This window comes from Atractosteus spatula, chromosome 3 (genome assembly GCF_055471065.1).
Source record: "Atractosteus spatula isolate fAtrSpa1 chromosome 3, fAtrSpa1.hap1, whole genome shotgun sequence".
Classification (NCBI taxonomy): Eukaryota; Metazoa; Chordata; class Actinopteri; order Semionotiformes; family Lepisosteidae; genus Atractosteus; species Atractosteus spatula.
Genome location: NC_142708.1, coordinates 51,633,523 through 51,777,701, shown reverse-complemented (window position 1 = coordinate 51,777,701; position 144,179 = coordinate 51,633,523).

The following is a 144,179-nucleotide window of genomic DNA, read 5'->3' as shown; positions in this document are numbered from 1 at the left end:
CAAAATATTAGTCTAAAAAGGCAATACAACACTGCCAAAACCAAAAGAGTGTGTCAGGAATGGTCAAATTTACTTTTGAAAGGTACTCTTTCATTGGACATTTTGTGTGAAACGGAGTGCTAAATGAATGTACGTTAAGGCTTAAGTGGCCTAAAAAACCGAAACAACTGATACATTTTGGCTTTATTTGTTAATATGTCTATTATTTCAAAGCCCATGACAAGATTTGAAAGTTAAATCAGCTTCTTTCCAAAACTTGTTTGTTGGGCAATTCAGACACCATTCCTTTTTAGGGCAAAGCACTGTATACAGCCATATAGGTCAGAAAAAAATGTTTAGAAAACATTGAAAGAACTAAATTCCTAAGTATCCTTTCAGCCCTAAAACACAGCCATGCCATCAAAAACTGTCTACATTGTACGGCAATAAAACCCTAACCCTAGCTTCGGGTTTTGCTAGTTAGGGTTAGGGTTCGAATATTTCCTCAAAGACCATTCATTCAATGTTCTACTCATTTGACTGGCAATTTTGCGTCTCTGAATCAAAATATTAGTCTAAAAAGACAATACAACACTGCCAAAACCAAAAGAGTGTGTCAGGAATGGTCAAATTAAGTTTTGAAAAGTTCTCTTTCATTGGACATTTTGTGTGAAACGGAGTGCTAAATGAATGTACGTTAAGGCTTAAGTGGCCTAAAAAACCGAAACAACTGATACATTTTGGCTTTATTTGTTAATATGCCTATTATTTCAAAGCCCATGACAAGATTTGAAAGTTAAATCAGCTTCTTTCCAAAACTTGCTTGTCGGCTAATTCAGACACCATTCCTTTTTGGGGCAAAGCACTGTATACAGCCATATAGGTCAGAAAAAAATGTTTAGAAAACATTGAAAGAACTAAATTCCTAAGTATCCTTTCAGCCCTAAAACACAGCTCTGCCATCAAAAACTGTCTACATTGTGCGGGAATAAAACCCTAACCCTAGCTTCGGGTTTTGCTAGTTAGGGTTAGGGTTCAAATATTTCCTCATAGAGTATTTATTCAATGTTCTACTCATTAGACTGGAAATTTTGCGTCTCTGAATCAAAATATTAGTCTAAAAAGGCAATACAACACTGCCAAAACCAAAAGAGTGTGTCAGGAATGGTCAAATTTACTTTTGAAAGGTACTCTTTCATTGGACATTTTGTGTGAAACGGAGTGCTAAATGAATGTACGTTAAGGCTTAAGTGGCCTAAAAAACCGAAACAACTGATACATTTTGGCTTTATTTGTTAATATGCCTATTATTTCAAAGCCCATGACAAGATTTGAAAGTAAAATCAGCTTCTTTCCAAAACTTGCTTGTCGGGTAATTCAGACACCATTCCTTTTTGGGGTAAAGCACTGTATACAGCCATATAGGTCAGAAAAAAATGTTTAGAAAACATTGAAAGAACTAAATTCCTAAGTATCCTTTCAGCCCTAAAACACAGCTCTGCCATCAAAAACTGTCTACATTGTACGGGAATAAAACCCTAACCCTAGCTTCGGGTTTTGCTAGTTAGGGTTAGGGTTCAAATATTTCCTCATAGAGTATTTATTCAATGTTCTACTCATTTGACTGGAAATTTTGCGTCTCTGAATCAAAATATTAGTCTAAAAAGACAATACAACACTGCCAAAACCAAAAGAGTGTGTCAGGAATGGTCAAATTAAGTTTTGAAAAGTTCTCTTTCATTGGACATTTTGTGTGAAACGGAGTGCTAAATGAATGTACGTTAAGGCTTAAGTGGCCTAAAAAACCGAAACAACTGATACATTTTGGCTTTATTTGTTAATATGCCTATTATTTCAAAGCCCATGACAAGATTTGAAAGTTAAATCAGCTTCTTTCCAAAACTTTCTTGTTGGGCAATTCAGACACCATTCCTTTTTAGGGCAAAGCACTGTATACAGCCATATAGGTCAGAAAAAAATGTTTAGAAAACATTGAAAGAACTAAATTCCTAAGTATCCTTTCAGCCCTAAAACACAGCCATGCCATCAAAAACTGTCTACATTGTACGGGAATAAAACCCTAACCCTAGCTTCGGGTTTTGCTAGTTAGGGTTAGGGTTCGAATATTTCCTCAAACACCATTCATTCAATGTTCTACTCATTTGACTGGAAATTTTGCGTCTCTGAATCAAAATATTAGTCTAAAAAGACAATACAACACTGCCAAAACCAAAAGAGTGTGTCAGGAATGGTCAAATTAAGTTTTGAAAGGTACTCTTTCATTGGACATTTTGTGTGAAACGGAGTGCTAAATGAATGTACGTTAAGGCTTAAGTGGCCTAAAAAACCGAAACAACTGATACATTTTGGCTTTATTTGTTAATATGCCTATTATTTCAAAGCCCATGACAAGATTTGAAAGTTAAATCAGCTTCTTTCCAAAACTTGCTTGTTGGGCAATTCAGACACCATTCCTTTTTAGGGCAAAGCACTGTATACAGCCATATAGGTCAGAAAAAAATGTTTAGAAAACATTGAAAGAACTAAATTCCTAAGTATCCTTTCAGCCCTAAAACACAGCCATGCCATCAAAAACTGTCTACATTGTACGGCAATAAAACCCTAACCCTAGCTTCGGGTTTTGCTAGTTAGGGTTAGGATTCAAATATTTCCTCAAAGACCATTCATTCAATATTCTACTCATTTGACTGAAACTTTTGCGTCTCTGAATCAAAATATTAGTCTAAAAAGACAATACAACACTGCCAAAACCAAAAGAGAGTGTCAGGAATGGTCAAATTAACTTTTGAAAGGTACTCTTTCATTGGACATTTTGTGTGAAACGGAGTGCTAAATGAATGTACGTTAAGGCTTAAGTGGCCTAAAAACCCGAAACAACTGATACATTTTGGCTTTATTTGTTAATATGCCTATTATTTCAAAGCCCATGACAAGATTTGAAAGTTAAATCAGCTTCTTTCCAAAACTTGCTTGTCGGGTAATTCAGACACCATTCCTTTTTGGGGCAAAGCACTGTATACAGCCATATAGGTCAGAAAAAAATGTTTAGAAAACATTGAAAGAACTAAATTCCTAAGTATCCTTTCAGCCCTAAAACACAGCTCTGCCATCAAAAACTGTCTACATTGTACGGGAATAAAACCCTAACCCTAGCTTTGGGTTTTGCTAGTTAGGGTTAGGGTTCAAATATTTCCTCAAAGACCATTCATTCAATGTTCTACTCATTTGACTGGCAATTTTGCGTCTCTGAATCAAAATATTAGTCTAAAAAGACAATACAACACTGCCAAAACCAAAAGAGTGTGTCAGGAATGGTCAAATTAAGTTTTGAAAAGTTCTCTTTCATTGGACATTTTGTGTGAAACGGAGTGCTAAATGAATGTACGTTAAGGCTTAAGTGGCCTAAAAAACCGAAACAACTGATACATTTTGGCTTTATTTGTTAATATGCCTATTATTTCAAAGCCCATGACAAGATTTGAAAGTTAAATCAGCTTCTTTCCAAAACTTTCTTGTTGGGCAATTCAGACACCATTCCTTTTTAGGGCAAAGCACTGTATACAGCCATATAGGTCAGAAAAAAATGTTTAGAAAACATTGAAAGAACTAAATTCCTAAGTATCCTTTCAGCCCTAAAACACAGCTCTGCCATCAAAAACTGTCTACATTGTGCGGGAATAAAACCCTAACCCTAGCTTCGGGTTTTGCTAGTTAGGGTTAGGGTTCAAATATTTCCTCATAGAGTATTTATTCAATGTTCTACTCATTTGACTGGAAATTTTGCGTCTCTGAATCAAAATATTAGTCTAAAAAGACAATACAACACTGCCAAAACCAAAAGAGAGTGTCAGGAATGGTCAAATTAAGTTTTGAAAGGTACTCTTTCATTGGACATTTTGCGTGAAACGGAGTGCTAAATGAACGTACGTTAAGGCTTAAGTGGCCTAAAAGTCCAAAACAACTAATACATTTTGGCTTTATTTGTTAATATGCCTATTATTTCAAAGCCCATGACAAGATTTGAAAGTTAAATCAGCTTCTTTCCAAAACTTGCTTGTTGGGCAATTCAGACACCATTCCTTTTTAGGGCAAAGCACTGTATACAGCCATATAGGTCAGAAAAAAATGTTTAGAAAACATTGAAAGAACTAAATTCCTAAGTATCCTTTCAGCCCTAAAACACAGCCATGCCATCAAAAACTGTCTACATTGTACAGCAATAAAACCCTAACCCTAGCTTCGGGTTTTGCTAGTTAGGGTTAGGGTTCGAATATTTCCTCAAACACCATTCATTCAATGTTCTACTCATTTGACTGGAAATTTTGCGTCTCTGAATCAAAATATTAGTCTAAAAAGACAATACAACACTGCCAAAACCAAAAGAGTGTGTCAGGAATGGTCAAATTAAGTTTTGAAAGGTACTCTTTCATTGGACATTTTGTGTGAAACGGAGTGCTAAATGAATGTACGTTAAGGCTTAAGTGGCCTAAAAACCCGAAACAACTGATACATTTTGGCTTTATTTGTTAATATGCCTATTATTTCAAAGCCCATGACAAGATTTGAAAGTTAAATCAGCTTCTTTCCAAAACTTGCTTGTCGGCTAATTCAGACACCATTCCTTTTTGGGGCAAAGCACTGTATACAGCCATATAGGTCAGAAAAAAATGTTTAGAAAACATTGAAAGAACTAAATTCCTAAGTATCCTTTCAGCCCTAAAACACAGCTCTGCCATCAAAAACTGTCTACATTGTACGGGAATAAAACCCTAACCCTAGCTTCGGGTTTTGCTACTTAGGGTTAGGGTTCAAATATTTCCTCATAGAGTATTTATTCAATGTTCTACTCATTTGACTGGAAATTTTGCATCTCTGAATCAAAATATTAGTCTAAAAAGGCAATACAACACTGCCAAAACCAAAAGAGTGTGTCAGGAATGGTCAAATTTACTTTTGAAAGGTACTCTTTCATTGGACATTTTGTGTGAAACGGAGTGCTAAATGAATGTACGTTAAGGCTTAAGTGGCCTAAAAAAACCGAAACAACTGATACATTTTGGCTTTATTTGTTAATATGCCTATTATTTCAAAGCCCATGACAAGATTTGAAAGTTAAATCAGCTTCTTTCCAAAACTTGCTTGTTGGGCAATTCAGACACCATTCCTTTTTAGGGCAAAGCACTGTATACAGCCATATAGGTCAGAAAAAAATGTTTAGAAAACATTGAAAGAACTAAATTCCTAAGTATCCTTTCAGCCCTAAAACACAGCCATGCCATCAAAAACTGTCTACATTGTACGGCAATAAAACCCTAACCCTAGCTTCGGGTTTTGCTAGTTAGGGTTAGGGTTCGAATATTTCCTCAAAGACCATTCATTCAATGTTCTACTCATTTGACTGGCAATTTTGCGTCTCTGAATCAAAATATTAGTCTAAAAAGACAATACAACACTGCCAAAACCAAAAGAGTGTGTCAGGAATGGTCAAATTAAGTTTTGAAAAGTTCTCTTTCATTGGACATTTTGTGTGAAACGGAGTGCTAAATGAATGTACGTTAAGGCTTAAGTGGCCTAAAAAACCGAAACAACTGATACATTTTGGCTTTATTTGTTAATATGCCTATTATTTCAAAGCCCATGACAAGATTTGAAAGTTAAATCAGCTTCTTTCCAAAACTTGCTTGTCGGCTAATTCAGACACCATTCCTTTTTGGGGCAAAGCACTGTATACAGCCATATAGGTCAGAAAAAAATGTTTAGAAAACATTGAAAGAACTAAATTCCTAAGTATCCTTTCAGCCCTAAAACACAGCTCTGCCATCAAAAACTGTCTACATTGTGCGGGAATAAAACCCTAACCCTAGCTTCGGGTTTTGCTAGTTAGGGTTAGGGTTCAAATATTTCCTCATAGAGTATTTATTCAATGTTCTACTCATTTGACTGGAAATTTTGCGTCTCTGAATCAAAATATTAGTCTAAAAAGGCAATACAACACTGCCAAAACCAAAAGAGTGTGTCAGGAATGGTCAAATTTACTTTTGAAAGGTACTCTTTCATTGGACATTTTGTGTGAAACGGAGTGCTAAATGAATTTACGTTAAGGCTTAAGTGGCCTAAAAAACCGAAACAACTGATACATTTTGGCTTTATTTGTTAATATGCCTATTATTTCAAAGCCCATGACAAGATTTGAAAGTTAAATCAGCTTCTTTCCAAAACTTGCTTGTTGGGCAATTCAGACACCATTCCTTTTTAGGGCAAAGCATTGTATACAGCCATATAGGTCAGAAAAAAATGTTTAGAAAACATTGAAAGAACTAAATTCCTAAGTATCCTTTCAGCCCTAAAACACAGCCATGCCATCAAAAACTGTCTACATTGTACGGCAATAAAACCCTAACCCTAGCTTCGGGTTTTGCTAGTTAGGGTTAGGGTTCGAATATTTCCTCAAAGACCATTCATTCAATGTTCTACTCATTTGACTGGCAATTTTGCGTCTCTGAATCAAAATATTAGTCTAAAAAGACTATACAACACTGCCAAAACCAAAAGAGTGTGTCAGGAATGGTCAAATTAAGTTTTGAAAAGTTCTCTTTCATTGGACATTTTGTGTGAAACGGAGTGCTAAATGAATGTACGTTAAGGCTTAAGTGGCCTAAAAAAACGAAACAACTGATACATTTTGGCTTTATTTGTTAATATGCCTATTATTTCAAAGCCCATGACAAGATTTGAAAGTTAAATCAGCTTCTTTCCAAAACTTGCTTGTCGGCTAATTCAGACACCATTCCTTTTTGGGGCAAAGCACTGTATACAGCCATATAGGTCAGAAAAAAATGTTTAGAAAACATTGAAAGAACTAAATTCCTAAGTATCCTTTCAGCCCTAAAACACAGCCATGCCATCAAAAACTGTCTACATTGTACGGCAATAAAACCCTAACCCTAGCTTCGGGTTTTGCTAGTTAGGGTTAGGGTTCAAATATTTCCTCATAGAGTATTTTTTCAATGTTCTACTCATTTGACTGGAAATTTTGCGTCTCTGAATCAAAATATTAGTCTAAAAAGACAATACAACACTGCCAAAACCAAAAGAGTGTGTCAGGAATGGTCAAATTAACTTTTGAAAGGTACTCTTTCATTGGACATTTTGTGTGAAACGGAGTGCTAAATGAATGTACGTTAAGGCTTAAGTGGCCTAAAAACCCGAAACAACTGATACATTTTGGCTTTATTTGTTAATATGCCTATTATTTCAAAGCCCATGACAAGATTTGAAAGTTAAATCAGCTTCTTTCCAAAACTTGCTTGTCGGCTAATTCAGACACCATTCCTTTTTGGGGCAAAGCACTGTATACAGCCATATAGGTCAGAAAAAAATGTTTAGAAAACATTGAAAGAACTAAATTCCTAAGTATCCTTTCAGCCCTAAAACACAGCTCTGCCATCAAAAACTGTCTACATTGTACGGGAATAAAACCCTAACCCTAGCTTCGGGTTTTGCTACTTAGGGTTAGGGTTCAAATATTTCCTCATAGAGTATTTATTCAATGTTCTACTCATTTGACTGGAAATTTTGCATCTCTGAATCAAAATATTAGTCTAAAAAGGCAATACAACACTGCCAAAACCAAAAGAGTGTGTCAGGAATGGTCAAATTTACTTTTGAAAGGTACTCTTTCATTGGACATTTTGTGTGAAACGGAGTGCTAAATGAATGTACGTTAAGGCTTAAGTGGCCTAAAAAACCGAAACAACTGATACATTTTGGCTTTATTTGTTAATATGTCTATTATTTCAAAGCCCATGACAAGATTTGAAAGTTAAATCAGCTTCTTTCCAAAACTTGTTTGTTGGGCAATTCAGACACCATTCCTTTTTAGGGCAAAGCACTGTATACAGCCATATAGGTCAGAAAAAAATGTTTAGAAAACATTGAAAGAACTAAATTCCTAAGTATCCTTTCAGCCCTAAAACACAGCCATGCCATCAAAAACTGTCTACATTGTACGGCAATAAAACCCTAACCCTAGCTTCGGGTTTTGCTAGTTAGGGTTAGGGTTCGAATATTTCCTCAAAGACCATTCATTCAATGTTCTACTCATTTGACTGGCAATTTTGCGTCTCTGAATCAAAATATTAGTCTAAAAAGACAATACAACACTGCCAAAACCAAAAGAGTGTGTCAGGAATGGTCAAATTAAGTTTTGAAAAGTTCTCTTTCATTGGACATTTTGTGTGAAACGGAGTGCTAAATGAATGTACGTTAAGGCTTAAGTGGCCTAAAAAACCGAAACAACTGATACATTTTGGCTTTATTTGTTAATATGCCTATTATTTCAAAGCCCATGACAAGATTTGAAAGTTAAATCAGCTTCTTTCCAAAACTTGCTTGTCGGCTAATTCAGACACCATTCCTTTTTGGGGCAAAGCACTGTATACAGCCATATAGGTCAGAAAAAAATGTTTAGAAAACATTGAAAGAACTAAATTCCTAAGTATCCTTTCAGCCCTAAAACACAGCTCTGCCATCAAAAACTGTCTACATTGTGCGGGAATAAAACCCTAACCCTAGCTTCGGGTTTTGCTAGTTAGGGTTAGGGTTCAAATATTTCCTCATAGAGTATTTATTCAATGTTCTACTCATTTGACTGGAAATTTTGCGTCTCTGAATCAAAATATTAGTCTAAAAAGGCAATACAACACTGCCAAAACCAAAAGAGTGTGTCAGGAATGGTCAAATTTACTTTTGAAAGGTACTCTTTCATTGGACATTTTGTGTGAAACGGAGTGCTAAATGAATGTACGTTAAGGCTTAAGTGGCCTAAAAAACCGAAACAACTGATACATTTTGGCTTTATTTGTTAATATGCCTATTATTTCAAAGCCCATGACAAGATTTGAAAGTAAAATCAGCTTCTTTCCAAAACTTGCTTGTCGGGTAATTCAGACACCATTCCTTTTTGGGGTAAAGCACTGTATACAGCCATATAGGTCAGAAAAAAATGTTTAGAAAACATTGAAAGAACTAAATTCCTAAGTATCCTTTCAGCCCTAAAACACAGCTCTGCCATCAAAAACTGTCTACATTGTACGGGAATAAAACCCTAACCCTAGCTTCGGGTTTTGCTAGTTAGGGTTAGGGTTCAAATATTTCCTCATAGAGTATTTATTCAATGTTCTACTCATTTGACTGGAAATTTTGCGTCTCTGAATCAAAATATTAGTCTAAAAAGACAATACAACACTGCCAAAACCAAAAGAGTGTGTCAGGAATGGTCAAATTAAGTTTTGAAAAGTTCTCTTTCATTGGACATTTTGTGTGAAACGGAGTGCTAAATGAATGTACGTTAAGGCTTAAGTGGCCTAAAAAACCGAAACAACTGATACATTTTGGCTTTATTTGTTAATATGCCTATTATTTCAAAGCCCATGACAAGATTTGAAAGTTAAATCAGCTTCTTTCCAAAACTTTCTTGTTGGGCAATTCAGACACCATTCCTTTTTAGGGCAAAGCACTGTATACAGCCATATAGGTCAGAAAAAAATGTTTAGAAAACATTGAAAGAACTAAATTCCTAAGTATCCTTTCAGCCCTAAAACACAGCCATGCCATCAAAAACTGTCTACATTGTACGGGAATAAAACCCTAACCCTAGCTTCGGGTTTTGCTAGTTAGGGTTAGGGTTCGAATATTTCCTCAAACACCATTCATTCAATGTTCTACTCATTTGACTGGAAATTTTGCGTCTCTGAATCAAAATATTAGTCTAAAAAGACAATACAACACTGCCAAAACCAAAAGAGTGTGTCAGGAATGGTCAAATTAAGTTTTGAAAGGTACTCTTTCATTGGACATTTTGTGTGAAACGGAGTGCTAAATGAATGTACGTTAAGGCTTAAGTGGCCTAAAAAACCGAAACAACTGATACATTTTGGCTTTATTTGTTAATATGCCTATTATTTCAAAGCCCATGACAAGATTTGAAAGTTAAATCAGCTTCTTTCCAAAACTTGCTTGTTGGGCAATTCAGACACCATTCCTTTTTAGGGCAAAGCACTGTATACAGCCATATAGGTCAGAAAAAAATGTTTAGAAAACATTGAAAGAACTAAATTCCTAAGTATCCTTTCAGCCCTAAAACACAGCCATGCCATCAAAAACTGTCTACATTGTACGGCAATAAAACCCTAACCCTAGCTTCGGGTTTTGCTAGTTAGGGTTAGGATTCAAATATTTCCTCAAAGACCATTCATTCAATATTCTACTCATTTGACTGAAACTTTTGCGTCTCTGAATCAAAATATTAGTCTAAAAAGACAATACAACACTGCCAAAACCAAAAGAGAGTGTCAGGAATGGTCAAATTAACTTTTGAAAGGTACTCTTTCATTGGACATTTTGTGTGAAACGGAGTGCTAAATGAATGTACGTTAAGGCTTAAGTGGCCTAAAAACCCGAAACAACTGATACATTTTGGCTTTATTTGTTAATATGCCTATTATTTCAAAGCCCATGACAAGATTTGAAAGTTAAATCAGCTTCTTTCCAAAACTTGCTTGTCGGGTAATTCAGACACCATTCCTTTTTGGGGCAAAGCACTGTATACAGCCATATAGGTCAGAAAAAAATGTTTAGAAAACATTGAAAGAACTAAATTCCTAAGTATCCTTTCAGCCCTAAAACACAGCTCTGCCATCAAAAACTGTCTACATTGTACGGGAATAAAACCCTAACCCTAGCTTTGGGTTTTGCTAGTTAGGGTTAGGGTTCAAATATTTCCTCAAAGACCATTCATTCAATGTTCTACTCATTTGACTGGCAATTTTGCGTCTCTGAATCAAAATATTAGTCTAAAAAGACAATACAACACTGCCAAAACCAAAAGAGTGTGTCAGGAATGGTCAAATTAAGTTTTGAAAAGTTCTCTTTCATTGGACATTTTGTGTGAAACGGAGTGCTAAATGAATGTACGTTAAGGCTTAAGTGGCCTAAAAAACCGAAACAACTGATACATTTTGGCTTTATTTGTTAATATGCCTATTATTTCAAAGCCCATGACAAGATTTGAAAGTTAAATCAGCTTCTTTCCAAAACTTTCTTGTTGGGCAATTCAGACACCATTCCTTTTTGGGGCAAAGCACTGTATACAGCCATATAGGTCAGAAAAAAATGTTTAGAAAACATTGAAAGAACTAAATTCCTAAGTATCCTTTCAGCCCTAAAACACAGCCATGCCATCAAAAACTGTCTACATTGTACGGCAATAAAACCCTAACCCTAGCTTCGGGTTTTGCTAGTTAGGGTTAGGGTTCGAATATTTCCTCAAACACCATTCATTCAATGTTCTACTCATTTGACTGGAAATTTTGCGTCTCTGAATCAAAATATTAGTCTAAAAAGACAATACAACACTGCCAAAACCAAAAGAGTGTGTCAGGAATGGTCAAATTAAGTTTTGAAAGGTACTCTTTCATTGGACATTTTGTGTGAAACGGAGTGCTAAATGAATGTACGTTAAGGCTTAAGTGGCCTAAAAACCCGAAACAACTGATACATTTTGGCTTTATTTGTTAATATGCCTATTATTTCAAAGCCCATGACAAGATTTGAAAGTTAAATCAGCTTCTTTCCAAAACTTGCTTGTTGGGCAATTCAGACACCATTCCTTTTTAGGGCAAAGCACTGTATACAGCCATATAGGTCAGAAAAAAATGTTTAGAAAACATTGAAAGAACTAAATTCCTAAGTATCCTTTCAGCCCTAAAACACAGCCATGCCATCAAAAACTGTCTACATTGTACGGGAATAAAACCCTAACCCTAGCTTCGGGTTTTGCTAGTTAGGGTTAGGGTTCGAATATTTCCTCAAAGACCATTCATTCAATGTTCTACTCATTTGACTGGCAATTTTGCGTCTCTGAATCAAAATATTAGTCTAAAAAGACAATACAACACTGCCAAAACCAAAAGAGTGTGTCAGGAATGGTCAAATTAAGTTTTGAAAAGTTCTCTTTCATTGGACATTTTGTGTGAAACGGAGTGCTAAATGAATGTACGTTAAGGCTTAAGTGGCCTAAAAAACCGAAACAACTGATACATTTTGGCTTTATTTGTTAATATGCCTATTATTTCAAAGCCCATGACAAGATTTGAAAGTTAAATCAGCTTCTTTCCAAAACTTGCTTGTCGGCTAATTCAGACACCATTCCTTTTTGGGGCAAAGCACTGTATACAGCCATATAGGTCAGAAAAAAATGTTTAGAAAACATTGAAAGAACTAAATTCCTAAGTATCCTTTCAGCCCTAAAACACAGCTCTGCCATCAAAAACTGTCTACATTGTGCGGGAATAAAACCCTAACCCTAGCTTCGGGTTTTGCTAGTTAGGGTTAGGGTTCAAATATTTCCTCATAGAGTATTTATTCAATGTTCTACTCATTTGACTGGAAATTTTGCGTCTCTGAATCAAAATATTAGTCTAAAAAGGCAATACAACACTGCCAAAACCAAAAGAGTGTGTCAGGAATGGTCAAATTTACTTTTGAAAGGTACTCTTTCATTGGACATTTTGTGTGAAAAGGAGCGCTAAATGAATGTACGTTAAGGCTTAAGTGGCCTAAAAAACCGAAACAACTGATACATTTTGGCTTTATTTGTTAATATGCCTATTATTTCAAAGCCCATGACAAGATTTGAAAGTTAAATCAGCTTCTTTCCAAAACTTGCTTGTCGGGTAATTCAGACACCATTCCTTTTTGGGGCAAAGCACTGTATACAGCCATATAGGTCAGAAAAAAATGTTTAGAAAACATTGAAAGAACTAAATTCCTAAGTATCCTTTTAGCCCTAAAACACAGCCATGCCATCAAAAACTGTCTACATTGTACGGGAATAAAACCCTAACCCTAGTTTCGGGTTTTGCTAGTTAGAGTTAGGGTTCAAATATTTCCTCATAGAGTATTTATTCAATGTTCTACTCATTTGACTGGATATTTTGCGTCTCTGAATCAAAATATTAGTCTAAAAAGACAATACAACACTGCCAAAACCAAAAGAGAGTGTCAGGAATGGTCAAATTAACTTTTGAAAGGTACTCTTTCATTGAACATTTTGTGTGAAACGGAGTGCTAAATGAACGTACGTTAAGGCTTAAGTGGCCTAAAAGTCCAAAACAACTAATACATTTTGGCTTTATTTGTTAATATGCCTATTATTTCAAAGCCCATGACAAGATTTGGAAGTTAAATCAGCTTCTTTCCAAAACTTTCTTGTTGGGCAATTCAGACACCATTCCTTTTTAGGGCAAAGCACTGTATACAGCCATATAGGTCAGAAAAAAATGTTTAGAAAACATTGAAAGAACTAAATTCCTAAGTATCCTTTCAGCCCTAAAACACAGCCATGCCATCAAAAACTGTCTACATTGTACGGGAATAAAACCCTAACCCTAGCTTCGGGTTTTGCTAGTTAGGTTTAGGATTCATATATTTCCTCAAAGACCATTCATTCAATATTCTACTCATTTGACTGTAACTTTTGCGTCTCTGAATCAAAATATTACTCTAAAAAGACAATACAACACTGCCAAAACCAAAAGAGAGTGTCAGGAATGGTCAAATTAACTTTTGAAAGGTACTCTTTCATTGGACATTTTGTGTGAAACGGAGTGCTAAATGAACGTACGTTAAGGCTTAAGTGGCCTAAAAGTCCAATACAACTAATACATTTTGGCTTTATTTGTTAATATGCCTATTATTTCAAAGCCCATGACAAGATTTGAAAGTTAAATCAGCTTCTTTCCAAAATTTTCTTGTTGGGTAATTCAGACACCATTCCTTTTTAGGGCAAAGCACTGTATATAGCCATATAGGTCAGAAAAAAATGTTTAGAAAACATTGAAAGAACTAAATTCCTAAGTATCCTTTCAGCCCTAAAACAGCCATGCCATCAAAAACTGTCTACATTTTACGGCAATAAAACCCTAACCCTAGCTTCGGGTTTTGCTAGTGAGGGTTAGGGTTCGAATATTTCCTCAAAGACCATTCATTTAATGTTCTACTCATTTGACTGGAAATTTTGTGTCTATGAATCAAAATATTAGTCTAAAAAGACAATACAACACTGCCAAAACCAAAAGAGCGTGTCAGGAATGGTCAAATTAAGATTTGAAAGGTACTCTTTCATTGGACATTTTGTGTGAAACGGGGTGCTAAATGAATGTACGTTAAGGCTTAAGTGGCCTAAAAACCCGAAACAACTGATACATTTTGGCTTTATTTGTCAATATGCCTATTATTTCAAAGCCCATGACAAGATTTGAAAGTTAAATCAGCTTCTTTCCAAAACTTGCTTGTCGGGTAATTCAGACACCATTCCTTTTTGGGGCAAAGCACTTTATACAGCCATATAGGTCAGAAAAAAATGTTTAGAAAACATTGAAAGAACTAAATTCCTAAGTATCCTTTCAGCCCTAAAACACAGCTCTGCCATCAAAAACTGTCTACATTGTACGGGAATAAAACCCTAACCCTAGCTTCGGGTTTTGCTAGTTAGGGTTAGGATTCAAATATTTCCTCAAAGACCATTCATTCAATATTCTACTCATTTGACTGAAACTTTTGCGTCTCTGAATCAAAATATTAGTCTAAAAAGACAATACAACACTGCCAAAACCAAAAGAATGTGTCAGGAATGGTCAAATTTACTTTTGAAAGGTACTCTTTCATTGGACATTTTGTGTGAAACGGAGTGCTAAATGAATGTACGTTAAGGCTTAAGTGGCCTAAAAAACCGAAACAACTGATACATTTTGGCTTTATTTGTTAATATGCCTATTATTTCAAAGCCCATGACAAGATTTGAAAGTTAAATCAGCTTCTTTCCAAAACTTTCTTGTTGGGCAATTCAGACACCATTCCTTTTTAGGGCAAAGCACTGTATACAGCCATATAGGTCAGAAAAAAATGTTTAGAAAACATTGAAAGAACTAAATTCCTAAGTATCCTTTCAGCCCTAAAACACAGCCATGCCATCAAAAACTGTCTGCATTGAACAGGAATAAAACCCTAACCCTAGCTTCGGGTTTTGCTAGTTGGGTTAGGGTTCGAATATTTCCTCAAAGACCATTCATTCAATGTTCTACTCATTTGACTGGCAATTTTGCGTCTCTGAATCAAAATATTAGTCTAAAAAGACAATACAACACTGCCAAAACCAAAAGAGCGTGTCAGGAATGGTCAAATTAAGTTTTGAAAGGTACTCTTTCATTGGACATTTTGTGTGAAACGGAGTGCTAAATGAATGTACGTTAAGGCTTAAGTGGCCTAAAAACCCGAAACAACTGATATATTTTGGCTTTATTTGTTAATATGCCTATTATTTCAAAGCCTATGACAAGATTTGAAAGTTAAATCAGCTTCTTTCCAAAACTTGCTTGTCGGGTAATTCAGACACCATTCCTTTTTGGGGCAAAGCACTGTATACAGCCATATAGGTCAGAAAAAAATGTTTAGAAAACATAGAAAGAACTAAATTCCTAAGTATCCTTTCAGCCCTAAAACACAGCTCTGCCATCAAAAACTGTCTACATTGTACGGGAATAAAACCCTAACCCTAGCTTCGGGTTTTGCTAGTTAGGGTTAGGGTTCAAATATTTCCTCATAGAGTATTTATTCAATGTTCTACTCATTTGACTGGAAATTTTGCGTCTCTGAATCAAAATATTAGTCTAAAAAGACAATACAACACTGCCAAAACCAAAAGAGTGTGTCAGGAATGGTCAAATTAACTTTTGAAAGGTACTCTTTCATTGGACATTTAGTGTGAAACAGAGTGCTAAATGAATGTACGTTAAGGCTTAAGTGGCCTAAAAGTCCGAAACAACTGATACATATTGGCTTTATTTGTTAATATGCCTATTATTTCAAAGCCCATGACAAGATTTGAAAGTTAAATCAGCTTCTTTCCAAAACTTGCTTGTCGGGCAATTCAGACACCATTCCTTTTTAGGGCAAAGCACTGTATACAGCCATATAGGTCAGAAAAAAATGTTTAGAAAACATTGAAAGAACTAAATTCCTAAGTATCCTTTCAGCCCTAAAACACAGCCATGCCATCAAAAACTGTCTACATTGTACGGCAATAAAACCCTAACCCTAGCTTCGGGTTTTGCTAGTTAGGGTTCGAATATTTCCTCAAAGACCATTCATTCAATGTTCTACTCATTAGACTGGCAATTTTGCGTCTCTGAATCAAAATATTACTCTAAAAAGACAATACAACACTGCCAAAAACAAAAGAGCGTGTCAGGAATGGTCAAATTACGTTCTGAAAGGTACTCTTTCATTGGACATTTTGTGTGAAACGGAGTGCTAAATGAATGTACGTTAAGGCTTAAGTGGCCTAAAAGTCCGAAACAACTGATACATATTGGCTTTATTTGTTAATATGCCTATTATTTCAAAGCCCATGACAAGATTTGAAAGTTAAATCAGCTTCTTTCCAAAACTTGCTTGTTGGGCAATTCAGACACCATTCCTTTTTAGGGCAAAGCACTGTATACAGCCATATAGGTCAGAAAAAAATGTTTAGAAAACATTGAAAGAACTAAATTCCTAAGTATCCTTTCAGCCCTAAAACACAGCCATGCCATCAAGAACTGTCTGCATTGAACAGGAATAAAACCCTAACCCTAGCTTCGGGTTTTGCTAGTTGGGTTAGGGTTCGAATATTTCCTCAAAGACCATTCATTCAATGTTCTACTCATTTGACTGGCAATTTTGCGTCTCTGAATCAAAATATTAGTCTAAAAAGACAATACAACACTGCCAAAACCAAAACAGTGTGTCAGGAATGGTCAAATTTACTTTTGAAAGGTACTCTTTCATTGGACATTTTGTGTGAAACGGAGTGCTAAATGAATGTACGTTAAGGCTTAAGTGGCCTAAAAAACCGAAAAACAGATACATTTTGGCTTTATTTGTTAATATGCCTATTATTTCAAAGCCCATGACAAGATTTGAAAGTTAAGTCAGCTTCTTTCCAAAACTTTCTTGTTGGGCAATTCAGACACCATTCCTTTTTAGGGCAAAGCACTGTATACAGCCATATAGGTCAGAAAAAAATGTTTAGAAAACATTGAAAGAACTAAATTCCTAAGTATCCTTTCAGCCCTAAAACACAGCCATGCCATCAAAAACTGTCTACAGTGTACGGCAATAAAACCCTAACCCTAGCTTCGGGTTTTGCTAGTTAGGGTTAGGGTTCGAATATTTCCTCAACGACCATTCATTCAATGTTCTACTCATTTGACTGGCAATTTTGCGTCTCTGAATCAAAATATTAGTCTAAAAAGACAATACAACACTGCCAAAACCAAAAGAGCGTGTCAGGAATGGTCAAATTAAGTTTTGAAAGGTACTCTTTCATTGGACATTTAGTGTGAAACAGAGTGCTAAATGAATGTACGTTAAGGCTTAAGTGGCCTAAAAGTCCGAAACAACTGATACATATTGGCTTTATTTGTTAATATGCGTATTAGTTCAAAGCCCATGACAAGATTTGAAAGTTAAATCAGCTTCTTTCCAAAACTTGCTTGTCGGGCAATTCAGACACCATTCCTTTTTAGGGCAAAACACTGTATACAGCCATATAGGTCAGAAAAAAATGTTTAGAAAACATTGAAAGAACTAAATTCCTAAGTATCCTTTCAGCCCTAAAACACAGCCATGCCATCAAAAACTGTCTACATTGTACGGCAATAAAACCCTAACCCTAGCTTCGGGTTTTGCTCATTAGGGTTAGGGTTCGAATATTTCCTCAAAGACCATTCATTCAATATTCTACTCATTTGACTGGAAATTTTGCGTCTCTGAATCAAAATATTAGTCTAAAAAGACAATACAACACTGCCAAAACCAAAAGAGTGTGTCAGGAATGGTCAAATTTACTTTTGAAAGGTACTCTTTCATTGGACATTTTGTGTGAAACGGAGTGCTAAATGAATGTACGTTAAGGCTTAAGTGGCCTAAAAACCCGAAACAACTGATACATTTTGGCTTTATTTGTTAATATGCCTATTATTTCAAAGCCCATGACAAGATTTGAAAGTTAAATCAGCTTCTTTCCAAAACTTGCTTGTCGGGTAATTCAGACACCATTCCTTTTTGGGGCAAAGCACTGTATACAGCCATATAGGTCAGAAAAAAATGTTTAGAAAACATTGAAAGAACTAAATTCCTAAGTATCCTTTCAGCCCTAAAACACAGCCATGCCATCAAAAACTGTCTGCATTGAACGGGAATAAAACCCTAACCCTAGATTCGGGTTTTGCTTGTTAGGGTTAGGGTTCGAATATTTCCTCAAAGACCATTCATTCAATATTCTACTCATTTGACTGGAAATTTTGCGTCTCTGAATCAAAATATTAGTCTAAAAAGACAATACAACACTGCCAAAACCAAAAGAGTGTGTCAGGAATGGTCAAATTTACTTTTGAAAGGTACTCTTTCATTGGACATTTAGTGTGAAACAGAGTGCTAAATGAATGTACGTTAAGGCTTAAGTGGCCTAAAAGTCCGAAACAACTGATACATATTGGCTTTATTTGTTAATATGCCTTTTATTTCAAAGCCCATGACAAGATTTGAAAGTTAAATCAGCTTCTTTCCAAAACTTGCTTATCGGGCAATTCAGACACCATTCCTTTTTAGGGCAAAGCACTGTATACAGCCATATAGGTCAGAAAAAAATGTTTAGAAAACATTGAAAGAACTAAATTCCTAAGTATCCTTTCAGCCCTAAAACACAGCCATGCCATCAAAAACTGTCTACATTGTACGGCAATAAAACCCTAACCCTAGCTTCGGGTTTTGCTAGTTAGGGTTAGGGTTCGAATATTTCCTCAAAGACCATTCATTCAATGTTCTACTCATTTGACTGGAAATTTTGCGTCTCTGAATCAAAATATTACTCTAAAAAGACAATACAACACTGCCAAAACCAAAAGAGCGTGTCAGGAATGGTCAAATTACGTTTTGAAAGGTACTCTTTCATTGGACATTTTGTGTGAAACGGAGTGCTAAATGAATGTACGTTAAGGCTTAAGTGGCCTAAAAACCCGAAAAACTGATACATTTTGGCTTTATTTGTTAATATGCCTATTATTTCAAAGCCCATGACAAGATTTGAAAGTTAAATCAGCTTCTTTCCAAACCTTTCTTGTTGGGCAATTCAGACACCATTCCTTTTTAGGGCAAAGCACTGTATACAGCCATATAGGTCAGAAAAAAATGTTTAGAAAACATTGAAAGAACTAAATTCCTAAGTATCCTTTCAGCCCTAAAACACAGCCATGCCATCAAAAACTGTCTACAGTGTACGGCAATAAAACCCTAACCCTAGCTTCGGGTTTTGCTAGTTAGGGTTAGGGTTCGAATATTTCCTCAAAGACCATTCATTCAATGTTCTACTCATTTGACTGGCAATTTTGCGTCTCTGAATCAAAATATTAGTCTAAAAATACAATACAACACTGCCAAAACCAAAAGAGTGTGTCAGGAATGGTCAAATTAAGTTTTGAAAGGTACTCTTTCATTGCACATTTAGTGTGAAACAGAGTGCTAAATGAATGAACGTTAAGGCTTAAGTGGCCTAAAAGTCCGAAACAACTGATACATATTGGCTTTATTTGTTAATATGCCTATTATTTCAAAGCCCATGACAAGATTTGAAAGTTAAATCAGCTTCGTTCCAAAACTTGCTTGTCGGGTAATTCAGACACCATTCCTTTTTGGGGCAAAGCACTGTATACAGCCATATAGGTCAGAAAAAAATGTTTAGAAAACATTGAAAGAACTAAATTCCTAAGTATCCTTTCAGCCCTAAAACACAGCCATGCCATCAAAAACTGTCTACATTGTACGGGAATAAAACCCTAACCCTAGCTTCGGATTTTGCTAGTTAGGGTTAGGATTCAAATATTTCCTCAAAGACCATTCATTCAATATTCTACTCATTTGAGTGTAACTTTTGCGTCTCTGAATCAAAATATTAGTCTAAAAAGACAATACAACACTGCCAAAACCAAAAGAGAGTGTCAGGAATGGTCAAATTTACTTTTGAAAGGTACTCTTTCATTGGACATTTTGTGTGAAACGGGGTGCTAAATGAATGTACGTTAAGGCTTAAGTGGCCTAAAAGTCCGAAACAACTGATACATATTGGCTTTATTTGTTAATATGCCTATTATTTCAAAGCCCATGACAAGATTTGAAAGTTAAATCAGCTTCGTTCCAAAACTTGCTTGTCGGGTAATTCAGACACCATTCCTTTTTGGGGCAAAGCACTGTATACAGCCATATAGGTCAGAAAAAAATGTTTAGAAAACATTGAAAGAACTAAATTCCTAAGTATCCTTTCAGCCCTAAAACACAGCCATGCCATCAAAAACTGTCTGCATTGAACGGGAATAAAACCCTAACCCTAGCTTCGGGTTTTGCTAGTTAGGGTTAGGGTTCAAATCTTTCCTCAAAGACCATTCATTCAATATTCTACTCATTTGACTGGAAATTTTGCGTCTCTGAATCAAAATATTAGTCTAAAAAGACAATACAACACTGCCAAAACCAAAAGAGAGTGTCAGGAATGGTCAAATTAACTTTTGAAAGGTACTCTTTCATTGGACATTTTGTGTGAAACGGAGTGCTAAATGAACGTACGTTAAGGCTTAAGTGGCCTAAAAGTCCAAAACAACTAATACATTTTGGCTTTATTTGTTAATATGCCTATTATTTCAAAGCCCATGACAAGATTTGAAAGTTAAATCAGCTTCTTTCCAAAACTTTCTTGTTGGGCAATTCAGACACCATTCCTTTTTAGGGCAAAGCACTGTATACAGCCATATAGGTCAGAAAAAAATGTTTAGAAAACATTGAAAGAACTAAATTCCTAAGTGTCCTTTCAGCCCTAAAACACAGCCATGCCATCAAAAACTGTCTACCTTGTACGGCAATAAAACCCTAACCCTAGCTTCGGGTTTTGCTAGTTAGGGTTAGGGTTCGAATATTTCCTCAAAGACCATTCATTCAATGTTCTACTCATTTGACTGGAAATTTTGCGTCTCTGAACAAAATATTAGTCTAAAAAGACAATACAACACTGCCAAAACCAAAAGAAAGTGTCAGGAATGGTCAAATTAACTTTTGAAAGGTACACTTTCATTGGACATTTTGTGTGAAACGGAGTGCTAAATGAATGTACGTTAAGGCTTAAGTGGCCTAAAAACCCGAAACAACTGATATATTTTGGCTTTATTTGTTAATATGCCTATTATTTCAAAGCCTATGACAAGATTTGAAAGTTAAATCAGCTTCTTTCCAAAACTTGCTTGTCGGGTAATTCAGACACCATTCCTTTTTGGGGCAAAGCACTGTATACAGCCATATAGGTCAGAAAAAAATGTTTAGAAAACATAGAAAGAACTAAATTCCTAAGTATCCTTTCAGCCCTAAAACACAGCTCTGCCATCAAAAACTGTCTACATTGTACGGGAATAAAACCCTAACCCTAGCTTCGGGTTTTGCTAGTTAGGGTTAGGGTTCAAATATTTCCTCATACAGTATTTATTCAATGTTCTACGCATTTGACTGGAAATTTTGCGTCTCTGAATCAAAATATTAGTCTAAAAAGACAATACAACACTGCCAAAACCAAAAGAGTGTGTCAGGAATGGTCAAATTAACTTTTGAAAGGTACTCTTTCATTGGACATTTAGTGTGAAACAGAGTGCTAAATGAATGTACGTTAAGGCTTAAGTGGCCTAAAAGTCCGAAACAACTGATACATATTGGCTTTATTTGTTAATATGCCTATTATTTCAAAGCCCATGACAAGATTTGAAAGTTAAATCAGCTTCTTTCCAAAACTTGCTTGTCGGGCAATTCAGACACCATTCCTTTTTAGGGCAAAGCACTGTATACAGCCATATAGGTCAGAAAAAAATGTTTAGAAAACATTGAAAGAACTAAATTCCTAAGTATCCTTTCAGCCCTAAAACAGAGCCATGCCATCAAAAACTGTCTACATTGTACGGCAATAAAACCCTAACCCTAGCTTCGGGTTTTGCTAGTTAGGGTTCGAATATTTCCTCAAAGACCATTCATTCAATGTTCTACTCATTTGACTGGCAATTTTGCGTCTCTGAATCAAAATATTACTCTAAAAAGACAATACAACACTGCCAAAAACAAAAGAGCGTGTCAGGAATGGTCAAATTACGTTCTGAAAGGTACTCTTTCATTGGACATTTTGTGTGAAACGGAGTGCTAAATGAATGTACGTTAAGGCTTAAGTGGCCTAAAAGTCCGAAACAACTGATACATATTGGCTTTATTTGTTAATATGCCTATTATTTCAAAGCCCATGACAAGATTTGAAAGTTAAATCAGCTTCTTTCCAAAACTTGCTTGTTGGGCAATTCAGACACCATTCCTTTTTAGGGCAAAGCACTGTATACAGCCATATAGGTCAGAAAAAAATGTTTAGAAAACATTGAAAGAACTAAATTCCTAAGTATCCTTTCAGCCCTAAAACACAGCCATGCCATCAAAAACTGTCTGCATTGAACAGGAATAAAACCCTAACCCTAGCTTCGGGTTTTGCTAGTTGGGTTAGGGTTCGAATATTTCCTCAAAGACCATTCATTCAATGTTCTACTCATTTGACTGGCAATTTTGCGTCTCTGAATCAAAATATTAGTCTAAAAAGACAATACAACACTGCCAAAACCAAAACAGTGTGTCAGGAATGGTCAAATTTACTTTTGAAAGGTACTCTTTCATTGGACATTTTGTGTGAAACGGAGTGCTAAATGAATGTACGTTAAGGCTTAAGTGGCCTAAAAAACCGAAAAACAGATACATTTTGGCTTTATTTGTTAATATGCCTATTATTTCAAAGCCCATGACAAGATTTGAAAGTTAAGTCAGCTTCTTTCCAAAACTTTCTTGTTGGGCAATTCAGACACCATTCCTTTTTAGGGCAAAGCACTGTATACAGCCATATAGGTCAGAAAAAAATGTTTAGAAAACATTGAAAGAACTAAATTCCTAAGTATCCTTTCAGCCCTAAAACACAGCCATGACATCAAAAACTGTCTACAGTGTACGGCAATAAAACCCTAACCCTAGCTTCGGGTTTTGCTAGTTAGGGTTAGGGTTCGAATATTTCCTCAAAGACCATTCATTCAATGTTCTACTCATTTGACTGGCAATTTTGCGTCTCTGAATCAAAATATTAGTCTAAAAAGACAATACAACACTGCCAAAACCAAAAGAGCGTGTCAGGAATGGTCAAATTAAGTTTTGAAAGGTACTCTTTCATTGGACATTTAGTGTGAAACAGAGTGCTAAATGAATGTACGTTAAGGCTTAAGTGGCCTAAAAGTCCGAAACAACTGATACATATTGGCTTTATTTGTTAATATGCGTATTAGTTCAAAGCCCATGACAAGATTTGAAAGTTAAATCAGCTTCTTTCCAAAACTTGCTTGTCGGGCAATTCAGACACCATTCCTTTTTAGGGCAAAACACTGTATACAGCCATATAGGTCAGAAAAAAATGTTTAGAAAACATTGAAAGAACTAAATTCCTAAGTATCCTTTCAGCCCTAAAACACAGCCATGCCATCAAAAACTGTCTACATTGTACGGCAATAAAACCCTAACCCTAGCTTCGGGTTTTGCTCATTAGGGTTAGGGTTCGAATATTTCCTCAAAGACCATTCATTCAATATTCTACTCATTTGACTGGAAATTTTGCGTCTCTGAATCAAAATATTAGTCTAAAAAGACAATACAACACTGCCAAAACCAAAAGAGTGTGTCAGGAATGGTCAAATTTACTTTTGAAAGGTACTCTTTCATTGGACATTTTGTGTGAAACGGAGTGCTAAATGAATGTACGTTAAGGCTTAAGTGGCCTAAAAAACCGAAAAACTGATACATTTTGGCTTTATTTGTTAATATGCCTATTATTTCAAAGCCCATGACAAGATTTGAAAGTTAAATCAGCTTCTTTCCAAAACTTGCTTGTCGGGCAATTCAGACACCATTCCTTTTTGGGGCAAAGCACTGTATACAGCCATATAGGTCAGAAAAAAATGTTTAGAAAACATTGAAATAACCAAATTCCTAAGTATCCTTTCAGCCCTAAAACACAGCCATGCCATCAAAAACTGTCTACAGTGTACGGCAATAAAACCCTAACCCTAGCTTCGGGTTTTGCTAGTTAGGGTTAGGGTTCGAATATTTCCTCAAAGACCATTCATTCAATGTTCTACTCATTTGACTGGAAATTTTGCGTCTCTGAATCAAAATATTAGTCTAAAAAGACAATACAACACTGCCAAAACCAAAAGAGCGTGTCAGGAATGGTCAAATTAAGTTTTGAAAGGTACTCTTTCATTGGACATTTTGTGTGAAACGGAGTGCTAAATGAATGTACGTTAAGGCTTAAGTGGCCTAAAAACCCGAAACAACTGATATATTTTGGCTTTATTTGTTAATATGCCTATTATTTCAAAGCCTATGACAAGATTTGAAAGTTAAATCAGCTTCTTTCCAAAACTTGCTTGTCGGGTAATTCAGACACCATTCCTTTTTGGGGCAAAGCACTGTATACAGCCATATAGGTCAGAAAAAAATGTTTAGAAAACATAGAAAGAACTAAATTCCTAAGTATCCTTTCAGCCCTAAAACACAGCTCTGCCATCAAAAACTGTCTACATTGTACGGGAATAAAACCCTAACCCTAGCTTCGGTTTTGCTAGTTAGGGTTAGGGTTCAAATATTTCCTCATAGAGTATTTATTCAATGTTCTACTCATTTGACTGGAAATTTTGCGTCTCTGAATCAAAATATTAGTCTAAAAAGACAAGACAACACTGCCAAAACCAAAAGAGTGTGTCAGGAATGGTCAAATTAACTTTTGAAAGGTACTCTTTCATTGGACATTTAGTGTGAAACAGAGTGCTAAATGAATGTACGTTAAGGCTTAAGTGGCCTAAAAGTCCGAAACAACTGATACATATTGGCTTTATTTGTTAATATGCCTTTTATTTCAAAGCCCATGACAAGATTTGAAAGTTAAATCAGCTTCTTTCCAAAACTTGCTTGTCGGGCAATTCAGACACCATTCCTTTTTAGGGCAAAGCACTGTATACAGCCATATAGGTCAGAAAAAAATGTTTAGAAAACATTGAAAGAACTAAATTCCTAAGTATCCTTTCAGCCCTAAAACACAGCCATGCCATCAAAAACTGTCTACATTGTACGGCAATAAAACCCTAACCCTAGCTTCGGGTTTTGCTAGTTAGGGTTAGGGTTCGAATATTTCCTCAAAGACCATTCATTCAATGTTCTACTCATTTGACTGGAAATTTTGCGTCTCTGAATCAAAATATTACTCTAAAAAGACAATACAACACTGCCAAAACCAAAAGAGCGTGTCAGGAATGGTCAAATTACGTTTTGAAAGGTACTCTTTCATTGCACATTTAGTGTGAAACAGAGTGCTAAATGAATGAACGTTAAGGCTTAAGTGGCCTAAAAGTCCGAAACAACTGATACATATTGGCTTTATTTGTTAATATGCCTATTATTTCAAAGCCCATGACAAGATTTGAAAGTTAAATCAGCTTCGTTCCAAAACTTGCTTGTCGGGTAATTCAGACACCATTCCTTTTTGGGGCAAAGCACTGTATACAGCCATATAGGTCAGAAAAAAATGTTTAGAAAACATTGAAAGAACTAAATTCCTAAGTGTCCTTTCAGCCCTAAAACACAGCCATGCCATCAAAAACTATCTACCTTGTACGGCAATAAAACCCTAACCCTAGCTTCGGGTTTTGCTAGTTAGGGTTAGGGTTCGAATATTTCCTCAAAGACCATTCATTCAATGTTCTACTCATTTGACTGGAAATTTTGCGTCTCTGAACAAAATATTAGTCTAAAAAGACAATACAACACTGCCAAAACCAAAAGAGTGTGTCAGGAATGGTCAAATTTACTTTTGAAAGGTACTCTTTCATTGGACATTTTGTGTGAAACGGAGTGCTAAATGAATGTACGTTAAGGCTTAAGTGGCCTAAAAAACCGAAAAACTGATACATTTTGGCTTTATTTGTTAATATGCCTATTATTTCAAAGCCCATGACAAGATTTGAAAGTTAAATCAGCTTCTTTCCAAAACTTTCTTGTTGGGCAATTCAGACACCATTCCTTTTTAGGGCAAAGCACTGTATACAGCCATATAGGTCAGAAAAAAATGTTTAGAAAACATTGAAAGAACTAAATTCCTAAGTGTCCTTTCAGCCCTAAAACACAGCCATGCCATCAAAAACTGTCTACCTTGTACGGCAATAAAACCCTAACCCTAGCTTCGGGTTTTGCTAGTTAGGGTTAGGGTTCGAATATTTCCTCAAAGACCATTCATTCAATGTTCTACTCATTTGACTGGCAATTTTGCGTCTCTGAATCAAAATATTAGTCTAAAAATACAATACAACACTGCCAAAACCAAAAGAGTGTGTCAGGAATGGTCAAATTAAGTTTTGAAAGGTACTCTTTCATTGCACATTTAGTGTGAAACAGAGTGCTAAATGAATGAACGTTAAGGCTTAAGTGGCCTAAAAGTCCGAAACAACTGATACATATTGGCTTTATTTGTTAATATGCCTATTATTTCAAAGCCCATGACAAGATTTGAAAGTTAAATCAGCTTCGTTCCAAAACTTGCTTGTCGGGTAATTCAGACACCATTCCTTTTTGGGGCAAAGCACTGTATACAGCCATATAGGTCAGAAAAAAATGTTTAGAAAACATTGAAAGAACTAAATTCCTAAGTGTCCTTTCAGCCCTAAAACACAGCCATGCCATCAAAAACTGTCTACCTTGTACGGCAATAAAACCCTAACCCTAGCTTCGGGTTTTGCTAGTTAGGGTTAGGGTTCGAATATTTCCTCAAAGACCATTCATTCAATGTTCTACTCATTTGACTGGAAATTTTGCGTCTCTGAACAAAATATTAGTCTAAAAAGACAATACAACACTGCCAAAACCAAAAGAGTGTGTCAGGAATGGTCAAATTTACTTTTGAAAGGTACTCTTTCATTGGACATTTTGTGTGAAACGGAGTGCTAAATGAATGTACGTTAAGGCTTAAGTGGCCTAAAAAACCGAAAAACTGATACATTTTGGCTTTATTTGTTAATATGCCTATTATTTCAAAGCCCATGACAAGATTTGAAAGTTAAATCAGCTTCTTTCCAAAACTTTCTTGTTGGGCAATTCAGACACCATTCCTTTTTAGGGCAAAGCACTGTATACAGCCATATAGGTCAGAAAAAAATGTTTAGAAAACATTGAAAGAACTAAATTCCTAAGTGTCCTTTCAGCCCTAAAACACAGCCATGCCATCAAAAACTGTCTACCTTGTACGGCAATAAAACCCTAACCCTAGCTTCGGGTTTTGCTAGTTAGGGTTAGGGTTCGAATATTTCCTCAAAGACCATTCATTCAATGTTCTACTCATTTGACTGGAAATTTTGCATCTCTGAATCAAAATATTACTCTAAAAAGACAATACAACACTGCCAAAACCAAAAGAGCGTGTCAGGAATGGTCAAATTAAGTTTTGAAAGGTACTCTTTCATTGGACATTTTGTGTGAAACGGAGTGCTAAATGAATGTACGTTAAGGCTTAAGTGGCCTAAAAACCCGAAACAACTGATATATTTTGGCTTTATTTGTTAATATGCCTATTATTTCAAAGCCTATGACAAGATTTGAAAGTTAAATCAGCTTCTTTCCAAAACTTCCTTGTCGGGTAATTCAGACACCATTCCTTTTTGGGGCAAAGCACTGTATACAGCCATATAGGTCAGAAAAAAATGTTTAGAAAACATTGAAAGAACTAAATTCCTAAGTATCCTTTCAGCCCTAAAACACAGCTCTGCCATCAAAAACTGTCTACATTGTACGGCAATAAAACCCTAACCCTAGCTTCGGGTTTTGCTAGTTAGGGTTAGGGTTCGAATATTTCCTCAAAGACCATTCATTCAATGTTCTACTCATTTGACTGGAAATTTTGCGTCTCTGAATCAAAATATTAGTCTAAAAAGACAATACAACACTGCCAAAACCAAAAGAGCGTGTCAGGAATGGTCAAATTAAGTTTTGAAAGGTACTCTTTCATTGGACATTTTGTGTGAAACGGAGTGCTAAATGAATGTACGTTAAGGCTTAAGTGGCCTAAAAACCCGAAACAACTGATACATTTTGGCTTTATTTGTTAATATGCCTATTATTTCAAAGCCCATGACAAGATTTGAAAGTTAAATCAGCTTCTTTCCAAAACTTGCTTGTCGGGTAATTCAGACACCATTCCTTTTTGGGGCAAAGCACTGTATACAGCCATATAGGTCAGAAAAAAATGTTTAGAAAACATTGAAAGAACTAAATTCCTAAGTATCCTTTCAGCCCTAAAACACAGCCATGCCATCAAAAACTGTCTGCATTGAACGGGAATAAAACCCTAACCCTAGATTCGGGTTTTGCTTGTTAGGGTTAGGGTTCAAATATTTCCTCAAAGACCATTCATTCAATATTCTACTCATTTGACTGGAAATTTTGCGTCTCTGAATCAAAATATTAGTCTAAAAAGACAATACAACACTGCCAAAACCAAAAGAGTGTGTCAGGAATGGTCAAATTTACTTTTGAAAGGTACTCTTTCATTGGACATTTAGTGTGAAACAGAGTGCTAAATGAATGTACGTTAAGGCTTAAGTGGCCTAAAAGTCCGAAACAACTGATACATATTGGCTTTATTTGTTAATATGCCTTTTATTTCAAAGCCCATGACAAGATTTGAAAGTTAAATCAGCTTCTTTCCAAAACTTGCTTATCGGGCAATTCAGACACCATTCCTTTTTAGGGCAAAGCACTGTATACAGCCATATAGGTCAGAAAAAAATGTTTAGAAAACATTGAAAGAACTAAATTCCTAAGTATCCTTTCAGCCCTAAAACACAGCCATGCCATCAAAAACTGTCTACATTGTACGGCAATAAAACCCTAACCCTAGCTTCGGGTTTTGCTAGTTAGGGTTAGGGTTCGAATATTTCCTCAAAGACCATTCATTCAATGTTCTACTCATTTGACTGGAAATTTTGCGTCTCTGAATCAAAATATTACTCTAAAAAGACAATACAACACTGCCAAAACCAAAAGAGCGTGTCAGGAATGGTCAAATTACGTTTTGAAAGGTACTCTTTCATTGGACATTTTGTGTGAAACGGAGTGCTAAATGAATGTACGTTAAGGCTTAAGTGGCCTAAAAACCCGAAACAACTGATACATTTTGGCTTTATTTGTTAATATGCCTATTATTTCAAAGCCCATGACAACATTTGAAAGTTAAATCAGCTTCTTTCCAAAACTTGCTTGTCGGGTAATTCAGACACCATTCCTTTTTGGGGCAAAGCACTGTATACAGCCATATAGGTCAGAAAAAAATGTTTAGAAAACATTGAAAGAACTAAATTCCTAAGTATCCTTTCAGCCCTAAAACACAGCCATGCCATCAAAAACTGTCTGCATTGAACGGGAATAAAACCCTAACCCTAGCTTCGGGTTTTGCTAGTTAGGGTTAGGGTTCAAATATTTCCTCAAAGACCATTCATTCAATATTCTACTCATTTGACTGGAAATTTTGCGTCTCTGAATCAAAATATTAGTCTAAAAAGACAATACAACACTGCCAAAACCAAAAGAGTGTGTCAGGAATGGTCAAATTTACTTTTGAAAGGTACTCTTTCATTGGACATTTTGTGTGAAACGGAGGGCTAAATGAATGTACGTTAAGGCTTAAGTGGCCTAAAAAACCGAAAAACTGATACATTTTGGCTTTATTTGTTAATATGCCTATTATTTCAAAGCCCATGACAAGATTTGAAAGTTAAATCAGCATCTTTCCAAACCTTTCTTGTTGGGCAATTCAGACACCATTCCTTTTTAGGGCAAAGCACTGTATACAGCCATATAGGTCAGAAAAAAATGTTTAGAAAACATTGAAAGAACTAAATTCCTAAGTATCCTTTCAGCCCTAAAACACAGCCATGCCATCAAAAACTGTCTACAGTGTACGGCAATAAAATCCTAACCCAAGCTTCGGGTTTTGCTAGTTAGGGTTAGGGTTCAAATATTTCCTCAAAGACCATTCATTCAATATTCTACTCATTTGACTGGAAATTTTGCGTCTCTGAATCAAAATATTAGTCTAAAAAGACAATACAACACTGCCAAAACCAAAAGAGAGTGTCAGGAATGGTCAAATTAACTTTTGAAAGGTACTCTTTCATTGGACATTTTGTGTGAAACGGAGTGCTAAATGAACGCACGTTAAGGCTTAAGTGGCCTAAAAGTCCAAAACAACTAATACATTTTGGCTTTATTTGTTAATATGCCTATTATTTCAAAGCCCATGACAAGATTTGAAAGTTAAATCAGCTTCTTTCCAAAACTTTCTTGTTGGGCAATTCAGACACCATTCCTTTTTAGGGCAAAGCACTGTATACAGCCATATAGGTCAGAAAAAAATGTTTAGAAAACATTGAAAGAACTAAATTCCTAAGTGTCCTTTCAGCCCTAAAACACAGCCATGCCATCAAAAACTGTCTACCTTGTACGGCAATAAAACCCTAACCCTAGCTTCGGGTTTTGCTAGTTAGGGTTAGGGTTCGAATATTTCCTCAAAGACCATTCATTCAATGTTCTACTCATTTGAATGGAAATTTTGCGTCTCTGAACAAAATATTAGTCTAAAAAGACAATACAACACTGCCAAAACCAAAAGAGTGTGTCAGGAATGGTCAAATTTACTTTTGAAAGGTACTCTTTCATTGGACATTTTGTGTGAAACGGAGTGCTAAATGAATGTACGTTAAGGCTTAAGTGGCCTAAAAAACCGAAAAACTGATACATTTTGGCTTTATTTGTTAATATGCCTATTATTTCAAAGCCCATGACAAGATTTGAAAGTTAAATCAGCTTCTTTCCAAAACTTTCTTGTTGGGCAATTCAGACACCATTTGTTTTTAGGGCAAAGCACTGTATACAGCCATATAGGTCAGAAAAAAATGTTTAGAAAACATTGAAAGAACTAAATTCCTAAGTATCCTTTCAGCCCTAAAACACAGCCATGCCATCAAAAACTGTCTACATTGTACGGGAATAAAACCCTAACCCTAGCTTCGGGTTTTGCTAGTTAGGGTTAGGATTCAAATATTTCCTCAAAGACCATTCATTCAATATTCTACTCATTTGACTGTAACTTTTGCGTCTCTGAATCAAAATATTAGTCTAAAAAGACAATACAACACTGCCAAAACCAAAAGAGAGTGTCAGGAATGGTCAAATTAACTTTTGAAAGGTACACTTTCATTGGACATTTTGTGTGAAACGGAGTGCTAAATGAACGTACGTTAAGGCTTAAGTGGCCTAAAAGTCCAAAACAACTAATACATTTTGGCTTTATTTGTTAATATGCCTATTATTTCAAAGCCCATGACAAGATTTGAAAGTTAAATCAGCTTCTTTCCAAAACTTGCTTGTCGGGTAATTCAGACACCATTCCTTTTTGGGGCAAAGCACTGTATACAGCCATATAGGTCAGAAAAAAATGTTTAGAAAACATTGAAAGAACTAAATTCCTAAGTATCCTTTCAGCCCTAAAACACAGCCATGCCATCAAAAACTGTCTGCATTGAACGGGAATAAAACCCTAACCCAAGCTTCGGGTTTTGCTAGTTAGGGTTAGGGTTCAAATATTTCCTCAAAGACCATTCATTCAATATTCTACTCATTTGACTGGAAATTTTGCGTCTCTGAATCAAAATATTAGTCTAAAAAGACAATACAACACTGCCAAAACCAAAAGAGTGTGTCAGGAATGGTCAAATTTACTTTTGAAAGGTACTCTTTCATTGGACATTTTGTGTGAAACGGAGTGCTAAATGAATGTACGTTAAGGCTTAAGTGGCCTAAAAAACCGAAAAACTGATACATTTTGGCTTTATTTGTTAATATGCCTATTATTTCAAAGCCCATGACAAGATTTGAAAGTTAAATCAGCTTCTTTCCAAAACTTTCTTGTTGGGCAATTCAGACACCATTCCTTTTTAGGGCAAAGCACTCTATACAGCCATATAGGTCAGTAAAAAATGTTTAGAAAACATTGAAAGAACTAAATTCCTAAGTATCCTTTCAGCCCTAAAACACAGCCATACCATCAAAAACTGTCTACAGTGTACGGCAATAAAACCCTAACCCTAGCTTCGGGTTTTGCTAGTTAGGGTTAGGGTTCGAATATTTCCTCAAAGACCATTCATTCAATGTTCTACTCATTTGACTGGCAATTTTGCGTCTCTGAATCAAAATATTAGTCTAAAAATACAATACAACACTGCCAAAACCAAAAGAGTGTTTCAGGAATGGTCAAATTAAGTTTTGAAAGGTACTCTTTCATTGCACATTTAGTGTGAAACAGAGTGCTAAATGAATGTACGTTAAGGCTTAAGTGGCCTAAAAGTCCGAAACAACTGATACATATTGGCTTTATTTGTTAATATGCCTATTATTTCAAAGCCCATGACAAGATTTGAAAGTTAAATCAGCTTCGTTCCAAAACTTGCTTGTCGGGTAATTCAGACACCATTCCTTTTTGGGGCAAAGCACTGTATACAGCCATATAGGTCAGAAAAAAATGTTTAGAAAACATTGAAAGAACTAAATTCCTAAGTATCCTTTCAGCCCTAAAACACAGCCATGCCATCAAAAACTGTCTGCATTGAACGGGAATAAAACCCTAACCCTAGCTTCGGGTTTTCCTAGTTAGGGTTAGGGTTCAAATCTTTCCTCAAAGACCATTCATTCAATGTTCTACTCATTTGACTGGCAATTTTGCGTCTCTGAATCAAAATATTAGTCTAAAAAGACAATACAACACTGCCAAAACCAAAAGAGTGTGTCAGGAATGGTCAAATTAAGTTTTGAAAGGTACTCTTTCATTGGACATTTAGTGTGAAACAGAGTGCTAAATGAATGTACGTTAAGGCTTAAGTGGCCTAAAAGTCCGAAACAACTGATACATTTTGGCTTTATTTGTTAATATGCCTATTATTTCAAAGCCCATGACAAGATTTGAAAGTTAAATCAGCTTCTTTCCAAAACTTTCTTGTTGGGCAATTCAGACACCATTCCTTTTTAGGGCAAAGCACTGTATACAGCCATATAGGTCAGAAAAAAATGTTTAGAAAACATTGAAAGAACTAAATTCCTAAGTGTCCTTTCAGCCCTAAAACACAGCCATGCCATCAAAAACTGTCTACCTTGTACGGCAATAAAACCCTAACCCTAGCTTCGGGTTTTGCTAGTTAGGGTTAGGGTTCGAATATTTCCTCAAAGACCATTCATTCAATGTTCTACTCATTTGACTGGAAATTTTGCGTCTCTGAACAAAATATTAGTCTAAAAAGACAATACAACACTGCCAAAACCAAAAGAGTGTGTCAGGAATGGTCAAATTTACTTTTGAAAGGTACTCTTTCATTGGACATTTTGTGTGAAACGGAGTGCTAAATGAATGTACGTTAAGGCTTAAGTGGCCTAAAAAACCGAAAAACTAATACATTTTGGCTTTATTTGTTAATATGCCTATTATTTCAAAGCCCATGACAAGATTTGAAAGTTAAATCAGCTTCTTTCCAAAACTTGCTTGTTGGGTAATTCAGACACCATTCCTTTTTAGGGCAAAGCACTGTATACAGCCATATAGGTCAGAAAAAAATGTTTAGAAAACATTGAAAGAACTAAATTCCTAAGTATCCTTTCAGCCCTAAAACACAGCCATGCCATCAAAAACTGTCTACAGTGTACGGCAATAAAATCCTAACCCTAGCTTCGGGTTTTGCTAGTTAGGGTTAGGGTTCGAATATTTCCTCAAAGACCATTCATTCAATGTTCTACTCATTTGACTGGCAATTTTGCGTCTCTGAATCAAAATATTAGTCTAAAAAGACAATACAACACTGCCAAAACCAAAAGAGTGTGTCAGGAATGGTCAAATTAAGTTTTGAAAGGTACTCTTTCATTGGACATTTTGTGTGAAACGGAGTGCTAAATGAATGTACGTTAAGGCTTAAGTGGCCTAAAAGTCCGAAACAACTGATACATTTTGGCTTTATTTGTTAATATGCCTATTATTTCAAAGCCCATGACAAGATTTGAAAGTTAAATCAGCTTCTTTCCAAAACTTTCTTGTTGGGCAATTCAGACACCATTCCTTTTTAGGGCAAAGCACTGTATACAGCCATATAGGTCAGAAAAAAATGTTTAGAAAACATTGAAAGAACTAAATTCCTAAGTGTCCTTTCAGCCCTAAAACACAGCCATGCCATCAAAAACTGTCTACCTTGTACGGCAATAAAACCCTAACCCTAGCTTCGGGTTTTGCTAGTTAGGGTTAGGGTTCGAATATTTCCTCAAAGACCATTCATTCAATGTTCTACTCATTTGACTGGAAATTTTGCGTCTCTGAACAAAATATTAGTCTAAAAAGACAATACAACACTGCCAAAACCAAAAGAGTGTGTCAGGAATGGTCAAATTTACTTTTGAAAGGTACTCTTTCATTGGACATTTTGTGTGAAACGGAGTGCTAAATGAATGTACGTTAAGGCTTAAGTGGCCTAAAAAACCGAAAAACTGATACATTTTGGCTTTATTTGTTAATATGCCTATTATTTCAAAGCCCATGACAAGATTTGAAAGTTAAATCAGCTTCTTTCCAAAACTTTCTTGTTGGGCAATTCAGACACCATTTGTTTTTAGGGCAAAGCACTGTATACAGCCATATAGGTCAGAAAAAAATGTTTAGAAAACATTGAAAGAACTAAATTCCTAAGTATCCTTTCAGCCCTAAAACACAGCCATGCCATCAAAAACTGTCTACATTGTACGGGAATAAAACCCTAACCCTAGCTTCGGGTTTTGCTAGGTAGGGTTAGGATTCAAATATTTCCTCAAAGACCATTCATTCAATATTCTACTCATTTGACTGTAACTTTTGCGTCTCTGAATCAAAATATTAGTCTAAAAAGACAATACAACACTGCCAAAACCAAAAGAGAGTGTCAGGAATGGTCAAATTAACTTTTGAAAGGTACACTTTCATTGGACATTTTGTGTGAAACGGAGTGCTAAATGAACGTACGTTAAGGCTTAAGTGGCCTAAAAGTCCAAAACAACTAATACATTTTGGCTTTATTTGTTAATATGCCTATTATTTCAAAGCCCATGACAAGATTTGAAAGTTAAATCAGCTTCTTTCCAAAACTTGCTTGTCGGGTAATTCAGACACCATTCCTTTTTGGGGCAAAGCACTGTATACAGCCATATAGTTCAGAAAAAAATGTTTAGAAAACATTGAAAGAACTAAATTCCTAAGTATCCTTTCAGCCCTAAAACACAGCCATGCCATCAAAAACTGTCTGCATTGAACGGGAATAAAACCCTAACCCAAGCTTCGGGTTTTGCTAGTTAGGGTTAGGGTTCAAATATTTCCTCAAAGACCATTCATTCAATATTCTACTCATTTGACTGGAAATTTTGCGTCTCTGAATCAAAATATTAGTCTAAAAAGACAATACAACACTGCCAAAACCAAAAGAGTGTGTCAGGAATGGTCAAATTTACTTTTGAAAGGTACTCTTTCATTGGACATTTTGTGTGAAACGGAGTGCTAAATGAATGTACGTTAAGGCTTAAGTGGCCTAAAAAACCGAAAAACTGATACATTTTGGCTTTATTTGTTAATATGCCTATTATTTCAAAGCCCATGACAAGATTTGAAAGTTAAATCAGCTTCTTTCCAAAACTTTCTTGTTGGGCAATTCAGACACCATTCCTTTTTAGGGCAAAGCACTCTATACAGCCATATAGGTCAGAAAAAAATGTTTAGAAAACATTGAAAGAACTAAATTCCTAAGTATCCTTTCAGCCCTAAAACACAGCCATGCCATCAAAAACTGTCTACAGTGTACGGCAATAAAACCCTAACCCTAGCTTCGGGTTTTGCTAGTTAGGGTTAGGGTTCGAATATTTCCTCAAAGACCATTCATTCAATGTTCTACTCATTTGACTGGCAATTTTGCGTCTCTGAATCAAAATATTAGTCTAAAAATACAATACAACACTGCCAAAACCAAAAGAGTGTTTCAGGAATGGTCAAATTAAGTTTTGAAAGGTACTCTTTCATTGCACATTTAGTGTGAAACAGAGTGCTAAATGAATGTACGTTAAGGCTTAAGTGGCCTAAAAGTCCGAAACAACTGATACATATTGGCTTTATTTGTTAATATGCCTATTATTTCAAAGCCCATGACAAGATTTGAAAGTTAAATCAGCTTCGTTCCAAAACTTGCTTGTCGGGTAATTCAGACACCATTCCTTTTTGGGGCAAAGCACTGTATACAGCCATATAGGTCAGAAAAAAATGTTTAGAAAACATTGAAAGAACTAAATTCCTAAGTATCCTTTCAGCCCTAAAACACAGCCATGCCATCAAAAACTGTCTGCATTGAACGGGAATAAAACCCTAACCCTAGCTTCGGGTTTTGCTAGTTAGGGTTAGGGTTCAAATCTTTCCTCAAAGACCATTCATTCAATATTCTACTCATTTGACTGGAAATTTTGCGTCTCTGAATCAAAATATTAGTCTAAAAAGACAATACAACACTGCCAAAACCAAAAGAGAGTGTCAGGAATGGTCAAATTAACTTTTGAAAGGTACTCTTTCATTGGACATTTTGTGTGAAACGGAGTGCTAAATAAACGTACGTTAAGGCTTAAGTGGCCTAAAAGTCCAAAACAACTAATACATTTTGGCTTTATTTGTTAATATGCCTATTATTTCAAAGCCCATGACAAGATTTGAAAGTTAAATCAGCTTCTTTCCAAAACTTTCTTGTTGGGCAATTCAGACACCATTCCTTTTTAGGGCAAAGCACTGTATACAGCCATATAGGTCAGAAAAAAATGTTTAGAAAACATTGAAAGAACTAAATTCCTAAGTGTCCTTTCAGCCCTAAAACACAGCCATGCCATCAAAAACTGTCTACCTTGAACGGCAATAAAACCCTAACCCTAGCTTCGGGTTTTGCTAGTTAGGGTTAGGGTTCGAATATTTCCTCAAAGACCATTCATTCAATGTTCTACTCATTTGACTGGAAATTTTGCGTCTCTGAACAAAATATTAGTCTAAAAAGACAATACAACACTGCCAAAACCAAAAGAGTGTGTCAGGAATGGTCAAATTTACTTTTGAAAGGTACTCTTTCATTGGACATTTTGTGTGAAACGGAGTGCTAAATGAATGTACGTTAAGGCTTAAGTGGCCTAAAAAACCGAAAAACTAATACATTTTGGCTTTATTTGTTAATATGCCTATTATTTCAAAGCCCATGACAAGATTTGAAAGTTAAATCAGCTTCTTTCCAAAACTTGCTTGTTGGGTAATTCAGACACCATTCCTTTTTAGGGCAAAGCACTGTATACAGCCATATAGGTCAGAAAAAAATGTTTAGAAAACATTGAAAGAACTAAATTCCTAAGTATCCTTTCAGCCCTAAAACACAGCCATGCCATCAAAAACTGTCTACAGTGTACGGCAATAAAATCCTAACCCTAGCTTCGGGTTTTGCTAGTTAGGGTTAGGGTTCAAATATTTCCTCATAGAGTATTTATTCAATGTTCTACTCATTTGAGTAGAAATTTTGCGTCTCTGAATCAAAATATTAGTCTAAAAAGACAATACAACACTGCCAAAACCAAAAGAGTGTGTCAGGAATGGTCAAATTTACTTTTGAAAGGTACTCTTTCATTGGACATTTTGTGTGAAACGGAGTGCTAAATGAATGTACATTAAGGCTAAGTGGCCTAAAAAACCGAAACAACTGATACATTTTGGCTTTATTTGTTAATATGCCTATTATTTCAAAGCCCATGACAAGATTTGTAAGTTAAATCAGCTTCTTTCCAAAACTTGCTTGTCGGGTAATTCAGACACCATTCCTTTTTGGGGCAAAGCACTGTATACAGCCATATAGGTCAGAAAAAAATGTTTAGAAAACATTGAAAGAACTAAATTCCTAAGTATCCTTTCAGCCCTAAAACACAGCTCTGCTATCAAAAACCGTCTACATTGTACGGGAATAAAACCCTAAACCTAGCTTCGGGTTTTGCTAGTTAGGGTTAGGATTCAAATATTTCCTCAAAGACCATTTATTCAATATTCTACTCATTTGACTGGAAATTTTGCGTCTCTGAATCAAAATATTAGTCTAAAAAGACAATACAACACTGCCAAAACCAAAAGAGAGTGTCAGGAATGGTCAAATTAACTTTTGAAAGGTACTCTTTCATTGGACATTTTGTGTGAAACGGAGTGCTAAATGAACGTACGTTAAGGCTTAAGTGGCCTAAAAGTCCAAAACAACTAATACATTTTGGCTTTATTTGTTAATATGCCTATTATTTCAAAGCCCATGACAAGATTTGAAAGTTAAATCAGCTTCTTTCCAAAACTTTCTTGTTGGGCAATTCAGACACCATTCCTTTTTAGGGCAAAGCACTGTATACAGCCATATAGGTCAAAAAAAATGTTTAGAAAACATTGAAAGAACTAAATTCCGAAGTATCCTTTCAGCCCTAAAACACAGCCATGCCATCAAAAACTGTCTACCTTGTACGGCAATAAAACCCTAACCCTAGCTTCGGGTTTTGCTAGTTAGGGTTAGGGTTCAAATATTTCCTCAAAGACCATTCATTCAATGTTCTACTCATTTGACTGGAAATTTTGCGTCTCTGAATCAAAATATTAGTCTAAAAAGACAATACAACACTGCCAAAACCAAAAGAGCGTGTCAGGAATGGTCAAATTAAGTTTTGAAAGGTACTCTTTCATTGGACATTTTGTGTGAAACGGAGGGCTAAATGAATGTACGTTAAGGCTTAAGTGGCCTAAAAACCCGAAACAACTGATAAATTTTGGCTTTATTTGTTAATATGCCTATTATTTCAAAGCCCATGACAAGATTTGAAAGTTAAATCAGCTTCTTTCCAAAACTTGCTTGTCGGGTAATTCAGACACCATTCCTTTTTGGGGCAAAGCACTGTATACAGCCATATAGGTCAGAAAAAAATGTTTAGAAAACATTGAAAGAACTAAATTCCTAAGTATCCTTTCAGCCCTAAAACACAGCCATGCCATCAAAAACTGTCTGCATTGAACGGGAATAAAACCCTAACCCTAGCTTCGGGTTTTGCTAGTTAGGGTTAGGGTTCAAATATTTCCTCAAAGACCATTCATTCAATATTCTTTCTCATTTGACTGGAAATTTTGCGTCTCTGAATCAAAATATTAGTCTAAAAAGACAATACAACACTGCCAAAACCAAAAGAGTGTGTCAGGAATGGTCAAATTTACTTTTGAAAGGTACTCTTTCATTGGACATTTTGTGTGAAACGGAGTGCTAAATGAATGTACGTTAAGGCTTAAGTGGCCTAAAAAACCGAAAAACTAATACATTTTGGCTTTATTTGTTAATATGCCTATTATTTCAAAGCCCATGACAAGATTTGAAAGTTAAATCAGCTTCTTTCCAAAACTTGCTTGTTGGGTAATTCAGACACCATTCCTTTTTAGGGCAAAGCACTGTATACAGCCATATAGGTCAGAAAAAAATGTTTAGAAAACATTGAAAGAACTAAATTCCTAAGTATCCTTTCAGCCCTAAAACACAGCCATGCCATCAAAAACTGTCTACAGTGTACGGCAATAAAATCCTAACCCTAGCTTCGGGTTTTGCTAGTTAGGGTTAGGGTTCGAATATTTCCTCAAAGACCATTCATTCAATGTTCTACTCATTTGACTGGCAATTTTGCGTCTCTGAATCAAAATATTAGTCTAAAAAGACAATACAACACTGCCAAAACCAAAAGAGTGTGTCAGGAATGGTCAAATTAAGTTTTGAAAGGTACTCTTTCATTGGACATTTAGTGTGAAACAGAGTGCTAAATGAATGTACGTTAAGGCTTAAGTGGCCTAAAAGTCCGAAACAACTGATACATATTGGCTTTATTTGTTAATATGCCTATTATTTCAAAGCCCATGACAAGATTTGAAAGTTAAATCAGCTTCTTTCCAAAACTTGCTTGTCGGGCAATTCAGACACCATTCCTTTTTAGGGCAAAGCACTGTATACAGCCATATAGGTCAGAAAAAAATGTTTAGAAAACATTGAAAGAACTAAATTCCTAAGTATCCTTTCAGCCCTAAAACACAGCTCTGCCATCAAAAACTGTCTACATTGTACGGGAATAAAACCCTAACCCTAGCTTCGGGTTTTGCTAGTTAGGGTTAGGGTTCAAATATTTCCTCATAGAGTATTTATTCAATGTTCTACTCATTTGACTGGAAACTTTGCGTCTCTGAATCAAAATATTAGTCTAAAAAGGCAATACAACACTGCCAAAACCAAAAGAGTGTGTCAGGAATGGTCAAATTAAGTTTTGAAAAGTTCTCTTTCATTGGACATTTTGTGTGAAACGGAGTGCTAAATGAATGTACGTTAAGGCTTAAGTGGCCTAAAAAACCGAAACAACTGATACATTTTGGCTTTATTTGTTAATATGCCTATTATTTCAAAGCCCATGACAAGATTTGAAAGTTAAATCAGCTTCTTTCCAAAACTTTCTTGTTGGGCAATTCAGACACCATTCCTTTTTAGGGCAAAGCACTGTATACAGCCATATAGGTCAGAAAAAAATGTTTAGAAAACATTGAAAGAACTAAATTCCTAAGTATCCTTTCAGCCCTAAAACACAGCCATGCCATCAAAAACTGTCTACCTTGTACGGCAATAAAACCCTAACCCTAGCTTCGGGTTTTGCTAGTTAGGGTTAGGGTTCGAATATTTCCTCAAAGACCATTCATTCAATGTTCTACTCATTTGACTGGAAATTTTGCGTCTCTGAATCAAAATATTAGTCTAAAAAGACAATACAACACTGCCAAAACCAAAAGAGCATGTCAGGAATGGTCAAATTAAGTTTTGAAAGGTACTCTTTCATTGGACATTTTGTGTGAAACGGAGTGCTAAATGAATGTACGTTAAGGCTTAAGTGGCCTAAAAACCCGAAACAACTGATACATTTTGGCTTTATTTGTTAATATGCCTATTATTTCAAAGCCCATGACAAGATTTGAAAGTTAAATCAGCTTCTTTCCAAAACTTGCTTGTCGGGTAATTCAGACACCATTCCTTTTTGGGGCAAAGCACTGTATACAGCCATATAGGTCAGAAAAAAATGTTTAGAAAACATTGAAAGAACTAAATTCCTAAGTATCCTTTCAGCCCTAAAACACAGCCATGCCATCAAAAACTGTCTGCATTGAACGGGAATAAAACCCTAACCCTAGCTTCGGGTTTTGCTAGTTAGGGTTAGGGTTCAAATATTTCCTCAAAGACCATTCATTCAATATTCTACTCATTTGACTGGAAATTTTGCATCTCTGAATCAAAATATTAGTCTAAAAAGACAATACAACACTGCCAAAACCAAAAGAGTGTGTTTGGAATGGTCAAATTTACTTTTGAAAGGTACTCTTTCATTGGACATTTTGTGTGAAACGGAGTGCTAAATGAATGTACGTTAAGGCTTAAGTGGCCTAAAAAACCGAAAAACTGATACATTTTGGCTTTATTTGTTAATATGCCTATTATTTCAAAGCCCATGACAAGATTTGAAAGTTAAATCAGCTTCTTTCCAAAACTTTCTTGTTGGGCAATTCAGACACCATTTGTTTTTAGGGCAATGCACTGTGTACAGCCATATAGGTCAGAAAAAAATGTTTAGAAAACATTGAAAGAACTAAATTCCTAAGTATCCTTTCAGCCCTAAAGCACAGCCATGCCATCAAAAACTGTCTACATTGTACGGGAATAAAACCCTAACCCTAGCTTCGGGTTTTGCTAGTTAGGGTTAGGATTCAAATATTTCCTCAAAGACCATTCATTCAATATTCTACTCATTTGACTGTAACTTTTGCGTCTCTGAATCAAAATATTAGTCTAAAAAGACAATACAACACTGCCAAAACCAAAAGAGAGTGTCAGGAATGGTCAAATTAAGTTTTGAAAGGTACTCTTTCATTGGACATTTTGTGTGAAACGGAGTGCTAAATGAACGTACGTTAAGGCTTAAGTGGCCTAAAAGTCCAAAACAACTAATACATTTTGGCTTTATTTGTTAATGTGCCTATTATTTCAAAGCCCATGACAAGATTTGAAAGTTAAATCAGCTTCTTTCCAAAACTTTCTTGTTGGGCAATTCAGACACCATTCCTTTTTAGGGCAAAGCACTGTATACAGCCATATAGGTCAGAAAAAAATGTTTAGAAAACATTGAAAGAACTAAATTCCTAAGTATCCTTTCAGCCCTAAAACACAGCCATGCCATCAAAAACTGTCTACATTGTACGGCAATAAAACCCTAACCCTAGCTTCGGGTTTTGCTAGTTAGGGTTAGGGTTCGAATATTTCCTCAAACACCATTCATTCAATGTTCTACTCATTTGACTGGAAATTTTGCGTCTCTGAACAAAATATTAGTCTAAAAAGACAATACAACACTGCCAAAACCAAAAGAGTGTGTCAGGAATGGTCAAATTTACTTTTGAAAGGTACTCTTTCATTGGACATTTTGTGTGAAACGGAGTGCTAAATGAATGTACGTTAAGGCTTAAGTGGCCTAAAAACCCGAAACAACTGATACATTTTGGCTTTATTTGTTAATATGCCTATTATTTCAAAGCCCATGACAAGATTTGAAAGTTAAATCAGCTTCTTTCCAAAACTTGCTTGTCGGCTAATTCAGACACCATTCCTTTTTGGGGCAAAGCACTGTATACAGCCATATAGGTCAGAAAAAAATGTTTAGAAAACATTGAAAGAACTAAATTCCTAAGTATCCTTTCAGCCCTAAAACACAGCTCTGCCATCAAAAACTGTCTACATTGTACGGGAATAAAACCCTAACCGTAGCTTCGGGTTTTGCTAGTTAGGGTTAGGGTTCAAATATTTCCTCATAGAGTATTTATTCAATGTTCTACTCATTTGACTGGAAATTTTGCATCTCTGAATCAAAATATTAGTCTAAAAAGGCAATACAACACTGCCAAAACCAAAAGAGTGTGTCAGGAATGGTCAAATTTACTTTTGAAAGGTACTCTTTCATTGGACATTTTGTGTGAAACGGAGTGCTAAATGAATGTACGTTAAGGCTTAAGTGGCCTAAAAAACCGAAACAACTGATACATTTTGGCTTTATTTGTTAATATGCCTATTATTTCAAAGCCCATGACAAGATTTGAAAGTTAAATCAGCTTCTTTCCAAAACTTGCTTGTCGGGTAATTCAGACACCATTCCTTTTTGGGGCAAAGCACTGTATACAGCCATATAGGTCAGAAAAAAATGTTTAGAAGACATTGAAAGAACTAAATTCCTAAGTATCCTTTCAGCCCTCAAGCACAGCCATGCCATCAAAAACTGTCTACATTGTATGGGAATAAAACCCTAACTCTAGCATCGGGTTTTGCTAGTTAGGGTTCAAATATTTCCTCAAAGACCATTTATTCAATATTCTACTCATTTGACCTGAAAATTTTCGTCTCTGAATTAAAATATTAGTCTAAAAAGACAATACAACACTGCCACAACCAAAAGAGTGTGTCAGGAATGGTCAAATTTACTTTTGAAAGGTACTCTTTCATTGGACATTTTGTGTGAAACGGAGTGCTAAATGAATGTACGTTAATGCTTAAGTGGCCTAAAAACCCGAAACAACTGATACATTTTGGCTTTATTTGTTAATATGCCTATTATTTCAAAGCCCATGACAAGATTTGAAAGTTAAATCAGCTTCTTTCCAAAACTTGCTTGTCGGGCAATTCAGACACCATTCCTTTTTGGGGCAAAGCACTGTATACAGCCATATAGGTCAGAAAAAAATGTTTAGAAAACATTGAAAGAACTAAATTCCTAAGTATCCTTTCAGCCCTAAAACACAGCCATGCCATCAAAAACTGTCTGCATTGAACGGGAATAAAACCCTAACCCTAGCTTCGGGTTTTGCTAGTTAGGGTTAGGGTTCAAATATTTCCTCAAAGACCATTCATTCAATATTCTACTCATTTGACTGGAAATTTTGCGTCTCTGAATCAAAATATTACTCTAAAAAGACAATACAACACTGCCAAAACCAAAAGAGTGTGTCAGGAATGGTCAAATTAACTTTTGAAAGGTACTCTTTTATTGGACATTTTGTGTGAAACGGAGTGCAAAATGAATGTCCGTTAAGGCTTAAGTGGCCTAAAAGTCCGAACCAACTGATACATTTTGGCTTTATTTGTTAATATGCCTATTATTTCAAAGCCCATGACAAGAGTTTGAAAGTTAAATCCGCTTCTTTCCAAAACTTGCTTGTCGGGTAATTCACACACCATTCCTTTTTGGGGCAAAGCACTGTATACAGCCATATAGGTCAGAAAAAAATGTTTAGAAACCATTGAAAGAACTATATTCCTAAGTATCCTTTCAGCCCTAAAGCACAGCCATGCCATCAAGAACTGTCTACATTGTATGGGAATAAAATCCTAACCCTAGCTTCGGGTTTTGCTAGTTAGGGTTAGGGTTCAAATATTTCCTCATAGACCATTTATTCAATATTCTACTCATTTGACTGGAAATTTTGCATCTCTGAATCAAAATATTAGTCTAAAAAGACAATACAGCACTTCCAAAACCAAAAGAGTGTGTCAGGAATGGTCAAATTAACTTTTGAAAGGTACTCATTCATTGGACATTTTGTGTGAAACGGAGTGCTACATAAATGTCCGTTAAGGGTTAAGTGGCCTAAAAGTCCCAAACAACTGATACATTTTGGCTTTATTTGTTAATATGCCTATTATTTCAAAGCCCATGACAAGAGTTTGAAAGATAAATCCGCTACTTTCCAAAACTTGCTTGTCGGGTAATTCACACACCATTCCTTTTTGGGGCAAAGCACTGTATACAGCCATATAGGTCAGAAAAAAATGTTTAGAAAACATTGAAAGAACTATATTCCTAAATATCCTTTCAGCCCTCAAGCACAGCCATGCCATCAAAAACTGTCTACATTGTATGGGAATAAAACCCTAACCCTAGCTTCGGGTTTTGCTAGTTAGGGTTAGGGTTCAAATATTTCCTCAAAGACCATTTATTCAATGTTCTACTCATTTGACTGGCAATTTTGCGTCTCTGAATCAAAATATTAGTCTAAAAAGGCAATACAACACTGCCAAAACCAAAAGAGTGTGTCAGGAATGGTCAAATTAACTTTTGAAAGGTACTCTTTCATTGGACATTTTGTGTGAAACGGAGTGCTAAATGAACGTACGTTAAGGCTTAAGTGGCCTAAAAGTCCAAAACAACTAATACATTTTGGCTTTATTTGTTAATATGCCTATTATTTCAAAGCCCATGACAAGATTTGAAAGTTAAATCAGCTTCTTTCCAAAACTTGCTTGTCGGGTAATTCAGACACCATTCCTTTTTGGGGCAAAGCACTGTATACAGCCATATAGGTCAGAAAAAAATGTTTAGAAAACATTGAAAGAACTAAATTCCTAAGTATCCTTTCAGCCCTAAAACACAGCTCTGCCATCAAAAACTGTCTACATTGTACGGGAATAAAACCCTAACCCTAGCTTCGGGTTTTGCTAGTTAGGGTTAGGGTTCAAATATTTCCTCATAGAGTATTTATTCAATGTTCTACTCATTTGACTGGAAATTTTGCGTCTCTGAATCAAAATATTAGTCTAAAAAGACAATACAACACTGCCAAAACCAAAAGAGTGTGTCAGGAATGGTCAAATTAAGTTTTGAAAAGTTCTCTTTCATTGGACATTTTGTGTGAAACGGAGTGCTAAATGAATGTACGTTAAGGCTTAAGTGGCCTAAAAAACCGAAACAACTGATACATTTTGGCTTTATTTGTTAATATGCCTATTATTTCAAAGCCCATGACAAGATTTGAAAGTTAAATCAGCTTCTTTCCAAAACTTTCTTGTTGGGCAATTCAGACACCATTCCTTTTTAGGGCAAAGCACTGTATACAGCCATATAGGTCAGAAAAAAATGTTTAGAAAACATTGAAAGAACTAAATTCCTAAGTATCCTTTCAGCCCTAAAACACAGCCATGCCATCAAAAACTGTCTACATTGTACGGGAATAAAACCCTAACCCTAGCTTCGGGTTTTGCTAGTTAGGGTTAGGATTCAAATATTTCCTCAAAGACCATTCATTCAATATTCTACTCATTTGACTGAAACTTTTGCGTCTCTGAATCAAAATATTAGTCTAAAAAGACAATACAACACTGCCAAAACCAAAAGAGAGTGTCAGGAATGGTCAAATTAAGTTTTGAAAGGTACTCTTTCATTGGACATTTTGTGTGAAACGGAGTGCTAAATGAACGTACGTTAAGGCTTAAGTGGCCTAAAAGTCCAAAACAACTAATACATTTTGGCTTTTTTTGTTAATATGCCTATTATTTCAAAGCCCATGACAAGATTTGAAAGTTAAATCAGCTTCTTTCCAAAACTTTCTTGTTGGGCAATTCAGACACAATTCCTTTTTAGGGCAAAGCACTGTATACAGCCATATAGGTCAGAAAAAAATGTTTAGAAAACATTGAAAGAACTAAATTCCTAAGTATCCTTTCAGCCCTAAAACACAGCCATGCCATCAAAAACTGTCTACATTGTACGGCAATAAAACCCTAACCCTAGCTTCGGGTTTTGCTAGTTAGGGTTAGGGTTCGAATATTTCCTCAAACACCATTCATTCAATGTTCTACTCATTTGACAGGAAATTTTGCGTCTCTGAATCAAAATATTAGTCTAAAAAGACAATACAACACTGCCAAAACCAAAAGAGTGTGTCAGGAATGGTCAAATTAAGTTTTGAAAGGTACTCTTTCATTGGACATTTTGTGTGAAACGGAGTGCTAAATGAATGTACGTTAAGGCTTAAGTGGCCTAAAAACCCGAAACAACTGATACATTTTGGCTTTATTTGTTAATATGCCTATTATTTCAAAGCCCATGACAAGATTTGAAAGTTAAATCAGCTTCTTTCCAAAACTTGCTTGTCGGCTAATTCAGACACCATTCCTTTTTGGGGCAAAGCACTGTATACAGCCATATAGGTCAGAAAAAAATGTTTAGAAAACATTGAAAGAACTAAATTCCTAAGTATCCTTTCAGCCCTAAAACACAGCCATGCCATCAAAAACTGTCTGCATTGAACGGGAATAAAACCCTAACCCTAGCTTCGGGTTTTGCTAGTTAGGGTTAGGGTTCAAATATTTCCTCAAAGACCATTCATTCAATATTCTACTCATTTGACTGGAAATTTTGCGTCTCTGAATCAAAATATTACTCTAAAAAGACAATACAACACTGCCAAAACCAAAAGAGTGTGTCAGGAATGGTCAAATTAACTTTTGAAAGGTACTCTTTTATTGGACATTTTGTGTGAAACGGAGTGCAAAATGAATGTCCGTTAAGGCTTAAGTGGCCTAAAAGTCCGAACCAACTGATACATTTTGGCTTTATTTGTTAATATGCCTATTATTTCAAAGCCCATGACAAGAGTTTGAAAGTTAAATCCGCTTCTTTCCAAAACTTGCTTGTCGGGTAATTCACACACCATTCCTTTTTGGGGCAAAGCACTGTATACAGCCATATAGGTCAGAAAAAAATGTTTAGAAACCATTGAAAGAACTATATTCCTAAGTATCCTTTCAGCCCTAAAGCACAGCCATGCCATCAAGAACTGTCTACATTGTATGGGAATAAAATCCTAACCCTAGCTTCGGGTTTTGCTAGTTAGGGTTAGGGTTCAAATATTTCCTCATAGACCATTTATTCAATATTCTACTCATTTGACTGGAAATTTTGCATCTCTGAATCAAAATATTAGTCTAAAAAGACAATACAGCACTTCCAAAACCAAAAGAGTGTGTCAGGAATGGTCAAATTAACTTTTGAAAGGTACTCATTCATTGGACATTTTGTGTGAAACGGAGTGCTACATAAATGTCCGTTAAGGGTTAAGTGGCCTAAAAGTCCCAAACAACTGATACATTTTGGCTTTATTTGTTAATATGCCTATTATTTCAAAGCCCATGACAAGAGTTTGAAAGATAAATCCGCTACTTTCCAAAACTTGCTTGTCGGGTAATTCACACACCATTCCTTTTTGGGGCAAAGCACTGTATACAGCCATATAGGTCAGAAAAAAATGTTTAGAAAACATTGAAAGAACTATATTCCTAAATATCCTTTCAGCCCTCAAGCACAGCCATGCCATCAAAAACTGTCTACATTGTATGGGAATAAAACCCTAACCCTAGCTTCGGGTTTTGCTAGTTAGGGTTAGGGTTCAAATATTTCCTCAAAGACCATTTATTCAATGTTCTACTCATTTGACTGGCAATTTTGCGTCTCTGAATCAAAATATTAGTCTAAAAAGGCAATACAACACTGCCAAAACCAAAAGAGTGTGTCAGGAATGGTCAAATTAACTTTTGAAAGGTACTCTTTCATTGGACATTTTGTGTGAAACGGAGTGCTAAATGAACGTACGTTAAGGCTTAAGTGGCCTAAAAGTCCAAAACAACTAATACATTTTGGCTTTATTTGTTAATATGCCTATTATTTCAAAGCCCATGACAAGATTTGAAAGTTAAATCAGCTTCTTTCCAAAACTTGCTTGTCGGGTAATTCAGACACCATTCCTTTTTGGGGCAAAGCACTGTATACAGCCATATAGGTCAGAAAAAAATGTTTAGAAAACATTGAAAGAACTAAATTCCTAAGTATCCTTTCAGCCCTAAAACACAGCTCTGCCATCAAAAACTGTCTACATTGTACGGGAATAAAACCCTAACCCTAGCTTCGGGTTTTGCTAGTTAGGGTTAGGGTTCAAATATTTCCTCATAGAGTATTTATTCAATGTTCTACTCATTTGACTGGAAATTTTGCGTCTCTGAATCAAAATATTAGTCTAAAAAGACAATACAACACTGCCAAAACCAAAAGAGTGTGTCAGGAATGGTCAAATTAAGTTTTGAAAAGTTCTCTTTCATTGGACATTTTGTGTGAAACGGAGTGCTAAATGAATGTACGTTAAGGCTTAAGTGGCCTAAAAAACCGAAACAACTGATACATTTTGGCTTTATTTGTTAATATGCCTATTATTTCAAAGCCCATGACAAGATTTGAAAGTTAAATCAGCTTCTTTCCAAAACTTTCTTGTTGGGCAATTCAGACACCATTCCTTTTTAGGGCAAAGCACTGTATACAGCCATATAGGTCAGAAAAAAATGTTTAGAAAACATTGAAAGAACTAAATTCCTAAGTATCCTTTCAGCCCTAAAACACAGCCATGCCATCAAAAACTGTCTACATTGTACGGGAATAAAACCCTAACCCTAGCTTCGGGTTTTGCTAGTTAGGGTTAGGATTCAAATATTTCCTCAAAGACCATTCATTCAATATTCTACTCATTTGACTGAAACTTTTGCGTCTCTGAATCAAAATATTAGTCTAAAAAGACAATACAACACTGCCAAAACCAAAAGAGAGTGTCAGGAATGGTCAAATTAAGTTTTGAAAGGTACTCTTTCATTGGACATTTTGTGTGAAACGGAGTGCTAAATGAACGTACGTTAAGGCTTAAGTGGCCTAAAAGTCCAAAACAACTAATACATTTTGGCTTTTTTTGTTAATATGCCTATTATTTCAAAGCCCATGACAAGATTTGAAAGTTAAATCAGCTTCTTTCCAAAACTTTCTTGTTGGGCAATTCAGACACAATTCCTTTTTAGGGCAAAGCACTGTATACAGCCATATAGGTCAGAAAAAAATGTTTAGAAAACATTGAAAGAACTAAATTCCTAAGTATCCTTTCAGCCCTAAAACACAGCCATGCCATCAAAAACTGTCTACATTGTACGGCAATAAAACCCTAACCCTAGCTTCGGGTTTTGCTAGTTAGGGTTAGGGTTCGAATATTTCCTCAAACACCATTCATTCAATGTTCTACTCATTTGACAGGAAATTTTGCGTCTCTGAATCAAAATATTAGTCTAAAAAGACAATACAACACTGCCAAAACCAAAAGAGTGTGTCAGGAATGGTCAAATTAAGTTTTGAAAGGTACTCTTTCATTGGACATTTTGTGTGAAACGGAGTGCTAAATGAATGTACGTTAAGGCTTAAGTGGCCTAAAAACCCGAAACAACTGATACATTTTGGCTTTATTTGTTAATATGCCTATTATTTCAAAGCCCATGACAAGATTTGAAAGTTAAATCAGCTTCTTTCCAAAACTTGCTTGTCGGCTAATTCAGACACCATTCCTTTTTGGGGCAAAGCACTGTATACAGCCATATAGGTCAGAAAAAAATGTTTAGAAAACATTGAAAGAACTAAATTCCTAAGTATCCTTTCAGCCCTAAAACACAGCTCTGCCATCAAAAACTGTCTACATTGTACGGGAATAAAACCCTAACCCTAGCTTCGGGTTTTGCTAGTTAGGGTTAGGGTTCAAATATTTCCTCATAGAGTATTTATTCAATGTTCTACTCATTTGACTGGAAATTTTGCATCTCTGAATCAAAATATTAGTCTAAAAAGGCAATACAACACTGCCAAAACCAAAAGAGTGTGTCAGGAATGGTCAAATTTACTTTTGAAAGGTACTCTTTCAATGGACATTTTGTGTGAAACGGAGTGCTAAATGAATGTAAGTTAAGGCTTAAATGGCCTAAAAAACCGAAACAACTGATACATTTTGGCTTTATTTGTTAATATGCCTATTATTTCAAAGCCCATGACAAGATTTGAAAGTTAAATCAGCTTCTTTCCAAAACTTGCTTGTCGGGTAATTCAGACACCATTCCTTTTTGGGGCAAAGCACTGTATACATCCATATAGGTCAGAAAAAAATGTTTAGAAAACATTGAAAGAACTAAATTCCTAAGTATCCTTTCAGCCCTAAAACACAGCTCTGCCATCAAAAACTGTCTACATTGTATGGGAATAAAACCCTAACCCTAGCTTCGGGTTTTGCTAGTTAGGGTTAGGGTTCAAATATTTCCTCATAGAGTATTTAATCAATGTTCTACTCATTTGACTGGAAATTTTGCGTCTCTGAATCAAAATATTAGTCTAAAAAGGCAATACAACACTGCCAAAACCAAAAGAGTGTGTCAGGAATGGTCAAATTTACTTTTGAAAGGTACTTTTTCATTGGACATTTTGTGTGAAACGGAGTGCTAAATGAATGTCCGTTAAGGCTTAAGTGGCCTAAAAGTCCAAAACAACTGATACATTTTGGCTTTATTTGTTAATATGCCTATTATTTCAAAGCCCATGACAAGATTTGAACGTTAAATCAGCTTCTTTCCAAAACTTGCTTGTTGGGCAATTCAGACACCATTCCTTTTTAGGGCAAAGCACTGTATACAGCCATATAGGTCAGAAAAAAATGTTTAGAAAACATTGAAAGAACTAAATTCCTAAGTATCCTTTCAGCCCTAAAACACAGCCATGCCATCAAAAACTGTCTACATTGTACGGCAATAAAACCCTAACCCTAGTTTCGGGTTTTGCTATTTAGGGTTAGGGTTCAAATATTTCCTCATAGAGTATTTATTCTATGTTCTACTCATTTGACTGGAAATTTTGCATCTCTGAATCAAAATATTAGTCTAAAAAGGCAATACAACACTGCCAAAACCAAAAGAGTGTGTCAGGAATGGTCAAATTAAGTTTTGAAAAGTTCTCTTTCATTGGACATTTTGTGTGAAACGGAGTGCTAAATGAATGTACGTTAAGGCTTAACTGGCCTAAAAAACCGAAACAACTGATACATTTTGGCTTTATTTGTTCATATGCCTATTATTTCAAAGCCCATGACAAGATTTGAACGTTAAATCAGCTTCTTTCCAAAACTTGCTTATCGGGTAATTCAGACACCATTCCTTTTTGGGGCAAAGCACTGTATACAGCCATATAGGTCAGAAAAAAATGTTTAGAAAACATTGAAAGAACTAAATTCCTAAGTATCCTTTCAGCCCTAAAACACAGCTCTGCCATCAAAAACTGTCTACATTGTACGGGAATCAAACCCTAAAACTAGCTTTGGGTTTTGCTAGTTAGGGATAGGGTTCAAATATTTCCTCATAGAGTATTTATTCAATGTTCTACTCATTTGACTGGAAATTTTGCGTCTCTGAATCAAAATATTAGTCTAAAAAGACAATACAACACTGCCAAAACCAAAAGAGTGTGTCAGGAATGGTCAAGTTAAGTTTTGAAAAGTTCTCTTTCATTGGACATTTTGTGTGAAACAGAGTGCTAAATGAATGTACGTTAAGGCTTAAGTGGCCTAAAAAACCGAAACAACTGATACATTTTGGCTTTATTTGTTAATATGCCTATTATTTCAAAGCCCATGACAAGATTTGAAAGTTAAATCAGCTTCTTTCCAAAACTTGCTTGTTGGGCAATTCAGACACCATTCCTTTTTAGGGCAAAGCACTGTATACAGCCATATAGGTCAGAAAAAAATGTTTAGAAAACATTGAAAGAACTAAATTCCTAAGTATCCTTTCAGCCCTAAAACACAGCCATGCCATCAAAAACTGTCTACATTGTACGGGAATAAAACCCTAACCCTAGCTTCGGGTTTTGCTAGTTAGGGTTAGGATTCAAATATTTCCTCAAAGACCATTCATTCAATATTCTACTCATTTGACTGAAACTTTTGCGTCTCTGAATGAAAATATTAGTCTAAAAAGACAATACAACACTGCCAAAACCAAAAGAGAGTGTCAGGAATGGTCAAATTAACTTTTGAAAGGTACTCTTTCATTGGACATTTTGTGTGAAACGGAGTGCTAAATGAACGTACGTTAAGGCTTAAGTGGCCTAAAAGTCCAAAACAACTAATACATTTTGGCTTTATTTGTTAATATGCCTATTATTTCAAAGCCCATGACAAGATTTGAAAGTTAAATCAGCTTCTTTCCAAAACTTGCTTGTCGGCTAATTCAGACACCATTCCTTTTTGGGGCAAAGCACTGTATACAGCCATATAGGTCAGAAAAAAATGTTTAGAAAACATTGAAAGAACTAAATTCCTAAGTATCCTTTCAGCCCTAAAACACAGCTCTGCCATCAAAAACTGTCTACATTGTACGGGAATAAAACCCTAACCCTAGCTTCGGGTTTTGCTAGTTAGGGTTAGGGTTCAAATATTTCCTCATAGAGTATTTATTCAATGTTCTACTCATTTGACTGGAAATTTTGCATCTCTGAATCAAAATATTAGTCTAAAAAGGCAATACAACACTGCCAAAACCAAAAGAGTGTGTCAGGAATGGTCAAATTTACTTTTGAAAGGTACTCTTTCAATGGACATTTTGTGTGAAACGGAGTGCTAAATGAATGTAAGTTAAGGCTTAAATGGCCTAAAAAACCGAAACAACTGATACATTTTGGCTTTATTTGTTAATATGCCTATTATTTCAAAGCCCATGACAAGATTTGAAAGTTAAATCAGCTTCTTTCCAAAACTTGCTTGTCGGGTAATTCAGACACCATTCCTTTTTGGGGCAAAGCACTGTATACATCCATATAGGTCAGAAAAAAATGTTTAGAAAACATTGAAAGAACTAAATTCCTAAGTATCCTTTCAGCCCTAAAACACAGCTCTGCCATCAAAAACTGTCTACATTGTATGGGAATAAAACCCTAACCCTAGCTTCGGGTTTTGCTAGTTAGGGTTAGGGTTCAAATATTTCCTCATAGAGTATTTAATCAATGTTCTACTCATTTGACTGGAAATTTTGCGTCTCTGAATCAAAATATTAGTCTAAAAAGGCAATACAACACTGCCAAAACCAAAAGAGTGTGTCAGGAATGGTCAAATTTACTTTTGAAAGGTACTTTTTCATTGGACATTTTGTGTGAAACGGAGTGCTAAATGAATGTCCGTTAAGGCTTAAGTGGCCTAAAAGTCCAAAACAACTGATACATTTTGGCTTTATTTGTTAATATGCCTATTATTTCAAAGCCCATGACAAGATTTGAACGTTAAATCAGCTTCTTTCCAAAACTTGCTTGTTGGGCAATTCAGACACCATTCCTTTTTAGGGCAAAGCACTGTATACAGCCATATAGGTCAGAAAAAAATGTTTAGAAAACATTGAAAGAACTAAATTCCTAAGTATCCTTTCAGCCCTAAAACACAGCCATGCCATCAAAAACTGTCTACATTGTACGGCAATAAAACCCTAACCCTAGTTTCGGGTTTTGCTATTTAGGGTTAGGGTTCAAATATTTCCTCATAGAGTATTTATTCTATGTTCTACTCATTTGACTGGAAATTTTGCATCTCTGAATCAAAATATTAGTCTAAAAAGGCAATACAACACTGCCAAAACCAAAAGAGTGTGTCAGGAATGGTCAAATTAAGTTTTGAAAAGTTCTCTTTCATTGGACATTTTGTGTGAAACGGAGTGCTAAATGAATGTACGTTAAGGCTTAACTGGCCTAAAAAACCGAAACAACTGATACATTTTGGCTTTATTTGTTCATATGCCTATTATTTCAAAGCCCATGACAAGATTTGAACGTTAAATCAGCTTCTTTCCAAAACTTGCTTATCGGGTAATTCAGACACCATTCCTTTTTGGGGCAAAGCACTGTATACAGCCATATAGGTCAGAAAAAAATGTTTAGAAAACATTGAAAGAACTAAATTCCTAAGTATCCTTTCAGCCCTAAAACACAGCTCTGCCATCAAAAACTGTCTACATTGTACGGGAATCAAACCCTAAAACTAGCTTTGGGTTTTGCTAGTTAGGGATAGGGTTCAAATATTTCCTCATAGAGTATTTATTCAATGTTCTACTCATTTGACTGGAAATTTTGCGTCTCTGAATCAAAATATTAGTCTAAAAAGACAATACAACACTGCCAAAACCAAAAGAGTGTGTCAGGAATGGTCAAGTTAAGTTTTGAAAAGTTCTCTTTCATTGGACATTTTGTGTGAAACAGAGTGCTAAATGAATGTACGTTAAGGCTTAAGTGGCCTAAAAAACCGAAACAACTGATACATTTTGGCTTTATTTGTTAATATGCCTATTATTTCAAAGCCCATGACAAGATTTGAAAGTTAAATCAGCTTCTTTCCAAAACTTGCTTGTTGGGCAATTCAGACACCATTCCTTTTTAGGGCAAAGCACTGTATACAGCCATATAGGTCAGAAAAAAATGTTTAGAAAACATTGAAAGAACTAAATTCCTAAGTATCCTTTCAGCCCTAAAACACAGCCATGCCATCAAAAACTGTCTACATTGTACGGGAATAAAACCCTAACCCTAGCTTCGGGTTTTGCTAGTTAGGGTTAGGATTCAAATATTTCCTCAAAGACCATTCATTCAATATTCTACTCATTTGACTGAAACTTTTGCGTCTCTGAATGAAAATATTAGTCTAAAAAGACAATACAACACTGCCAAAACCAAAAGAGAGTGTCAGGAATGGTCAAATTAACTTTTGAAAGGTACTCTTTCATTGGACATTTTGTGTGAAACGGAGTGCTAAATGAACGTACGTTAAGGCTTAAGTGGCCTAAAAGTCCAAAACAACTAATACATTTTGGCTTTATTTGTTAATATGCCTATTATTTCAAAGCCCATGACAAGATTTGAAAGTTAAATCAGCTTCTTTCCAAAACTTGCTTGTCGGCTAATTCAGACACCATTCCTTTTTGGGGCAAAGCACTGTATACAGCCATATAGGTCAGAAAAAAATGTTTAGAAAACATTGAAAGAACTAAATTCCTAAGTATCCTTTCAGCCCTAAAACACAGCTCTGCCATCAAAAACTGTCTACATTGTACGGGAATAAAACCCTAACCCTAGCTTCGGGTTTTGCTAGTTAGGGTTAGGGTTCAAATATTTCCTCATAGAGTATTTATTCAATGTTCTACTCATTTGACTGGAAATTTTGCGTCTCAAATCAAAATATTAGTCTAAAAAGGCAATACAACACTGCCAAAACCAAAAGAGTGTGTCAGGAATGGTCAAATTTACTTTTGAAAGGTACTCTTTCATTGGACATTTTGTGTGAAACGGAGTGCTAAATGAATGTACGTTAAGGCTTAAGTTGCCTAAAAAATCGAAACAACTGATACATTTTGGCTTTATTTGTTAATATGCCTATTATTTCAAAGCCCATGACAAGATTTGAAAGTTAAATCAGCTTCTTTCCAAAACTTTCTTGTTGGGCAATTCAGACACCATTCCTTTTTAGGGCAAAGCACTGTATACAGCCATATAGGTCAGAAAAAAATGTTTAGAAAACATTGAAAGAACTAAATTCCTAAGTATCCTTTCAGCCCTAAAACACAGCCATGCAATCAAAAACTGTCTACATTGTACGGCAATAAAACCCTAACCCTAGCTTCGGGTTTTGCTAGTTAGGGTTAGGGTTCAAATATTTCCTCATAGAGTATTTATTCAATATTCTACTCATTTGACTGGAAATTTTGCGTCTCTGAATCAAAATATTAGTCTAAAAAGACAATACAACACTGCCAAAACCAAAAGAGTGTGTCAGGAATGGTCAAATTAAGTTTTGAAAAGTTCTCTTTCATTGGACATTTTGTGTGAAACGGAGTGCTAAATGAATGTACGTTAAGGCTTAAGTGGCCTAAAAAACCGAAACAACTGATACATTTTGGCTTTATTTGTTAATATGCCTATTATTTCAAAGCCCATGACAAGATTTGAAAGTTAAATCAGCTTCTTTCCAAAACTTGCTTATCGGGTAATTCAGACACCATTCCTTTTTGGGGCAAAGCACTGTATACAGCCATATAGGTCAGAAAAAAATGTTTAGAAAACATTGAAAGAACTAAATTCCTAAGTATCCTTTCAGCCCTAAACCACAGCTCTGCCATCAAAAACTGTCTACATTGTACGGGAATAAAACCCTAACCCTAGCTTCGGGTTTTGCTCGTTAGGGTTAGGGTTCAAATATTTCCTCATAGAGTATTTATTCAATGTTCTACTCATTTGACTGGAAATTTTGCGTCTCTGAATCAAAATATTAGTCTAAAAAGACAATACTACACTGCCAAAACCAAAAGAGTGTGTCAGGAATGGTCAAATTAAGTTTTGAAAAGTTCTCTTTCATTGGACATTTTGTGTGAAACAGAGTGCTAAATGAATGTACGTTAAGGCTTAAGTGGCCTAAAAAACCGAAACAACTGATACATTTTGGCTTTATTTGTTAATATGCCTATTATTTCAAAGCCCATGACAAGATTTGAAAGTTAAATCAGCTTCTTTCCAAAACTTTCTTGTTGGGCAATTCAGACACCATTCCTTTTTGGGGCAAAGCACTGTATACAGCCATATAGGTCAGAAAAAAATGTTTAGAAAACATTGAAAGAACTAAATTCCTAAGTATCCTTTCAGCCCTAAAACACAGCCATGCCATCAAAAACTGTCTACATTGTACGGCAATAAAACCCTAACCCTAGCTTCGGGTTTTGCTAGTTAGGGTTAGGATTCAAATATTTCCTCAAAGACCATTCATTCAATATTCTACTCATTTGATTGAAACTTTTGCATCTCTGAATCAAAATATTAGTCTAAAAAGACAATACAACACTGCCAAAACCAAAAGAGAGTGTCAGGAATGGTCAAATTAACTTTTGAAAGGTACTCTTTAATTGGACATTTTGTGTGAAACGGAGTGCTAAATGAACGTACGTTAAGGCTTAAGTGGCCTAAAAGTCCAAAAAACTAATACATTTTGGCTTTATTTGTTAATATGCCTATTATTTCAAAGCCCATGACAAGATTTGAAAGTTAAATCAGCTTCTTTCCAAAACTTTCTTGTCGGGCAATTCAGACACCATTCCTTTTTGGGGCAAAGCACTGTATACAGCCATATAGGTCAGAAAAAAATGTTTAGAAAACATTGAAAGAACTAAATTCCTAAGTATCCTTTCAGCCCTAAAACACAGCTCTGCCATCAAAAACTGTCTACATTGTACAGGAATAAAACCCTAACCCTAGCTTCGGGTTTTGCTAGTTAGGGTTAGGGTTCGAATATTTCCTCAAAGACCATTCATTCAATGTTCTACTCATTTGACTGGCAATTTTGCGTCTCTGAATCAAAATATTAGTCTAAAAAGACAATACAACACTGCCAAAACCAAAAGAGAGTGTCAGGAATGGTCAAATTAACTTTTGAAAGGCACTCTTTCATTGGACATTTTGTGTGAAACGGAGTTCTAAATGAACGTACGTTAAGGCTTAAGTGGCCTAAAAGTCCAAAACAACTAATACATTTTGGCTTTATTTGTTAATATGCCTATTATTTCAAAGCCCATGACAAGATTTGAAAGTTAAATCAGCTTCTTTCCAAAACTTTCTTGTTGGGCAATTCAGACACCATTCCTTTTTGGGGCAAAGCACTGTATACAGCCATATAGGTCAGAAAAAAATGTTTAGAAAACATTGAAAGAACTAAATTCCTAAGTATCCTTTCAGCCCTAAAACACAGCCATGCCATCAAAAACTGTCTACATTGTACGGCAATAAAACCCTAACCCTAGCTTCGGGTTTTGCTAGTTAGGGTTAGGATTCAAATATTTCCTCAAAGACCATTCATTCAATATTCTACTCATTTGACTGAAACTTTTGCGTCTCTGAATCAAAATATTAGTCTAAAAAGACAATACAACACTGCCAAAACCAAAAGAGAGTGACAGGAATGGTCAAATTAACTTTTGAAAGGTACTCTTTCATTGGACATTTTGTGTGAAACGGAGTGCTAAATGAACGTACGTTAAGGATTAAGTGGCCTAAAAGTCCAAAACAACTAATACATTTTGGCTTTATTTGTTAATATGCCTATTATTTCAAAGCCCATGACAAGATTTGAAAGTTAAATCAGCTTCTTTCCAAAACTTTCTTGTCGGGCAATTCAGACACCATTCCTTTTTAGGGCAAAGCACTGTATACAGCCATATAGGTCAGAAAAAAATGTTTAGAAAACATTGAAAGAACTTAATTCCTAAGTATCCTTTCAGCCCTAAAACACAGCTCTGCCATCAAAAACTGTCTACATTGTACAGGAATAAAACCCTAACCCTAGCTTCGGGTTTTGCTAGTTAGGGTTAGGGTTCGAATATTTCCTCAAAGACCATTCATTCAATGTTCTACTCATTTGACTGGCAATTTTGCGTCTCTGAATCAAAATATTAGTCTAAAAAGACAATACAACACTGCCAAAACCAAAAGAGAGTGTCAGGAATGGTCAAATTTACTTTTGAAAGGTACTCTTTCATTGGACATTTTGTGTGAAACGGAGTGCTAAATGAATGTACGTTAAGGCTTAAGTGGCCTAAAAAACCGAAACAACTGATACATTTTGGCTTTATTTGTTAATATGCCTATTATTTCAAAGCCCATGACAAGATTTGAAAGTTAAATCAGCTTCTTTCCAAAACTTGCTTATCGGGTAATTCAGACACCATTCCTTTTTGGGGCAAAGCACTGTATACAGCCATATAGGTCAGAAAAAAATGTTTAGAAAACATTGAAAGAACTAAATTCCTAAGTATCCTTTCAGCCCTAAAACACAGCTCTGCCATCAAAAACTGTCTACATTGTACGGGAATAAAACCCTAACCCAGCTTCGGGTTTTGCTAGTTAGGGTTAGGGTTCAAATATTTCCTCATAGAGTATTTATTCAATGTTCTACTCATTTGACTGGAAATTTTGCGTCTCTGAATCAAAATATTAGTCTAAAAAGACAATACAACACTGCCAAAACCAATAGAGTGTGTCAGGAATGGTCAAATTAAGTTTTGAAAAGTTCTCTTTCATTGGACATTTTGTGTGAAACAGAGTGCTAAATGAATGTACGTTAAGGTTTAAGTGGCCTAAAAAACCGAAACAACTGATACATTTTGGCTTTATTTGTTAATATGCCTATTATTTCAAAGCCCATGACAAGATTTGAAAGTTAAATCAGCTTCTTTCCAATACTTGCTTGTTGGGCAATTCAGACACCATTCCTTTTTAGGGCAAAGCACTGTATACAGCCATATAGGTCAGAAAAAAATGTTTAGAAAACATTGAAAGAACTAAATTCCTAAGTATCCTTTCAGCCCTAAAACACAGCCATGCCATCAAAAACTGTCTACAGTGTACGGCAATAAAACCCTAACCCTAGCTTCGGGTTTTGCTAGTTAGGGTTAGGGTTCGAATATTTCCTCATAGAGTATTTAATCAATATTCTACTCATTTGACTGGAAATTTTGCGTCTCTGAATCAAAATATTAGTCTAAAAAGACAATACAACACTGCCAAAACCAAAAGAGTGTGTCAGGAATGGTCAAATTAAGTTTTGAAAAGATCTCTTTCATTGGACATTTTGTGTGAAACGGAGTGCTAAATGAATGTACGTTAAGGCTTAAGTGGCCTAAAAAACCGAAACAACTGATAAATTTTGGCTTTATTTGTTAATATGCCTATTATTTCAAAGCCCATGACAAGATTAGAAAGTTAAATCAGCTTCTTTCCAAAACTTGCTTATCGGGTAATTCAGACACCATTCCTTTTTGGGGCAAAGCACTGTATACAGCCATATAGGTCAGAAAAAAATGTTTAGAAAACATTGAAAGAACTAAATTCCTAAGTATCCTTTCAGCCCTAAAACACAGCTCTGCCATCAAAAACTGTCTACATTGTACGGGAATAAAAACCTAACCCTAGCTTCGGGTTTTGCTAGTTAGGGTTAGGGTTCAAATATTTCCTCATAGAGTATTTATTCAATGTTCTACTCATTTGACTGGAAATTTTGCGTCTCTGAATCAAAATATTAGTCTAAAAAGACAATACAACACTGCCAAAACCAAAAGAGTGTGTCAGGAATGGTCAAATTAAGTTTTGAAAAGTTCTCTTTCATTGGACATTTTGTGTGAAACGGAGTGCTAAATGAATGTACGTTAAGGCTTAAGTGGCCTAAAAAACCGAAACAACTGATACATTTTGGCTTTATTTGTTAATATGCCTATTATTTCAAAGCCCATGACAAGATTTGAAAGTTAAATCAGCTTCTTTCCAAAACTTTCTTGTTGGGCAATTCAGACACCATTCCTTTTTAGGGCAAAGCAGTGTATACATCCATATAGGTCAGAAAAAAATGTTTAGAAAACATTGAAAGAACTAAATTCCTAAGTATCCTTTCAGCCCTAAAACACAGCCATGCCATCAAAAACTGTCTACATTGTACTGGAATAAAACCCTAACCCTAGCTTCGGGTTTTCCTAGTTAGGGTTAGAATTCAAATATTTCCTCAAAGACCATTCATTCAATATTCTACTCATTTGACTGAAACTTTTGCGTCTCTGAATCAAAATATTAGTCTAAAAAGACAATACAACACTGCCAAAACCAAAAGAGAGTGTCAGGAATGGTCAAATTAACTTTTGAAAGGTACTCTTTCATTGGACATTTTGTGTGAAACGGAGTTCTAAATGAACGTACGTTAAGGCTTAAGTGGCCTAAAAGTCCAAAACAACTAATACATTTTGGCTTTATTTGTTAATATGCCTATTATTTCAAAGCCCATGACAAGATTTGAAAGTTAAATCAGCTTCTTTCCAAAACTTTCTTGTTGGGCAATTCAGACACCATTCCTTTTTGGGGCAAAGCACTGTATACAGCCATATAGGTCAGAAAAAAATGTTTAGAAAACATTGAAAGAACTAAATTCCTAAGTATCCTTTCAGCCCTAAAACACAGCCATGCTATCAAAAACTGTCTACATTGTACGGCAATAAAACCCTAACCCTAGCTTCGGGTTTTGCTAGTTAGGGTTAGGATTCAAATATTTCCTCAAAGACCATTCATTCAATATTCTACTCATTTGACTGAAACTTTTGCGTCTCTGAATCAAAATATTAGTCTAAAAAGACAATACAACACTGCCAAAACCAAAAGAGAGTGTCAGGAATGGTCAAATTAACTTTTGAAAGGTACTCTTTCATTGGACATTTTGTGTGAAACGGAGTGCTAAATGAACGTACGTTAAGGCTTAAGTGGCCTAAAAGTCCAAAACAACTAATACATTTTGGCTTTATTTGTTAATATGCCTATTATTTCAAAGCCCATGACAAGATTTGAAAGTTAAATCAGCTTCTTTCCAAAACTTTCTTGTCGGGCAATTCAGACACCATTCCTTTTTAGGGCAAAGCACTGTATACAGCCATATAGGTCAGAAAAAAATGTTTAGAAAACATTGAAAGAACTAAATTCCTAAGTATCCTTTCAGCCCTAAAACACAGCCATGCCATCAAAAACTGTCTACATTGTACGGCAATAAAACCCTAACCCTAGCTTCGGGTTTTGCTAGTTAGGGTTAGGGTTCAAATATTTCCTCATAGAGTATTTATTCTATGTTCTACTCATTTGACTGGAAATTTTGCGTCTCTGAATCAAAATATTAGTCTAAAAAGGCAAAACAACACTGCCAAAACCAAAAGAGTGTGTCAGGAATGGTCAAATTTACTTTTGAAAGGTACTCTTTCATTGGACATTTTGTGTGAAACGGAGTGCTAAATGAATGTACGTTAAGGCTTAAGTGGCCTAAAAAACCGAAACAACTGATACATTTTGGCTTTATTTGTTAATATGCCTATTATTTCAAAGCCCATGACAAGATTTGAAAGTTAAATCAGTTTCTTTCCAAAACTTGCTTATCGGGTAATTCAGACACCATTCCTTTTTGGGGCAAAGCACTGTATACAGCCATATAGGTCAGAAAAAAATGTTTAGAAAACATTGAAAGAACTAAATTCCTAAGTAACCTTTCAGCCCTAAAACACAGCTCTGCCATCAAAAACTGTCTACATTGTACGGGAATAAAACCCTAACCCTAGCTTCGGGTTTTGCTAGTTAGGGTTAGGGTTCAAATATTTCTTCATAGAGTATTTATTCAATGTTCTACTCATTTGACTGGAAATTTTGCGTCTCTGAATCAAAATATTAGTCTAAAAAGACAATACAACACTGCCAAAACCAAAAGAGTGTGTCAGGAATGGTCAAATTAAGTTTTGAAAAGTTCTCTTTCATTGGACATTTTGTGTGAAACAGAGTGCTAAATGAATGTACGTTAAGGCTTAAGTGGCCTAAAAAACCGAAACAACTGATACATTTTGGCTTTATTTGTTAATATGCCTATTATTTCAAAGCCCATGACAAGATTAGAAAGTTAAATCAGCTTCTTTCCAAAACTTGCTTATCGGGTAATTCAGACACCATTCCTTTTTGGGGCAAAGCACTGTATACAGCCATATAGGTCAGAAAAAAATGTTTAGAAAACATTGAAAGAACTAAATTCCTAAGTTTCCTTTCAGCCCTAAAACACAGCTCTGCCATCAAAAACTGTCTACATTGTACGGGAATAAAACCCTAACCCTAGCTTCGGGTTTTGCTAGTTAGGGTTAGGGTTCAAATATTTCCTCATAGAGTATTTATTCAATGTTCTACTCATTTGACTGGAAATTTTGCGTCTCTGAATCAAAATATTAGTCTAAAAAGACAATACAACACTACCAAAACCAAAAGAGAGTGTCAGGAATGGTCAAATTAACTTTTGAAAGGTACTCTTTCAATGGACATTTTGTGTGAAACGGAGTGCTAAATGAACGTACGTTAAGGCTTAAGTGGCCTAAAAGTCCAAAACAACTAATACATTTTGGCTTTATTTGTTAATATGCCTATTATTTCAAAGCCCATGACAAGATTTGAAAGTTAAATCAGCTTCTTTCCAAAACTTTCTTGTCGGGCAATTCAGACACCATTCCTTTTTAGGGCAAAGCACTGTATACAGCCATATAGGTCAGAAAAAAATGTTTAGAAAACATTGAAAGAACTAAATTCCTAAGTATCCTTTCAGCCCTAAAACACAGCCATGCCATCAAAAACTGTCTACATTGTACGGCAATAAAACCCTAACCCTAGCTTCGGGTTTTGCTAGTTAGGGTTAGGGTTCAAATATTTCCTCATAGAGTATTTATTCTATGTTCTACTCATTTGACTGGAAATTTTGCGTCTCTGAATCAAAATATTAGTCTAAAAAGGCAAAACAACACTGCCAAAACCAAAAGAGTGTGTCAGGAATGGTCAAATTTACTTTTGAAAGGTACTCTTTCATTGGACATTTTGTGTGAAACGGAGTGCTAAATGAATGTACGTTAAGGCTTAAGTGGCCTAAAAAACCGAAACAACTGATACATTTTGGCTTTATTTGTTAATATGCCTATTATTTCAAAGCCCATGACAAGATTAGAAAGTTAAATCAGCTTCTTTCCAAAACTTGCTTATCGGGTAATTCAGACACCATTCCTTTTTGGGGCAAAGCACTGTATACAGCCATATAGGTCAGAAAAAAATGTTTAGAAAACATTGAAAGAACTAAATTCCTAAGTATCCTTTCAGCCCTAAAACACAGCTCTGCCATCAAAAACTGTCTACATTGTACGGGAATAAAACCCTAACCCTAGCTTCGGGTTTTGCTAGTTAGGGTTAGGGTTCAAATATTTCCTCATAGAGTATTTATTCAATGTTCTACTCATTTGACTGGAAATTTTGCGTCTCTGAATCAAAATATTAGTCTAAAAAGACAATACAACACTGCCAAAACCAAAAGAGTGTGTCAGGAATGGTCAAATTAAGTTTTGAAAACTTCTCTTTCATTGGACATTTTGTGTGAAACAGAGTGCTAAATGAATGTACGTTAAGGCTTAAGTGGCCTAAAAAACCGAAACAACTGATACATTTTGGCTTTATTTGTTAATATGCCTATTATTTCAAAGCCCATGACAAGATTTGAAAGTTAAATCAGCTTCTTTCCAAAACTTGCTTGTTGGGCAATTCAGACACCATTCCTTTTTAGGGCAAAGCACTGTATACAGCCATATAGGTCAGAAAAAAATGTTTAGAAAACATTGAAAGAACTAAATTCCTAAGTATCCTTTCAGCCCTAAAACACAGCCATGCCATCAAAAACTGTCTTCAGTGTACGGCAATAAAACCCTAACCCTAGCTTCGGGTTTTGCTAGTTAGGGTTAGGGTTCGAATATTTCCTCAAAGACCATTCATTCAATGTTCTACTCATTTGACTGGCAATTTTGCGTCTCTGAATCAAAATATTAGTCTAAAAAGACAATACAACACTGCCAAAACCAAAAGAGTGTGTCAGGAATGGTCAAATTAAGTTTTGAAAAGTTCTCTTTCATTGGACATTTTGTGTGAAACGGAGTGCTAAATGAATGTACGTTAAGGCTTAAGTGGCCTAAAAAACCGAAACAACTGATACATTTTGGCTTTATTTGTTAATATGCCTATTATTTCAAAGCCCATGACAAGATTTGAAAGTTAAATCAGCTTCTTTCCAAAACTTTCTTGTTGGGCAATTCAGACACCATTCCTTTTTAGGGCAAAGCACTGTATACATCCATATAAGTCAGAAAAAAATGTTTAGAAAACATTGAAAGAACTAAATTCCTAAGTATCCTTTCAGCCCTAAAACACAGCCATGCCATCAAAAACTGTCTACATTGTACGGGAATAAAACCCTATCCCTAGCTTCGGGTTTTCCTAGTTAGGGTTAGAATTCAAATATTTCCTCAAAGACCATTCATTCAATATTCTACTCATTTGACTGAAACTTTTGCGTCTCTGAATCAAAATATTAGTCTAAAAAGACAATACAACACTGCCAAAACCAAAAGAGAGTGTCAGGAATGGTCAAATTAACTTTTGAAAGGTACTCTTTCATTGGACATTTTGTGTGAAACGGAGTTCTAAATGAACGTACGTTAAGGCTTAAGTGGCCTAAAAGTCCAAAACAACTAATACATTTTGGCTTTATTTGTTAATATGCCTATTATTTCAAAGCCCATGACAAGATTTGAAAGTTAAATCAGCTTCTTTCCAAAACTTTCTTGTTGGGCAATTCAGACACCATTCCTTTTTGGGGCAAAGCACTGTATACAGCCTTATAGGTCAGAAAAAAATGTTTAGAAAACATTGAAAGAACTAAATTCCTAAGTATCCTTTCAGCCCTAAAACACAGCCATGCCATCAAAAACTGTCTACATTGTACGGCAATAAAACCCTAACCCTAGCTTCGGGTTTTGCTAGTTAGGGTTAGGATTCAAATATTTCCTCAAAGACCATTCATTCAATATTCTACTCATTTGACTGAAACTTTTGCGTCTCTGAATCAAAATATTAGTCTAAAAAGACAATACAACACTGCCAAAACCAAAAGAGAGTGTCAGGAATGGTCAAATTAACTTTTGAAAGGTACTCTTTCATTGGACATTTTGTGTGAAACGGAGTGCTAAATGAACGTACGTTAAGGCTTAAGTGGCCTAAAAGTCCAAAACAACTAATACATTTTGGCTTTATTTGTTAATATGCCTATTATTTCAAAGCCCATGACAAGATTTGAAAGTTAAATCAGCTTCTTTCCAAAACTTTCTTGTCGGGCAATTCAGACACCATTCCTTTTTAGGGCAAAGCACTGTATACAGCCATATAGGTCAGAAAAAAATGTTTAGAAAACATTGAAAGAACTAAATTCCTAAGTATCCTTTCAGCCCTAAAACACAGCCATGCCATCAAAAACTGTCTACATTGTACGGCAATAAAACCCTAACCCTAGCTTCGGGTTTTGCTAGTTAGGGTTAGGATTCAAATATTTCCTCATAGAGTATTTATTCTATGTTCTACTCATTTGACTGGAAATTTGGCGTCTCTGAATCAAAATATTAGTCTAAAAAGGCAATACAACACTGCCAAAACCAAAAGAGTGTGTCAGGAATGGTCAAATTAAGTTTTGAAAACTTCTCTTTCATTGGACATTTTGTGTGAAACAGAGTGCTAAATGAATGTACGTTAAGGCTTAAGTGGCCTAAAAAACCGAAACAACTGATACATTTTGGCTTTATTTGTTAATATGCCTATTATTTCAAAGCCCATGACAAGATTTGAAAGTTAAATCAGCTTCTTTCCAAAACTTGCTTATCGGGTAATTCAGACACCATTCCTTTTTGAGGCAAAGCACTGTATACAGCCATATAGGTCAGAAAAAAATGTTTAGAAAACATTGAAAGAACTAAATTCCTAAGTATCCTTTCAGCCCTAAAACACAGCTCTGCCATCAAAAACTGTCTACATTGTACGGGAATAAAACCCTAACCCTAGCTTCGGGTTTTGCTAGTTAGGGTTAGGGTTCAAATATTTCCTCATAGAGTATTTATTCAATGTTCTACTCATTTGACTGGAAATTTTGCGTCTCAAATCAAAATATTAGTCTAAAAAGGCAATACAACACTGCCAAAACCAAAAGAGTGTGTCAGGAATGGTCAAATTTACTTTTGAAAGGTACTCTTTCATTGGACATTTTGTGTGAAACGGAGTGCTAAATGAATGTACGTTAAGGCTTAAGTTGCCTAAAAAATCGAAACAACTGATACATTTTGGCTTTATTTGTTAATATGCCTATTATTTCAAAGCCCATGACAAGATTTGAAAGTTAAATCAGCTTCTTTCCAAAACTTTCTTGTTGGGCAATTCAGACACCATTCCTTTTTAGGGCAAAGCACTGTATACAGCCATATAGGTCAGAAAAAAATGTTTAGAAAACATTGAAAGAACTAAATTCCTAAGTATCCTTTCAGCCCTAAAACACAGCCATGCAATCAAAAACTGTCTACATTGTACGGCAATAAAACCCTAACCCTAGCTTCGGGTTTTGCTAGTTAGGGTTAGGGTTCAAATATTTCCTCATAGAGTATTTATTCAATATTCTACTCATTTGACTGGAAATTTTGCGTCTCTGAATCAAAATATTAGTCTAAAAAGACAATACAACACTGCCAAAACCAAAAGAGTGTGTCAGGAATGGTCAAATTAAGTTTTGAAAAGTTCTCTTTCATTGGACATTTTGTGTGAAACGGAGTGCTAAATGAATGTACGTTAAGGCTTAAGTGGCCTAAAAAACCGAAACAACTGATACATTTTGGCTTTATTTGTTAATATGCCTATTATTTCAAAGCCCATGACAAGATTTGAAAGTTAAATCAGCTTCTTTCCAAAACTTGCTTATCGGGTAATTCAGACACCATTCCTTTTTGGGGCAAAGCACTGTATACAGCCATATAGGTCAGAAAAAAATGTTTAGAAAACATTGAAAGAACTAAATTCCTAAGTATCCTTTCAGCCCTAAACCACAGCTCTGCCATCAAAAACTGTCTACATTGTACGGGAATAAAACCCTAACCCTAGCTTCGGGTTTTGCTCGTTAGGGTTAGGGTTCAAATATTTCCTCATAGAGTATTTATTCAATGTTCTACTCATTTGACTGGAAATTTTGCGTCTCTGAATCAAAATATTAGTCTAAAAAGACAATACTACACTGCCAAAACCAAAAGAGTGTGTCAGGAATGGTCAAATTAAGTTTTGAAAAGTTCTCTTTCATTGGACATTTTGTGTGAAACAGAGTGCTAAATGAATGTACGTTAAGGCTTAAGTGGCCTAAAAAACCGAAACAACTGATACATTTTGGCTTTATTTGTTAATATGCCTATTATTTCAAAGCCCATGACAAGATTTGAAAGTTAAATCAGCTTCTTTCCAAAACTTTCTTGTTGGGCAATTCAGACACCATTCCTTTTTGGGGCAAAGCACTGTATACAGCCATATAGGTCAGAAAAAAATGTTTAGAAAACATTGAAAGAACTAAATTCCTAAGTATCCTTTCAGCCCTAAAACACAGCCATGCCATCAAAAACTGTCTACATTGTACGGCAATAAAACCCTAACCCTAGCTTCGGGTTTTGCTAGTTAGGGTTAGGATTCAAATATTTCCTCAAAGACCATTCATTCAATATTCTACTCATTTGATTGAAACTTTTGCATCTCTGAATCAAAATATTAGTCTAAAAAGACAATACAACACTGCCAAAACCAAAAGAGAGTGTCAGGAATGGTCAAATTAACTTTTGAAAGGTACTCTTTAATTGGACATTTTGTGTGAAACGGAGTGCTAAATGAACGTACGTTAAGGCTTAAGTGGCCTAAAAGTCCAAAAAACTAATACATTTTGGCTTTATTTGTTAATATGCCTATTATTTCAAAGCCCATGACAAGATTTGAAAGTTAAATCAGCTTCTTTCCAAAACTTTCTTGTCGGGCAATTCAGACACCATTCCTTTTTGGGGCAAAGCACTGTATACAGCCATATAGGTCAGAAAAAAATGTTTAGAAAACATTGAAAGAACTAAATTCCTAAGTATCCTTTCAGCCCTAAAACACAGCTCTGCCATCAAAAACTGTCTACATTGTACAGGAATAAAACCCTAACCCTAGCATCGGGTTTTGCTAGTTAGGGTTAGGGTTCGAATATTTCCTCAAAGACCATTCATTCAATGTTCTACTCATTTGACTGGCAATTTTGCGTCTCTGAATCAAAATATTAGTCTAAAAAGACAATACAACACTGCCAAAACCAAAAGAGAGTGTCAGGAATGGTCAAATTAACTTTTGAAAGGCACTCTTTCATTGGACATTTTGTGTGAAACGGAGTTCTAAATGAACGTACGTTAAGGCTTAAGTGGCCTAAAAGTCCAAAACAACTAATACATTTTGGCTTTATTTGTTAATATGCCTATTATTTCAAAGCCCATGACAAGATTTGAAAGTTAAATCAGCTTCTTTCCAAAACTTTCTTGTTGGGCAATTCAGACACCATTCCTTTTTGGGGCAAAGCACTGTATACAGCCATATAGGTCAGAAAAAAATGTTTAGAAAACATTGAAAGAACTAAATTCCTAAGTATCCTTTCAGCCCTAAAACACAGCCATGCCATCAAAAACTGTCTACATTGTACGGCAATAAAACCCTAACCCTAGCTTCGGGTTTTGCTAGTTAGGGTTAGGATTCAAATATTTCCTCAAAGACCATTCATTCAATATTCTACTCATTTGACTGAAACTTTTGCGTCTCTGAATCAAAATATTAGTCTAAAAAGACAATACAACACTGCCAAAACCAAAAGAGAGTGACAGGAATGGTCAAATTAACTTTTGAAAGGTACTCTTTCATTGGACATTTTGTGTGAAACGGAGTGCTAAATGAACGTACGTTAAGGATTAAGTGGCCTAAAAGTCCAAAACAACTAATACATTTTGGCTTTATTTGTTAATATGCCTATTATTTCAAAGCCCATGACAAGATTTGAAAGTTAAATCAGCTTCTTTCCAAAACTTTCTTGTCGGGCAATTCAGACACCATTCCTTTTTAGGGCAAAGCACTGTATACAGCCATATAGGTCAGAAAAAAATGTTTAGAAAACATTGAAAGAACTTAATTCCTAAGTATCCTTTCAGCCCTAAAACACAGCTCTGCCATCAAAAACTGTCTACATTGTACAGGAATAAAACCCTAACCCTAGCTTCGGGTTTTGCTAGTTAGGGTTAGGGTTCGAATATTTCCTCATAGAGTATTTATTCAATATTCTACTCATTTGACAGGAAATTTTGCGTCTCTGAATCAAAATATTAGTCTAAAAAGACAATACAAGACTGCCAAAACCAAAAGAGTGTGTCAGGAATGGTCAAATTAAGTTTTGAAAAGTTCTCTTTCATTGGACATTTTGTGTGAAACGGGGTTCTAAATGAATGTACGTTAAGGCTTAAGTGGCCTAAAAAACCGAAACAACTGATACATTTTGGCTTTATTTGTTAATATGCCTATTATTTCAAAGCCCATGACAAGATTAGAAAGTTAAATCAGCTTCTTTCCAAAACTTTCTTGTTGGGCAATTCAGACACCATTCCTTTTTGGGGCAAAGCACTGTATACAGCCATATAGGTCAGAAAAAAATGTTTAGAAAACATTGAAAGAACTAAATTCCTAAGTATCCTTTCAGCCCTAAAACACAGCCATGCCATCAAAAACTGTCTACATTGTACGGCAATAAAACCCTAACCCTAGCTTCGGGTTTTGCTAGTTAGGGTTAGGATTCAAATATTTCCTCAAAGACCATTCATTCAATATTCTACTCATTTGACTGAAACTTTTGCGTCTCTGAATCAAAATATTAGTCTAAAAAGGCAAAACAACACTGCCAAAACCAAAAGAGTGTGTCAGGAATGGTCAAATTTACTTTTGAAAGGTACTCTTTCATTGGACATTTTGTGTGAAACGGAGTGCTAAATGAATGTACGTTAAGGCTTAAGTGGCCTAAAAAACCGAAACAACTGATAAATTTTGGCTTTATTTGTTAATATGCCTATTATTTCAAAGCCCATGACAAGATTAGAAAGTTAAATCAGCTTCTTTCCAAAATTTGCTTATCGGGTAATTCAGACACCATTCCTTTTTGGGGCAAAGCACTGTATACAGCCATATAGGTCAGAAAAAAATGTTTAGAAAACATTGAAAGAACTAAATTCCTAAGTATCCTTTCAGCCCTAAAACACAGCTCTGCCATCAAAAACTGTCTACATTGTACGGGAATAAAACCCTAACCCAGCTTCGGGTTTTGCTAGTTAGGGTTAGGGTTCAAATATTTCCTCATAGAGTATTTATTCAATGTTCTACTCTTTTGACTGGAAATTTTGCGTCTCTGAATCAAAATATTAGTCTAAAAAGACAATACAACACTGCCAAAACCAATAGAGTGTGTCAGGAATGGTCAAATTAAGTTTTGAAAACTTCTCTTTCATTGGACATTTTGTGTGAAACAGAGTGCTAAATGAATGTACGTTAAGGTTTAAGTGGCCTAAAAAACCGAAACAACTGATACATTTTGGCTTTATTTGTTAATATGCCTATTATTTCAAAGCCCATGACAAGATTTGAAAGTTAAATCAGCTTCTTTCCAATACTTGCTTGTTGGGCAATTCAGACACCATTCCTTTTTAGGGCAAAGCACTGTATACAGCCATATAGGTCAGAAAAAAATGTTTAGAAAACATTGAAAGAACTAAATTCCTAAGTATCCTTTCAGCCCTAAAACACAGCCATGCCATCAAAAACTGTCTACAGTGTACGGCAATAAAACCCTAACCCTAGCTTCGGGTTTTGCTAGTTAGGGTTAGGGTTCGAATATTTCCTCATAGAGTATTTAATCAATATTCTACTCATTTGACTGGAAATTTTGCGTCTCTGAATCAAAATATTAGTCTAAAAAGACAATACAACACTGCCAAAACCAAAAGAGTGTGTCAGGAATGGTCAAATTAAGTTTTGAAAAGATCTCTTTCATTGGACATTTTGTGTGAAACGGAGTGCTAAATGAATGTACGTTAAGGCTTAAGTGGCCTAAAAAACCGAAACAACTGATAAATTTTGGCTTTATTTGTTAATATGCCTATTATTTCAAAGCCCATGACAAGATTAGAAAGTTAAATCAGCTTCTTTCCAAAACTTGCTTATCGGGTAATTCAGACACCATTCCTTTTTGGGGCAAAGCACTGTATACAGCCATATAGGTCAGAAAAAAATGTTTAGAAAACATTGAAAGAACTAAATTCCTAAGTATCCTTTCAGCCCTAAAACACAGCTCTGCCATCAAAAACTGTCTACATTGTACGGGAATAAAACCCTAACCCTAGCTTCGGGTTTTGCTAGTTAGGGTTAGGGTTCAAATATTTCCTCATAGAGTATTTATTCAATGTTCTACTCATTTGACTGGAAATTTTGCGTCTCTGAATCAAAATATTAGTCTAAAAAGACAATACAACACTGCCAAAACCAAAAGAGTGTGTCAGGAATGGTCAAATTAAGTTTTGAAAAGTTCTCTTTCATTGGACATTTTGTGTGAAACGGAGTGCTAAATGAATGTACGTTAAGGCTTAAGTGGCCTAAAAAACCGAAACAACTGATACATTTTGGCTTTATTTGTTAATATGCCTATTATTTCAAAGCCCATGACAAGATTTGAAAGTTAAATCAGCTTCTTTCCAAAACTTTCTTGTTGGGCAATTCAGACACCATTCCTTTTTAGGGCAAAGCACTGTATACATCCATATAGGTCAGAAAAAAATGTTTAGAAAACATTGAAAGAACTAAATTCCTAAGTATCCTTTCAGCCCTAAAACACAGCCATGCCATCAAAAACTGTCTACATTGTACTGGAATAAAACCCTAACCCTAGCTTCGGGTTTTCCTAGTTAGGGTTAGAATTCAAATATTTCCTCAAAGACCATTCATTCAATATTCTACTCATTTGACTGAAACTTTTGCGTCTCTGAATCAAAATATTAGTCTAAAAAGACAATACAACACTGCCAAAACCAAAAGAGAGTGTCAGGAATGGTCAAATTAACTTTTGAAAGGTACTCTTTCATTGGACATTTTGTGTGAAACGGAGTTCTAAATGAACGTACGTTAAGGCTTAAGTGGCCTAAAAGTCCAAAACAACTAATACATTTTGGCTTTATTTGTTAATATGCCTATTATTTCAAAGCCCATGACAAGATTTGAAAGTTAAATCAGCTTCTTTCCAAAACTTTCTTGTTGGGCAATTCAGACACCATTCCTTTTTGGGGCAAAGCACTGTATACAGCCATATAGGTCAGAAAAAAATGTTTAGAAAACATTGAAAGAACTAAATTCCTAAGTATCCTTTCAGCCCTAAAACACAGCCATGCTATCAAAAACTGTCTACATTGTACGGCAATAAAACCCTAACCCTAGCTTCGGGTTTTGCTAGTTAGGGTTAGGATTCAAATATTTCCTCAAAGACCATTCATTCAATATTCTACTCATTTGACTGAAACTTTTGCGTCTCTGAATCAAAATATTAGTCTAAAAAGACAATACAACACTGCCAAAACCAAAAGAGAGTGTCAGGAATGGTCAAATTAACTTTTGAAAGGTACTCTTTCATTGGACATTTTGTGTGAAACGGAGTGCTAAATGAACGTACGTTAAGGCTTAAGTGGCCTAAAAGTCCAAAACAACTAATACATTTTGGCTTTATTTGTTAATATGCCTATTATTTCAAAGCCCATGACAAGATTTGAAAGTTAAATCAGCTTCTTTCCAAAACTTTCTTGTCGGGCAATTCAGACACCATTCCTTTTTAGGGCAAAGCACTGTATACAGCCATATAGGTCAGAAAAAAATGTTTAGAAAACATTGAAAGAACTAAATTCCTAAGTATCCTTTCAGCCCTAAAACACAGCCATGCCATCAAAAACTGTCTACATTGTACGGCAATAAAACCCTAACCCTAGCTTCGGGTTTTGCTAGTTAGGGTTAGGGTTCAAATATTTCTCATAGAGTATTTATTCTATGTTCTACTCATTTGACTGGAAATTTTGCGTCTCTGAATCAAAATATTAGTCTAAAAAGGCAAAACAACACTGCCAAAACCAAAAGAGTGTGTCAGGAATGGTCAAATTTACTTTTGAAAGGTACTCTTTCATTGGACATTTTGTGTGAAACGGAGTGCTAAATGAATGTACGTTAAGGCTTAAGTGGCCTAAAAAACCGAAACAACTGATACATTTTGGCTTTATTTGTTAATATGCCTATTATTTCAAAGCCCATGACAAGATTTGAAAGTTAAATCAGTTTCTTTCCAAAACTTGCTTATCGGGTAATTCAGACACCATTCCTTTTTGGGGCAAAGCACTGTATACAGCCATATAGGTCAGAAAAAAATGTTTAGAAAACATTGAAAGAACTAAATTCCTAAGTAACCTTTCAGCCCTAAAACACAGCTCTGCCATCAAAAACTGTCTACATTGTACGGGAATAAAACCCTAACCCTAGCTTCGGGTTTTGCTAGTTAGGGTTAGGGTTCAAATATTTCTTCATAGAGTATTTATTCAATGTTCTACTCATTTGACTGGAAATTTTGCGTCTCTGAATCAAAATATTAGTCTAAAAAGACAATACAACACTGCCAAAACCAAAAGAGTGTGTCAGGAATGGTCAAATTAAGTTTTGAAAAGTTCTCTTTCATTGGACATTTTGTGTGAAACAGAGTGCTAAATGAATGTACGTTAAGGCTTAAGTGGCCTAAAAAACCGAAACAACTGATACATTTTGGCTTTATTTGTTAATATGCCTATTATTTCAAAGCCCATGACAAGATTAGAAAGTTAAATCAGCTTCTTTCCAAAACTTGCTTATCGGGTAATTCAGACACCATTCCTTTTTGGGGCAAAGCACTGTATACAGCCATATAGGTCAGAAAAAAATGTTTAGAAAACATTGAAAGAACTAAATTCCTAAGTTTCCTTTCAGCCCTAAAACACAGCTCTGCCATCAAAAACTGTCTACATTGTACGGGAATAAAACCCTAACCCTAGCTTCGGGTTTTGCTAGTTAGGGTTAGGGTTCAAATATTTCCTCATAGAGTATTTATTCAATGTTCTACTCATTTGACTGGAAATTTTGCGTCTCTGAATCAAAATATTAGTCTAAAAAGACAATACAACACTACCAAAACCAAAAGAGAGTGTCAGGAATGGTCAAATTAACTTTTGAAAGGTACTCTTTCAATGGACATTTTGTGTGAAACGGAGTGCTAAATGAACGTACGTTAAGGCTTAAGTGGCCTAAAAGTCCAAAACAACTAATACATTTTGGCTTTATTTGTTAATATGCCTATTATTTCAAAGCCCATGACAAGATTTGAAAGTTAAATCAGCTTCTTTCCAAAACTTTCTTGTCGGGCAATTCAGACACCATTCCTTTTTAGGGCAAAGCACTGTATACAGCCATATAGGTCAGAAAAAAATGTTTAGAAAACATTGAAAGAACTAAATTCCTAAGTATCCTTTCAGCCCTAAAACACAGCCATGCCATCAAAAACTGTCTACATTGTACGGCAATAAAACCCTAACCCTAGCTTCGGGTTTTGCTAGTTAGGGTTAGGGTTCAAATATTTCCTCATAGAGTATTTATTCTATGTTCTACTCATTTGACTGGAAATTTTGCGTCTCTGAATCAAAATATTAGTCTAAAAAGGCAAAACAACACTGCCAAAACCAAAAGAGTGTGTCAGGAATGGTCAAATTTACTTTTGAAAGGTACTCTTTCATTGGACATTTTGTGTGAAACGGAGTGCTAAATGAATGTACGTTAAGGCTTAAGTGGCCTAAAAAACCGAAACAACTGATACATTTTGGCTTTATTTGTTAATATGCCTATTATTTCAAAGCCCATGACAAGATTTGAAAGTTAAATCAGCTTCTTTCCAAAACTTGCTTATCGGGTAATTCAGACACCATTCCTTTTTGGGGCAAAGCACTGTATACAGCCATATAGGTCAGAAAAAAATGTTTAGAAAACATTGAAAGAACTAAATTCCTAAGTAACCTTTCAGCCCTAAAACACAGCTCTGCCATCAAAAACTGTCTACATTGTACGGGAATAAAACCCTAACCCTAGCTTCGGGTTTTGCTAGTTAGGGTTAGGGTTCAAATATTTCCTCATAGAGTATTTATTCAATGTTCTACTCATTTGACTGGAAATTTTGCGTCTCTGAATCAAAATATTAGTCTAAAAAGACAATACAACACTGCCAAAACCAAAAGAGTGTGTCAGGAATGGTCAAATTAAGTTTTGAAAAGTTCTCTTTCATTGGACATTTTGTGTGAAACGGAGTGCTAAATGAATGTACGTTAAGGCTTAAGTGGCCTAAAAAACCGAAACAACTGATACATTTTGGCTTTATTTGTTAATATGCCTATTATTTCAAAGCCCATGACAAGATTAGAAAGTTAAATCAGCTTCTTTCCAAAACTTGCTTATCGGGTAATTCAGACACCATTCCTTTTTGGGGCAAAGCACTGTATACAGCCATATAGGTCAGAAAAAAATGTTTAGAAAACATTGAAAGAACTAAATTCCTAAGTATCCTTTCAGCCCTAAAACACAGCTCTGCCATCAAAAACTGTCTACATTGTACGGGAATAAAACCCTAACCCTAGCTTCGGGTTTTGCTAGTTAGGGTTAGGGTTCAAATATTTCCTCATAGAGTATTTATTCAATGTTCTACTCATTTGACTGGAAATTTTGCGTCTCTGAATCAAAATATTAGTCTAAAAAGACAATACAACACTGCCAAAACCAAAAGAGTGTGTCAGGAATGGTCAAATTAAGTTTTGAAAACTTCTCTTTCATTGGACATTTTGTGTGAAACAGAGTGCTAAATGAATGTACGTTAAGGCTTAAGTGGCCTAAAAAACCGAAACAACTGATACATTTTGGCTTTATTTGTTAATATGCCTATTATTTCAAAGCCCATGACAAGATTTGAAAGTTAAATCAGCTTCTTTCCAAAACTTGCTTGTTGGGCAATTCAGACACCATTCCTTTTTAGGGCAAAGCACTGTATACAGCCATATAGGTCAGAAAAAAATGTTTAGAAAACATTGAAAGAACTAAATTCCTAAGTATCCTTTCAGCCCTAAAACACAGCCATGCCATCAAAAACTGTCTTCAGTGTACGGCAATAAAACCCTAACCCTAGCTTCGGGTTTTGCTAGTTAGGGTTAGGGTTCGAATATTTCCTCAAAGACCATTCATTCAATGTTCTACTCATTTGACTGGCAATTTTGCGTCTCTGAATCAAAATATTAGTCTAAAAAGACAATACAACACTGCCAAAACCAAAAGAGTGTGTCAGGAATGGTCAAATTAAGTTTTGAAAAGTTCTCTTTCATTGGACATTTTGTGTGAAACGGAGTGCTAAATGAATGTACGTTAAGGCTTAAGTGGCCTAAAAAACCGAAACAACTGATACATTTTGGCTTTATTTGTTAATATGCCTATTATTTCAAAGCCCATGACAAGATTTGAAAGTTAAATCAGCTTCTTTCCAAAACTTTCTTGTTGGGCAATTCAGACACCATTCCTTTTTAGGGCAAAGCACTGTATACATCCATATAGGTCAGAAAAAAATGTTTAGAAAACATTGAAAGAACTAAATTCCTAAGTATCCTTTCAGCCCTAAAACACAGCCATGCCATCAAAAACTGTCTACATTGTACGGGAATAAAACCCTATCCCTAGCTTCGGGTTTTCCTAGTTAGGGTTAGAATTCAAATATTTCCTCAAAGACCATTCATTCAATATTCTACTCATTTGACTGAAACTTTTGCGTCTCTGAATCAAAATATTAGTCTAAAAAGACAATACAACACTGCCAAAACCAAAAGAGAGTGTCAGGAATGGTCAAATTAACTTTTGAAAGGTACTCTTTCATTGGACATTTTGTGTGAAACGGAGTTCTAAATGAACGTACGTTAAGGCTTAAGTGGCCTAAAAGTCCAAAACAACTAATACATTTTGGCTTTATTTGTTAATATGCCTATTATTTCAAAGCCCATGACAAGATTTGAAAGTTAAATCAGCTTCTTTCCAAAACTTTCTTGTTGGGCAATTCAGACACCATTCCTTTTTGGGGCAAAGCACTGTATACAGCCTTATAGGTCAGAAAAAAATGTTTAGAAAACATTGAAAGAACTAAATTCCTAAGTATCCTTTCAGCCCTAAAACACAGCCATGCCATCAAAAACTGTCTACATTGTACGGCAATAAAACCCTAACCCTAGCTTCGGGTTTTGCTAGTTAGGGTTAGGATTCAAATATTTCCTCAAAGACCATTCATTCAATATTCTACTCATTTGACTGAAACTTTTGCGTCTCTGAATCAAAATATTAGTCTAAAAAGACAATACAACACTGCCAAAACCAAAAGAGAGTGTCAGGAATGGTCAAATTAACTTTTGAAAGGTACTCTTTCATTGGACATTTTGTGTGAAACGGAGTGCTAAATGAACGTACGTTAAGGCTTAAGTGGCCTAAAAGTCCAAAACAACTAATACATTTTGGCTTTATTTGTTAATATGCCTATTATTTCAAAGCCCATGACAAGATTTGAAAGTTAAATCAGCTTCTTTCCAAAACTTTCTTGTCGGGCAATTCAGACACCATTCCTTTTTAGGGCAAAGCACTGTATACAGCCATATAGGTCAGAAAAAAATGTTTAGAAAACATTGAAAGAACTAAATTCCTAAGTATCCTTTCAGCCCTAAAACACAGCCATGCCATCAAAAACTGTCTACATTGTACGGCAATAAAACCCTAACTCTAGCTTCGGGTTTTGCTAGTTAGGGTTAGGATTCAAATATTTCCTCATAGAGTATTTATTCTATGTTCTACTCATTTGACTGGAAATTTGGCGTCTCTGAATCAAAATATTAGTCTAAAAAGGCAATACAACACTGCCAAAACCAAAAGAGTGTGTCAGGAATGGTCAAATTAAGTTTTGAAAACTTCTCTTTCATTGGACATTTTGTGTGAAACAGAGTGCTAAATGAATGTACGTTAAGGCTTAAGTGGCCTAAAAAACCGAAACAACTGATACATTTTGGCTTTATTTGTTAATATGCCTATTATTTCAAAGCCCATGACAAGATTTGAAAGTTAAATCAGCTTCTTTCCAAAACTTGCTTATCGGGTAATTCAGACACCATTCCTTTTTGGGGCAAAGCACTGTATACAGCCATATAGGTCAGAAAAAAATGTTTAGAAAACATTGAAAGAACTAAATTCCTAAGTATCCTTTCAGCCCTAAAACACAGCTCTGCCATCAAAAACTGTCTACATTGTACGGGAATAAAACCCTAACCCTAGCTTCGGGTTTTGCTAGTTAGGGTTAGGGTTCAAATATTTCCTCATAGAGTATTTATTCAATGTTCTACTCATTTGACTGGAAATTTTGCGTCTCTGAATCAAAATATTAGTCTAAAAAGACAATACAACACTGCCAAAACCAAAAGAGTGTGTCAGGAATGGTCAAATTAAGTTTTGAAAACTTCTCTTTCATTGGACATTTTGTGTGAAACAGAGTGCTAAATGAATGTACGTTAAGGCTTAAGTGGCCTAAAAAACCGAAACAACTGATACATTTTGGCTTTATTTGTTAATATGCCTATTATTTCAAAGCCCATGACAAGGTTTGAAAGTTAAATCAGCTTCTTTCCAAAACTTGCTTATCGGGTAATTCAGACACCATTCCTTTTTGGTGCAAAGCACTGTATACAGCCATACAGGTCAGAAAAAAATGTTTAGAAAACATTGAAAGAACTAAATTCCTAAGTAACATTTCAGCCCTAAAACACAGCTATGCCATCAAAAACTGTCTGCATTGTACGGGAATAAAACCCTAACCCTAGCTTCGGGTTTTGCTAGTTAGGGTTATGGTTCGAATATTTCCTCATAGAGTATTTATTCAATGTTCTACTCATTTGACTGGAAATTTTGCGTCTCTGAATCAAAATATTAGTCTAAAAAGACAATACAACACTGCCAAAACCAAAAGAGTGTGTCAGGAATGGTCAAATTAAGTTTTGAAAAGTTCTCTTTCATTGGACATTTTGTGTGAAACGGAGTGCTAAATGAATGTACGTTAAGGCTTAAGTGGCCTAAAAAACCGAAACAACTGATACATTTTGGCTTTATTTGTTAATATGCCTATTATTTCAAAGCCCATGACAAGATTTGAAAGTTAAATCAGCTTCTTTCCAAAACTTTCTTGTTGGGCAATTCAGACACCATTCCTTTTTGGGGCAAAGCACTGTATACAGCCATATAGGTCAGAAAAAAATGTTTAGAAAACATTGAAAGAACTAAATTCCTAAGTATCCTTTCAGCCCTAAAACACAGCTCTGCCATCAAAAACTGTCTACATTGTACGGGAATAAAACCCTAACCCTAGCTTCGGGTTTTGCTAGTTAGGGTTAGGGTTCAAATATTTCCTCATAGAGTATTTATTCAATGTTCTACTCATTTGACTGGAAATTTTGCGTCTCTGAATCAAAATATTAGTCTAAAAAGACAATACAACACTGCCAAAACCAAAAGAGTGTGTCAGGAATGGTCAAATTAAGTTTTGAAAACTTCTCTTTCATTGGACATTTTGTGTGAAACAGAGTGCTAAATGAATGTACGTTAAGGCTTAAGTGGCCTAAAAAACCGAAACAACTGATACATTTTGGCTTTATTTGTTAATATGCCTATTATTTCAAAGCCCATGACAAGGTTTGAAAGTTAAATCAGCTTCTTTCCAAAACTTGCTTATCGGGTAATTCAGACACCATTCCTTTTTGGTGCAAAGCACTGTATACAGCCATACAGGTCAGAAAAAAATGTTTAGAAAACATTGAAAGAACTAAATTCCTAAGTAACATTTCAGCCCTAAAACACAGCTATGCCATCAAAAACTGTCTGCATTGTACGGGAATAAAACCCTAACCCTAGCTTCGGGTTTTGCTAGTTAGGGTTATGGTTCGAATATTTCCTCATAGAGTATTTATTCAATGTTCTACTCATTTGACTGGAAATTTTGCGTCTCTGAATCAAAATATTAGTCTAAAAAGACAATACAACACTGCCAAAACCAAAAGAGTGTGTCAGGAATGGTCAAATTAAGTTTTGAAAAGTTCTCTTTCATTGGACATTTTGTGTGAAACGGAGTGCTAAATGAATGTACGTTAAGGCTTAAGTGGCCTAAAAAACCGAAACAACTGATACATTTTGGCTTTATTTGTTAATATGCCTATTATTTCAAAGCCCATGACAAGATTTGAAAGTTAAATCAGCTTCTTTCCAAAACTTTCTTGTTGGGCAATTCAGACACCATTCCTTTTTGGGGCAAAGCACTGTATACATCCATATAGGTCAGAAAAAAATGTTTAGAAAACATTGAAAGAACTAAATTCCTAAGTATAATTTCAGCCCTAAAACACAGCCATGCCATCAAAAACTGTCTACATTGTACGGGAATAAAACCCTATCCCTAGCTTCGGGTTTTCCTAGTTAGGGTTAGAATTCAAATATTTCCTCAAAGACCATTCATTCAATATTCTACTCATTTGACTGAAACTTTTGCGTCTCTGAATCAAAATATTAGTCTAAAAAGACAATACAACACTGCCAAAACCAAAAGAGAGTGTCAGGAATGGTCAAATTAACTTTTGAAAGGTACTCTTTCATTGGACATTTTGTGTGAAACGGAGTTCTAAATGAACGTACGTTAAGGCTTAAGTGGCCTAAAAGTGCAAAACAACTAATACATTTTGGCTTTATTTGTTAATATGCCTATTATTTCAAAGCCCATGACAAGATTTGAAAGTTAAATCAGCTTCTTTCCAAAACTTTCTTGTTGGGCAATTCAGACACCATTCCTTTTTGGGGCAAAGCACTGTATACAGCCATATAGGTCAGAAAAAAATGTTTAGAAAACATTGAAAGAACTAAATTCCTAAGTATCCTTTCAGCCCTAAAACACAGCCATGCCATCAAAAACTGTCTACATTGTACGGCAATAAAACCCTAACCCTAGCTTCGGGTTTTGCTAGTTAGGGTTAGGATTCAAATATTTCCTCAAAGACCATTCATTCAATATTCTACTCATTTGACTGAAACTTTTGCGTCTCTGAATCAAAATATTAGTCTAAAAAGACAATACAACACTGCCAAAACCAAAAGAGAGTGTCAGGAATGGTCAAATTAACTTTTGAAAGGTACTCTTTCATTGGACATTTTGTGTGAAACGGAGTGCTAAATGAACGTACGTTAAGGCTTAAGTGGCCTAAAAGTCCAAAACAACTAATACATTTTGGCTTTATTTGTTAATATGCCTATTATTTCAAAGCCCATGACAAGATTTGAAAGTTAAATCAGCTTCTTTCCAAAACTTTCTTGTCGGGCAATTCAGACACCATTCCTTTTTAGGGCAAAGCACTGTATACAGCCATATAGGTCAGAAAAAAATGTTTAGAAAACATTGAAAGAACTAAATTCCTAAGTATCCTTTCAGCCCTAAAACACAGCCATGCCATCAAAAACTGTCTACATTGTACGGCAATAAAACCCTAACCCTAGCTTCGGGTTTTGCTAGTTAGGGTTAGGGTTCGAATATTTCCTCAAAGACCATTCATTCAATGTTCTACTCATTTGACTGGCAGTTTTGCGTCTCTGAATCAAAATATTAGTCTAAAAAGACAATACAACACTGCCAAAACCAAAAGAGTGTGTCAGGAATGGTCAAATTAAGTTTTGAAAAGTTCTCTTTCACTGGACATTTTGTGTGAAACGGAGTGCTAAATGAATGTACGTTAAGGCTTAAGTGGCCTAAAAAACCGAAACAACTGATACATTTTGGCTTTATTTGTTAATATGCCTATTATTTCAAAGCCCATGACAAGATTTGAAAGTTAAATCAGCTTCTTTCCAAAACTTGCATATCGGGTAATTCAGACACCATTCCTTTTTGGGGCAAAGCACTGTATACAGCCATATAGGTCAGAAAAAAATGTTTAGAAAACATTGAAAGAACTAAATTCCTAAGTAACCTTTCAGCCCTAAAACACAGCTATGCCATCAAAAACTGTCTACATTGTACGGCAATAAAACCCTAACCCTAGCTTCGGGTTTTGCTAGTTAGGGTTAGGGTTCGAATATTTCCTCATAGAGTGTTTATTCAATATTCTACTCATTTGACTGGAAATTTTGCGTCTCTGAATCAAAATATTAGTCTAAAAAGACAATACAACACTGCCAAAACCAAAAGAGTGTGTCAGGAATGGTCAAATTTACTTTTGAAAGGTACTCTTTCATTGGACATTTTGTGTGAAACGGAGTGCTAAATGAATGTACGTTAAGGCTTAAGTTGCCTAAAAAATCGAAACAACTGATACATTTTGGCTTTATTTGTTAATATGCCTATTATTTCAAAGCCCATGACAAGATTTGAAAGTTAAATCAGCTTCTTTCCAAAACTTTCTTGTTGGGCAATTCAGACACCATTCCTTTTTAGGGCAAAGCACTGTATACAGCCATATAGGTCAGAAAAAAATGTTTAGAAAACATTGAAAGAACTAAATTCCTAAGTATCCTTTCAGCCCTAAAACACAGCCATGCAATCAAAAACTGTCTACATTGTACGGCAATAAAACCCTAACCCTAGCTTCGGGTTTTGCTAGTTAGGGTTAGGGTTCAAATATTTCCTCATAGAGTATTTATTCAATATTCTACTCATTTGACTGGAAATTTTGCGTCTCTGAATCAAAATATTAGTCTAAAAAGACAATACAACACTGCCAAAACCAAAAGAGTGTGTCAGGAATGGTCAAATTAAGTTTTGAAAAGTTCTCTTTCATTGGACATTTTGTGTGAAACGGAGTGCTAAATGAATGTACGTTAAGGCTTAAGTGGCCTAAAAAACCGAAACAACTGATACATTTTGGCTTTATTTGTTAATATGCCTATTATTTCAAAGCCCATGACAAGATTTGAAAGTTAAATCAGCTTCTTTCCAAAACTTGCTTATCGGGTAATTCAGACACCATTCCTTTTTGGGGCAAAGCACTGTATACAGCCATATAGGTCAGAAAAAAATGTTTAGAAAACATTGAAAGAACTAAATTCCTAAGTATCCTTTCAGCCCTAAACCACAGCTCTGCCATCAAAAACTGTCTACATTGTACGGGAATAAAACCCTAACCCTAGCTTCGGGTTTTGCTCGTTAGGGTTAGGGTTCAAATATTTCCTCATAGAGTATTTATTCAATGTTCTACTCATTTGACTGGAAATTTTGCGTCTCTGAATCAAAATATTAGTCTAAAAAGACAATACTACACTGCCAAAACCAAAAGAGTGTGTCAGGAATGGTCAAATTAAGTTTTGAAAAGTTCTCTTTCATTGGACATTTTGTGTGAAACAGAGTGCTAAATGAATGTACGTTAAGGCTTAAGTGGCCTAAAAAACCGAAACAACTGATACATTTTGGCTTTATTTGTTAATATGCCTATTATTTCAAAGCCCATGACAAGATTTGAAAGTTAAATCAGCTTCTTTCCAAAACTTTCTTGTTGGGCAATTCAGACACCATTCCTTTTTGGGGCAAAGCACTGTATACAGCCATATAGGTCAGAAAAAAATGTTTAGAAAACATTGAAAGAACTAAATTCCTAAGTATCCTTTCAGCCCTAAAACACAGCCATGCCATCAAAAACTGTCTACATTGTACGGCAATAAAACCCTAACCCTAGCTTCGGGTTTTGCTAGTTAGGGTTAGGATTCAAATATTTCCTCAAAGACCATTCATTCAATATTCTACTCATTTGATTGAAACTTTTGCATCTCTGAATCAAAATATTAGTCTAAAAAGACAATACAACACTGCCAAAACCAAAAGAGAGTGTCAGGAATGGTCAAATTAACTTTTGAAAGGTACTCTTTAATTGGACATTTTGTGTGAAACGGAGTGCTAAATGAACGTACGTTAAGGCTTAAGTGGCCTAAAAGTCCAAAAAACTAATACATTTTGGCTTTATTTGTTAATATGCCTATTATTTCAAAGCCCATGACAAGATTTGAAAGTTAAATCAGCTTCTTTCCAAAACTTTCTTGTCGGGCAATTCAGACACCATTCCTTTTTGGGGCAAAGCACTGTATACAGCCATATAGGTCAGAAAAAAATGTTTAGAAAACATTGAAAGAACTAAATTCCTAAGTATCCTTTCAGCCCTAAAACACAGCTCTGCCATCAAAAACTGTCTACATTGTACAGGAATAAAACCCTAACCCTAGCATCGGGTTTTGCTAGTTAGGGTTAGGGTTCGAATATTTCCTCAAAGACCATTCATTCAATGTTCTACTCATTTGACTGGCAATTTTGCGTCTCTGAATCAAAATATTAGTCTAAAAAGACAATACAACACTGCCAAAACCAAAAGAGAGTGTCAGGAATGGTCAAATTAACTTTTGAAAGGCACTCTTTCATTGGACATTTTGTGTGAAACGGAGTTCTAAATGAACGTACGTTAAGGCTTAAGTGGCCTAAAAGTCCAAAACAACTAATACATTTTGGCTTTATTTGTTAATATGCCTATTATTTCAAAGCCCATGACAAGATTTGAAAGTTAAATCAGCTTCTTTCCAAAACTTTCTTGTTGGGCAATTCAGACACCATTCCTTTTTGGGGCAAAGCACTGTATACAGCCATATAGGTCAGAAAAAAATGTTTAGAAAACATTGAAAGAACTAAATTCCTAAGTATCCTTTCAGCCCTAAAACACAGCCATGCCATCAAAAACTGTCTACATTGTACGGCAATAAAACCCTAACCCTAGCTTCGGGTTTTGCTAGTTAGGGTTAGGATTCAAATATTTCCTCAAAGACCATTCATTCAATATTCTACTCATTTGACTGAAACTTTTGCGTCTCTGAATCAAAATATTAGTCTAAAAAGACAATACAACACTGCCAAAACCAAAAGAGAGTGACAGGAATGGTCAAATTAACTTTTGAAAGGTACTCTTTCATTGGACATTTTGTGTGAAACGGAGTGCTAAATGAACGTACGTTAAGGATTAAGTGGCCTAAAAGTCCAAAACAACTAATACATTTTGGCTTTATTTGTTAATATGCCTATTATTTCAAAGCCCATGACAAGATTTGAAAGTTAAATCAGCTTCTTTCCAAAACTTTCTTGTCGGGCAATTCAGACACCATTCCTTTTTAGGGCAAAGCACTGTATACAGCCATATAGGTCAGAAAAAAATGTTTAGAAAACATTGAAAGAACTTAATTCCTAAGTATCCTTTCAGCCCTAAAACACAGCTCTGCCATCAAAAACTGTCTACATTGTACAGGAATAAAACCCTAACCCTAGCTTCGGGTTTTGCTAGTTAGGGTTAGGGTTCGAATATTTCCTCATAGAGTATTTATTCAATATTCTACTCATTTGACAGGAAATTTTGCGTCTCTGAATCAAAATATTAGTCTAAAAAGACAATACAAGACTGCCAAAACCAAAAGAGTGTGTCAGGAATGGTCAAATTAAGTTTTGAAAAGTTCTCTTTCATTGGACATTTTGTGTGAAACGGGGTTCTAAATGAATGTACGTTAAGGCTTAAGAGGCCTAAAAAACCGAAACAACTGATACATTTTGGCTTTATTTGTTAATATGCCTATTATTTCAAAGCCCATGACAAGATTAGAAAGTTAAATCAGCTTCTTTCCAAAACTTTCTTGTTGGGCAATTCAGACACCATTCCTTTTTGGGGCAAAGCACTGTATACAGCCATATAGGTCAGAAAAAAATGTTTAGAAAACATTGAAAGAACTAAATTCCTAAGTATCCTTTCAGCCCTAAAACACAGCCATGCCATCAAAAACTGTCTACATTGTACGGCAATAAAACCCTAACCCTAGCTTCGGGTTTTGCTAGTTAGGGTTAGGATTCAAATATTTCCTCAAAGACCATTCATTCAATATTCTACTCATTTGACTGAAACTTTTGCGTCTCTGAATCAAAATATTAGTCTAAAAAGGCAAAACAACACTGCCAAAACCAAAAGAGTGTGTCAGGAATGGTCAAATTTACTTTTGAAAGGTACTCTTTCATTGGACATTTTGTGTGAAACGGAGTGCTAAATGAATGTACGTTAAGGCTTAAGTGGCCTAAAAAACCGAAACAACTGATAAATTTTGGCTTTATTTGTTAATATGCCTATTATTTCAAAGCCCATGACAAGATTAGAAAGTTAAATCAGCTTCTTTCCAAAATTTGCTTATCGGGTAATTCAGACACCATTCCTTTTTGGGGCAAAGCACTGTATACAGCCATATAGGTCACAAAAAAATGTTTAGAAAACATTGAAAGAACTAAATTCCTAAGTATCCTTTCAGCCCTAAAACACAGCTCTGCCATCAAAAACTGTCTACATTGTACGGGAATAAAACCCTAACCCAGCTTCGGGTTTTGCTAGTTAGGGTTAGGGTTCAAATATTTCCTCATAGAGTATTTATTCAATGTTCTACTCTTTTGACTGGAAATTTTGCGTCTCTGAATCAAAATATTAGTCTAAAAAGACAATACAACACTGCCAAAACCAATAGAGTGTGTCAGGAATGGTCAAATTAAGTTTTGAAAACTTCTCTTTCATTGGACATTTTGTGTGAAACAGAGTGCTAAATGAATGTACGTTAAGGTTTAAGTGGCCTAAAAAACCGAAACAACTGATACATTTTGGCTTTATTTGTTAATATGCCTATTATTTCAAAGCCCATGACAAGATTTGAAAGTTAAATCAGCTTCTTTCCAATACTTGCTTGTTGGGCAATTCAGACACCATTCCTTTTTAGGGCAAAGCACTGTATACAGCCATATAGGTCAGAAAAAAATGTTTAGAAAACATTGAAAGAACTAAATTCCTAAGTATCCTTTCAGCCCTAAAACACAGCCATGCCATCAAAAACTGTCTACAGTGTACGGCAATAAAACCCTAACCCTAGCTTCGGGTTTTGCTAGTTAGGGTTAGGGTTCGAATATTTCCTCATAGAGTATTTAATCAATATTCTACTCATTTGACTGGAAATTTTGCGTCTCTGAATCAAAATATTAGTCTAAAAAGACAATACAACACTGCCAAAACCAAAAGAGTGTGTCAGGAATGGTCAAATTAAGTTTTGAAAAGATCTCTTTCATTGGACATTTTGTGTGAAACGGAGTGCTAAATGAATGTACGTTAAGGCTTAAGTGGCCTAAAAAACCGAAACAACTGATAAATTTTGGCTTTATTTGTTAATATGCCTATTATTTCAAAGCCCATGACAAGATTAGAAAGTTAAATCAGCTTCTTTCCAAAACTTGCTTATCGGGTAATTCAGACACCATTCCTTTTTGGGGCAAAGCACTGTATACAGCCATATAGGTCAGAAAAAAATGTTTAGAAAACATTGAAAGAACTAAATTCCTAAGTATCCTTTCAGCCCTAAAACACAGCTCTGCCATCAAAAACTGTCTACATTGTACGGGAATAAAACCCTAACCCTAGCTTCGGGTTTTGCTAGTTAGGGTTAGGGTTCAAATATTTCCTCATAGAGTATTTATTCAATGTTCTACTCATTTGACTGGAAATTTTGCGTCTCTGAATCAAAATATTAGTCTAAAAAGACAATACAACACTGCCAAAACCAAAAGAGTGTGTCAGGAATGGTCAAATTAAGTTTTGAAAAGTTCTCTTTCATTGGACATTTTGTGTGAAACGGAGTGCTAAATGAATGTACGTTAAGGCTTAAGTGGCCTAAAAAACCGAAACAACTGATACATTTTGGCTTTATTTGTTAATATGCCTATTATTTCAAAGCCCATGACAAGATTTGAAAGTTAAATCAGCTTCTTTCCAAAACTTTCTTGTTGGGCAATTCAGACACCATTCCTTTTTAGGGCAAAGCACTGTATACATCCATATAGGTCAGAAAAAAATGTTTAGAAAACATTGAAAGAACTAAATTCCTAAGTATCCTTTCAGCCCTAAAACACAGCCATGCCATCAAAAACTGTCTACATTGTACTGGAATAAAACCCTAACCCTAGCTTCGGGTTTTCCTAGTTAGGGTTAGAATTCAAATATTTCCTCAAAGACCATTCATTCAATATTCTACTCATTTGACTGAAACTTTTGCGTCTCTGAATCAAAATATTAGTCTAAAAAGACAATACAACACTGCCAAAACCAAAAGAGAGTGTCAGGAATGGTCAAATTAACTTTTGAAAGGTACTCTTTCATTGGACATTTTGTGTGAAACGGAGTTCTAAATGAACGTACGTTAAGGCTTAAGTGGCCTAAAAGTCCAAAACAACTGATACATTTTGGCTTTATTTGTTAATATGCCTATTATTTCAAAGCCCATGACAAGATTTGAAAGTTAAATCAGCTTCTTTCCAAAACTTTCTTGTTGGGCAATTCAGACACCATTCCTTTTTGGGGCAAAGCACTGTATACAGCCATATAGGTCAGAAAAAAATGTTTAGAAAACATTGAAAGAACTAAATTCCTAAGTATCCTTTCAGCCCTAAAACACAGCCATGCTATCAAAAACTGTCTACATTGTACGGCAATAAAACCCTAACCCTAGCTTCGGGTTTTGCTAGTTAGGGTTAGGATTCAAATATTTCCTCAAAGACCATTCATTCAATATTCTACTCATTTGACTGAAACTTTTGCGTCTCTGAATCAAAATATTAGTCTAAAAAGACAATACAACACTGCCAAAACCAAAAGAGAGTGTCAGGAATGGTCAAATTAACTTTTGAAAGGTACTCTTTCATTGGACATTTTGTGTGAAACGGAGTGCTAAATGAACGTACGTTAAGGCTTAAGTGGCCTAAAAGTCCAAAACAACTAATACATTTTGGCTTTATTTGTTAATATGCCTATTATTTCAAAGCCCATGACAAGATTTGAAAGTTAAATCAGCTTCTTTCCAAAACTTTCTTGTCGGGCAATTCAGACACCATTCCTTTTTAGGGCAAAGCACTGTATACAGCCATATAGGTCAGAAAAAAATGTTTAGAAAACATTGAAAGAACTAAATTCCTAAGTATCCTTTCAGCCCTAAAACACAGCCATGCCATCAAAAACTGTCTACATTGTACGGCAATAAAACCCTAACCCTAGCTTCGGGTTTTGCTAGTTAGGGTTAGGGTTCAAATATTTCTCATAGAGTATTTATTCTATGTTCTACTCATTTGACTGGAAATTTTGCGTCTCTGAATCAAAATATTAGTCTAAAAAGGCAAAACAACACTGCCAAAACCAAAAGAGTGTGTCAGGAATGGTCAAATTTACTTTTGAAAGGTACTCTTTCATTGGACATTTTGTGTGAAACGGAGTGCTAAATGAATGTACGTTAAGGCTTAAGTGGCCTAAAAAACCGAAACAACTGATACATTTTGGCTTTATTTGTTAATATGCCTATTATTTCAAAGCCCATGACAAGATTTGAAAGTTAAATCAGTTTCTTTCCAAAACTTGCTTATCGGGTAATTCAGACACCATTCCTTTTTGGGGCAAAGCACTGTATACAGCCATATAGGTCAGAAAAAAATGTTTAGAAAACATTGAAAGAACTAAATTCCTAAGTAACCTTTCAGCCCTAAAACACAGCTCTGCCATCAAAAACTGTCTACATTGTACGGGAATAAAACCCTAACCCTAGCTTCGGGTTTTGCTAGTTAGGGTTAGGGTTCAAATATTTCTTCATAGAGTATTTATTCAATGTTCTACTCATTTGACTGGAAATTTTGCGTCTCTGAATCAAAATATTAGTCTAAAAAGACAATACAACACTGCCAAAACCAAAAGAGTGTGTCAGGAATGGTCAAATTAAGTTTTGAAAAGTTCTCTTTCATTGGACATTTTGTGTGAAACAGAGTGCTAAATGAATGTACGTTAAGGCTTAAGTGGCCTAAAAAACCGAAACAACTGATACATTTTGGCTTTATTTGTTAATATGCCTATTATTTCAAAGCCCATGACAAGATTAGAAAGTTAAATCAGCTTCTTTCCAAAACTTGCTTATCGGGTAATTCAGACACCATTCCTTTTTGGGGCAAAGCACTGTATACAGCCATATAGGTCAGAAAAAAATGTTTAGAAAACATTGAAAGAACTAAATTCCTAAGTTTCCTTTCAGCCCTAAAACACAGCTCTGCCATCAAAAACTGTCTACATTGTACGGGAATAAAACCCTAACCCTAGCTTCGGGTTTTGCTAGTTAGGGTTAGGGTTCAAATATTTCCTCATAGAGTATTTATTCAATGTTCTACTCATTTGACTGGAAATTTTGCGTCTCTGAATCAAAATATTAGTCTAAAAAGACAATACAACACTACCAAAACCAAAAGAGAGTGTCAGGAATGGTCAAATTAACTTTTGAAAGGTACTCTTTCAATGGACATTTTGTGTGAAACGGAGTGCTAAATGAACGTACGTTAAGGCTTAAGTGGCCTAAAAGTCCAAAACAACTAATACATTTTGGCTTTATTTGTTAATATGCCTATTATTTCAAAGCCCATGACAAGATTTGAAAGTTAAATCAGCTTCTTTCCAAAACTTTCTTGTCGGGCAATTCAGACACCATTCCTTTTTAGGGCAAAGCACTGTATACAGCCATATAGGTCAGAAAAAAATGTTTAGAAAACATTGAAAGAACTAAATTCCTAAGTATCCTTTCAGCCCTAAAACACAGCCATGCCATCAAAAACTGTCTACATTGTACGGCAATAAAACCCTAACCCTAGCTTCGGGTTTTGCTAGTTAGGGTTAGGGTTCAAATATTTCCTCATAGAGTATTTATTCTATGTTCTACTCATTTGACTGGAAATTTTGCGTCTCTGAATCAAAATATTAGTCTAAAAAGGCAAAACAACACTGCCAAAACCAAAAGAGTGTGTCAGGAATGGTCAAATTTACTTTTGAAAGGTACTCTTTCATTGGACATTTTGTGTGAAACGGAGTGCTAAATGAATGTACGTTAAGGCTTAAGTGGCCTAAAAAACCGAAACAACTGATACATTTTGGCTTTATTTGTTAATATGCCTATTATTTCAAAGCCCATGACAAGATTTGAAAGTTAAATCAGCTTCTTTCCAAAACTTGCTTATCGGGTAATTCAGACACCATTCCTTTTTGGGGCAAAGCACTGTATACAGCCATATAGGTCAGAAAAAAATGTTTAGAAAACATTGAAAGAACTAAATTCCTAAGTAACCTTTCAGCCCTAAAACACAGCTCTGCCATCAAAAACTGTCTACATTGTACGGGAATAAAACCCTAACCCTAGCTTCGGGTTTTGCTAGTTAGGGTTAGGGTTCAAATATTTCCTCATAGAGTATTTATTCAATGTTCTACTCATTTGACTGGAAATTTTGCGTCTCTGAATCAAAATATTAGTCTAAAAAGACAATACAACACTGCCAAAACCAAAAGAGTGTGTCAGGAATGGTCAAATTAAGTTTTGAAAAGTTCTCTTTCATTGGACATTTTGTGTGAAACGGAGTGCTAAATGAATGTACGTTAAGGCTTAAGTGGCCTAAAAAACCGAAACAACTGATACATTTTGGCTTTATTTGTTAATATGCCTATTATTTCAAAGCCCATGACAAGATTAGAAAGTTAAATCAGCTTCTTTCCAAAACTTGCTTATCGGGTAATTCAGACACCATTCCTTTTTGGGGCAAAGCACTGTATACAGCCATATAGGTCAGAAAAAAATGTTTAGAAAACATTGAAAGAACTAAATTCCTAAGTATCCTTTCAGCCCTAAAACACAGCTCTGCCATCAAAAACTGTCTACATTGTACGGGAATAAAACCCTAACCCTAGCTTCGGGTTTTGCTAGTTAGGGTTAGGGTTCAAATATTTCCTCATAGAGTATTTATTCAATGTTCTACTCATTTGACTGGAAATTTTGCGTCTCTGAATCAAAATATTAGTCTAAAAAGACAATACAACACTGCCAAAACCAAAAGAGTGTGTCAGGAATGGTCAAATTAAGTTTTGAAAACTTCTCTTTCATTGGACATTTTGTGTGAAACAGAGTGCTAAATGAATGTACGTTAAGGCTTAAGTGGCCTAAAAAACCGAAACAACTGATACATTTTGGCTTTATTTGTTAATATGCCTATTATTTCAAAGCCCATGACAAGATTTGAAAGTTAAATCAGCTTCTTTCCAAAACTTGCTTGTTGGGCAATTCAGACACCATTCCTTTTTAGGGCAAAGCACTGTATACAGCCATATAGGTCAGAAAAAAATGTTTAGAAAACATTGAAAGAACTAAATTCCTAAGTATCCTTTCAGCCCTAAAACACAGCCATGCCATCAAAAACTGTCTTCAGTGTACGGCAATAAAACCCTAACCCTAGCTTCGGGTTTTGCTAGTTAGGGTTAGGGTTCGAATATTTCCTCAAAGACCATTCATTCAATGTTCTACTCATTTGACTGGCAATTTTGCGTCTCTGAATCAAAATATTAGTCTAAAAAGACAATACAACACTGCCAAAACCAAAAGAGTGTGTCAGGAATGGTCAAATTAAGTTTTGAAAAGTTCTCTTTCATTGGACATTTTGTGTGAAACGGAGTGCTAAATGAATGTACGTTAAGGCTTAAGTGGCCTAAAAAACCGAAACAACTGATACATTTTGGCTTTATTTGTTAATATGCCTATTATTTCAAAGCCCATGACAAGATTTGAAAGTTAAATCAGCTTCTTTCCAAAACTTTCTTGTTGGGCAATTCAGACACCATTCCTTTTTAGGGCAAAGCACTGTATACATCCATATAGGTCAGAAAAAAATGTTTAGAAAACATTGAAAGAACTAAATTCCTAAGTATCCTTTCAGCCCTAAAACACAGCCATGCCATCAAAAACTGTCTACATTGTACGGGAATAAAACCCTATCCCTAGCTTCGGGTTTTCCTAGTTAGGGTTAGAATTCAAATATTTCCTCAAAGACCATTCATTCAATATTCTACTCATTTGACTGAAACTTTTGCGTCTCTGAATCAAAATATTAGTCTAAAAAGACAATACAACACTGCCAAAACCAAAAGAGAGTGTCAGGAATGGTCAAATTAACTTTTGAAAGGTACTCTTTCATTGGACATTTTGTGTGAAACGGAGTTCTAAATGAACGTACGTTAAGGCTTAAGTGGCCTAAAAGTCCAAAACAACTAATACATTTTGGCTTTATTTGTTAATATGCCTATTATTTCAAAGCCCATGACAAGATTTGAAAGTTAAATCAGCTTCTTTCCAAAACTTTCTTGTTGGGCAATTCAGACACCATTCCTTTTTGGGGCAAAGCACTGTATACAGCCTTATAGGTCAGAAAAAAATGTTTAGAAAACATTGAAAGAACTAAATTCCTAAGTATCCTTTCAGCCCTAAAACACAGCCATGCCATCAAAAACTGTCTACATTGTACGGCAATAAAACCCTAACCCTAGCTTCGGGTTTTGCTAGTTAGGGTTAGGATTCAAATATTTCCTCAAAGACCATTCATTCAATATTCTACTCATTTGACTGAAACTTTTGCGTCTCTGAATCAAAATATTAGTCTAAAAAGACAATACAACACTGCCAAAACCAAAAGAGAGTGTCAGGAATGGTCAAATTAACTTTTGAAAGGTACTCTTTCATTGGACATTTTGTGTGAAACGGAGTGCTAAATGAACGTACGTTAAGGCTTAAGTGGCCTAAAAGTCCAAAACAACTAATACATTTTGGCTTTATTTGTTAATATGCCTATTATTTCAAAGCCCATGACAAGATTTGAAAGTTAAATCAGCTTCTTTCCAAAACTTTCTTGTCGGGCAATTCAGACACCATTCCTTTTTAGGGCAAAGCACTGTATACAGCCATATAGGTCAGAAAAAAATGTTTAGAAAACATTGAAAGAACTAAATTCCTAAGTATCCTTTCAGCCCTAAAACACAGCCATGCCATCAAAAACTGTCTACATTGTACGGCAATAAAACCCTAACCCTAGCTTCGGGTTTTGCTAGTTAGGGTTAGGATTCAAATATTTCCTCATAGAGTATTTATTCTATGTTCTACTCATTTGACTGGAAATTTGGCGTCTCTGAATCAAAATATTAGTCTAAAAAGGCAATACAACACTGCCAAAACCAAAAGAGTGTGTCAGGAATGGTCAAATTAAGTTTTGAAAACTTCTCTTTCATTGGACATTTTGTGTGAAACAGACTGCTAAATGAATGTACGTTAAGGCTTAAGTGGCCTAAAAAACCGAAACAACTGATACATTTTGGCTTTATTTGTTAATATGCCTATTATTTCAAAGCCCATGACAAGATTTGAAAGTTAAATCAGCTTCTTTCCAAAACTTGCTTATCGGGTAATTCAGACACCATTCCTTTTTGGGGCAAAGCACTGTATACAGCCATATAGGTCAGAAAAAAATGTTTAGAAAACATTGAAAGAACTAAATTCCTAAGTATCCTTTCAGCCCTAAAACACAGCTCTGCCATCAAAAACTGTCTACATTGTACGGGAATAAAACCCTAACCCTAGCTTCGGGTTTTGCTAGTTAGGGTTAGGGTTCAAATATTTCCTCATAGAGTATTTATTCAATGTTCTACTCATTTGACTGGAAATTTTGCGTCTCTGAATCAAAATATTAGTCTAAAAAGACAATACAACACTGCCAAAACCAAAAGAGTGTGTCAGGAATGGTCAAATTAAGTTTTGAAAACTTCTCTTTCATTGGACATTTTGTGTGAAACAGAGTGCTAAATGAATGTACGTTAAGGCTTAAGTGGCCTAAAAAACCGAAACAACTGATACATTTTGGCTTTATTTGTTAATATGCCTATTATTTCAAAGCCCATGACAAGGTTTGAAAGTTAAATCAGCTTCTTTCCAAAACTTGCTTATCGGGTAATTCAGACACCATTCCTTTTTGGTGCAAAGCACTGTATACAGCCATACAGGTCAGAAAAAAATGTTTAGAAAACATTGAAAGAACTAAATTCCTAAGTAACATTTCAGCCCTAAAACACAGCTATGCCATCAAAAACTGTCTGCATTGTACGGGAATAAAACCCTAACCCTAGCTTCGGGTTTTGCTAGTTAGGGTTATGGTTCGAATATTTCCTCATAGAGTATTTATTCAATGTTCTACTCATTTGACTGGAAATTTTGCGTCTCTGAATCAAAATATTAGTCTAAAAAGACAATACAACACTGCCAAAACCAAAAGAGTGTGTCAGGAATGGTCAAATTAAGTTTTGAAAAGTTCTCTTTCATTGGACATTTTGTGTGAAACGGAGTGCTAAATGAATGTACGTTAAGGCTTAAGTGGCCTAAAAAACCGAAACAACTGATACATTTTGGCTTTATTTGTTAATATGCCTATTATTTCAAAGCCCATGACAAGATTTGAAAGTTAAATCAGCTTCTTTCCAAAACTTTCTTGTTGGGCAATTCAGACACCATTCCTTTTTGGGGCAAAGCACTGTATACAGCCATATAGGTCAGAAAAAAATGTTTAGAAAACATTGAAAGAACTAAATTCCTAAGTATCCTTTCAGCCCTAAAACACAGCTCTGCCATCAAAAACTGTCTACATTGTACGGGAATAAAACCCTAACCCTAGCTTCGGGTTTTGCTAGTTAGGGTTAGGGTTCAAATATTTCCTCATAGAGTATTTATTCAATGTTCTACTCATTTGACTGGAAATTTTGCGTCTCTGAATCAAAATATTAGTCTAAAAAGACAATACAACACTGCCAAAACCAAAAGAGTGTGTCAGGAATGGTCAAATTAAGTTTTGAAAACTTCTCTTTCATTGGACATTTTGTGTGAAACAGAGTGCTAAATGAATGTACGTTAAGGCTTAAGTGGCCTAAAAAACCGAAACAACTGATACATTTTGGCTTTATTTGTTAATATGCCTATTATTTCAAAGCCCATGACAAGGTTTGAAAGTTAAATCAGCTTCTTTCCAAAACTTGCTTATCGGGTAATTCAGACACCATTCCTTTTTGGTGCAAAGCACTGTATACAGCCATACAGGTCAGAAAAAAATGTTTAGAAAACATTGAAAGAACTAAATTCCTAAGTAACATTTCAGCCCTAAAACACAGCTATGCCATCAAAAACTGTCTGCATTGTACGGGAATAAAACCCTAACCCTAGCTTCGGGTTTTGCTAGTTAGGGTTATGGTTCGAATATTTCCTCATAGAGTATTTATTCAATGTTCTACTCATTTGACTGGAAATTTTGCGTCTCTGAATCAAAATATTAGTCTAAAAAGACAATACAACACTGCCAAAACCAAAAGAGTGTGTCAGGAATGGTCAAATTAAGTTTTGAAAAGTTCTCTTTCATTGGACATTTTGTGTGAAACGGAGTGCTAAATGAATGTACGTTAAGGCTTAAGTGGCCTAAAAAACCGAAACAACTGATACATTTTGGCTTTATTTGTTAATATGCCTATTATTTCAAAGCCCATGACAAGATTTGAAAGTTAAATCAGCTTCTTTCCAAAACTTTCTTGTTGGGCAATTCAGACACCATTCCTTTTTGGGGCAAAGCACTGTATACATCCATATAGGTCAGAAAAAAATGTTTAGAAAACATTGAAAGAACTAAATTCCTAAGTATAATTTCAGCCCTAAAACACAGCCATGCCATCAAAAACTGTCTACATTGTACGGGAATAAAACCCTATCCCTAGCTTCGGGTTTTCCTAGTTAGGGTTAGAATTCAAATATTTCCTCAAAGACCATTCATTCAATATTCTACTCATTTGACTGAAACTTTTGCGTCTCTGAATCAAAATATTAGTCTAAAAAGACAATACAACACTGCCAAAACCAAAAGAGAGTGTCAGGAATGGTCAAATTAACTTTTGAAAGGTACTCTTTCATTGGACATTTTGTGTGAAACGGAGTTCTAAATGAACGTACGTTAAGGCTTAAGTGGCCTAAAAGTGCAAAACAACTAATACATTTTGGCTTTATTTGTTAATATGCCTATTATTTCAAAGCCCATGACAAGATTTGAAAGTTAAATCAGCTTCTTTCCAAAACTTTCTTGTTGGGCAATTCAGACACCATTCCTTTTTGGGGCAAAGCACTGTATACAGCCATATAGGTCAGAAAAAAATGTTTAGAAAACATTGAAAGAACTAAATTCCTAAGTATCCTTTCAGCCCTAAAACACAGCCATGCCATCAAAAACTGTCTACATTGTACGGCAATAAAACCCTAACCCTAGCTTCGGGTTTTGCTAGTTAGGGTTAGGATTCAAATATTTCCTCAAAGACCATTCATTCAATATTCTACTCATTTGACTGAAACTTTTGCGTCTCTGAATCAAAATATTAGTCTAAAAAGACAATACAACACTGCCAAAACCAAAAGAGAGTGTCAGGAATGGTCAAATTAACTTTTGAAAGGTACTCTTTCATTGGACATTTTGTGTGAAACGGAGTGCTAAATGAACGTACGTTAAGGCTTAAGTGGCCTAAAAGTCCAAAACAACTAATACATTTTGGCTTTATTTGTTAATATGCCTATTATTTCAAAGCCCATGACAAGATTTGAAAGTTAAATCAGCTTCTTTCCAAAACTTTCTTGTCGGGCAATTCAGACACCATTCCTTTTTAGGGCAAAGCACTGTATACAGCCATATAGGTCAGAAAAAAATGTTTAGAAAACATTGAAAGAACTAAATTCCTAAGTATCCTTTCAGCCCTAAAACACAGCCATGCCATCAAAAACTGTCTACATTGTACGGCAATAAAACCCTAACCCTAGCTTCGGGTTTTGCTAGTTAGGGTTAGGGTTCGAATATTTCCTCAAAGACCATTCATTCAATGTTCTACTCATTTGACTGGCAGTTTTGCGTCTCTGAATCAAAATATTAGTCTAAAAAGACAATACAACACTGCCAAAACCAAAAGAGTGTGTCAGGAATGGTCAAATTAAGTTTTGAAAAGTTCTCTTTCACTGGACATTTTGTGCGAAACGGAGTGCTAAATGAATGTACGTTAAGGCTTAAGTGGCCTAAAAAACCGAAACAACTGATACATTTTGGCTTTATTTGTTAATATGCCTATTATTTCAAAGCCCATGACAAGATTTGAAAGTTAAATCAGCTTCTTTCCAAAACTTGCATATCGGGTAATTCAGACACCATTCCTTTTTGGGGCAAAGCACTGTATACAGCCATATAGGTCAGAAAAAAATGTTTAGAAAACATTGAAAGAACTAAATTCCTAAGTAACCTTTCAGCCCTAAAACACAGCTATGCCATCAAAAACTGTCTACATTGTACGGCAATAAAACCCTAACCCTAGCTTCGGGTTTTGCTAGTTAGGGTTAGGGTTCGAATATTTCCTCATAGAGTGTTTATTCAATATTCTACTCATTTGACTGGAAATTTTGCGTCTCTGAATCAAAATATTAGTCTAAAAAGACAATACAACACTGCCAAAACCAAAAGAGTGTGTCAGGAATGGTCAAATTAAGTTTTGAAAAGTTCTCTTTCATTGGACATTTTGTGTGAAACGGAGTGCTAAATGAATGTACGTTAAGGATTAAGTGGCCTAAAAAAACGAAACAACTGATACATTTTGGCTTTATTTGTTAATATGCCTATTATTTCAAAGCCCATGACAAGATTAGAAAGTTAAATCAGCTTCTTTCCAAAACTTGCTTATCGGGTAATTCAGACACCATTCCTTTTTGGGGCAAAGCACTGTATACAGCCATATAGGTCAGAAAAAAATGTTTAGAAAACATTGAAAGAACTAAATTCCTAAGTATCCTTTCAGCCCTAAAACACAGCTCTGCCATCAAAAACTGTCTACATTGTACGGGAATAAAACCCTAACCCTAGCTTCGGGTTTTGCTAGTTAGGGTTAGGGTTCAAATATTTCCTCATAGAGTATTTATTCAATGTTCTACTCATTTGACTGGAAATTTTGCGTCTCTGAATCAAAATATTAGTCTAAAAAGACAATACAACACTGCCAAAACCAAAAGAGTGTGTCAGGAATGGTCAAATTAAGTTTTGAAAACTTCTCTTTCATTGGACATTTTGTGTGAAACAGAGTGCTAAATGAATGTACGTTAAGGCTTAAGTGGCCTAAAAAACCGAAACAACTGATACATTTTGGCTTTATTTGTTAATATGCCTATTATTTCAAAGCCCATGACAAGATTTGAAAGTTAAATCAGCTTCTTTCCAAAACTTGCTTATCGGGTAATTCAGACACCATTCCTTTTTGGTGCAAAGCACTGTATACAGCCATACAGGTCAGAAAAAAATGTTTAGAAAACATTGAAAGAACTAAATTCCTAAGTATCCTTTCAGCCCTAAAACACAGCCATGCCATCAAAAACTGTCTACATTGTACGGGAATAAAACCCTAACCCTAGCTTCGGGTTTTCCTAGTTAGGGTTAGAATTCAAATATTTCCTCAAAGACCATTCATTCAATATTCTACTCATTTGACTGAAACTTTTGCGTCTCTGAATCAAAATATTAGTCTAAAAAGACAATACAACACTGCCAAAACCAAAAGAGAGTGTCAGGAATGGTCAAATTAACTTTTGAAAGGTACTCTTTCATTGGACATTTTGTGTGAAACGGAGTGCTAAATGAACATACGTTAAGGCTTAAGTGGCCTAAAAGTCCAAAACAACTAATACATTTTGGCTTTATTTGTTAATATGCCTATTATTTCAAAGCCCATGACAAGATTTGAAAGTTAAATCAGCTTCTTTCCAAAACTTTCTTGTCGGGCAATTCAGACACCATTCCTTTTTAAGGCAAAGCACTGTATACAGCCATATAGGTCAGAAAAAAATGTTTAGAAAACATTGAAAGAACTAAATTCCTAAGTATCCTTTCAGCCCTAAAACACAGCTCTGCCATCAAAAACTGTCTACATTGTACGGGAATAAAACCCTAACCCTAGCTTCGGGTTTTGCTAGTTAGGGTTAGGGTTCAAATATTTCCTCATAGAGTATTTATTCAATGTTCTACTCATTTGACTGGAAATTTTGCGTCTCTGAATCAAAATATTAGTCTAAAAAGACAATACAACACTGCCAAAACCAAAAGAGAGTGTCAGGAATGGTCAAATTAACTTTTGAAAGGTACTCTTTCATTGGACATTTTGTGTGAAACGGAGTGCTAAATGAACGTACGTTAAGGCTTAAGTGGCCTAAAAGTCCAAAACAACTAATACATTTTGGCTTTATTTGTTAATATGCCTATTATTTCAAAGCCCATGACAAGATTTGAAAGTTAAATCAGCTTCTTTCCAAAACTTTCTTGTCGGGCAATTCAGACACCATTCCTTTTTAGGGCAAAGCACTGTATACAGCCATATAGGTCAGAAAAAAATGTTTAGAAAACATTGAAAGAACTAAATTCCTAAGTATCCTTTCAGCCCTAAAACACAGCCATGCCATCAAAAACTGTCTACATTGTACGGCAATAAAACCCTAACCCTAGCTTCGGGTTTTGCTAGTTAGGGTTAGGATTCAAATATTTCCTCATAGAGTATTTATTCTATGTTCTACTCATTTGACTGGAAATTTTGCGTCTCTGAATCAAAATATTAGTCTAAAAAGGCAATACAACACTGCCAAAACCAAAAGAGTGTGTCAGGAATGGTCAAATTAAGTTTTGAAAAGTTCTCTTTCATTGGACATTTTGTGTGAAACGGAGTGCTAAATGAATGTACGTTAAGGCTTAAGTGGCCTAAAAAACCGAAACAACTGATACATTTTGGCTTTATTTGTTCATATGCCTATTATTTCAAAGCCCATGACAAGATTTGAAAGTTAAATCAGCTTCTTTCCAAAACTTGCTTATCAGGTAATTCAGACACCATTCCTTTTTGGTGCAAAGCACTGTATACAGCCATACAGGTCAGAAAAAAATGTTTAGAAAACATTGAAAGAACTAAATTCCTAAGTAACCTTTCAGCCCTAAAACACAGCTATGCCATCAAAAACTGTCTGCATTGTACGGGAATAAAACCCTAACCCTAGCTTCGGGTTTTGCTAGTTAGGGTTAGGGTTCGAATATTTCCTCATAGAGTATTTATTCAATATTCTACTCATTTGACTGGAAATTTTGCGTCTCTGAATCAAAATATTAGTCTAAAAAGACAATACAACACTGCCAAAACCAAAAGAGTGTGTCAGGAATGGTCAAATTAAGTTTTGAAAAGTTCTCTTTCATTGGACATTTTGTGTGAAACGGAGTGCTAAATGAATGTACGTTAAGGCTTAAGTGGCCTAAAAAACCGAAACAACTGATACATTTTGGCTTTATTTGTTAATATGCCTATTATTTCAAAGCCCATGTACGGCAATAAAACACTAACCCTAGCTTCGGGTTTTGCTAGTTAGGGTTAGGATTCAAATATTTCCTCAAAGACCATTCATTCAATATTCTACTCATTTGACTGAAACTTTTGCGTCTCTGAATCAAAATATTAGTCTAAAAAGACAATACAACACTGCCAAAACCAAAAGAGAGTGTCAGGAATGGTCAAATTAACTTTTGAAAGGTACTCTTTCATTGGACATTTTGTGTGAAACGGAGTGCTAAATGAACGTACGTTAAGGCTTAAGTGGCCTAAAAAACCGATACAACTGATACATTTTGGCTTTATTTGTTAATATGCCTATTATTTCAAAGCCCATGACAAGATTTGAAAGTTAAATCAGCTTCTTTCCAAAACTTTCTTGTCGGGCAATTCAGACACCATTCCTTTTTAGGGCAAAGCACTGTATACAGCCATATAGGTCAGAAAAAAATGTTTAGAAAACATTGAAAGAACTAAATTCCTAAGTATCCTTTCAGCCCTAAAACACAGCCATGCCATCAAAAACTGTCTACATTGTACGGCAATAAAACCCTAACCCTAGCTTCGGGTTTTGCTAGTTAGGGTTAGGGTTCGAATATTTCCTCAAAGACCATTCATTCAATGTTCTACTCATTTGACTGGCAGTTTTGCGTCTCTGAATCAAAATATTAGTCTAAAAAGACAATACAACACTGCCAAAACCAAAAGAGTGTGTCAGGAATGGTCAAATTAAGTTTTGAAAAGTTCTCTTTCACTGGACATTTTGTGTGAAACGGAGTGCTAAATGAATGTACGTTAAGGCTTAAGTGGCCTAAAAAACCGAAACAACTGATACATTTTGGCTTTATTTGTTAATATGCCTATTATTTCAAAGCCCATGACAAGATTTGAAAGTTAAATCAGCTTCTTTCCAAAACTTGCATATCGGGTAATTCAGACACCATTCCTTTTTGGGGCAAAGCACTGTATACAGCCATATAGGTCAGAAAAAAATGTTTAGAAAACATTGAAAGAACTAAATTCCTAAGTAACCTTTCAGCCCTAAAACACAGCTCTGCCATCAAAAACTGTCTACATTGTACGGGAATAAAACCCTAACCCTAGCTTCGGGTTTTGCTAGTTAGGGTTAGGGTTCAAATATTTCCTCATAGAGTATTTATTCAATGTTCTACTCATTTGACTGGAAATTTTGCGTCTCTGAATCAAAATATTAGTCTAAAAAGACAATACAACACTGCCAAAACCAAAAGAGTGTGTCAGGAATGGTCAAATTAAGTTTTGAAAACTTCTCTTTCATTGGACATTTTGTGTGAAACAGAGTGCTAAATGAATGTACGTTAAGGCTTAAGTGGCCTAAAAAACCGAAACAACTGATACATTTTGGCTTTATTTGTTAATATGCCTATTATTTCAAAGCCCATGACAAGATTTGAAAGTTAAATCAGCTTCTTTCCAAAACTTGCTTATCGGGTAATTCAGACACCATTCCTTTTTAAGGCAAAGCACTGTATACAGCCATATAGGTCAGAAAAAAATGTTTAGAAAACATTGAAAGAACTAAATTCCTAAGTATCCTTTCAGCCCTAAAACACAGCTCTGCCATCAAAAACTGTCTACATTGTACGGGAATAAAACCCTAACCCTAGCTTCGGGTTTTGCTAGTTAGGGTTAGGGTTCAAATATTTCCTCATAGAGTATTTATTCAATGTTCTACTCATTTGACTGGAAATTTTGCGTCTCTGAATCAAAATATTAGTCTAAAAAGACAATACAACACTGCCAAAACCAAAAGAGAGTGTCAGGAATGGTCAAATTAACTTTTGAAAGGTACTCTTTCATTGGACATTTTGTGTGAAACGGAGTGCTAAATGAACGTACGTTAAGGCTTAAGTGGCCTAAAAGTCCAAAACAACTAATACATTTTGGCTTTATTTGTTAATATGCCTATTATTTCAAAGCCCATGACAAGATTTGAAAGTTAAATCAGCTTCTTTCCAAAACTTTCTTGTCGGGCAATTCAGACACCATTCCTTTTTAGGGCAAAGCACTGTATACAGCCATATAGGTCAGAAAAAAATGTTTAGAAAACATTGAAAGAACTAAATTCCTAAGTATCCTTTCAGCCCTAAAACACAGCCATGCCATCAAAAACTGTCTACATTGTACGGCAATAAAACCCTAACCCTAGCTTCGGGTTTTGCTAGTTAGGGTTAGGATTCAAATATTTCCTCATAGAGTATTTATTCTATGTTCTACTCATTTGACTGGAAATTTTGCGTCTCTGAATCAAAATATTAGTCTAAAAAGGCAATACAACACTGCCAAAACCAAAAGAGTGTGTCAGGAATGGTCAAATTAAGTTTTGAAAAGTTCTCTTTCATTGGACATTTTGTGTGAAACGGAGTGCTAAATGAATGTACGTTAAGGCTTAAGTGGCCTAAAAAACCGAAACAACTGATACATTTTGGCTTTATTTGTTCATATGCCTATTATTTCAAAGCCCATGACAAGATTTGAAAGTTAAATCAGCTTCTTTCCAAAACTTGCTTATCAGGTAATTCAGACACCATTCCTTTTTGGTGCAAAGCACTGTATACAGCCATACAGGTCAGAAAAAAATGTTTAGAAAACATTGAAAGAACTAAATTCCTAAGTAACCTTTCAGCCCTAAAACACAGCTATGCCATCAAAAACTGTCTGCATTGTACGGGAATAAAACCCTAACCCTAGCTTCGGGTTTTGCTAGTTAGGGTTAGGGTTCGAATATTTCCTCATAGAGTATTTATTCAATATTCTACTCATTTGACTGGAAATTTTGCGTCTCTGAATCAAAATATTAGTCTAAAAAGACAATACAACACTGCCAAAACCAAAAGAGTGTGTCAGGAATGGTCAAATTAAGTTTTGAAAAGTTCTCTTTCATTGGACATTTTGTGTGAAACGGAGTGCTAAATGAATGTACGTTAAGGCTTAAGTGGCCTAAAAAACCGAAACAACTGATACATTTTGGCTTTATTTGTTAATATGCCTATTATTTCAAAGCCCATGTACGGCAATAAAACACTAACCCTAGCTTCGGGTTTTGCTAGTTAGGGTTAGGATTCAAATATTTCCTCAAAGACCATTCATTCAATATTCTACTCATTTGACTGAAACTTTTGCGTCTCTGAATCAAAATATTAGTCTAAAAAGACAATACAACACTGCCAAAACCAAAAGAGAGTGTCAGGAATGGTCAAATTAACTTTTGAAAGGTACTCTTTCATTGGACATTTTGTGTGAAACGGAGTGCTAAATGAACGTACGTTAAGGCTTAAGTGGCCTAAAAAACCGAAACAACTGATACATTTTGGCTTTATTTGTTAATATGCCTATTATTTCAAAGCCCATGACAAGATTTGAAAGTTAAATCAGCTTCTTTCCAAAACTTTCTTGTCGGGCAATTCAGACACCATTCCTTTTTAGGGCAAAGCACTGTATACAGCCATATAGGTCAGAAAAAAATGTTTAGAAAACATTGAAAGAACTAAATTCCTAAGTATCCTTTCAGCCCTAAAACACAGCCATGCCATCAAAAACTGTCTACATTGTACGGCAATAAAACCCTAACCCTAGCTTCGGGTTTTGCTAGTTAGGGTTAGGGTTCGAATATTTCCTCAAAGACCATTCATTCAATGTTCTACTCATTTGACTGGCAGTTTTGCGTCTCTGAATCAAAATATTAGTCTAAAAAGACAATACAACACTGCCAAAACCAAAAGAGTGTGTCAGGAATGGTCAAATTAAGTTTTGAAAAGTTCTCTTTCACTGGACATTTTGTGTGAAACGGAGTGCTAAATGAATGTACGTTAAGGCTTAAGTGGCCTAAAAAACCGAAACAACTGATACATTTTGGCTTTATTTGTTAATATGCCTATTATTTCAAAGCCCATGACAAGATTTGAAAGTTAAATCAGCTTCTTTCCAAAACTTGCATATCGGGTAATTCAGACACCATTCCTTTTTGGGGCAAAGCACTGTATACAGCCATATAGGTCAGAAAAAAATGTTTAGAAAACATTGAAAGAACTAAATTCCTAAGTAACCTTTCAGCCCTAAAACACAGCTATGCCATCAAAAACTGTCTACATTGTACGGGAATAAAACCCTAACCCTAGCTTCGGGTTTTGCTAGTTAGGGTTAGGGTTCGAATATTTCCTCATAGAGTATTTATTCAATATTCTACTCATTTGACTGGAAATTTTGCGTCTCTGAATCAAAATATTAGTCTAAAAAGACAATACAACACTGCCAAAACCAAAAGAGTGTGTCAGGAATGGTCAAATTAAGTTTTGAAAACTTCTCTTTCATTGGACATTTTGTGTGAAACAGAGTGCTAAATGAATGTACGTTAAGGCTTAAGTGGCCTAAAAAACCGAAACAACTGATACATTTTGGCTTTATTTGTTAATATGCCTATTATTTCAAAGCCCATGACAAGATTTGAAAGTTAAATCAGCTTCTTTCCAAAACTTGCTTATCGGGTAATTCAGACACCATTCCTTTTTGGTGCAAAGCACTGTATACAGCCATACAGGTCAGAAAAAAATGTTTAGAAAACATTGAAAGAACTAAATTCCTAAGTATCCTTTCAGCCCTAAAACACAGCCATGCCATCAAAAACTGTCTACATTGTACGGGAATAAAACCCTAACCCTAGCTTCGGGTTTTCCTAGTTAGGGTTAGAATTCAAATATTTCCTCAAAGACCATTCATTCAATATTCTACTCATTTGACTGAAACTTTTGCGTCTCTGAATCAAAATATTAGTCTAAAAAGACAATACAACACTGCCAAAACCAAAAGAGAGTGTCAGGAATGGTCAAATTAACTTTTGAAAGGTACTCTTTCATTGGACATTTTGTGTGAAACGGAGTGCTAAATGAACATACGTTAAGGCTTAAGTGGCCTAAAAGTCCAAAACAACTAATACATTTTGGCTTTATTTGTTAATATGCCTATTATTTCAAAGCCCATGACAAGATTTGAAAGTTAAATCAGCTTCTTTCCAAAACTTTCTTGACGGGCAATTCAGACACCATTCCTTTTTAAGGCAAAGCACTGTATACAGCCATATAGGTCAGAAAAAAATGTTTAGAAAACATTGAAAGAACTAAATTCCTAAGTATCCTTTCAGCCCTAAAACACAGCTCTGCCATCAAAAACTGTCTACATTGTACGGGAATAAAACCCTAACCCTAGCTTCGGGTTTTGCTAGTTAGGGTTAGGGTTCAAATATTTCCTCATAGAGTATTTATTCAATGTTCTACTCATTTGACTGGAAATTTTGCGTCTCTGAATCAAAATATTAGTCTAAAAAGACAATACAACACTGCCAAAACCAAAAGAGAGTGTCAGGAATGGTCAAATTAACTTTTGAAAGGTACTCTTTCATTGGACATTTTGTGTGAAACGGAGTGCTAAATGAACGTACGTTAAGGCTTAAGTGGCCTAAAAGTCCAAAACAACTAATACATTTTGGCTTTATTTGTTAATATGCCTATTATTTCAAAGCCCATGACAAGATTTGAAAGTTAAATCAGCTTCTTTCCAAAACTTTCTTGTCGGGCAATTCAGACACCATTCCTTTTTAGGGCAAAGCACTGTATACAGCCATATAGGTCAGAAAAAAATGTTTAGAAAACATTGAAAGAACTAAATTCCTAAGTATCCTTTCAGCCCTAAAACACAGCCATGCCATCAAAAACTGTCTACATTGTACGGCAATAAAACCCTAACCCTAGCTTCGGGTTTTGCTAGTTAGGGTTAGGATTCAAATATTTCCTCATAGAGTATTTATTCTATGTTCTACTCATTTGACTGGAAATTTTGCGTCTCTGAATCAAAATATTAGTCTAAAAAGGCAATACAACACTGCCAAAACCAAAAGAGTGTGTCAGGAATGGTCAAATTAAGTTTTGAAAAGTTCTCTTTCATTGGACATTTTGTGTGAAACGGAGTGCTAAATGAATGTACGTTAAGGCTTAAGTGGCCTAAAAAACCGAAACAACTGATACATTTTGGCTTTATTTGTTCATATGCCTATTATTTCAAAGCCCATGACAAGATTTGAAAGTTAAATCAGCTTCTTTCCAAAACTTGCTTATCAGGTAATTCAGACACCATTCCTTTTTGGTGCAAAGCACTGTATACAGCCATACAGGTCAGAAAAAAATGTTTAGAAAACATTGAAAGAACTAAATTCCTAAGTAACCTTTCAGCCCTAAAACACAGCTATGCCATCAAAAACTGTCTGCATTGTACGGGAATAAAACCCTAACCCTAGCTTCGGGTTTTGCTAGTTAGGGTTAGGGTTCGAATATTTCCTCATAGAGTATTTATTCAATATTCTACTCATTTGACTGGAAATTTTGCGTCTCTGAATCAAAATATTAGTCTAAAAAGACAATACAACACTGCCAAAACCAAAAGAGTGTGTCAGGAATGGTCAAATTAAGTTTTGAAAAGTTCTCTTTCATTGGACATTTTGTGTGAAACGGAGTGCTAAATGAATGTACGTTAAGGCTTAAGTGGCCTAAAAAACCGAAACAACTGATACATTTTGGCTTTATTTGTTAATATGCCTATTATTTCAAAGCCCATGTACGGCAATAAAACACTAACCCTAGCTTCGGGTTTTGCTAGTTAGGGTTAGGATTCAAATATTTCCTCAAAGACCATTCATTCAATATTCTACTCATTTGACTGAAACTTTTGCGTCTCTGAATCAAAATATTAGTCTAAAAAGACAATACAACACTGCCAAAACCAAAAGAGAGTGTCAGGAATGGTCAAATTAACTTTTGAAAGGTACTCTTTCATTGGACATTTTGTGTGAAACGGAGTGCTAAATGAACGTACGTTAAGGCTTAAGTGGCCTAAAAAACCGAAACAACTGATACATTTTGGCTTTATTTGTTAATATGCCTATTATTTCAAAGCCCATGACAAGATTTGAAAGTTAAATCAGCTTCTTTCCAAAACTTTCTTGTCGGGCAATTCAGACACCATTCCTTTTTAGGGCAAAGCACTGTATACAGCCATATAGGTCAGAAAAAAATGTTTAGAAAACATTGAAAGAACTAAATTCCTAAGTATCCTTTAAGCCCTAAAACACAGCTCTGCCATCAAAAACTGTCTACATTGTACGGGAATAAAACCCTAACTCTAGCTTTGGGTTTTGCTAGTTAGGGTTAGGGTTCAAATATTTCCTCATAGAGTATTTATTCTATGTTCTACTCATTTGACTGGAAATTTTGCGTCTCTGAATCAAAATATTAGTCTAAAAAGGCAATACAACACTTCCAAAACCAAAAGAGTGTGTCAGGAATGGTCAAATTTACTTTTGAAAGGTACTCTTTCATTGGACATTTTGTGTGAAACGGAGTGCTAAATGAATGTACGTTAAGGCTTAAGAAGCCTAAAAAACCGAAACAACTGATACATTTTGGCTTTATTTGTTCATATGCCTATTATTTCAAAGCCCATGACAAGATTTGAAAGTTAAATCAGCTTCTTTCCAAAACTTGCTTGTCGGGTAATTCAGACACCATTCCTTTTTGGGGCAAAGCACTGTATACAGCCATATAGGTCAGAAAAAAATGTTTAGAAAACATTGAAAGAACTAAATTCCTAAGTATCCTTTCAGCCCTAAAACACAGCTCTGCCATCAAAAACTGTCTACATTGTAACGGGAATAAAACCCTAACTCTAGCTTTGGGTTTTGCTAGTTAGGGTTAGGGTTCAAATATTTCCTCATAGAGTATTTATGCTATGTTCTACTCATTTGACTGGAAATTTTGCGTCTCTGAATCAAAATATTAGTCTAAAAAGGCAATACAACACTGCCAAAACCAAAAGAGTGTGTCAGGAATGGTCAAATTTACTTTTGAAAGGTACTCTTTCATTGGACATTTTGTGTGAAACGGAGTGCTAAATGAATGTACGTTAAGGCTTAAGTGGCCTAAAAAACCGAAACAACTGATACATTTTGGCTTTATTTGTTAATATGCCTATTATTTCAAAGCCAATGACAAGATTAGAAAGTTAAATCAGCTTCTTTCCAAAACTTGCTTATCGGGTAATTCAGACACCATTCCTTTTTGGGGCAAAGCACTGTATACAGCCATATAGGTCAGAAAAAAATGTTTAGAAAACATTGAAAGAACTAAATTCCTAAGTATCCTTTCAGCCCTAAAACACAGCTCTGCCATCAAAAACTATCTACATTGTACGGGAATAAAACCCTAACCCTAGCTTCGGGTTTTGCTAGTTAGGGTTAGGGTTCAAATATTTCCTCATAGAGTATTTATTCAATGTTCTACTCATTTGACTGGAAATTTTGCGTCTCTGAATCAAAATATTAGTCTAAAAAGATAATACAACACTGCCAAAACCAAAAGAGAGTGTCAGGAATGGTCAAATTAACTTTTGAAAGGTACTCTTTCATTGGACATTTTGTGTGAAACGGAGTGCTAAATGAATGTACGTTAAGGCTTAAGTGGCCTAAAAGTCCAAACCAACAGATACATTTTGGCTTTGTTTGTTAATATGCCTATTATTTCAAAGCCCATGACAAGATTTGAACGTTAAATCAGCTTCTTTCCAAAACTTGCTTGTTGGGCAATTCAGACACCATTCCTTTTTGGGGCAAAGCACTGTATACAGCCATATAGGTCAGAAAAAAATGTTTAGAAGACATTGAAAGAACTAAATTCCTAAGTATCCTTTCAGCCCTCAAGCACAGCCATGCCATCAAAAACTGTCTACATTGTATGGGAATAAAACCCTAACCCTAACATCGGGTTTTGCTAGTTAGGGTTCAAATATTTCCTCAAAGACCATTTATTCAATATTCTACTCATTTGACCTGAAAATTTTCGTCTCTGAATTTAAATATTAGTCTAAAAGACAATACAACACTGCCAAAACTAAAAGAGTGTGTCAGGAATGGTCAAATTAACTTTTGAAAGGTACTTTTTCATTGGACATTTTGTGTGAAACGGAGTGCTAAATGAATGTCCGTTAAGGCTTAAGTGGCCTAAAAGTCCAAAACAACTGATACATTTTGGCTTTATTTGTTAATATGCCTATTATTTCAAAGCCCATGACAAGAGTTTGAAAGTTAAATCCGCTTCTTTCCAAAACTTGCTTGTCGGGTAATTCACACACCATTCCTTTTTGGGGCAAAGCACTGTATACAGCCATATAGGTCAGAAAAAAATGTTTAGAAAACATTGAAAGAACTAAATTCCTAAGTATCCTTTCAGCCCTAAAACACAGCCATGCCATCAAAAACTGTCTACATTGTACAGGAATAAAACCCTAACCCTAGCTTCGGGTTTTGCTAGTTAGGGTTAGGGTTCGAATATTTCCTCAAAGACCATTCATTCAATGTTCTACTCATTTGACTGGCAATTTTGCGTCTCTGAATCAAAATATTAGTCTAAAAAGACAATAAAACACTGCCAAAACCAATAGAGTGTCAGGAATGGTCAAATTAAGTTTTGAAAAGTACTCTTTCATTGGACATTTTGTGTGAAACGGAGTGCTAAATGAATGTACGTTAAGGCTTAAGTGGCCTAAAAAACCGAAACAACGGATACATTTTGGCTTTATTTGTTAATATGCCTATTATTTCAAAGCCCATGACAAGATTTGAAAGTTAAATCAGCTTCTTTCCAAAACTTGCTTGTCGGGTAATTCAGACACCATTCCTTTTTGGGGCAAAGCACTGTATACAGCCATATAGGTCAGAAAAAAATGTTTAGAAAACATTGAAAGAACTAAATTCCTAAGTATCCTTTCAGCCCTAAAACACAGCTCTGCCATCAAAAACTGTCTACATTGTAACGGGAATAAAACCCTAACTCTAGCTTTGGGTTTTGCTAGTTAGGGTTAGGGTTCAAATATTTCCTCATAGAGTATTTATGCTATGTTCTACTCATTTGACTGGAAATTTTGCGTCTCTGAATCAAAATATTAGTCTAAAAAGGCAATACAACACTGCCAAAACCAAAAGAGTGTGTCAGGAATGGTCAAATTTACTTTTGAAAGGTACTCTTTCATTGGACATTTTGTGTGAAACGGAGTGCTAAATGAATGTACGTTAAGGCTTAAGTGGCCTAAAAAAACGAAACAACTGATACATTTTGGCTTTATTTGTTAATATGCCTATTATTTCAAAGCCCATGACAAGATTTGAAAGTTAAATCAGCTTCTTTCCAAAACTTGCTTGTCGGGTAATTCAGACACCATTCCTTTTTGGGGCAAAGCACTGTATACAGCCATATAGGTCAGAAAAAAATGTTTAGAAAACATTGAAAGAACTAAATTCCTAAGTATCCTTTCAGCCCTAAAACACAGCTCTGCCATCAAAAACTATCTACATTGTACGGGAATAAAACCCTAACCCTAGCTTCGGGTTTTGCTAGTTAGGGTTAGGGTTCAAATATTTCCTCATAGAGTATTTATTCAATGTTCTACTCATTTGACTGGAAATTTTGCGTCTCTGAATCAAAATATTAGTCTAAAAAGATAATACAACACTGCCAAAACCAAAAGAGAGTGTCAGGAATGGTCAAATTAACTTTTGAAAGGTACTCTTTCATTGGACATTTTGTGTGAAACGGAGTGCTAAATGAATGTACGTTAAGGCTTAAGTGGCCTAAAAGTCCAAACCAACAGATACATTTTGGCTTTGTTTGTTAATATGCCTATTATTTCAAAGCCCATGACAAGATTTGAACGTTAAATCAGCTTCTTTCCAAAACTTGCTTGTTGGGCAATTCAGACACCATTCCTTTTTGGGGCAAAGCACTGTATACAGCCATATAGGTCAGAAAAAAATGTTTAGAAGACATTGAAAGAACTAAATTCCTAAGTATCCTTTCAGCCCTCAAGCACAGCCATGCCATCAAAAACTGTCTACATTGTATGGGAATAAAACCCTAACCCTAACATCGGGTTTTGCTAGTTAGGGTTCAAATATTTCCTCAAAGACCATTTATTCAATATTCTACTCATTTGACCTGAAAATTTTCGTCTCTGAATTTAAATATTAGTCTAAAAAGACAATACAACACTGCCAAAACTAAAAGAGTGTGTCAGGAATGGTCAAATTAACTTTTGTAAGGTACTTTTTCATTGGACATTTTGTGTGAAACGGAGTGCTAAATGAATGTCCGTTAAGGCTTAAGTGGCCTAAAAGTCCAAAACAACTGATACATTTTGGCTTTATTTGTTAATATGCCTATTATTTCAAAGCCCATGACAAGAGTTTGAAAGTTAAATCCGCTTCTTTCCAAAACTTGCTTGTCGGGTAATTCACACACCATTCCTTTTTGGGGCAAAGCACTGTATACAGCCATATAGGTCAGAAAAAAATGTTTAGAAGACATTGAAAGAACTAAATTCCTAAGTATCCTTTCAGCCCTCAAGCACAGCCATGCCATCAAAAACTGTCTACATTGTATGGGAATAAAACCCTAACCCTAACATCGGGTTTTGCTAGTTAGGGTTCAAATATTTCCTCAAAGACCATTTATTCAATATTCTACTCATTTGACCTGAAAATTTTCGTCTCTGAATTTAAATATTAGTCTAAAAGACAATACAACACTGCCAAAACTAAAAGAGTGTGTCAGGAATGGTCAAATTAACTTTTGAAAGGTACTTTTTCATTGGACATTTTGTGTGAAACGGAGTGCTAAATGAATGTCCGTTAAGGCTTAAGTGGCCTAAAAGTCCAAAACAACTGATACATTTTGGCTTTATTTGTTAATATGCCTATTATTTCAAAGCCCATGACAAGAGTTTGAAAGTTAAATCCGCTTCTTTCCAAAACTTGCTTGTCGGGTAATTCACACACCATTCCTTTTTGGGGCAAAGCACTGTATACAGCCATATAGGTCAGAAAAAAATGTTTAGAAAACATTGAAAGAACTAAATTCCTAAGTATCCTTTCAGCCCTAAAACACAGCCATGCCATCAAAAACTGTCTACATTGTACAGGAATAAAACCCTAACCCTAGCTTCGGGTTTTGCTAGTTAGGGTTAGGGTTCGAATATTTCCTCAAAGACCATTCATTCAATGTTCTACTCATTTGACTGGCAATTTTGCGTCTCTGAATCAAAATATTAGTCTAAAAAGACAATAAAACACTGCCAAAACCAATAGAGTGTCAGGAATGGTCAAATTAAGTTTTGAAAAGTACTCTTTCATTGGACATTTTGTGTGAAACGGAGTGCTAAATGAATGTACGTTAAGGCTTAAGTGGCCTAAAAAACCGAAACAACGGATACATTTTGGCTTTATTTGTTAATATGCCTATTATTTCAAAGCCCATGACAAGATTTGAAAGTTAAATCAGCTTCTTTCCAAAACTTGCTTGTCGGGTAATTCAGACACCATTCCTTTTTGGGGCAAAGCACTGTATACAGCCATATAGGTCAGAAAAAAATGTTTAGAAAACATTGAAAGAACTAAATTCCTAAGTATCCTTTCAGCCCTAAAACACAGCTCTGCCATCAAAAACTGTCTACATTGTAACGGGAATAAAACCCTAACTCTAGCTTTGGGTTTTGCTAGTTAGGGTTAGGGTTCAAATATTTCCTCATAGAGTATTTATGCTATGTTCTACTCATTTGACTGGAAATTTTGCGTCTCTGAATCAAAATATTAGTCTAAAAAGGCAATACAACACTGCCAAAACCAAAAGAGTGTGTCAGGAATGGTCAAATTTACTTTTGAAAGGTACTCTTTCATTGGACATTTTGTGTGAAACGGAGTGCTAAATGAATGTACGTTAAGGCTTAAGTGGCCTAAAAAAACGAAACAACTGATACATTTTGGCTTTATTTGTTAATATGCCTATTATTTCAAAGCCCATGACAAGATTTGAAAGTTAAATCAGCTTCTTTCCAAAACTTGCTTGTCGGGTAATTCAGACACCATTCCTTTTTGGGGCAAAGCACTGTATACAGCCATATAGGTCAGAAAAAAATGTTTAGAAAACATTGAAAGAACTAAATTCCTAAGTATCCTTTCAGCCCTAAAACACAGCTCTGCCATCAAAAACTATCTACATTGTACGGGAATAAAACCCTAACCCTAGCTTCGGGTTTTGCTAGTTAGGGTTAGGGTTCAAATATTTCCTCATAGAGTATTTATTCAATGTTCTACTCATTTGACTGGAAATTTTGCGTCTCTGAATCAAAATATTAGTCTAAAAAGATAATACAACACTGCCAAAACCAAAAGAGAGTGTCAGGAATGGTCAAATTAACTTTTGAAAGGTACTCTTTCATTGGACATTTTGTGTGAAACGGAGTGCTAAATGAATGTACGTTAAGGCTTAAGTGGCCTAAAAGTCCAAACCAACAGATACATTTTGGCTTTGTTTGTTAATATGCCTATTATTTCAAAGCCCATGACAAGATTTGAACGTTAAATCAGCTTCTTTCCAAAACTTGCTTGTTGGGCAATTCAGACACCATTCCTTTTTGGGGCAAAGCACTGTATACAGCCATATAGGTCAGAAAAAAATGTTTAGAAGACATTGAAAGAACTAAATTCCTAAGTATCCTTTCAGCCCTCAAGCACAGCCATGCCATCAAAAACTGTCTACATTGTATGGGAATAAAACCCTAACCCTAACATCGGGTTTTGCTAGTTAGGGTTCAAATATTTCCTCAAAGACCATTTATTCAATATTCTACTCATTTGACCTGAAAATTTTCGTCTCTGAATTTAAATATTAGTCTAAAAAGACAATACAACACTGCCAAAACTAAAAGAGTGTGTCAGGAATGGTCAAATTAACTTTTGTAAGGTACTTTTTCATTGGACATTTTGTGTGAAACGGAGTGCTAAATGAATGTCCGTTAAGGCTTAAGTGGCCTAAAAGTCCAAAACAACTGATACATTTTGGCTTTATTTGTTAATATGCCTATTATTTCAAAGCCCATGACAAGAGTTTGAAAGTTAAATCCGCTTCTTTCCAAAACTTGCTTGTCGGGTAATTCACACACCATTCCTTTTTGGGGCAAAGCACTGTATACAGCCATATAGGTCAGAAAAAAATGTTTAGAAAACATTGAAAGAACTAAATTCCTAAGTATCCTTTCAGCCCTAAAACACAGCCATGCCATCAAAAACTGTCTACATTGTACAGGAATAAAACCCTAACCCTAGCTTCGGGTTTTGCTAGTTAGGGTTAGGGTTCGAATATTTCCTCAAAGACCATTCATTCAATGTTCTACTCATTTGACTGGCAATTTTGCGTCTCTGAATCAAAATATTAGTCTAAAAAGACAATAAAACACTGCCAAAACCAATAGAGTGTCAGGAATGGTCAAATTAAGTTTTGAAAAGTACTCTTTCATTGGACATTTTGTGTGAAACGGAGTGCTAAATGAATGTACGTTAAGGCTTAAGTGGCCTAAAAAACCGAAACAACTGATACATTTTGGCTTTATTTGTTAATATGCCTATTATTTCAAATCCCATGACAAGATTTGAAAGTTAAATCAGCTTCTTTCCAAAACTTGCTTGTCGGGTAATTCAGACACCATTCCTTTTTGGGGCAAAGCACTGTATACAGCCATATAGGTCAGAAAAAAATGTTTAGAAAACATTGAAAGAACTAAATTCCTAAGTATCCTTTCAGCCCTAAAACACAGCTCTGCCATCAAAAACTGTCTACATTGTAACGGGAATAAAACCCTAACTCTAGCTTTGGGTTTTGCTAGTTAGGGTTAGGGTTCAAATATTTCCTCATAGAGTATTTATGCTATGTTCTACTCATTTGACTGGAAATTTTGCGTCTCTGAATCAAAATATTAGTCTAAAAAGGCAATACAACACTGCCAAAACCAAAAGAGTGTGTCAGGAATGGTCAAATTTACTTTTGAAAGGTACTCTTTCATTGGACATTTTGTGTGAAACGGAGTGCTAAATGAATGTACGTTAAGGCTTAAGTGGCCTAAAAAACCGAAACAACTGATACATTTTGGCTTTATTTGTTAATATGCCTATTATTTCAAAGCCAATGACAAGATTTGAAAGTTAAATCAGCTTCTTTCCAAAACTTGCTTATCGGGTAATTCAGACACCATTCCTTTTTGGGGCAAAGCACTGTATACAGCCATATAGGTCAGAAAAAAATGTTTAGAAAACATTGAAAGAACTAAATTCCTAAGTATCCTTTCAGCCCTAAAACACAGCTCTGCCATCAAAAACTATCTACATTGTACGGGAATAAAACCCTAACCCTAGCTTCGGGTTTTGCTAGTTAGGGTTAGGGTTCAAATATTTCCTCATAGAGTATTTATTCAATGTTCTACTCATTTGACTGGAAATTTTGCGTCTCTGAATCAAAATATTAGTCTAAAAAGATAATACAACACTGCCAAAACCAAAAGAGAGTGTCAGGAATGGTCAAATTAACTTTTGAAAGGTACTCTTTCATTGGACATTTTGTGTGAAACGGAGTGCTAAATGAATGTACGTTAAGGCTTAAGTGGCCTAAAAGTCCAAACCAACAGATACATTTTGGCTTTGTTTGTTAATATGCCTATTATTTCAAAGCCCATGACAAGATTTGAACGTTAAATCAGCTTCTTTCCAAAACTTGCTTGTTGGGCAATTCAGACACCATTCCTTTTTGGGGCAAAGCACTGTATACAGCCATATAGGTCAGAAAAAAATGTTTAGAAGACATTGAAAGAACTAAATTCCTAAGTATCCTTTCAGCCCTCAAGCACAGCCATGCCATCAAAAACTGTCTACATTGTATGGGAATAAAACCCTAACCCTAACATCGGGTTTTGCTAGTTAGGGTTCAAATATTTCCTCAAAGACCATTTATTCAATATTCTACTCATTTGACCTGAAAATTTTCGTCTCTGAATTTAAATATTAGTCTAAAAAGACAATACAACACTGCCAAAACTAAAAGAGTGTGTCAGGAATGGTCAAATTAACTTTTGAAAGGTACTTTTTCATTGGACATTTTGTGTGAAACGGAGTGCTAAATGAATGTACGTTAAGGCTTAAGTGGCCTAAAAAACCGAAACAACTGATACATTTTGGCTTTATTTGTTAATATGCCTATTATTTCAAAGCCAATGACAAGATTTGAAAGTTAAATCAGCTTCTTTCCAAAACTTGCTTATCGGGTAATTCAGACACCATTCCTTTTTGGGGCAAAGCACTGTATACAGCCATATAGGTCAGAAAAAAATGTTTAGAAAACATTGAAAGAACTAAATTCCTAAGTATCCTTTCAGCCCTAAAACACAGCTCTGCCATCAAAAACTATCTACATTGTACGGGAATAAAACCCTAACCCTAGCTTCGGGTTTTGCTAGTTAGGGTTAGGGTTCAAATATTTCCTCATAGAGTATTTATTCAATGTTCTACTCATTTGACTGGAAATTTTGCGTCTCTGAATCAAAATATTAGTCTAAAAAGATAATACAACACTGCCAAAACCAAAAGAGAGTGTCAGGAATGGTCAAATTAACTTTTGAAAGGTACTCTTTCATTGGACATTTTGTGTGAAACGGAGTGCTAAATGAATGTACGTTAAGGCTTAAGTGGCCTAAAAAACCGAAACAACTGATACATTTTGGCTTTATTTGTTAATATGCCTATTATTTCAAAGCCAATGACAAGATTTGAAAGTTAAATCAGCTTCTTTCCAAAACTTGCTTATCGGGTAATTCAGACACCATTCCTTTTTGGGGCAAAGCACTGTATACAGCCATATAGGTCAGAAAAAAATGTTTAGAAAACATTGAAAGAACTAAATTCCTAAGTATCCTTTCAGCCCTAAAACACAGCTCTGCCATCAAAAACTATCTACATTGTACGGGAATAAAACCCTAACCCTAGCTTCGGGTTTTGCTAGTTAGGGTTAGGGTTCAAATATTTCCTCATAGAGTATTTATTCAATGTTCTACTCATTTGACTGGAAATTTTGCGTCTCTGAATCAAAATATTAGTCTAAAAAGATAATACAACACTGCCAAAACCAAAAGAGAGTGTCAGGAATGGTCAAATTAACTTTTGAAAGGTACTCTTTCATTGGACATTTTGTGTGAAACGGAGTGCTAAATGAATGTACGTTAAGGCTTAAGTGGCCTAAAAGTCCAAACCAACAGATACATTTTGGCTTTGTTTGTTAATATGCCTATTATTTCAAAGCCCATGACAAGATTTGAACGTTAAATCAGCTTCTTTCGAAAACTTGCTTGTTGGGCAATTCAGACACCATTCCTTTTTGGGGCAAAGCACTGTATACAGCCATATAGGTCAGAAAAAAATGTTTAGAAGACATTGAAAGAACTAAATTCCTAAGTATCCTTTCAGCCCTCAAGCACAGCCATGCCATCAAAAACTGTCTACATTGTATGGGAATAAAACCCTAACCCTAACATCGGGTTTTGCTAGTTAGGGTTCAAATATTTCCTCAAAGACCATTTATTCAATATTCTACTCATTTGACCTGAAAATTTTCGTCTCTGAATTTAAATATTAGTCTAAAAAGACAATACAACACTGCCAAAACTAAAAGAGTGTGTCAGGAATGGTCAAATTAACTTTTGAAAGGTACTTTTTCATTGGACATTTTGTGTGAAACGGAGTGCTAAATGAATGTCCGTTAAGGCTTAAGTGGCCTAAAAGTCCAAAACAACTGATACATTTTGGCTTTATTTGTTAATATGCCTATTATTTCAAAGCCCATGACAAGAGTTTGAAAGTTAAATCCGCTTCTTTCCAAAACTTGCTTGTCGGGTAATTCACACACCATTCCTTTTTGGGGCAAAGCACTGTATACAGCCATATAGGTCAGAAAAAAATGTTTAGAAAACATTGAAAGAACTAAATTCCTAAGTATCCTTTCAGCCCTAAAACACAGCCATGCCATCAAAAACTGTCTACATTGTACAGGAATAAAACCCTAACCCTAGCTTCGGGTTTTGCTAGTTAGGGTTAGGGTTCGAATATTTCCTCAAAGACCATTCATTCAATGTTCTACTCATTTGACTGGCAATTTTGCGTCTCTGAATCAAAATATTAGTCTAAAAAGACAATAAAACACTGCCAAAACCAATAGAGTGTCAGGAATGGTCAAATTAAGTTTTGAAAAGTACTCTTTCATTGGACATTTTGTGTGAAACGGAGTGCTAAATGAATGTACGTTAAGGCTTAAGTGGCCTAAAAAACCGAAACAACTGATACATTTTGGCTTTATTTGTTAATATGCCTATTATTTCAAAGCCCATGACAAGATTTGAAAGTTAAATCAGCTTCTTTCCAAAACTTGCTTGTCGGGTAATTCAGACACCATTCCTTTTTGGGGCAAAGCACTGTATACAGCCATATAGGTCAGAAAAAAATGTTTAGAAAACATTGAAAGAACTAAATTCCTAAGTATCCTTTCAGCCCTAAAACACAGCTCTGCCATCAAAAACTGTCTACATTGTAACGGGAATAAAACCCTAACTCTAGCTTTGGGTTTTGCTAGTTAGGGTTAGGGTTCAAATATTTCCTCATAGAGTATTTATGCTATGTTCTACTCATTTGACTGGAAATTTTGCGTCTCTGAATCAAAATATTAGTCTAAAAAGGCAATACAACACTGCCAAAACCAAAAGAGTGTGTCAGGAATGGTCAAATTTACTTTTGAAAGGTACTCTTTCATTGGACATTTTGTGTGAAACGGAGTGCTAAATGAATGTACGTTAAGGCTTAAGTGGCCTAAAAAACCGAAACAACTGATACATTTTGGCTTTATTTGTTAATATGCCTATTATTTCAAAGCCCATGACAAGATTTGAAAGTTAAATCAGCTTCTTTCCAAAACTTGCTTGTCGGGTAATTCAGACACCATTCCTTTTTGGGGCAAAGCACTGTATACAGCCATATAGGTCAGAAAAAAATGTTTAGAAAACATTGAAAGAACTAAATTCCTAAGTATCCTTTAAGCCCTAAAACACAGCTCTGCCATCAAAAACTGTCTACATTGTACGGGAATAAAACCCTAACTCTAGCTTTGGGTTTTGCTAGTTAGGGTTAGGGTTCAAATATTTCCTCATAGAGTATTTATTCTATGTTCTACTCATTTGACTGGAAATTTTGCGTCTCTGAATCAAAATATTAGTCTAAAAAGGCAATACAACACTTCCAAAACCAAAAGAGTGTGTCAGGAATGGTCAAATTTACTTTTGAAAGGTACTCTTTCATTGGACATTTTGTGTGAAACGGAGTGCTAAATGAATGTACGTTAAGGCTTAAGTGGCCTAAAAAACCGAAACAACTGATACATTTTGGCTTTATTTGTTAATATGCCTATTATTTCAAAGCCAATGACAAGATTTGAAAGTTAAATCAGCTTCTTTCCAAAACTTGCTTATCGGGTAATTCAGACACCATTCCTTTTTGGGGCAAAGCACTGTATACAGCCATATAGGTCAGAAAAAAATGTTTAGAAAACATTGAAAGAACTAAATTCCTAAGTATCCTTTCAGCCCTAAAACACAGCTCTGCCATCAAAAACTATTTACATTGTACGGGAATAAAACCCTAACCCTAGCTTCGGGTTTTGCTAGTTAGGGTTAGGGTTCAAATATTTCCTCATAGAGTATTTATTCAATGTTCTACTCATTTGACTGGAAATTTTGCGTCTCTGAATCAAAATATTAGTCTAAAAAGATAATACAACACTGCCAAAACCAAAAGAGAGTGTCAGGAATGGTCAAATTAACTTTTGAAAGGTAATCTTTCATTGGACATTTTGTGTGAAACGGAGTGCTAAATGAATGTACGTTAAGGCTTAAGTGGCCTAAAAGTCCAAACCAACAGATACATTTTGGCTTTGTTTGTTAATATGCCTATTATTTCAAAGCCCATGACAAGATTTGAACGTTAAATCAGCTTCTTTCCAAAACTTGCTTGTCGGGTAATTCAGACACCATTCCTTTTTGGGGCAAAGCACTGTATACAGCCATATAGGTCAGAAAAAAATGTTTAGAAAACATTGAAAGAACTAAATTCCTAAGTATCCTTTAAGCCCTAAAACACAGCTCTGCCATCAAAAACTGTCTACATTGTACGGGAATAAAACCCTAACTCTAGCTTTGGGTTTTGCTAGTTAGGGTTAGGGTTCAAATATTTCCTCATAGAGTATTTATTCTATGTTCTACTCATTTGACTGGAAATTTTGCGTCTCTGAATCAAAATATTAGTCTAAAAAGGCAATACAACACTTCCAAAACCAAAAGAGTGTGTCAGGAATGGTCAAATTTACTTTTGAAAGGTACTCTTTCATTGGACATTTTGTGTGAAACGGAGTGCTAAATGAATGTACGTTAAGGCTTAAGTGGCCTAAAAAACCGAAACAACTGATACATTTTGGCTTTATTTGTTAATATGCCTATTATTTCAAAGCCAATGACAAGATTTGAAAGTTAAATCAGCTTCTTTCCAAAACTTGCTTATCGGGTAATTCAGACACCATTCCTTTTTGGGGCAAAGCACTGTATACAGCCATATAGGTCAGAAAAAAATGTTTAGAAAACATTGAAAGAACTAAATTCCTAAGTATCCTTTCAGCCCTAAAACACAGCTCTGCCATCAAAAACTATTTACATTGTACGGGAATAAAACCCTAACCCTAGCTTCGGGTTTTGCTAGTTAGGGTTAGGGTTCAAATATTTCCTCATAGAGTATTTATTCAATGTTCTACTCATTTGACTGGAAATTTTGCGTCTCTGAATCAAAATATTAGTCTAAAAAGATAATACAACACTGCCAAAACCAAAAGAGAGTGTCAGGAATGGTCAAATTAACTTTTGAAAGGTAATCTTTCATTGGACATTTTGTGTGAAACGGAGTGCTAAATGAATGTACGTTAAGGCTTAAGTGGCCTAAAAGTCCAAACCAACAGATACATTTTGGCTTTGTTTGTTAATATGCCTATTATTTCAAAGCCCATGACAAGATTTGAACGTTAAATCAGCTTCTTTCCAAAACTTGCTTGTTGGGCAATTCAGACACCATTCCTTTTTGGGGCAAAGCACTGTATACAGCCATATAGGTCAGAAAAAAATGTTTAGAAGACATTGAAAGAACTAAATTCCTAAGTATCCTTTCAGCCCTCAAGCACAGCCATGCCATCAAAAACTGTCTACATTGTATGGGAATAAAACCCTAACCCTAACATCGGGTTTTGCTAGTTAGGGTTCAAATATTTCCTCAAAGACCATTTATTCAATATTCTACTCATTTGACCTGAAAATTTTCGTCTCTGAATTTAAATATTAGTCTAAAAAGACAATACAACACTGCCAAAACTAAAAGAGTGTGTCAGGAATGGTCAAATTAACTTTTGAAAGGTACTTTTTCATTGGACATTTTGTGTGAAACGGAGTGCTAAATGAATGTCCGTTAAGGCTTAAGTGGCCTAAAAAACCGAAACAACTGATACATTTTGGCTTTATTTGTTAATATGCCTATTATTTCAAAGCCAATGACAAGATTTGAAAGTTAAATCAGCTTCTTTCCAAAACTTGCTTATCGGGTAATTCAGACACCATTCCTTTTTGGGGCAAAGCACTGTATACAGCCATATAGGTCAGAAAAAAATGTTTAGAAAATATTGAAAGAACTAAATTCCTAAGTATCCTTTCAGCCCTAAAACACAGCTCTGCCATCAAAAACTATCTACATTGTACGGGAATAAAACCCTAACCCTAGCTTCGGGTTTTGCTAGTTAGGGTTAGGGTTCAAATATTTCCTCATAGAGTATTTATTCAATGTTCTACTCATTTGACTGGAAATTTTGCGTCTCTGAATCAAAATATTAGTCTAAAAAGATAATACAACACTGCCAAAACCAAAAGAGAGTGTCAGGAATGGTCAAATTAACTTTTGAAAGGTACTCTTTCATTGGACATTTTGTGTGAAACGGAGTGCTAAATGAATGTACGTTAAGGCTTAAGTGGCCTAAAAGTCCAAACCAACAGATACATTTTGGCTTTGTTTGTTAATATGCCTATTATTTCAAAGCCCATGACAAGATTTGAACGTTAAATCAGCTTCTTTCCAAAACTTGCTTGTTGGGAAATTCAGACACCATTCCTTTTTGGGGCAAAGCACTGTATACAGCCATATAGGTCAGAAAAAAATGTTTAGAAGACATTGAAAGAACTAAATTCCTAAGTATCCTTTCAGCCCTCAAGCACAGCCATGCCATCAAAAACTGTCTACATTGTATGGGAATAAAACCCTAACCCTAACATCGGGTTTTGCTAGTTAGGGTTCAAATATTTCCTCAAAGACCATTTATTCAATATTCTACTCATTTGACCTGAAAATTTTCGTCTCTGAATTTAAATATTAGTCTAAAAAGACAATACAACACTGCCAAAACTAAAAGAGTGTGTCAGGAATGGTCAAATTAACTTTTGAAAGGTACTTTTTCATTGGACATTTTGTGTGAAACGGAGTGCTAAATGAATGTCCGTTAAGGCTTAAGTGGCCTAAAAGTCCAAAACAACTGATACATTTTGGCTTTATTTGTTAATATGCCTATTATTTCAAAGCCCATGACAAGAGTTTGAAAGTTAAATCCGCTTCTTTCCAAAACTTGCTTGTCGGGTAATTCACACACCATTCCTTTTTGGGGCAAAGCACTGTATACAGCCATATAGGTCAGAAAAAAATGTTTAGAAAACATTGAAAGAACTAAATTCCTAAGTATCCTTTCAGCCCTAAAACACAGCCATGCCATCAAAAACTGTCTACATTGTACAGGAATAAAACCCTAACCCTAGCTTCGGGTTTTGCTAGTTAGGGTTAGGGTTCAAATATTTCCTCAAAGACCATTCATTCAATGTTCTACTCATTTGACTGGCAATTTTGCGTCTCTGAATCAAAATATTAGTCTAAAAAGACAATAAAACACTGCCAAAACCAATAGAGTGTCAGGAATGGTCAAATTAAGTTTTGAAAAGTACTCTTTCATTGGACATTTTGTGTGAAACGGAGTGCTAAATGAATGTACGTTAAGGCTTAAGTGGCCTAAAAAACCGAAACAACTGATACATTTTGGCTTTATTTGTTAATATGCCTATTATTTCAAAGCCCATGACAAGATTTGAAAGTTAAATCAGCTTCTTTCCAAAACTTGCTTGTCGGGTAATTCAGACACCATTCCTTTTTGGGGCAAAGCACTGTATACAGCCATATAGGTCAGAAAAAAATGTTTAGAAAACATTGAAAGAACTAAATTCCTAAGTATCCTTTCAGCCCTAAAACACAGCTCTGCCATCAAAAACTGTCTACATTGTAACGGGAATAAAACCCTAACTCTAGCTTTGGGTTTTGCTAGTTAGGGTTAGGGTTCAAATATTTCCTCATAGAGTATTTATGCTATGTTCTACTCATTTGACTGGAAATTTTGCGTCTCTGAATCAAAATATTAGTCTAAAAAGGCAATACAACACTGCCAAAACCAAAAGAGTGTGTCAGGAATGGTCAAATTTACTTTTGAAAGGTACTCTTTCATTGGACATTTTGTGTGAAACGGAGTGCTAAATGAATGTACGTTAAGGCTTAAGTGGCCTAAAAAACCGAAACAACTGATACATTTTGGCTTTATTTGTAAATATGCCTATTATTTCAAAGCCCATGACAAGATTTGAAAGTTAAATCAGCTTCTTTCCAAAACTTGCTTGTCGGGTAATTCAGACACCATTCCTTTTTGGGGCAAAGCACTGTATACAGCCATATAGGTCAGAAAAAAATGTTTAGAAAACATTGAAAGAACTAAATTCCTAAGTATCCTTTAAGCCCTAAAACACAGCTCTGCCATCAAAAACTGTCTACATTGTACGGGAATAAAACCCTAACTCTAGCTTTGGGTTTTGCTAGTTAGGGTTAGGGTTCAAATATTTCCTCATAGAGTATTTATTCTATGTTCTACTCATTTGACTGGAAATTTTGCGTCTCTGAATCAAAATATTAGTCTAAAAAGGCAATACAACACTTCCAAAACCAAAAGAGTGTGTCAGGAATGGTCAAATTTACTTTTGAAAGGTACTCTTTCATTGGACATTTTGTGTGAAACGGAGTGCTAAATGAATGTACGTTAAGGCTTAAGTGGCCTAAAAAACCGAAACAACTGATACATTTTGGCTTTATTTGTTAATATGCCTATTATTTCAAAGCCCATGTACGGCAATAAAACACTAACCCTAGCTTCGGGTTTTGCTAGTTAGGGTTAGGATTCAAATATTTCCTCAAAGACCATTCATTCAATATTCTACTCATTTGACTGAAACTTTTGCGTCTCTGAATCAAAATATTAGTCTAAAAAGACAATACAACACTGCCAAAACCAAAAGAGAGTGTCAGGAATGGTCAAATTAACTTTTGAAAGGTACTCTTTCATTGGACATTTTGTGTGAAACGGAGTGCTAAATGAACGTACGTTAAGGCTTAAGTGGCCTAAAAAACCGAAACAACTGATACATTTTGGCTTTATTTGTTAATATGCCTATTATTTCAAAGCCCATGACAAGATTTGAAAGTTAAATCAGCTTCTTTCCAAAACTTTCTTGTCGGGCAATTCAGACACCATTCCTTTTTGGGGCAAAGCACTGTATACAGCCATATAGGTCAGAAAAAAATGTTTAGAAAACATTGAAAGAACTAAATTCCTAAGTATCCTTTCAGCCCTAAAACACAGCTCTGCCATCAAAAACTATCTACATTGTACGGGAATAAAACCCTAACCCTAGCTTCGGGTTTTGCTAGTTAGGGTTAGGGTTCAAATATTTCCTCATAGAGTATTTATTCAATGTTCTACTCATTTGACTGGAAATTTTGCGTCTCTGAATCAAAATATTAGTCTAAAAAGATAATACAACACTGCCAAAACCAAAAGAGAGTGTCAGGAATGGTCAAATTAACTTTTGAAAGGTACTCTTTCATTGGACATTTTGTGTGAAACGGAGTGCTAAATGAATGTACGTTAAGGCTTAAGTGGCCTAAAAAACCGAAACAACTGATACATTTTGGCTTTATTTGTTAATATGCCTATTATTTCAAAGCCAATGACAAGATTTGAAAGTTAAATCAGCTTCTTTCCAAAACTTGCTTATCGGGTAATTCAGACACCATTCCTTTTTGGGGCAAAGCACTGTATACAGCCATATAGGTCAGAAAAAAATGTTTAGAAAACATTGAAAGAACTAAATTCCTAAGTATCCTTTCAGCCCTAAAACACAGCTCTGCCATCAAAAACTATCTACATTGTACGGGAATAAAACCCTAACCCTAGCTTCGGGTTTTGCTAGTTAGGGTTAGGGTTCAAATATTTCCTCATAGAGTATTTATTCAATGTTCTACTCATTTGACTGGAAATTTTGCGTCTCTGAATCAAAATATTAGTCTAAAAAGATAATACAACACTGCCAAAACCAAAAGAGAGTGTCAGGAATGGTCAAATTAACTTTTGAAAACTTCTCTTTCATTGGACATTTTGTGTGAAACAGAGTGCTAAATGAATGTACGTTAAGGCTTAAGTGGCCTAAAAAACCGAAACAACTGATACATTTTGGCTTTATTTGTTAATATGCCTATTATTTCAAAGCCCATGACAAGATTTGAAAGTTAAATCAGCTTCTTTCCAAATCTTGCTTGTTGGGCAATTCAGACACCATTCCTTTTTGGGGCAAAGCACTGTATACAGCCATATAGGTCAGAAAAAAATGTTTAGAAGACATTGAAAGAACTAAATTCCTAAGTATCCTTTCAGCCCTCAAGCACAGCCATGCCATCAAAAACTGTCTACATTGTATGGGAATAAAACCCTAACCCTAACATCGGGTTTTGCTAGTTAGGGTTCAAATATTTCCTCAAAGACCATTTATTCAATATTCTACTCATTTGACCTGAAAATTTTCGTCTCTGAATTTAAATATTAGTCTAAAAAGACAATACAACACTGCCAAAACTAAAAGAGTGTGTCAGGAATGGTCAAATTAACTTTTGAAAGGTACTTTTTCATTGGACATTTTGTGTGAAACGGAGTGCTAAATGAATGTCCGTTAAGGCTTAAGTGGCCTAAAAGTCCAAAACAACTGATACATTTTGGCTTTATTTGTTAATATGCCTATTATTTCAAAGCCCATGACAAGAGTTTGAAAGTTAAATCCGCTTCTTTCCAAAACTTGCTTGTCGGGTAATTCACACACCATTCCTTTTTGGGGCAAAGCACTGTATACAGCCATATAGGTCAGAAAAAAATGTTTAGAAAACATTGAAAGAACTAAATTCCTAAGTATCCTTTCAGCCCTAAAACACAGCCATGCCATCAAAAACTGTCTACATTGTACAGGAATAAAACCCTAACCCTAGCTTCGGGTTTTGCTAGTTAGGGTTAGGGTTCGAATATTTCCTCAAAGACCATTCATTCAATGTTCTACTCATTTGACTGGCAATTTTGCGTCTCTGAATCAAAATATTAGTCTAAAAAGACAATAAAACACTGCCAAAACCAATAGAGTGTCAGGAATGGTCAAATTAAGTTTTGAAAAGTACTCTTTCATTGGACATTTTGTGTGAAACGGAGTGCTAAATGAATGTACGTTAAGGCTTAAGTGGCCTAAAAAACCGAAACAACTGATACATTTTGGCTTTATTTGTTAATATGCCTATTATTTCAAAGCCCATGACAAGATTTGAAAGTTAAATCAGCTTCTTTCCAAAACTTGCTTGTCGGGTAATTCAGACACCATTCCTTTTTGGGGCAAAGCACTGTATACAGCCATATAGGTCAGAAAAAAATGTTTAGAAAACATTGAAAGAACTAAATTCCTAAGTATCCTTTCAGCCCTAAAACACAGCTCTGCCATCAAAAACTGTCTACATTGTAACGGGAATAAAACCCTAACTCTAGCTTTGGGTTTTGCTAGTTAGGGTTAGGGTTCAAATATTTCCTCATAGAGTATTTATGCTATGTTCTACTCATTTGACTGGAAATTTTGCGTCTCTGAATCAAAATATTAGTCTAAAAAGGCAATACAACACTGCCAAAACCAAAAGAGTGTGTCAGGAATGGTCAAATTTACTTTTGAAAGGTACTCTTTCATTGGACATTTTGTGTGAAACGGAGTGCTAAATGAATGTACGTTAAGGCTTAAGTGGCCTAAAAAACCGAAACAACTGATACATTTTGGCTTTATTTGTTAATATGCCTATTATTTCAAAGCCCATGACAAGATTTGAAAGTTAAATCAGCTTCTTTCCAAAACTTGCTTGTCGGGTAATTCAGACACCATTCCTTTTTGGGGCAAAGCACTGTATACAGCCATATAGGTCAGAAAAAAATGTTTAGAAAACATTGAAAGAACTAAATTCCTAAGTATCCTTTAAGCCCTAAAACACAGCTCTGCCATCAAAAACTGTCTACATTGTACGGGAATAAAACCCTAACTCTAGCTTTGGGTTTTGCTAGTTAGGGTTAGGGTTCAAATATTTCCTCATAGAGTATTTATTCTATGTTCTACTCATTTGACTGGAAATTTTGCGTCTCTGAATCAAAATATTAGTCTAAAAAGGCAATACAACACTTCCAAAACCAAAAGAGTGTGTCAGGAATGGTCAAATTTACTTTTGAAAGGTACTCTTTCATTGGACATTTTGTGTGAAACGGAGTGCTAAATGAATGTACGTTAAGGCTTAAGTGGCCTAAAAAACCGAAACAACTGATACATTTTGGCTTTATTTGTTAATATGCCTATTATTTCAAAGCCAATGACAAGATTTGAAAGTTAAATCAGCTTCTTTCCAAAACTTGCTTATCGGGTAATTCAGACACCATTCCTTTTTGGGGCAAAGCACTGTATACAGCCATATAGGTCAGAAAAAAATGTTTAGAAAACATTGAAAGAACTAAATTCCTAAGTATCCTTTCAGCCCTAAAACACAGCTCTGCCATCAAAAACTATTTACATTGTACGGGAATAAAACCCTAACCCTAGCTTCGGGTTTTGCTAGTTAGGGTTAGGGTTCAAATATTTCCTCATAGAGTATTTATTCAATGTTCTACTCATTTGACTGGAAATTTTGCGTCTCTGAATCAAAATATTAGTCTAAAAAGATAATACAACACTGCCAAAACCAAAAGAGAGTGTCAGGAATGGTCAAATTAACTTTTGAAAGGTACTCTTTCATTGGACATTTTGTGTGAAACGGAGTGCTAAATGAATGTACGTTAAGGCTTAAGTGGCCTAAAAGTCCAAACCAACAGATACATTTTGGCTTTGTTTGTTAATATGCCTATTATTTCAAAGCCCATGACAAGATTTGAACGTTAAATCAGCTTCTTTCCAAAACTTGCTTGTTGGGCAATTCAGACACCATTCCTTTTTGGGGCAAAGCACTGTATACAGCCATATAGGTCAGAAAAAAATGTTTAGAAGACATTGAAAGAACTAAATTCCTAAGTATCCTTTCAGCCCTCAAGCACAGCCATGCCATCAAAAACTGTCTACATTGTATGGGAATAAAACCCTAACCCTAACATCGGGTTTTGCTAGTTAGGGTTCAAATATTTCCTCAAAGACCATTTATTCAATATTCTACTCATTTGACCTGAAAATTTTCGTCTCTGAATTTAAATATTAGTCTAAAAAGACAATACAACACTGCCAAAACTAAAAGAGTGTGTCAGGAATGGTCAAATTAACTTTTGAAAGGTACTTTTTCATTGGACATTTTGTGTGAAACGGAGTGCTAAATGAATGTCCGTTAAGGCTTAAGTGGCCTAAAAAACCGAAACAACTGATACATTTTGGCTTTATTTGTTAATATGCCTATTATTTCAAAGCCAATGACAAGATTTGAAAGTTAAATCAGCTTCTTTCCAAAACTTGCTTATCGGGTAATTCAGACACCATTCCTTTTTGGGGCAAAGCACTGTATACAGCCATATAGGTCAGAAAAAAATGTTTAGAAAACATTGAAAGAACTAAATTCCTAAGTATCCTTTCAGCCCTAAAACACAGCTCTGCCATCAAAAACTATCTACATTGTACGGGAATAAAACCCTAACCCTAGCTTCGGGTTTTGCTAGTTAGGGTTAGGGTTCAAATATTTCCTCATAGAGTATTTATTCAATGTTCTACTCATTTGACTGGAAATTTTGCGTCTCTGAATCAAAATATTAGTCTAAAAAGATAATACAACACTGCCAAAACCAAAAGAGAGTGTCAGGAATGGTCAAATTAACTTTTGAAAGGTACTCTTTCATTGGACATTTTGTGTGAAACGGAGTGCTAAATGAATGTACGTTAAGGCTTAAGTGGCCTAAAAGTCCAAACCAACAGATACATTTTGGCTTTGTTTGTTAATATGCCTATTATTTCAAAGCCCATGACAAGATTTGAACGTTAAATCAGCTTCTTTCCAAAACTTGCTTGTTGGGAAATTCAGACACCATTCCTTTTTGGGGCAAAGCACTGTATACAGCCATATAGGTCAGAAAAAAATGTTTAGAAGACATTGAAAGAACTAAATTCCTAAGTATCCTTTCAGCCCTCAAGCACAGCCATGCCATCAAAAACTGTCTACATTGTATGGGAATAAAACCCTAACCCTAACATCGGGTTTTGCTAGTTAGGGTTCAAATATTTCCTCAAAGACCATTTATTCAATATTCTACTCATTTGACCTGAAAATTTTCGTCTCTGAATTTAAATATTAGTCTAAAAAGACAATACAACACTGCCAAAACTAAAAGAGTGTGTCAGGAATGGTCAAATTAACTTTTGAAAGGTACTTTTTCATTGGACATTTTGTGTGAAACGGAGTGCTAAATGAATGTCCGTTAAGGCTTAAGTGGCCTAAAAGTCCAAAACAACTGATACATTTTGGCTTTATTTGTTAATATGCCTATTATTTCAAAGCCCATGACAAGAGTTTGAAAGTTAAATCCGCTTCTTTCCAAAACTTGCTTGTCGGGTAATTCACACACCATTCCTTTTTGGGGCAAAGCACTGTATACAGCCATATAGGTCAGAAAAAAATGTTTAGAAAACATTGAAAGAACTAAATTCCTAAGTATCCTTTCAGCCCTAAAACACAGCCATGCCATCAAAAACTGTCTACATTGTACAGGAATAAAACCCTAACCCTAGCTTCGGGTTTTGCTAGTTAGGGTTAGGGTTCAAATATTTCCTCAAAGACCATTCATTCAATGTTCTACTCATTTGACTGGCAATTTTGCGTCTCTGAATCAAAATATTAGTCTAAAAAGACAATAAAACACTGCCAAAACCAATAGAGTGTCAGGAATGGTCAAATTAAGTTTTGAAAAGTACTCTTTCATTGGACATTTTGTGTGAAACGGAGTGCTAAATGAATGTACGTTAAGGCTTAAGTGGCCTAAAAAACCGAAACAACTGATACATTTTGGCTTTATTTGTTAATATGCCTATTATTTCAAAGCCCATGACAAGATTTGAAAGTTAAATCAGCTTCTTTCCAAAACTTGCTTGTCGGGTAATTCAGACACCATTCCTTTTTGGGGCAAAGCACTGTATACAGCCATATAGGTCAGAAAAAAATGTTTAGAAAACATTGAAAGAACTAAATTCCTAAGTATCCTTTCAGCCCTAAAACACAGCTCTGCCATCAAAAACTGTCTACATTGTAACGGGAATAAAACCCTAACTCTAGCTTTGGGTTTTGCTAGTTAGGGTTAGGGTTCAAATATTTCCTCATAGAGTATTTATGCTATGTTCTACTCATTTGACTGGAAATTTTGCGTCTCTGAATCAAAATATTAGTCTAAAAAGGCAATACAACACTGCCAAAACCAAAAGAGTGTGTCAGGAATGGTCAAATTTACTTTTGAAAGGTACTCTTTCATTGGACATTTTGTGTGAAACGGAGTGCTAAATGAATGTACGTTAAGGCTTAAGTGGCCTAAAAAACCGAAACAACTGATACATTTTGGCTTTATTTGTAAATATGCCTATTATTTCAAAGCCCATGACAAGATTTGAAAGTTAAATCAGCTTCTTTCCAAAACTTGCTTGTCGGGTAATTCAGACACCATTCCTTTTTGGGGCAAAGCACTGTATACAGCCATATAGGTCAGAAAAAAATGTTTAGAAAACATTGAAAGAACTAAATTCCTAAGTATCCTTTAAGCCCTAAAACACAGCTCTGCCATCAAAAACTGTCTACATTGTACGGGAATAAAACCCTAACTCTAGCTTTGGGTTTTGCTAGTTAGGGTTAGGGTTCAAATATTTCCTCATAGAGTATTTATTCTATGTTCTACTCATTTGACTGGAAATTTTGCGTCTCTGAATCAAAATATTAGTCTAAAAAGGCAATACAACACTTCCAAAACCAAAAGAGTGTGTCAGGAATGGTCAAATTTACTTTTGAAAGGTACTCTTTCATTGGACATTTTGTGTGAAACGGAGTGCTAAATGAATGTACGTTAAGGCTTAAGTGGCCTAAAAAACCGAAACAACTGATACATTTTGGCTTTATTTGTTAATATGCCTATTATTTCAAAGCCCATGACAAGATTTGAAAGTTAAATCAGCTTCTTTCCAAATCTTGCTTCTTGGGTAATTCAGACACCATTCCTTTTTGGGGCAAAGCACTGTATACAGCCATATAGGTCAGAAAAAAATGTTTAGAAAACATTGAAAGAACTAAATTCCTAAGTATCCTTTCAGCCCTAAAACACAGCTCTGCCATCAAAAACTATCTACATTGTACGGGAATAAAACCCTAACCCTAGCTTCGGGTTTTGCTAGTTAGGGTTAGGGTTCAAATATTTCCTCATAGAGTATTTATTCAATGTTCTACTCATTTGACTGGAAATTTTGCGTCTCTGAATCAAAATATTAGTCTAAAAAGATAATACAACACTACCAAAACCAAAAGAGAGTGTCAGGAATGGTCAAATTAACTTTTGAAAGGTACTCTTTCATTGGACATTTTGTGTGAAACGGAGTGCTAAATGAATGTACGTTAAGGCTTAAGTGGCCTAAAAGTCCAAACCAACAGATACATTTTGGCTTTGTTTGTTAATATGCCTATTATTTCAAAGCCCATGACAAGATTTGAACGTTAAATCAGCTTCTTTCCAAAACTTGCTTGTTGGGCAATTCAGACACCATTCCTTTTTGGGGCAAAGCACTGTATACAGCCATATAGGTCAGAAAAAAATGTTTAGAAGACATTGAAAGAACTAAATTCCTAAGTATCCTTTCAGCCCTCAAGCACAGCCATGCCATCAAAAACTGTCTACATTGTATGGGAATAAAACCCTAACCCTAACATCGGGTTTTGCTAGTTAGGGTTCAAATATTTCCTCAAAGACCATTTATTCAATATTCTACTCATTTGACCTGAAAATTTTCGTCTCTGAATTTAAATATTAGTCTAAAAAGACAATACAACACTGCCAAAACTAAAAGAGTGTGTCAGGAATGGTCAAATTAACTTTTGAAAGGTACTTTTTCATTGGACATTTTGTGTGAAACGGAGTGCTAAATGAATGTCCGTTAAGGCTTAAGTGGCCTAAAAGTCCAAAACAACTGATACATTTTGGCTTTATTTGTTAATATGCCTATTATTTCAAAGCCCATGACAAGAGTTTGAAAGTTAAATCCGCTTCTTTCCAAAACTTGCTTGTCGGGTAATTCACACACCATTCCTTTTTGGGGCAAAGCACTGTATACAGCCATATAGGTCAGAAAAAAATGTTTAGAAAACATTGAAAGAACTAAATTCCTAAGTATCCTTTCAGCCCTAAAACACAGCCATGCCATCAAAAACTGTCTACATTGTACAGGAATAAAACCCTAACCCTAGCTTCGGGTTTTGCTAGTTAGGGTTAGGGTTCGAATATTTCCTCAAAGACCATTCATTCAATGTTCTACTCATTTGACTGGCAATTTTGCGTCTCTGAATCAAAATATTAGTCTAAAAAGACAATAAAACACTGCCAAAACCAATAGAGTGTCAGGAATGGTCAAATTAAGTTTTGAAAAGTACTCTTTCATTGGACATTTTGTGTGAAACGGAGTGCTAAATGAATGTACGTTAAGGCTTAAGTGGCCTAAAAAACCGAAACAACTGATACATTTTGGCTTTATTTGTTAATATGCCTATTATTTCAAAGCCCATGACAAGATTTGAAAGTTAAATCAGCTTCTTTCCAAAACTTGCTTGTCGGGTAATTCAGACACCATTCCTTTTTGGGGCAAAGCACTGTATACAGCCATATAGGTCAGAAAAAAATGTTTAGAAAACATTGAAAGAACTAAATTCCTAAGTATCCTTTCAGCCCTAAAACACAGCTCTGCCATCAAAAACTGTCTACATTGTAACGGGAATAAAACCCTAACTCTAGCTTTGGGTTTTGCTAGTTAGGGTTAGGGTTCAAATATTTCCTCATAGAGTATTTATGCTATGTTCTACTCATTTGACTGGAAATTTTGCGTCTCTGAATCAAAATATTAGTCTAAAAAGGCAATACAACACTGCCAAAACCAAAAGAGTGTGTCAGGAATGGTCAAATTTACTTTTGAAAGGTACTCTTTCATTGGACATTTTGTGTGAAACGGAGTGCTAAATGAATGTACGTTAAGGCTTAAGTGGCCTAAAAAACCGAAACAACTGATACATTTTGGCTTTATTTGTTAATATGCCTATTATTTCAAAGCCAATGACAAGATTTGAAAGTTAAATCAGCTTCTTTCCAAAACTTGCTTATCGGGTAATTCAGACACCATTCCTTTTTGGGGCAAAGCACTGTATACAGCCATATAGGTCAGAAAAAAATGTTTAGAAAACATTGAAAGAACTAAATTCCTAAGTATCCTTTCAGCCCTAAAACACAGCTCTGCCATCAAAAACTGTCTACATTGTACGGGAATAAAACCCTAACCCTAGCTTCGGGTTTTGCTAGTTAGGGTTAGGGTTCAAATATTTCCTCATAGAGTATTTATTCAATGTTCTACTCATTTGACTGGAAGTTTTGCGTCTCTGAATCAAAATATTAGTCTAAAAAGACAATACAACACTGCCAAAACCAAAAGAGTGTGTCAGGAATGGTCAAATTAAGTTTTGAAAGGTTCTCTTTCATTGGACATTTTGTGTGAAACGGAGTGCTAAATGAATATACGTTAAGGCTTAAGTGGCCTAAAAAACCGAAACAACTGATACATTTTGGCTTTGTTTGTTAATATGCCTATTATTTCAAAGCCCATGACAAGATTTGAACGTTAAATCAGCTTCTTTCCAAATCTTGCTTCTTGGGCAATTCAGACACCATTCCTTTTTGGGGCAAAGCACTGTATACAGCCATATAGGTCAGAAAAAAATGTTTAGAAGACATTGAAAGAACTAAATTCCTAAGTATCCTTTCAGCCCTCAAGCACAGCCATGCCATCAAAAACTGTCTACATTGTATGGGAATAAAACACTAACCCTAGCTTCGGGTTTTGCTAGTTAGGGTTAGGGTTCGAATATTTCCTCAAAGACCATTCATTCAATGTTCTACTCATTTGACTGGCAATTTTGCGTCTCTGAATCAAAATATTAGTCTAAAAAGACAATACAACACTGCCAAAACCAAAAGAGTGTCAGGAATGGTCAAATCAAGTTTTGAAAAGTACTCTTTCATTGGACATTTTGTGTGAAACGGAGTGCTAAATGAATGTACGTTAAGGCTTCAGTGGCCTAAAAAACCGAAACAACTGATACATTTTGGCTTTATTTGTTAATATGCCTATTATTTCAAAGCCCATGACAAGATTTGAAAGTTAAATCAGCTTCTTTCCAAAACTTGCTTGTCGGGTAATTCAGACACCATTCCTTTTTGGGGCAAAGCACTGTATACAGCCATATAGGTCAGAAAAAAATGTTTAGAAAACATTGAAAGAACTAAATTCCTAAGTATCCTTTCAGCCCTAAAACACAGCTCTGCCATCAAAAACTGTCTACATTGTACGGGAATAAAACCCTAACCCTAGCTTCGGGTTTTGCTAGTTAGGGTTAGGGTTCAAATATTTCCTCATAGAGTATTTATTCAATGTTCTACTCATTTGACTGGAAATTTTGTGTCTCTGAATCAAAATATTAGTCTAAAAAGGCAATACAACACTGCCAAAACCAAAAGAGTGTGTCAGGAATGGTCAAATTAAGTTTTGAAAAGTTCTCTTTCATTGGACATTTTGTGTGAAACGGAGTGCTAAATGAATGTACGTTAAGGCTTAAGTGGCCTAAAAAACCGAAACAACTGATATATTTTGGCTTTATTTGTTAATATGCCTATTATTTCAAAGCCCATGACAAGATTTGAAAGTTAAATCAGCTTCTTTCCAAAACTTGCTTGTTGGGCTATTCAGACACCATTCCTTTTTAGGGCAAAGCACTGTATACAGCCATATAGGTCAGAAAAAAATGTTTAGAAAACATTGAGAGAACTAAATTCCTAAGTATCCTTTCAGCCCTAAAACACAGCCATGCCATCAAAAACTGTCTACAGTGTACGGCAATAAAACCCTAACCCTAGCTTCGGGTATTGCTAGTTAGGGTTCGAATATTTCCTCAAAGACCATTCATTTAATGTTCTACTCATTTGACTGGCAATTTTGCATCTCTGAATCAAAATATTAGTCTAAAAAGACAATACAACACTGCCAAAACCAAAAGAGTGTGTCAGGAATGGTCAAATTAACTTTTGAAAGGTACTCTTTCATTGGACATTTTGTGTGAAACGGAGTGCTAAATGAATGTCCGTTAAGGCTTAAGTGGCCTAAAAGTCCGAACCAACTGATACATTTTGGCTTTATTTGTTAATATGCCTATTATTTCAAAGCCCATGACAAGAGTTTGAAAGTTAAATCCGCTTCTTTCCAAAACTTGCTTGTCGGGTAATTCACACACCATTCCTTTTTGGGGCAAAGCACTGTATACAGCCATATAGGTCAGAAAAAAATGTTTAGAAAACATTGAAAGAACTATATTCCTAAGTATCCTTTCAGTCCTCAAGCACAGCCATGCCATCAAAAACTGTCTACATTGTATGGGAATAAAACCCTAACCCTAACATCGGGTTTTGCTAGTTAGGGTTCAAATATTTCCTCAAAGACCATTTATTCAATATTCTACTCATTTGACCTGAAAATTTTCGTCTCTGAATTTAAATATTAGTCTAAAAAGACAATACAACACTGCCAAAACTAAAAGAGTGTGTCAGGAATGGTCAAATTAACTTTTGAAAGGTACTTTTTCATTGGACATTTTGTGTGAAACGGAGTGCTAAATAAATGTCCGTTAAGGCTTAAGTGGCCTAAAAGTCCAAAACAACTGATACATTTTGGCTTTATTTGTTAATATGCCTATTATTTCAAAGCCCATGACAAGAGTTTGAAAGTTAAATCCGCTTGTTTCCAAAACTTGCTTGTCGGGTAATTCACACACCATTCCTTTTTGGGGCAAAGCACTGTATACAGCCATATAGGTCAGAATAAAATGTTTAGAAAACATTGAAAGAACTAAATTCCTAAGTATCCTTTCAACCCTAAAGCACAGCCATGCCATCAAAAACTTTATACATTGTATGGGAATAAAACCCTAACCCTAGCTTCGGGTTTTGCTAGTTAGGGTTAGGGTTCTAATATTTCCTCAAAGACCATTTATTCAATATTCTACTCATTTGACTGGAAATCTTGCGTCTCTGAATCAAAATATTAGTCTAAAAAGACAATACAGCACTTCCAAAACCAAAAGAGTGTGTCAGGAATGGTCAAATTAACTTTTGAAAGGTACTCATTCATTGGACATTTTGTGTGAAACGGAGTGCTAAATAAATGTCCGTTAAGGCTTAAGTGGCCTAAAAGTCCGAAACAACTGATACATTTTGGCTTTATTTGTTAATATGCCTATTATTTCAAAGCCCATGACAAGAGTTTGAAAGTTAAATCGCTTCTTTCCAAAACTTGCTTTTCGGGTAATTCACACACCATTCCTTTTTGGGGCAAAGCACTGTATACAGCCATATAGGTCAGAAGAAAATGTTTAGAAAACATTGAAAGAACTATATTCCTAAGTATCCTTTCAGCCCTAAAACACAGCTCTGCCATCAAAAACTGTCTACATTGTATGGGAATAAAACCCTAACCCTAGCTTCGGGTTTTGCTAGTTAGGGTTAGGGTTCAAATATTTCCTCAAAGACCATTTATCCAATATTCTACTCATTTGACTGGAAATTTTGCGTCTCTGAATCAAAATATTAGTCTAAAAAGACAATACAATACTAACAAAACCAAAAGAGTGTGTCAGGAATGGTCAAATTAACTTTTGAAAGGTACTCTTTCATTGGACATTTTGTGTGAAACGGAGTGCTAAATGAATGTACGTTAAGGCTTAAGTGGCCTAAAAGTCTGAACCAACAGATACATTTTGGCTTTGTTTGTTAATATGCCTATTATTTCAAAGCCCATGACAAGATTTGAAAGTTAAATCAGCTTCTTTCCAAAACTTGCTTGTTGGGCAATTCAGACACCATTCCTTTATAGGGCAAAGCACTGTATACAGCCATATAGGTCACAAAAAAATGTTTAGAAAACATTGAAAGAACTAAATTCCTAAGTATCCTTTCAGCCCTAAAACACAGCCATGCCATCAAAAACTGTCTACATTGTACAGGAATAAAACCCTAACCCTAGCTTCGGGTTTTGCTAGTTAGGGTTAGGGTTCGAATATTTCCTCAAAGACCATTCATTCAATGTTCTACTCATTTGACTGGCAATTTTGCGTCTCTGAATCAAAATATTAGTCTAAAAAGACAATACAACACTGCCAAAACCAAAAGAGTGTCAGGAATGGTCAAATTAAGTTTTGAAAAGTACTCTTTCATTGGACATTTTGTGTGAAACGGAGTGCTAAATGAATGTACGTTAAGGCTTAAGTGGCCTAAAAAACCGAAACAACTGATACATTTTGGCTTTATTTGTTAATATGCCTATTATTTCAAAGCCCATGACAAGATTTGAAAGTTAAATCAGCTTCTTTCCAAAACTTGCTTGTCGGGTAATTCAGACACCATTCCTTTTTAGGGCAAAGCACTGTATACAGCCATATAGGTCAGAAAAAAATGTTTAGAAAACATTGAAAGAACTAAATTCCTAAGTATCCTTTCAGCCCTAAAACTCAGCCATGCCATCAAAAACTGTCTACATTGTACGGCAATAAAACCCTAACCCTAGCTTCGGGTTTTGCTAGTTAGGGTTAGGGTTCAAATATTTCCTCATAGAGTATTTATTCTATGTTCTACTCATTTGACTGGAAATTTTGCGTCTCTGAATCAAAATATTAGTCTAAAAAGGCAATACAACACTGCCAAAACCAAAAGAGTGTGTCAGGAATGGTCAAATTTACTTTTGAAAGGTACTCTTTCATTGGACATTTTGTGTGAAACGGAGTGCTAAATGAATGTACGTTAATGCTTAAGTGGCCTAAAAAACCGAAACAACTGATACATTTTGGCTTTATTTGTTAATATGCCTATTATTTCAAAGCCCATGACAAGATTTGAAAGTTAAATCAGCTTCTTTCCAAAACTTGCTTGTCGGGTAATTCAGACACCATTCCTTTTTGGGGCAAAGCACTGTATACAGCCATATAGGTCAGAAAAAAATGTTTAGAAAACATTGAAAGAACTAAATTCCTAAGTATCCTTTCAGCCCTAAAACACAGCTCTGCCATCAAAAACTGTCTACATTGTACGGGAATAAAACCCTAACCCTAGCTTCGGGTTTTCCTAGTTAGGGTTAGGGTTCAAATATTTCCTCATAGAGTATTTATTCAATGTTCTACTCATTTGACTGGAAATTTTGCGTCTCTGAATCAAAATATTAGTCTAAAAAGACAATACAACACTGCCAAAACCAAAAGAGTGTGTCAGGAATGGTCAAATTAAGTTTGGAAAAGTTCTCTTTCATTGGACATTTTGTGTGAAACGGAGTGCTAAATGAATGTACGTTAAGGCTTAAGTGGCCTAAAAAACCGAAACAACTGATACATTTTGGCTTTATTTGTTAATATGCCTATTATTTCAAAGCCCATGACAAGATTTGAAAGTTAAATCAGCTTCTTTCCAAAACTTGCTTGTTGGGCAATTCAGACACCATTCCTTTTTAGGGCAAAGCACTGTATACAGCCATATAGGTCAGAAAAAAATGTTTAGAAAACATTGAGAGAACTAAATTCCTAAGTATCCTTTCAGCCCTAAAACACAGCCATGCCATCAAAAACTGTCTACAGTGTACGGCAATAAAACCCTAACCCTAGCTTCGGGTATTGCTAGTTAGGGTTCGAATATCTCCTCAAAGACCATTCATTTAATGTTCTACTCATTTGACTGGCAATTTTGCATCTCTGAATCAAAATATTAGTCTAAAAAGACAATACAACACTGCCAAAACCAAAAGAGTGTGTCAGGAATGGTCAAATTAACTTTTGAAAGGTACTCTTTCATTGGACATTTTGTGTGAAACGGAGTGCTAAATGAATGTACGTTAAGGCTTAAGTGGCCTAAAAACCCGAAACAACTGATACATTTTGGCTTTATTTGTTAATATGCCTATTATTTCAAAGCCCATGACAAGATTTGAAAGTTAAATCAGCTTCTTTCCAAAACTTGCTTGTCGGGTAATTCAGACACCATTCCTTTTTGGGGCAAATCACTGTATACAGCCATATAGGTCAGAAAAAAATGTTTAGAAAACATTGAAAGAACTAAATACCTAAGTATCCTTTCAGCCCTAAAACACAGCCATGCCATCAAAAACTGTCTGCATTGAACGGGAATAAAACCCTAACCCTAGCTTCGGGTTTTGCTAGTTAGGGTTAGGGTTCAAATATTTCCTCAAAGACCATTCATTCAATATTCTACTCATTTGACTGGAAATTTTGCGTCTCTGAATCAAAATATTAGTCTAAAAAGACAATACAACACTGCCAAAACCAAAAGAGTGCGTCAGGAATGGTCAAATTAACTTTTGAAAGGTACTCTTTCATTGGACATTTTGTGTGAAACGGAGTGCTAAATGAATGTACGTTAAGTCTTAAGAAGCCTAAAAAACCGAAACAACTGATACATTTTGGCTTTATTTGTTCATATGCCTATTATTTCAAAGCCCATGACAAGATTTGAAAGTTAAATCAGCTTCTTTCCAAAACTTGCTTGTCGGGTAATTCAGACACCATTCCTTTTTGGGGCAAATCACTGTATACAGCCATATAGGTCAGAAAAAAATGTTTAGAAAACATTGAAAGAACTAAATTCCTAAGTATCCTTTCAGCCCTAAAACACAGCCATGCCATCAAAAACTGTCTGCATTGAACGGGAATAAAACCCTAACCCTAGCTTCGGGTTTTGCTAGTTAGGGTTAGGGTTCAAATATTTCCTCAAAGACCATTCATTCAATATTCTACTCATTTGACTGGAAATTTTGCGTCTCTGAATCAAAATATTAGTCTAAAAAGACAATACAACACTGCCAAAACCAAAAGAGTGCGTCAGGAATGGTCAAATTAACTGTTGAAAGGTACTCTTTCATTGGACATTTTGTGTGAAACGGAGTGCTAAATGAATGTACGTTAAGTCTTAAGAAGCCTAAAAAACCGAAACAACTGATACATTTTGGCTTTATTTGTTCATATGCCTATTATTTCAAAGCCCATGACAAGAGTTTGAAAGTTAAATCAGCTTCTTTCCAAAACTTGCTTATCGGGTAATTCAGACACCATTCCTTTTTGGGGCAAAGCACTGTATACAGCCATATAGGTCAGAAAAAAATGTTTAGAAAACATTGAAAGAACTAAATTCCTAAGTATCCTTTCAGCCCTAAAACACAGCCATGCCATCAAAA